This window comes from Sycon ciliatum, chromosome 8, assembly GCF_964019385.1.
Source record: "Sycon ciliatum chromosome 8, ocSycCili1.1, whole genome shotgun sequence".
Taxonomy (NCBI): domain Eukaryota; kingdom Metazoa; phylum Porifera; class Calcarea; order Leucosolenida; family Sycettidae; genus Sycon; species Sycon ciliatum.
Window position 1 is genome coordinate 23,996,120 of NC_088650.1, and position 144,179 is coordinate 24,140,298.

The 144,179-nt window shown below is 47.0% G+C and overlaps 5 protein-coding genes and 5 long non-coding RNA genes across 15 annotated transcripts in view; 6 read left to right on the top strand and 4 right to left on the bottom strand.

Annotated features, from left to right (window-relative positions):
- Positions 1-6,708: 6,708 nt before the first annotated feature.
- LOC135823644 (uncharacterized) lies at positions 6,709-8,664 on the top strand. The gene is made up of 3 exons (XM_065336492.1): positions 6,709-7,947; positions 8,091-8,180; positions 8,620-8,664. Exons 1-3 carry the CDS (start codon positions 6,709-6,711, stop codon positions 8,662-8,664), a joined length of 1,374 nt encoding a protein of 457 aa, XP_065192564.1.
- A 4,211-nt stretch (positions 8,665-12,875) lies between these two features.
- Positions 12,876-79,714, bottom strand: LOC135822423 (uncharacterized). 2 transcript variants are annotated; one of them, XR_010554490.1, is made up of 2 exons: positions 79,649-79,714; positions 12,876-14,028 (listed from the first exon to the last, which is right to left on the bottom strand). It is a non-coding gene; the product is annotated as an uncharacterized LOC135822423 (long non-coding RNA). The 2 variants fall into 2 exon arrangements; XR_010554489.1 differs by lacking the exon at positions 79,649-79,714 and adding an exon at positions 14,988-15,982.
- Positions 20,766-22,150, bottom strand: LOC135823340 (uncharacterized). Its single transcript, XR_010554672.1, has 2 exons — positions 21,805-22,150; positions 20,766-21,610 (listed from the first exon to the last, which is right to left on the bottom strand). It is a non-coding gene; the product is annotated as an uncharacterized LOC135823340 (long non-coding RNA).
- LOC135822422 (uncharacterized) lies at positions 26,611-39,458 on the top strand. The gene is made up of 5 exons (XM_065335192.1): positions 26,611-26,915; positions 29,136-29,651; positions 35,654-35,779; positions 37,019-37,087; positions 38,353-39,458. The coding sequence occupies exons 2-3, from the start codon at positions 29,201-29,203 to the stop codon at positions 35,773-35,775; spliced, it is 573 nt and encodes a 190-aa protein (XP_065191264.1). The 5' UTR covers positions 26,611-26,915; positions 29,136-29,200; the 3' UTR covers positions 35,776-35,779; positions 37,019-37,087; positions 38,353-39,458.
- LOC135823342 (uncharacterized) lies at positions 77,312-78,149 on the bottom strand. Its single transcript, XR_010554674.1, has 2 exons — positions 77,834-78,149; positions 77,312-77,456 (listed from the first exon to the last, which is right to left on the bottom strand). It is a non-coding gene; the product is annotated as an uncharacterized LOC135823342 (long non-coding RNA).
- Positions 79,715-82,533: 2,819 nt separating the features above from the next.
- LOC135822426 (uncharacterized) lies at positions 82,534-89,306 on the top strand. Of its 3 annotated transcripts, none has more exons than XR_010554491.1 (6): positions 82,910-83,043; positions 84,892-85,049; positions 85,952-86,027; positions 86,487-86,650; positions 86,995-87,048; positions 89,084-89,306. It is a non-coding gene; the product is annotated as an uncharacterized LOC135822426 (long non-coding RNA). The 3 variants fall into 3 exon arrangements; XR_010554492.1 differs by lacking the exon at positions 89,084-89,306 and adding an exon at positions 88,577-89,071; XR_010554493.1 differs by lacking the exons at positions 82,910-83,043; positions 89,084-89,306 and adding an exon at positions 82,534-82,882.
- Positions 89,307-98,293: 8,987 nt separating this feature from the next.
- LOC135823343 (uncharacterized) lies at positions 98,294-100,306 on the top strand. The gene is made up of 3 exons (XR_010554675.1): positions 98,294-98,702; positions 98,795-98,961; positions 99,495-100,306. It is a non-coding gene; the product is annotated as an uncharacterized LOC135823343 (long non-coding RNA).
- A 13,880-nt stretch (positions 100,307-114,186) lies between these two features.
- LOC135822427 (splicing regulator ARVCF-like) lies at positions 114,187-126,772 on the top strand. 3 transcript variants are annotated; one of them, XM_065335195.1, is made up of 18 exons: positions 114,187-114,488; positions 114,624-114,753; positions 115,188-115,312; positions 116,971-117,117; positions 117,972-118,016; positions 118,825-118,970; positions 119,582-120,112; positions 120,627-120,891; positions 121,394-121,514; positions 121,828-121,896; positions 122,241-122,288; positions 122,597-122,884; positions 123,444-123,657; positions 123,966-124,204; positions 124,477-124,627; positions 124,929-125,061; positions 125,412-125,502; positions 125,799-126,772. In XM_065335195.1, the coding sequence occupies exons 3-18, from the start codon at positions 115,296-115,298 to the stop codon at positions 126,462-126,464; spliced, it is 3,171 nt and encodes a 1,056-aa protein (XP_065191267.1). In that variant the 5' UTR covers positions 114,187-114,488; positions 114,624-114,753; positions 115,188-115,295; the 3' UTR covers positions 126,465-126,772. The 3 variants fall into 3 exon arrangements, with proteins under 3 accessions (XP_065191267.1, XP_065191266.1, XP_065191265.1); XM_065335194.1 differs by lacking the exon at positions 114,624-114,753; XM_065335193.1 differs by lacking the exons at positions 114,187-114,488; positions 114,624-114,753 and having other exon boundaries at positions 114,846-115,312.
- A 727-nt stretch (positions 126,773-127,499) lies between these two features.
- On the top strand, positions 127,500-130,873 carry LOC135822428 (sigma non-opioid intracellular receptor 1-like). The gene is made up of 3 exons (XM_065335197.1): positions 127,500-127,817; positions 129,739-129,945; positions 130,177-130,873. The coding sequence occupies exons 1-3, from the start codon at positions 127,682-127,684 to the stop codon at positions 130,506-130,508; spliced, it is 675 nt and encodes a 224-aa protein (XP_065191269.1). The 5' UTR covers positions 127,500-127,681; the 3' UTR covers positions 130,509-130,873.
- A 515-nt stretch (positions 130,874-131,388) lies between these two features.
- LOC135822429 (choline transporter-like protein 4) overlaps positions 131,389-144,179 on the bottom strand; it is a 25,628-nt gene continuing 12,837 nt past the window's right edge. The window contains exons 8-20 of the mRNA XM_065335198.1: positions 139,463-139,598; positions 138,593-138,635; positions 137,520-137,560; positions 137,269-137,319; positions 136,747-136,808; positions 136,326-136,439; positions 135,681-135,780; positions 134,711-134,803; positions 133,614-134,264; positions 133,362-133,432; positions 132,690-132,763; positions 132,367-132,451; positions 131,389-131,966 (exon numbers count right to left, since the gene is read on the bottom strand). Coding sequence (XP_065191270.1) covers positions 131,836-131,966; positions 132,367-132,451; positions 132,690-132,763; positions 133,362-133,432; positions 133,614-134,264; positions 134,711-134,803; positions 135,681-135,780; positions 136,326-136,439; positions 136,747-136,808; positions 137,269-137,319; positions 137,520-137,560; positions 138,593-138,635; positions 139,463-139,598 — 1,652 coding nt within the window. The 3' untranslated portion in view covers positions 131,389-131,835. The remainder of the gene's footprint in view (positions 131,967-132,366; positions 132,452-132,689; positions 132,764-133,361; positions 133,433-133,613; positions 134,265-134,710; positions 134,804-135,680; positions 135,781-136,325; positions 136,440-136,746; positions 136,809-137,268; positions 137,320-137,519; positions 137,561-138,592; positions 138,636-139,462; positions 139,599-144,179) is intronic.

Consider the following 144,179-nt stretch of genomic DNA (forward strand, 5'->3'; position numbering starts at 1 on the left):
ACTACTACTACTACTACTACTACTACTACTACTACTACTACTACTACTACTACTACTACTACTACTACTACTACTACTACTACTACTACTACTACTACTACTACTACTACTACTACTACTACTACTACTACTACTACTACTACTACTACTACTACTACTACTACTACTACTACTACTACTACTACTACTACTACTACTACTACTACTACTACTACTACTACTACTACTACTACTACTACTACTACTACTACTACTACTACTACTACTACTACTACTACTACTACTACTACTACTACTACTACTACTACTACTACTACTACTACTACTACTACTACTACTACTACTACTACTACTACTACTACTACTACTACTACTACTACTACTACTACTACTACTACTACTACTACTACTACTACTACTACTACTACTACTACTACTACTACTACTACTACTACTACTACTACTACTACTACTACTACTACTACTACTACTACTACTACTACTACTACTACTACTACTACTACTACTACTACTACTACTACTACTACTACTACTACTACTACTACTACTACTACTACTACTACTACTACTACTACTACTACTACTACTACTACTACTACTACTACTACTACTACTACTACTACTACTACTACTACTACTACTACTACTACTACTACTACTACTACTACTACTACTACTACTACTACTACTACTACTACTACTACTACTACTACTACTACTACTACTACTACTACTACTACTACTACTACTACTACTACTACTACTACTACTACTACTACTACTACTACTACTACTACTACTACTACTACTACTACTACTACTACTACTACTACTACTACTACTACTACTACTACTACTACTACTACTACTACTACTACTACTACTACTACTACTACTACTACTACTACTACTACTACTACTACTACTACTACTACTACTACTACTACTACTACTACTACTACTACTACTACTACTACTACTACTACTACTACTACTACTACTACTACTACTACTACTACTACTACTACTACTACTACTACTACTACTACTACTACTACTACTACTACTACTACTACTACTACTACTACTACTACTACTACTACTACTACTACTACTACTACTACTACTACTACTACTACTACTACTACTACTACTACTACTACTACTACTACTACTACTACTACTACTACTACTACTACTACTACTACTACTACTACTACTACTACTACTACTACTACTACTACTACTACTACTACTACTACTACTACTACTACTACTACTACTACTACTACTACTACTACTACTACTACTACTACTACTACTACTACTACTACTACTACTACTACTACTACTACTACTACTACTACTACTACTACTACTACTACTACTACTACTACTACTACTACTACTACTACTACTACTACTACTACTACTACTACTACTACTACTACTACTACTACTACTACTACTACTACTACTACTACTACTACTACTACTACTACTACTACTACTACTACTACTACTACTACTACTACTACTACTACTACTACTACTACTACTACTACTACTACTACTACTACTACTACTACTACTACTACTACTACTACTACTACTACTACTACTACTACTACTACTACTACTACTACTACTACTACTACTACTACTACTACTACTACTACTACTACTACTACTACTACTACTACTACTACTACTACTACTACTACTACTACTACTACTACTACTACTACTACTACTACTACTACTACTACTACTACTACTACTACTACTACTACTACTACTACTACTACTACTACTACTACTACTACTACTACTACTACTACTACTACTACTACTACTACTACTACTACTACTACTACTACTACTACTACTACTACTACTACTACTACTACTACTACTACTACTACTACTACTACTACTACTACTACTACTACTACTACTACTACTACTACTACTACTACTACTACTACTACTACTACTACTACTACTACTACTACTACTACTACTACTACTACTACTACTACTACTACTACTACTACTACTACTACTACTACTACTACTACTACTACTACTACTACTACTACTACTACTACTACTACTACTACTACTACTACTACTACTACTACTACTACTACTACTACTACTACTACTACTACTACTACTACTACTACTACTACTACTACTACTACTACTACTACTACTACTACTACTACTACTACTACTACTACTACTACTACTACTACTACTACTACTACTACTACTACTACTACTACTACTACTACTACTACTACTACTACTACTACTACTACTACTACTACTACTACTACTACTACTACTACTACTACTACTACTACTACTACTACTACTACTACTACTACTACTACTACTACTACTACTACTACTACTACTACTACTACTACTACTACTACTACTACTACTACTACTACTACTACTACTACTACTACTACTACTACTACTACTACTACTACTACTACTACTACTACTACTACTACTACTACTACTACTACTACTACTACTACTACTACTACTACTACTACTACTACTACTACTACTACTACTACTACTACTACTACTACTACTACTACTACTACTACTACTACTACTACTACTACTACTACTACTACTACTACTACTACTACTACTACTACTACTACTACTACTACTACTACTACTACTACTACTACTACTACTACTACTACTACTACTACTACTACTACTACTACTACTACTACTACTACTACTACTACTACTACTACTACTACTACTACTACTACTACTACTACTACTACTACTACTACTACTACTACTACTACTACTACTACTACTACTACTACTACTACTACTACTACTACTACTACTACTACTACTACTACTACTACTACTACTACTACTACTACTACTACTACTACTACTACTACTACTACTACTACTACTACTACTACTACTACTACTACTACTACTACTACTACTACTACTACTACTACTACTACTACTACTACTACTACTACTACTACTACTACTACTACTACTACTACTACTACTACTACTACTACTACTACTACTACTACTACTACTACTACTACTACTACTACTACTACTACTACTACTACTACTACTACTACTACTACTACTACTACTACTACTACTACTACTACTACTACTACTACTACTACTACTACTACTACTACTACTACTACTACTACTACTACTACTACTACTACTACTACTACTACTACTACTACTACTACTACTACTACTACTACTACTACTACTACTACTACTACTACTACTACTACTACTACTACTACTACTACTACTACTACTACTACTACTACTACTACTACTACTACTACTACTACTACTACTACTACTACTACTACTACTACTACTACTACTACTACTACTACTACTACTACTACTACACCCACCCACACGCACGCTCGTGCACGCATCATTGTAACACTACTAGTCCATAGTAGGACTTAGTGTAAATAAAAGCATGAAGACCAGCCACTGCACTGGGCATGCATTTGCTGGTTGTCACTTGCGTTGATAGCAGCAGACTCCAGAAAAACATCGCATGAAGGGCAATATGCATCTACACACGCCGGCGTGCACATATACGATATACAATCATGTAGTGTACTGTCATGCTCTCTCGGCAATTCTTTTTGTGTCTCAAATACCGTTCACAAATGCGCATTCACATGCAACTCCTGTAGTGTAAAGCCATTACCACACTGTCCTTGCGGACACCAGAGAGGAGAGGCATACAGAACCAGCACCGTGAGCCCCTCCCCCCCCCCCCCCTTTCCACACCTAGCTTTGCACACGCGCGCACACATGCACGTGCATACACACATACATGTACACAGACATTTGCATGCACATGCACACAGTGCACTCGTGGGGACATGTGCATAACCCAGATCAACATTGCGTGCGAACCCACACATGCGGGCACGAGCACGTGCCCACACACACACGTGCGTACACACACACTCATACACCTGCCCAACGCTGAAGCGAGGATAGCGAACAAACTACGTTAGACATAGCAACTTGTGCTCGGATTACACCTTTCAACAGCTTGCACACACACACACACGCGCGCACGTGCGTACACACACACTCGCGTGCGCACGTACACACACACGCGCGCGTGCGCGTGCGCGTACACACACACACACAAACGCATGTATACACGTACTTGCGCATAGGAAAGGATTCAAAATAATCAACCACAAGCATTTACCCAATACACACCTGAGTGTGCACATCTTAGTTGTGGCATCCCCATTTTTACAAAAGCAGGATTTAGAAGTTCGTCCCTGGTTCAGAACACAAGCTTCTGGCCAGCGTTTTCCTTACACCATCAGTGCAGTACAGTGGTTGACACGAACCTCATTGCTACAGGGACAGTAGCCCAAGTTCAGCAGCCCTGAGATGCGTCGTCCACTGAGCTCAGGATACTCTAGGATCCACAGAAAGTTTCAAACGGTACTCGTGCGACTGGAGCTGCAAGTGGGTCCACTTACCAGCGAGTGGGCAGCCACTTCACGCTCCACAGGTAGTCCATGCTAAATTCCAGTACCAGTACTAGTATCACTACGTTCGACATCGATGTCTTCACTGACTTCAGCCTGCTTTTCTCACCCTTCTTCGTCAGTAATATTATTATATTTTGTTCTTCGTGGCCACATCGTACCGCTTCAACAAAGTTTTCACAAAAAAATCAAGCAACGTAGGAACTGCCTTTGTTTTGCATTAGCCATGGCCAGTGATTCTTTCCAGCGTAGAAACAGCCACGGCTACAGAAACACTGCAACGAGTAGAACTACATCCTGAACAACTGCGAGCACAGAGAAATCAAAAAACTTCTTTCTGAACAACAGCTTGTTTCCGCATGGAACACAACATTTTTCGAATCTCGCGGCAAAAAACAGATTTCGGAGGTGCCCTTTTTGCACTGCGCTGCGCAACTGTTCGGAGCCTCCTTAAGGCCGATTCCACACTACGCCGAAAGTGGCTTTGCCTTGAAGGCATAAAGTGGCTTATAAAGTGAAGCTGCATTCACACCTACAAGTACAAGTGTCGATCACGGGACTTTGCTTTGAAGGTTACACTGTGAGGCTTTCCTGTGCTTGATCTAGCAACGGCGGTAGTGGAGAGGCTCTTTGTTGGGCCAAATCCTCGAATATCACCCATTTTCGAGTGCCCAATCTTGAAATTTGACCACGCTAGCGCGCTGTGTAGGCGGATTCCAGATCATAGGTCGAATATTTGTCAACCTCGCCAACAGGCATTCCGGTGGCAGTTTTCGTTGTGTATGTCTCGTACAGTCCTTTCGCCTTCGTTTTCATGTTGTCGATTTTGGAATGGACGATCGACGCAGTATATTGCCTCCTCCCGGAGCTGTTCAGCAAACAAATTCAGCTTGATGGCGATCTCCTCCGGCGTAGCTCCTGCGAACTGTACCGGCCGGAGGTCGCCTCAAATATCCGCTCCAAAGCTCGATCAGCTCGCCCTCAAGCTCCTGGCTAAACATGACCCTGTGGCATTGTTGACAGCTCACAACTCACCACAACTGAGGACAACTCAGTGTAGGTCGGAAGCAGTTTCCCACGCTCCTGTGTTTTTGGGCTTTTTTAGCTGTGTAGAGACCGTCCCATGCCAGGTACAACACTGTCCTGGGCTATGGCGACAGGCGTGCCAGTAGATGTCGAGTGTCCGGCAGATCTGGTGTCCCCCACCTTTGAATCGGCAAGTTCAAACCAGAGTACTAGTATGGAGAAATCTTACTTTCTGAAGATCGTTGAGATACTGGAGCTAGACCGCAGTGCAGCTGAGGATAGGGAGAAACGACTTCTAAATCGTATCGACCACCTTACGCGGAAGGTAGAAGCGCTCACAAACGAGATGATGGCTTTGCAGTCTGCTCAAGACGACAAATGGCGGCCAAAGACGCCAAGGATCTCCCTCGGTGCAAAAATCATCCCAGAAGAAACAGAAGCGAGTTGCAGCTTCCAGCCCTGGCGTACCCGTACCCGTAGCTGGCTGTCCTCAAAAGGAACTAGTACGAGATTCGGTTGAACCATGCTCCTCAGTTGTACGTACCGAACAACAAGATACCAGCGTGACTGAAGCGTCCAGGGTGCATCAAATGGACCCAGATGCTCCAACTGATGCAAAACCTGGCAAACAAGGACTCTCCAGAATGCTCCCTACTTTTGAAGAGGATGCGGAAGGCAGCAATTTATGGCAGCTGATCTGCACCAAGAAGCCAACAAGAAGGAAGGCTGTTCTGTTTGTGGGCAACCTCCGGAAGGATTGCGATGCAGATACCCTTTGTCAATACGTACAACAAAGGGCGCAAGAGGTTGGCGTGAAGGTGCAAATCCATGATTGCACGCTATTTCCCAAGGAGAAAGGTCACTCAGCCCGACTCATTCTCAACAGAACGAGTATTGAACTTGTAAATACAAAGGAATTTTGGCCATCTCCGTACTACAGTCGAAAATGGAACTTCGACAAGTACCCTGGATCTGGGAACTCAGTGGATATGCAGAAGCCTGACGGACCAAAAGATCAGTCAGCGACCAGCGATCTCAACGATGGAGTGCTTACCCGCAGCAAATCTAAAGGTCAATGCTGACAATCTCATTTCTGAATGTTTGCAGCATCAGACGGAAAGTGGATGAGGTGAAGGAGTTCCTGTCGGCCAGAGGAGTGCACATCTTTGGTATGTCAGAAACCTGGTTGAAACCCGATGTTGGTGATGGAGAATTGGCGATTCCTCATTACAAACTTTTCAGGAAGGACCGCCCCATCCAGCAAGGTGGTGGCGTCGGCATTTACTGCCATGAGTCTGTGGTTGTCCGAAGACGAATGGATTTGGAAGCTGCTGAGCTAGAGATTGTATGGCTGGAAGTCAGATGTCCTGGTGATACTCTCCTTGTCGGGTGTGGATACCGTCCTCCAGACAAGCCAGTGCCGTACTGGGACTCTCTTCAAGAGAACATAGAAACTGCTATGGAAGGCCCTCAGGCATCTACCGTTCTCATTGGAGACTTCAACATTGATTACAGCTGTGAGAACTCTCCGAACGCACAACATCTGCACCGAGTACTATCCAGTAGTAATCTTCGGAATTATGTCACCTCACCAACTCGTGTCACGAGCCACACTGCTTCAACCATAGATCTGTTTCTGTCAAATACACCCATTTCTGGTGCCTGTGAAACGATTTACGGAGATATTAGCGACCATTTCGCCATCCTTGCACACTTGCCTGTAAACCAGACAGAGGTAAACCGAACATCACAACCCGGACAGAGTCGCCGTATCCACACCATCGACTGGGAGAAGTTTCAGACTGATCTGTGTGTCCACTTTCATCAGTTCCCTCGGAACGGCACGATAAATGACATGACAGGTGCATTCACGTCTGCTATTATGGAAACACTAGATGAGCACGCCCCCTTGGTGGCGAGGCGCAAGCGTGGTCGCCGTATCTGTCCTTGGTTAACTGAGGAGTTGGTATCTGCAGTACGGCACCGCAACAGGCTACACCATCGACTCATGAAGGATCAAGCCAATGAGGTGCTTCGTGAGCAACATCGGCTCGCCAGAACTTTTGCCAGGAAGCTTGACCGAAAGCTTCGTAACCTGTACTTCGTAAACCAGTGCAACACACCTGATCAGCGGAAACTTTGGTCAGCAATGAACACAGTCACAGGGCGACGGAAGGAACGTCAAATACCTCAGGTTTCTGTTGAGGATCTCGGCCAGGTCTTCGGTGAAATTGTCAATGACCCAAGCAGACCACAGAATCTGCACCCGCCACTTGGGCCAATGCCAGCTAACAGTCTTCACGTCTTCAAACCTGTAAGTGTTGCAGATGTTGAAAAGTGTCTTAAAGCTGTGGATCCATTCAAAGCTGCCGGCAGTGACTCTGTACCTGGAATTGTCCTGCGGCAATGTGCAAATGTGCTTGCTCCACCACTTTCCGGTGTGTGTGTTCACTACAGAGTGGTGTTGTGCCCACCACGTTCAAGCACTCCCACATCAGTCCCCTGCGCAAAGCCGGAGACCGCTCATCAGCCCGCAACTACAGACCTGTATCCTTACTCCCTATCGTTTCGCGTATCCTAGAGCAGTTTGTGAAGAGACAGCTGACAGAATATCTGTACAGCAATGATTTATACCCGATGACTCAATTTGCATATCGACCCCGCCATTCAACAGAAGATGCATTGGTACTAGCAGTGAATCGCTGGCTATTAGCGAAATCCGAGCGCAAGTACACCGGTTTGGTTATGATTGATATGTCGAAGGCGTTTGATCGTGTACAACATGAGAGGCTGGTTAATGAACAGTACACCCTAGGCATTGGAGGAGCACCCCTACACTGGTTCTGTGACTACCTCAGTGGCAGGTCACAGCAAGTGAGGGTGCTGGACAGCTTGTCTTGCTCTGTTGGCTGTACGCGTGGTGTTCCGCAAGGGAGCGTTCTTGGACCCATTCTCTTTGTGTTGTACACCTGTAATCTGCACACAGCACTTCCTGCAACTGTCAATCACCAAGAATTTGCTGACGATATAATCCTTGATTTCTCCCATCCTGACTTAGATTTTGTTGGCAGAACTCTGACGAGAGCAGTAACTGATATCTCCCGATGGCTTGAAGACATCGGCCTCGTAATGAATGCCAGCAAGACTCAGGTCATGTTCGTTCAGCCTCGTGGCGCAGCCATTGCCACACCCAATGTTTTCTGCAACAACGAGCAACTGGAGGTGACGGCCACCGCAAAATACCTTGGTGTGATCGTCGACGACCAATTGTCATGGAGGCCACATGTCGACTATGTGTCACGTAGAACTGCACAAACCATAGGGCAATTGTGGAGACACGGGCGTTCACTAACGCTTAGAGCTCGACGGTCGTGGTACACCAGTATGGTAAACAGCCAGCTGTGTTATACTTCAGCAGCATTCTACCCAAGCCTCACAGCTCAGCTTCTCGACCGTTTGGGGAAGATCAGCAAGGCTGGAGTCAGAGCTGTGTTTCAGCTCCCTCGTCAAACACCGACCGCACCTCTTATTTCTAGATTAAATATTTCCCCACTGATCCACCATTTTAAGCTCAAGATTGTAGTTTTTGTCCATAGATGTCTTGCCTCCAATGCAAGCATGCTATTTTCGCCTTTCTTTCTGTTGATCGCTGAACCTGGTCTTGAGCAAAGCACACGCTGTGTTACACGTGGCCAGGTCTCACGTCTTCTCCAAATTCCATTCGTTCGTGGACCAGCATCTCGAGCGTCCATGCAATTCGTGGGCAGCGTGTATTGGAACAGGCTTCCGGCAAATATTCGTAGCCATGAAGATATTCTGGGTTTCAAAGCCCTGCTGTGCCCAGATGTTCTTGACACGCTTTCTCTGTCTTGACTCATTCGTCAGACATGTGCATTTTGATCTTTTGGTTTGGTCTCTAATCGACAAACTGACTTTTCTCCTCAAATACCTCAACTTCTCTATTTCTATTTCATACATCTGCTTCGTTTATTCCTTACTCTTTTCTTTCTATCTTTTTCTTTTCTTTCCCTTGTCATTTAATCACTGTCACTCACATACAAATACCGTCATAAAATATAAAACACAAGATTTTCTCATCTTTTTCTATTTCTTGTTTTTCATTAGCTTTAGCATGTTCATTCACATTCTTCATCATTTGTGAGGACTAGACCTGGTCTAGTGAGAAGGCATTCTACTGCCTGTAATTCTGGTGAAGTAAAATAAAGTAACAACAACAACAAAGATACGACAGGGAACACATTCGGAAAAAATCGAAAGGCTGAAGAAAAGTCAGAAAAGTGTCCTGAAAAGGTAAAAAGTTGCCTTGAAAGAGGGTGCTGGTGTTGCTTTGTAGACAACAAGCACTTTTCACTTTCGCGCGTTTCTCAAAGTGATCGCCATGGCAACTTGCCTGAAAAGTGCCTGAAAAATGGCTTTTTAGGCAGGATTTGGTGTAGTGTGAAATCGGCCTAGATCCTTTGGGTCTTAGTACATTCAGTACTACTGTGGTATTGGTTTATAAAGCATGTAACATTGATAGGGTGTTCAAGGACACATAACATTGTCCTGAAGTAACTTGGACATGTAGTTCCACTAGTACAAAATCAGTGAATCTTCGGCGCCTGAACTTGGTAGTTTTGAGGTCTGGCTGTTTGACACACCCTCATGTTTTCGACTGGGGTCGTGAGGAGTGAATTCCTGCTTTGGGCATGGAAAAGAGCAAAATATACCCCAAGTTGCAATTTTTCCCCCGGGGATGCATTTTTACCCCCAAGTTGCAAAAAAGATGCAAAACATAATGTGGACAAGCCTACCCGGCAAACTGATATTATCTCAAGAACGCTTGGTCGGATCGAAGTGGGACCTTCGAACTTCACCATTCGACTCAGCGTCCAAAACTCTACGGACCATGAAGTTTTGATTTTGGGTGTAGTTCCCCTTTAATTTTTGCCGACTACCCGCCAAAAAATCTTTTCGTTTCACGTGTCAGACACGTCCGCGAGCGCGCGCGTACGACTCGACTCGACTCGCTACCTTTCACGTCAAGCAATCGATCTGTTCACGCCACATGGCTGGATAGCGCGTACATATACATGCAAACAATGTTACATGATTGTCAGATTGAAGACTTGCAAAATTAATTAATTATTTTACAAGTCCAGGCGCTAGGCGCTAGGCGCTAGGCCTAGGCGCACTAATGCCTACACTAGTAATGCGTAATGGCAGCTGACTTTATTTTCGGAGAAACACTACTCATTCATTGTAGTAAAAAGTAACAATGAATAGCGATATCATCTAGGAAGGGTCGCTACCCTAACGCGAAGGAAAGGCCTTGCGCGGCTGCTCTACGAAGTGTTGAAGAATGACTCAAAGTTAGTTAGTTGGTGGACGGACAACTCGCAGTGGTGCCGGAAAACTTGGCCCCCAACGATGGTGTTTGGTGAATCATCATGCATAATGTCTTGTAGCAGTGTTCACCGAGGAAGGAGAACGCTCTAGCCGCTGCTGTTGTCCGTTTCATCCACGTTGGGCGTTAGCTGCACCGCGCCTACTGTGTTTTAGTATTCCATGGACGCACACTAGCGTTCTCAGCGATTGTGGAGCCACAACATATCTTCATGCAGCGTTGCACTGTCCAACAGCAGAAACGTCAGCAGTGACCCATCATCATACATGTAGATTTGGAGTATACACACCATGCGCCAATGGGCCTTGGCGCAACAGCGGCAGCTCTACGGGTTGTGCAAGTGAGAAACATTTGTTTCGACTGTTGGTGGACGAACAAATCGTCGGCGCCAAAAAATGTGGCCTGCGCCGATGGTGTTTGAAACATCGAGGGCTCCGGAAGCAGCTGAGCCAGATCAGCCAGTCTTGCCAACTCTCAGTTGACGGACGCCGTGCTGCAGCTAGCAGCACTGGCACCAGCCAGAAATATTTTTCCGCCGATACCCGTTACTTCCAGTTCTGTCAAGGGCATGCCTGGAATCCATTGCCAGGTGATGACTTTTTACTTTTTGTGTTATTTTGCTGCCGAGTTGTTCAGAACTTTTCAGCCCCGATCTGTCCATGTCTACATGTCGGCCATCCGCAAACTTCATGTGGAAGTTGGCGTTACCTTCCCGTCGGGCCCAATGACTCTCCTCGCAAGGTTCCTGTCGGGCATCAACAGGTCATCATCGACACAGCGTCATCGCCTGCTGATAACCACTCAACTTCTCAGGGAGATTAGCCGGCATGTTGCCTTTCCACGGATGTGGCACCCGCATGACAAAGGCCATGCTAAGGGCAAACAGACTGCTTGATTTTAGCTTTACATTACCGCAGTCAGTCGAGCACAATACGCCAATCGTATTTCACTATTACTCGCGTGTCATAATTACTCGCGTATCATAATTGGGGATATGGGCTGCTCCGCCCTATATCCCTGATATGCCAACTAGACGAAAAGTGTGTTCTGAGCCTGTATCGCGTATAATAGGCTCATCGTAAAACAAATAATGAAAGTCTTAAAAATCAGGGTTCACGTGACACTCGGGTTCCAGCCAAGTTTTCCGCTTCCGCAGGAACGCTACCCCCCTCTTGAATCATAGTATAGTGGACTTTGCAATGAACAGATTATGAAACTCTCTGCAGATTTACTACAGTCATCTCTGGTGACTGGTCTAGGGGCACCGTGGAAGCTGTGACTGGTTGCCAAGTTTAGTTTTGTGACTGATCATAGGGCATTTGTGACTACTTCGAAGCATAACTGCTCACAGAGCCCTGATTGATCACAGAGTCTTACTGTTGTGAATATTAAAATCGAGTGAGAAGTCAAGCAGCCACGGGGCGCTGGCCTTGCAGCTGTGAGTATGCATACGGTACATATTCACATGACTCTATTGTATGCTGGACACTGCTGGTCCATTGTTGCAGTGTGTAAGTGAACTGCAGAACCTATTCCGTGATGAAACACCTACTCTTGAAAGACTGATTGTTTGAGCTAATTGTCTTTTACTTCACTCTCATGCTGCTCATATAATTATACCATACGCCAGAAGACCCTAAGTTAGTTCTAAGATTTTGTGGACCATATGACCATGTGGTACTTTCACTCTACAGCCAAGTCAACCCACTTCGTCAACACACAGGGTTTTCCTCAGACACAAGCGAATGGTTTACTCCACTCTGGAGAAGGACACAGTTTGCTCTATCGAACACCAACCGCAGATAACTACGGAATGTAGGACGTGCAACAACTGCTAGAATATTGAACTGTCGTCCACACAAAACAAATAAAGACAACTGAAAACCAAAACACATGCAACTGCCAACATGCATGTAACAGCGACTGCAAGCCAGAACTACAGACTCCGCGCAGGGAGGAACAGGGGAAACAGAGGTAACGCTTCCGACTCCGAGAGCTTCGAATAGCAGCGGACAACACAATACATATGAACAATGATGAATTGCCTAATGGCTTGGTCGTTGTTAGTAAGATTGCCTGAATCCTGGATGTCAACTCAGTCTAGGTCCCACAGATCTGGGATGGTGCAGGAGTCGGAAGTTGCATCAGTTAGAGAAACGATAGCTGGCATGGCTGCTCGTAGTGCTCATCGGCATAGCTGAGTGCTTGGAGTGACGTGTTCGGCCAGTCACCACAAAACCGACTGTGGTAGGCAGAAACTGTAGTACTGGCGGAAGTCCTCTGGTGCTCCCCGTCATAAACTCCCAGAGGAAATCTGCACCGATCAAGATGACTGACTATCTTACAGTCAATGGCGATACTGGTTGATGCTGCACTAGCTCCTGTTGCGCCAGATGCTGGTACCTCGTCAGCCACAGGCTGATCAGCTACTATGTTGGTCCTGCTGTCAGATTTCTGTTGAGATTCAGGGCAGATCGTGACATGATGGTGACTCTGATTGGTGACCCATGCGAGAACACACATTACACTTGCGGGTGGCCTTGCACTGAGTTCACCGGTGCCCTGTGCGCAAACACACAAAGCAACGCTTCTGTTCAATCAGTTATTCTTTCCACTGTGCTACTGTTGTGTATTTCGTGCAGCTCTTGTCCAGGTGAGATCCGCCGCAGAATGCACACCCTCTCATACTGCTGGCATTCCAGTTACCATCAGACCGCTTCCTTCACGTGAACTTGCATGCGCCTGTCACCAGTTCACCTGCAGAATAGTGAGTGGCATCTTCTGCTGTAGTACCGCCTGTGTTTGTGCGGCGCAGAAAGGCGTCTTGCATGATAACATAACGCTTCAGTGCTGTTCTGAAGTCGTTCAGTTTCCATTGTGTCCCTGCATCTGAAAAGCCTCGCGATTCTTCGTCGTCAGGTTTCGATTCGTCCAGTTGAATCAGCGTTCGTCATGATCCGTATCTTGGTCACAGCACCATGTGACGATCTGGTGACATCAGACGGATATAATACACAAGAGACAATTGTGATATTTCTACGTTGTGTTTACTTCAGATACATAATCTAAATAAAAGGGGGTTTGTCAACCGACAACCGCTCTATTTAGTTGCTATTCACTCTTTAGATGAAAATTCTTATATTAATTATGTCGAAAAATTATGCGGTTGTCAGTTGACAACCCCCCTTTTATTTACAATGCAGTTGCGTGATGTCCACCACTTTCTGTGCATAATCTAAGAGTCCTAAAACAGCCACTGACTTCCAACTACCAAGGGAAAGCAAGCCCAAGCGCAGGAGAACCGTGCAGCGCGGGTACGTGACATATATCGTAGTAGAGCTAGCTGGCAGGCAGGGCATGATCAGGGGTTCAGGCCCTGCCTGTAAGCGCTCTGGTTGGCTCAAACCCTGGCAACAATCACGTGACATGTCCGAAAGTACAAGTAGTTGCGATTTATGCTGAAGTTCAAACTGATGGAACACGTGCAGCGCTACACCATGAACCGTGTGGAAACAAAAAGAAGTAGCAGGGGCGTAGCAGCCGCTCCGGCCGGTCCGGCTTTGGCCGGACCACTTTTTCGCCCGACCACGACCACCATAGTAAAACAATGCCAAAAATGCCCAGAATGCAGGATTTTGTACCCTAATTTCAAAAACATTTAGGGGGAGATCTCCCCGAACCCCCCCCCCCCGGCCGGACCACCGCCAACGGCGGTGCTACGCGCCTGAGTAGAGGAGACACGGGATAACAGACATGAACTCAGGGTCAAACTGATAACTGTGAAACGTGAATGCATGCAGTATATGGAGACAAAACAAAGTCACAGAATTCAGTACGTAACAAGTACTACACACTAACCTCGTACATGTGAATGTCACGACACCATATGAATTAGCTCTTACACCCCACTTATGTTTCAGTCAGTAAGAGTACACATGCGTACTTACGTTGACTCCATTTTATCTGACTTGTCCAACACCATCGTTGTGAGCCTTCGGCACTTGGGAATACACAGGACAGATAAGATAGCAGCAAGAGCATCTCCCCGCTCTGTGAACACAGCTCAGACGCCATGCTTCATGAGTGTGTGCCCATGGAATACAAGGACACAACAGACTTAGTGCAGCTAACGATATGGATGAATGGTCGACGGCCTGAGTGTTCTCCTTCCTCGATGAACACTGACAGTCACCACATACCATGCTTGATGTTTCAAGCACCATCGGCGCAGGCCACGTTTTTCGGCACCCACGATTTGTTCGTCCAACAAGTCGAAACAAATGTTTCTCACTTGAACACTCCGTAGAGCCGCCGCTGTTGTGCCAAGGCCCATTGGCGCATGGTGTGTATACTCCAAATCTACATGTATGATGATGGGCCACTGCTGACGTTTCTGCTCTTGGACAGTGCAACGCCGCATGAAGATATGTTGTGGCTCCACAATCGCTGAGAACGCTAGTGTGCGTCCATGGAATACTAAAACACAATAGGCGCGGCGCAGCTAACGCCCACTTGGATGAATCGGACGACAGTGGTGGTGAGTGCATTCTCCTTCCTCGGTGAACACTGCTGGTCACCCCGTTTGATGATCCACCAAACACCATCGGTGCAGGCCACGTTTTTCGGAACCAGCCATTTATTCGTCCACCAACAATTGAAATTAATGTTTCTCACTTGAACACTCTGTAGAGCTGTCGCTGTCGTGACAAGCCCGTGTATACTCCAAGTCTACATGTAGGATGAAGAGTAACAGTTACTGCTGATAATGAAGTTTGCGCTCGTGGACAATACAACGCTGTGTGAAGTAAATTGTGGCTCCACAATCGCTCTGAATGCTAATGTGTGTCCATGGAATACTAAAACACAATAGGCGCGGTGCAGCTAACGCCCAATGTGGATGAAACGGACAACAGCAGCGGCTAGAGCGTTCTCCTTCCTCGGTGAACACTGCTACAAGACATTATGTTTGAAGGGGAAGTTAATACCCCTCGGGTCCAAATTTTTTTTGTTTGAAACGTGGCTACAAACGATTGTACTTTGTTCCGTTTGATATCTAGTGTACGGAGACAAATTTTTATCAAGTTCTACCGGCCGGTTTCACTCGGGGGCGGGGCCAAACATAGCATACTCACAATTGCCAATTTAGGCCAAAAAATACCGGAAAACCATTTTTTTGGCCGTAGCACTGGTAGTTACCCCCTTTTTCTTGATGTCCAACATCAGGACAGTAGTATACTTGCTAAATATCAGCATAAGCTGTAGAAGTGGGTAGAATTCTGCTAGAAGGTGACCTTTTTCTCTTTTCGGAATCATCCCATTTCAGCGCACACGTCCCTCATATTAGCCCCGCCCACAAGTATTTGACACTGGACTTGCCCTGTATTCGATGGTTATGCTATCATAACCTAATAATGGTACTGTGTAGCAAGTTTGAGCAGGTTCTACCGAAGGTAACTCGTGAAATAAAACTTTGAAGTTTCAAGTGATGCCATATTTCAAGAATCAGCACATTGCACTGGGACATTGTCCAACGCCTTAGAACCCCTAACTCCACCATATGACAGATACGTGTCTTACAATAATTGATTGCAACATCTTCCGAACATAGTAGTAGAGCTTTGGATCAAGTTTTAGCAGTTTCCACAGAAGCCAACTACCAAAATAGAACTTTGAAGTCGCCCACATACTAAATGCCATAGCTGAGCATGTGCATTGAGTGTATGGTCTAAAGGTTTTCACAACTAGCTCCAATGCGGCAGATACGTGTCTTACATTACTTGATTGCAACATCTTCAGAACATAGTAGTAGAGCTTTGGATCAAGTTTAGACAGTTTCTACCGAAGCAAACTACCAAAATAGAACTTTGAAGTCGCCCACATACTAAATGCCATACATGTAGCTGAGCATGTGTATTGAGTGTACATGTATGCTCTAGTGTTTTTCACAACTTTCTCCAACATGAAGCCGATAGTGATGTGGAATTTGTTGACTGCTTTGTCCAAAAAATAGTGCTGAAGCAATGCACATTGGGCACTTTCTACTGGTAATGTAATTATTATAAGTATTATACAGTGTTTGCTGCCAACATAGCAAGAAATTCTTCTATACTAAATGCGTATTCCACGGGCACGGTCCAATGGCTTTTCACTTCACATCTAGCCACTGTTCTTCGTGCATTACTTGAATGCTTAGTCTCCGTGGTAATGAAGCTAAGAGCCACACTGGAGAAGTTTCTACTGAAGCTAACTATCAAAAATATAAATTTTCCAAGATGCTACTATTACAAAAGCAGCAGCGCAGATACTGCAAGCAAGCAACAATGAAAATCCTCCTTACAAATGCTGGTGGAATCATGTCCAAATTTGGAGAGTTTCAACACGCGCTTGTATCCTCCAAAGCTGATATCGCTGTTGTTACTGAAACCAAGATCACCGCAGAGAAATTCTCCCTTCACGAGTCAGCCATCCCAGGGTACTCCGGCCCACTCCGGCGTGACAGGACTGAACATGGTGGTGGCATAGCAATCTGGATACGCAGCCCATTGGCGTACCATCATCTAGATCAGTACGACTCATCTGTTCACGAAGTAACTTGGCTCACAGTGCAGTCTGCCCATCATGGTAAGATAGTGCTGGGTGCTGTATACAGGCCAGGATCCGCCTCAGACACTGATATTTCAACACTTGAGCACCTCGATCGATGGCATCCTGGATAGCGTCAGAAAACACGGCACCCACACCATGCTGGTCGGAGACTTCAATGTCCACAACACGGCTTGGCTCGGCAGCTCTAAGACCACCCGTGCAGGGGAGTACATGGAGGAACTAAGCGCTGCCCACAGCCTCATGCAGCATGTCCAAGAACCAACCCGAGGTCTCAACACCCTGGACTTAGTGCTCTCTGACTTCACTGGTACTGTGACCACCGGTATCTCGCCGCCGATAGGAAGGTCAGACCATTGTGTTGTCCACGCTGTGCTCGCTCAAGCCCCGCTAGAAAATGAGCCCAGCACACGGAGGCGTGTGTGGCGATATGGCCAAGCCGACTGGAACAGACTGCGTGCCCACTACCGTCGCATTGCCTGGGCAGCTGAGTTTCCGGAGGACCCAGAGGAAGCATGCAGCCTTGTTACTAGGCACATCGTGTCTGGGATGCTGCAGTTTATTCCCCACAAGATGCTGGAAACAAAGCCGTCCGATCCGAGCTGGTGGACACCAGAATGCACTGAGGCTCAACGTGCCAAAGAGAAAGCATGGAAGGCCTGGCGTCACCAGGGGCCCAGCGAATGCCTGAAGCAGTCGTTCATGACAACTGTCACTCAATCTATTACAACCCAACATCGTGCACAACAAGCTGAAGAGCAGACAGTCCGAGAGCGTCTCACACGTGGTTCCATGAGAGACAAGGACTGGTGGAGGAATGTCAAGCGCGCCGCCGGTCTGGGTAGGACTACAGACGTGCCAACACTCACTGATGCTGACGGGCACGAGCACAGTACATCGAAAGCCAAGAGCGAGTGCCTTGCTAGATTCTTTGCTGAAAAATGTAGCCTTGGGGATAATGACATCGACAATGCTGAGTTACCAGCAACACCCCGCACTACCATTCCGGGCCTGCAGCGCATCCGCTTCCGCGTCTCTGAAGTCCAACAGTGCCTGAAGCGTCTCAACACATCCAAATCCACTGGTCCAGATGAGATCCCAGGACGAGTACTCAAGGAGTGTGCAGCTGAACTAGCACATCCGCTGGCTAGATTGTTTCGCCTGTGTTTTGCAAATGGAGTCCAGCCACAATCATGGAAAATTGCCCGTGTCGTTCCAGTGCACAAGAAAGGACCCAAATCCATGATGAAGAACTACCGGCCTATATCTCTCCTGACAATCATCTCTAAGATCATGGAAGGTATCATCAATCGGCAGCTTGTGAACCACCTGGAAACCCACCAACTCTTCTCCTCGTCCCAGTTTGGCTTCCGACGTGGACTGGGCACAAGTGACCTACTGACGGCTCTCCAGCATTCCTGGGCCACTACCCTGGCTGGCGGCGGTCTTGTGCATGCCCTGGCAGTTGATATTGCCGGGGCATTCGACAAGGTTTCCCACCCAGGTGTCCTTGCGAAGGCACAGCAATGTGGCATCCACGGCCAACTCCTGGCTTGGCTAAGGTCGTATCTCCATGACCGAAAACTGACTGTAGTTGTTGGCGGTCAGTCCTCCCCACTGTTCCCGATCAAGGCTGGAGTGCCCCAGGGTAGCCTCCTAGGTCCCACTCTTTTCCTGTTATATGTAAACGATGCAGAACAGTGTTTAGCCCCAGGCTCCAGTCTAGCTGTCTATGCGGACGATACAACACTCTATGCCCTAATCAGAAACCCAGATACCATCGCTGCTGCTTGCAATAGCCTCCAAGCATCTATTGACCGCCTGCAGACTTGGGGTGCCCAATGGAAGATAAAGTTCGAGCCATCAAAATCTCAGGCAATACTCCTTGACCGCCACAGACCATCCCTGGATGTCCCACAGCTCACATTTGATGGCATGCAGGTGCCTGAGAGCCCTCAGCTCAAGCTGCTAGGAGTGTTATTTGACAGTACTCTCTCCTTCCGGGCCCACATCCGTTCCCTTGCCGTTAGAGCCAACCAGCGACTCGGCCTGCTCCGAAAGGCATCTCGGATCCTGGACAGTGCAGGGCGCCTAACTGTGTACAAAGGATTTGTACGGCCTATAATGGAGTACGCCCCTCTCGTCTGGGCAAGTGCGGCACATTGTCACCTCCATCAGCTGGACCTGGTCCAGCGTCGAGCCATGAAGGTTATTGGCCCCTCATTGCTCCCCAGCCTGGCAATCCGAAGGCATGTTTACGGGCTGTGCTACCTGTATAAGCTGCAATGCATACCAGGTCCAGCTCTGCTCACCAACATGGTACCTCCCCCAGCAAGAGTTAACGCTGCACCCCGGACGCGCCGGCAACGCCAGTCCCTCGGTGGCCACTCTTTCCAACTCGCAACTCCTCTGCCAGCCTCCAGTCCAGAGTTCATCCGCCGCTCCTTCCCATACTTTGTCCTGGAGAGCTGGAACACACTGCCTGCCCCAATCCTCGCCGAACGCCCAACTCTCAAGAAATTGCCGACATTCAAGACCAAGGCCTACCATCACCTCCGCCAGACCAATTGGCTATGGGCCACTGAAGTCCACCAGCACTGAGAATAACCGGTTGTCTCTATTATTATCATTTTCTGTCTCTCTCTCTCTCTCTCTCTCTCTCTCTCTCTCTCTCTCTCTCTCTCTCTCTCTCTCTCTCTCTCTCTCACTCTTCCTCTCCTGGGAAGCTCCTCATGCTCATTCTCCCTTTCTCTGTCCATTTCCCCTTCCTGATGCGTAGACCAACTGTTGAACCCGAGACCACTAGGTCGGGGGAGGTTGACCTACCTCATCGGCACGCATGCCACGCTCCTCTGTGTTGTCAAAGTTTGCTTGTCCACTTTTGTCTACCTCCCCTTTTATGTTGCTGGCCAGTGCTTTGTAGTAAAAAAAAAAAAAAAAACAACATCAAGTAGCTGTGTGCAATGCCACTCTGTTGAACACAGTAAGGAAAATCGAGTCACTAAACCCCTATTTGCCAGATACATGCTGTTGAGACTGATAGCAGCTGTATGATCTGATATGGATGGCGGTTCCACACTGACCAGCACATGTGCACGCGCACAGGCAGAAGAACACACAAGTAATACACCTAACGTTACTTCGAAGTACACTGTGTACATCATGTAAATACAAGCGTATATGCAAGCATCACTCCTGTTCTCCACAACCGGCAGTCCTGGGCCACTCTAGCTGGTCAGAGTGCAATAATTTCTGCAGCAGGCTTGACTTGGAAAGCTAATCACAACTGCCATGGCTGCAACATGAGTATTACCAGCGCTTTTACAGTGCTACTTGTATTATAATTATTATTGTCAATCCATTGTGGTGCATGGCACTCGTTTTCAACAACTGAGTTTATGTCATTAGTTGCATATCCAACGCCAGCAGAAAAAGCGGGGGTGGGGGCAAATTACCACGGTTCAACACTAGTCATATTGAACGGCGTTATGCCATGCCAGGCGCGCACACAAAACGCCCGCGCGAGCGCGCATGCATGTACACACCCGGGTGACACATTCATGCGACTTCATAGCCTGCGCTGTCGTTCTATGTCATAGGAGTGAGTGCACACACATATATATGTACATGTAGATTGCCTAATTTTGCATACGTAATAAAATTGTATATGTATACACACATGTGCGTGCACATATAGATAAACTCAACGGCATACGCATGAGTGTGTGCCAGTAGGGCCACATGCCAATTATCGGAATAGTCTGTGAAAGTTGCACGGCACGACAAACATTCGGACAGTCTAAAGATATGACACAATGAATGTGGAATACCCTCCAGTGTGTAAGACCATTCCATATCTATTTCGCAGCGTTTGTGATTTTCCCAGCGTCCCTGTTGATATTTGATGTCCTCACTTGGTTGATGACACAGTCACAAATTATCAAATTCACCTCCAATGCCATCCAATCTGCGTTCCGCGATACATGTACAGTGAACGGTGTTGAGGAAAGCCATGCAGCAATAAAACAGTCGAGACTCCCAAGCAGAGGATACAATTCAACAGCGTATTGAAGTACGAATTGTTCTAAACAATTTTCAAGACACAATTACAAAATTTGAAGTGCGTCTTGAAACGTGTTTGAAGTGCTTCGATGTATTTACCTTCGATCTCCCTGAATCGATCCATCCACAGCTACCTGACGAATTTGCCAGTCAGTGCGGGAGATGATCGAGCAAGTAAAATATTTGAAGGTCGCGAGATGTCAGTGGCACTGGCAGGAAATCTACACAAGCGTGTTCAGAAAATTTTCTAATACTCAGGCATGATTCAAGAGCGGACTTTGATTTCTCCCTTCTTCTGGTACGAGCACCAGTCGACATTGCATTCTTGGAAAATCTTCTGCCAGTGCTGCCTTCTCCTTTCATAGAAAGAACGAGCGAAGAGGGACACTAGCAGCAGGTTCTAGCTGGGTCGCCAGAATTGCAGAAAAGCAAGAAGACGTTTTCCTACAACGATTGATCGCACAAAAATCATCGCTACCGAAAAATTTACTGAAAATCTACACTTTTCAAACGATGCGCGCGCAGAGGGTGTGAGCCACCGTACCTTAGGCCCCGGTCACACATGCACTTTTTTTGGCGGTTCCGCCAAAGCGTAACTTACGCTTCCGCCGTTGCCTCGGCAACGGCGGAGGCGTAAGTAACGCTTTGGCGGAAAGTTTGGATTTCGCTACGCCAAAAAAATGCGAGCGGACCCTCCGCTTTCGCGGATCCGCTTTGGCGGAACCTGCATGGTAATGGCTTTGGAGTTTGGTGTGCTACTTCTGCACTGAGTTCTGGTGTTGTTTGGTTGCCGTTTGGTATTCAGTTTTCATATTGTTCTTCTTTGCCAATGAACTGTACGTTCTGGAGATCTCGCAAACAATACTGCATCGTTATGAGTGGATAATTGGTGAGGGAATCCGTCTCCCAACTCATTGGCCCCGATCGCGGACGATCTCCAACTCTCTCCAAGCAATACGTCCACCAGAGTATGCAACACTAGGACTGCAACCAGGGAGTAGTAGAGTAACGTTACTCTGCCACACCCTCACTGCAACTGCAGGCATCCACGCAGTCGCTGGGTCGATGATGGATCATGGAGGAGGCAACGACACCCTGCTATAAAACAATTTGAATTTGATATTGATGTAAACTAAACTAATATTCAAATACACCCGTGCTGGGCCGCAGTGAATGTGCCCCACATCCACGAGTGTACTTGACAGGAGACATTCAGCAGCCTGTCAGCGATCCACGATAGCTCTACTTGTACAAGCGAAGGTCGCTTCAACTCGGACAAGAAGGAGGCAACGACACCCTACTATACAACTATTTGAATTAAAATTTTGATATTGATGTAAACCAAACTAGTAATATTCAAATACACCTGTACTGGGCCGCAGTGAATGCGCCCCAAATCCACGAGTGTACTTGACAGGAGACATCCAGCAGCCTAGCCTGTCAGCGATCCACGATAGCTCTACTTGTACAAGCGAAGGTCGCTTCAACTCGGACAAGAACATCTAAAATTTCATAGGACGTGCTGCATTTGCATTCTCTCCGCCAAAGCGGAGCGTTGAGGAGCACAGTAGTCTGCATGTATGTGTGACCGCTGCATCGTGTGGTCCGCCAAAGCGGCTGCGGTAGTAACGCTTTCCGCCTCCGCAAAAGCGGTGCAAGCTTTTCATGTGTGACCGCGGCCTTAGGGCAAAAATTAAAATTTCACCAGTTGTAGTCTTCGGGGTGCTGAGTCGAATGGTCTTGGTCCGAGAAAGCTGAGACGCTCCCTTCCTACTTGAATCCCAATCGAACTCGCGCACTTCCACCGAAACTGGGTGACTGCGCCCTACTAGATGGGGATTTGTATGCAAAATGTCACTAAAAGCGCCATTTCGTTCTTATAAAAGCACGGATGACCGCGATTGGCCCATATGTTGTAGTCTTTTGGACGCTGAGTCGACTGGTTTTGGTCCGAAAAGGCTGCGATGCAGCGTTCCTCCTTTATTCCCAATCGAACATGGTTGAAGAAGCGGTCACGTGCTCCTGGGTGCCCAAATCACCTGGTCACCGCGCCAGCAGGCGACAACTGTTACTTTCACACCAAGGTTCAACTCGAGTGACAGGACTGCACCCAAAAAAGGTCAAACAAGCTAGTAAGTTGTACCCTGCAGGCACGGTGACCAGGTGACTGGCGTACGCAGGAGCACGTGACCGCTTGTTCAACCATGTTCGATTGGGAATAAAGGAGGAACGCTGCATCGCAGCCATTTCGGACCAAAACCAATCGACTCAGCGTCCAAAAGACTACAACATATGGGCCAATCGCGGTCATCCATGCTTTTATAAGAACGAAATGGCGCTTTTAGTGACATTTTGCATACAAATCCCCATCTAGTAGGGCGCAGTCACCCAGTTTCGGTGGAAGTGAGCGAGTTCGATTGGGATTCAAGTAGGAAGGGAGCGTCTCAGCTTCCTCGGACCATGACCATTCGACTCAGCAGCCCGAAGACTACAACTGGTGAGATTTTAATTTTTGCCTAACTTCCCCTTTAATGATTCACCAAACACTATCGTTGGGGGCCAAGTTTTCCGGCACCACTGCGAGTTGTTCGTCCACCAACGAACTTTGAGTCATTCTTCAACACTTCGTAGAGCAGCCGCGCAAGGCCTTTCCTTCGCGTTAGGGTAGCGATCCTTCCTAGATGATATCGCTATTCATTGTTACTTTTTACTACAATGAGTAGTGTTGTAATAGGTCGCCGAGTGGTATCAGGAGGCACACACAAGAAGACTGACTAATATTATGTTATTCGGCTCAATCTGCCTGAAGTTATGTATACAACTGCTCCGGCTCAATCTGCCTGGAGGGACACTGAAAGGAATACAACTGCTCCGGCTCAATCTGCCAGGAGAGACTCTGAAAGGAATATGACTGTTCTGAAGAAATGAGTAAAGCATGGCCGCTTTTTATAGGGCGAAAAGGAAGGAGATCATCATAGAGTCTGCATGAGCCATGAGTCATGAAAAAGGGCAAAAGTCTGTTGTGTCAGTCCAAACAGAACTTGGGAAGGCATAGCAACAGTATCTAAATGTATAAGGATGAAAGAAGCAAACGGAACTTTGGAGGAGAACAGAGGCCAGGGAGGGCATTAGCAAATGGATGCAAACAGGATCTAGAAAGGGTCATGACTGTCCGCATGACCTCAGTCAGGGTCAGGGAGGTATAGTACAACATGTGGGTGTTAGTTCTACATGTACATACAGGTGCGATGATCTAAACTAGCAAAGATATGTAGTATGCAATCCAGCAAGCGCAAGAGAAGCACAAGTGGTGAGAAGTGATTATAATTAGCTTTGCAGGCTTGTCAGCAAAGGAGTGACAAGAGTCATGCAGTGCGTGTACGTGTACATGTGACATGATTAGAGGTCAGTAGAATAATGTAGATTGTAGTAGTCAGCTACATAACAGTTCAGTACTAGCAAGGCAGGGATACTACAGTGTTTCTCCGAAAATAAAGTCAGCTGCCATTACGCATTACTAGTGTAGGCATTAGTGCGCCTAGGCCTAGCGCCTAGCGCCTAGCGCCTGGACTTGTAAAAATAATTTTGCAAGTCTTCAATCTGACAATCATGTAACAATGTTTGCATGTACGCGCTATCCAGCCATGTGTGGTGAACAGATATTGCTTGACGTGAAACTGAAAGGTACTAGGTACTAGTACTGTAGTAGTAGGTAGCGCTAGCGAGTCGAGTCGTACGCGCGCGCTCGCGGACGCCGGACGTGTCTGACACGTGAAACGAAAAGATTTTTTTGGCGGGTAGTCGGCAAAAATTAAGTGACGGTCCCTTTACTTAGTCCTTCGCAACGTGACTTAGTCTTTGCCGTGACCATGGTGACGTGACCCAGTCTTGACCTACACAGGCTACAGTCTAGTACAGTATAGAGCATGATAGCGTTACAGGCCAGGAGAAAAATATTTTGCCGAAGCCGAAGTACAGTCTAGTACATGTACCTAGTATGGTTTGTTTACTTCTTCTTGCGATGATGTCTTTTTACCAGTGTAGTACCCAAGACAGAAGACTGCAAGAGTTTATGGACTCTTGCCACTACTCGTACTACCGAGCACCCTGCTGTTTCTCGGCAGGTAAGTAGCTCAGCTTCTCAGTATCGACAAAAGGAGTCTTGTGGAGTAGTGTGCGGCTGGCTCTGAGGATTCTGGAGACAGCGAAGTAACAATTACATTAATTTTTGTTGTGTCAGAGTGTCCTTATGAATATGAGACTGCGAAGTTGCTGCCGATTCGAGAAATCGCAGCTGGCTCTGACGCTGAGTGGACGCCGCTAGCGCGCTGGAGACAAGAAAGAGAGTTGCTCGGTGAGCGAATAGCCATTCGAGAGCGGAGTGGCCAAGACTCAGTCTGCACAAGACGAAGTAAAGGATGTCCCTCCTGGTTACTAGCTCAGAGACAGCTATTCGCCTATTCTATGCTGTGAAACGAAGGGACGATTCTTTAAGTGGAAGAACAATCGTAGATGTGCTGATCTACATGTACTTGCATGTAGTATCACCCATTTAGCTGTGTTATAGTGCTTGTAGAACTGAGTCCGTGGCAGTTGAGCCTCATGAAGAAGATCAGAGCAGAGTGTGATAGGATTAGCGCGACGTGGACATTCGCCACTGGAATATGACATCATCTATTTGCATTATGAACATGTCACTGCCTATCCCAAGCTCAAGTCTTCGATTGCGTCAGTGCAGAATTCCTGGCTGTAATTGTGTGCAGCATCCAAACGACAACAGCCAGTTCCAGAAATTACACACTGAAGGCTTGCTGGTGTTCACTAAGCACTTCAAGTGTGTCCGGAGGCAGAACTGAAACGGCATTGACGGAGTGTTACGTGAAGAAGACAGAGGTATTAGTCAGTATCAGGTGTGTCACGCATACAACATCAGGCATTATGGCAGATAAGAGATGAGACCAACAGGCTTGGCAACATCAGCCATAGCAAGAACCACAGGCATAACAAGATCCGCAGTCATAGCAGAAGCAACAGCCATGGGAAGAGCAGGCAGCGTAGCAACAGCAATCACAACAACGCAGACGCAATAACATTTTCAGTAGCCGTCCGTCTCAGTACTAACAGCAAAATACGTAGCACGCTGAATGAGCAGGATTATCGTTCCCAGGACGCAGGAGCAAAGCCCACAGCAGCATTGCCGACGGCACCAGGTATGGTCAGTTTGTTCATAATGATAATATTATGCGTTGTAGTGCGTGTGTGTGTGTGTTTGTGTGTGTGTGTGTGTGTGTGTGTGTGTGTGTTTATGCATGCATCAGCTGTGTGGTGGATAGTAGATACCAGGATAAAATTAGTGGTGGTCAATTCATCAGCCTTGCAAGCTGTTGAATGGTGTAATCCCAGCACAAGTTGCTATGTCAAACATAGCTGTTCGCCATCATCGCTTCCGCGACAGGCATGTCTGAATGTGTGTGCGTGTGAGCGGTTGTGTGTGTGTGTGTGTGTTTGTTTGTGTTTGTGTGTGTGTGTGTGTGTGTGTGTGCCAGCTAGTTCAGTTGGTAGGTACACTTATGCCTGATTGTGTTGGGTCTGTTGCCAACAGGCTCGGCTGCTTGAAGGTGCAATGTTGTACCTGCCACCTTTGTTGGTTCCAGGGTTCATATACTTTCTATTTGAAGTATACATACCTGCAGGGCCGGCGCCACTGGTACGGCCGGTACGACCATGGCCATACCAATTTCCCAAAAAGTCGGTCCACGTGGAATGTCCAAAACCGGGGAGAAAAAGTTTCGATGTATGATTTTGTACAGGGAGTCGCCCAGAGTGCATGATTTGCCGTCTAAATTCCAAACATTTTCTTAGGGAGGACCCCAGACCCCCTTAAAGATGGCCCTTCGGCCGCTCCGCGGAAGCAGAAACAGCCTCCGGCCCTGACCTGCTAACCATGGACTGCTTCTGGCTAGATTAACTCTTGTATAATCAATAGTGCTAGTGAAGCTTATATCAGATCCACTCTGATTTAGCCACCCACACTAGTAGCAAGTATTGCTTTCACTGAGGGCAGGGGTAACTGCAGTTGGATCCCGGGAGGGATACCCTGATGCAGTCAATCTTTTTTCTGCACCTTGTCCTCACCCACTTACTGAGGAGTGATAGTACATGCTCACACTCACACATTGCTCAATTGAAGCTTTCAGCAAAGAAGATGTCTAGTGTTGAAACGATCTCACCGGGTAGAGTGTACTCGTTAGCTCGCTCGCCGGAAACTCGGCTCGTTAGTGCGGCCAGCTCGTTTGCGCTAACAAACACCGTACACATGGCAGTACATGTCGACCGGGGAGTCGTAGAATATTTTTCGACTCCCTGGTCGATCGAGACGACGAGAGTCTAGTCCCGCGCAAAGTGAAAATCACTCGCAGTTACAGTGACTGTATCTGCACGACACTGAGTTGTTTCAGTTGTCATTGCAGCTTTGGTGGACTTGTCTTGTTTCGCATCTGCTGACCTGTCGCAGGTCATGCTTCTGTCAACTCTCCATTTGAGTGAAAGTTACGCTCAGTCGTTTGGAAGTTTTTTCCCGCGATGCAGCGAAGAACAGGGCTACTTGTGAAAGCGGTCTACTAGTATTCTTTCAAAGGCTGTTCAACGACGGCGTTGAAAAGACATCTCGACACCAAACAGCAGTCCGAAGTGAAGCAGCAGCAACCCCATATGCCGGCGGTGATAATTTGAACCAGCTCAAAAATATCGAACTTAGGAAAAAAATATTTAAAAATCATAATTGCCACATCGATGAAACTGATCGCTTGTTTGTTATAGATACGCTCGTTTCAACACTAAAAATTTCACAGCGTCAATAGCCCCCGTTGAGATCCCTGTTGTGATCTCGAACTCGCCAGTCGCTGAACTGATTTTATTCCCGTAGCTATGCAAAAGATGTTACTTCAGTAACGTCTGGTGCTAGCCAGGGTCCACACAGCTTTAATTCCATGTGTGTTTGTGCCGTCGGCATGACTGGCGCTATCCCGTACCGTACCATAAAAGACAGCTGGCCACAATATTCAAATAGGGCTTACAAATGCAAGATCATAACGTGAAGCAACTTGGAAGAATGAGTATCACTATGTATGCTAAGTGTAACGCATGCCGTGGGATAGTAGCATGGTCCTGTCCTAAGTATTGAAAGTAAGATAATAGTGATAGAATGGCGTTTGCACTTTCACATGAATCAGGGAGTGTATAGATAATTCTTCTCTCAGGCCAGCAACCTAAGCATAGTATCGTGATGTCATGGTGCTAATCGTCAAGGCAAGGTGCAAGGTGTACACAGTGCACATTCATTTGCTATCACAACAGCACAGGGTGATGGTTTCTGTTCTTTACAATCATATCTGAAGTATTTGGCTTGCTGTTCCTATGCGTGCATGTAGACCTAAGACTCAGTGTGTTGACTGGAGGAAGCCAAACCAGGGGTCGGTACGGCAGCAATGACAGCATGCGACGTGGCGGCGATGGGGAGAGCACACTGCCACGCCGTGCATCGTCCATTGACCCTATTCCCGAGTCGGAAGCCGACCCTCGCGGCTACGGTGCGGCTGCAGAAGTCAATCCCGGTGTGGGAAAGGACAGCACGATATCGCCACTGAGGTCACCGCCGTCCTGGTACAGTGACGAAGCTGCGCTACCTGCCAGTCTCGCCAATCAACATCTCAGCCAGTACAATAGCCTGGTCCGGGGAAATCGAACAGACGATGGCAGCTATCAGCATATTTCAAGCATTCCGTCCCGGTACAATGAGCAGCCAGATGGTGCCTCACGGGCCCGACACCCAGTTAAACGGCAGGAGTCTCAGGAACAGGAGGTAGCACTGGCGATCAGGGGAATGAACAGCCACTCACGACAGGCCATTGCTGCCCAGGCCATGGACCATTCGGAAACCCCATCAGGTGAGCTGACATGTATATCCAACCCCCCTCCCCCCTCCCCACCAATCCTGTAGGGAATCGTCACGGAAACTTCCATTGTTGTTGTTGTTGTTGTTGTTGTTGTTACTTTATTTTACTTCACCAGAATTACAGGCAGTAGAATGCCTTCTCACTAGACCAGGTCTAGTTCTCACAAATGATGAAGAATGTGAATGAACATGCTAAAGCTAATGAAAAACAAGAAATAGAAAAAGGGGAGAAAAACTTGTGTTTTATATTTTATGACGGTATTTGTATGTAAGTGACAGTGATTACATGACAAGGGAAAGAAAATAAAAAGATAGACAGAAAAGAGTAAGGAATAAACGAAGCAGATGTATGAAATAGAAATAGAGAAGTTGAGGTATTTGAGGAGAAAAGTCAGTTTGTCGATTAGAGGCCAAACCAAAAGATCAAAATGCACATGTCTGACGAATGACTCAAGACAGAGAAAGCGTGTCAAGAACATCTGGGCACAGCAGGGCTTTGAAACCCAGAATATCTTCATGGCAACGAATATTTGCCGGAAGCCTGTTCCAATACACGCTGCCCACGAATTGCATGGACGCTCGAGATGCTGGTCCACGAACAAATGGAATTTGGAGAAGACGTGAGACCTGGCCACGTGTAACACGGCGTGTGCTTTGCTCAAGACCAGGTTCAGGGATCAACAGAAAGAAAGGCGAAAATAGCATGCTTGCATTGGAGGCAAGACATCTATGGACAAAAACAACAATCTTGAGCTTAAAATGATGGATTAGTGGGGAAATATTTAATCTAGAAATAAGAGGTGCGGTCGGTGTTTGACGAGGGAGCTGAAACACAGCTCTGACTCCAGCCTTGCTGATCTTCCCCAAACGGTCGAGAAGCTGAGCTGTGAGGCTTGGGTAGAATGCTGCTGAAGCATAACACAGCTGGCTGTTTACCATACTGGTGTACCACGACCGTCGAACTCTCAGCGTTAGTGAACGCCCGTGCCTCCACAATTGCCCTATGGTTTGTGCTGTTCTACGTGACACATAGTCGACATGTGGCCTCCATGACAATTGGTCGTCAACGATCACACCAAGGTACTTTGCGGTGGCAGTCACCTCCAGTTGCTCGTTGTTGCAGAAAACATCGGGTGTGGCAATGGCTGCGCCACGAGGCTGAACGAACATGACCTGAGTCTTGCTGGCATTCATTACGAGGCCGATGTCTTCAAGCCATCGGGAGATATCAGTTACTGCTCTCGTTAGAGTTCTGCCAACAATATCTAAGTCGGGTTGGGAGAAATCAGGGGATTATATCGTCAGCAAATTCTTGGTGATTGACACAAATTGTAGCATTTTTGAAGTGTTTGTCAGAAAACTGGAGGTCCAAAACGGGTAGCCTGAACATAGGGTGGAGTGAGGCAAGGAGGGGAAAACAATGTGGGGAGCTCTGCCTTTTACGGGCATTGTACGCCATACTCGATTACGTTTTACTTTTGTGGGTAGTTTTCCATGCTGTAAAGCATTCTGTTGCTTGAACAATGTGGACCTAATCACCTCTTCATGCAAAAGTCTGTGCATTGCTTGTCAATGCAGAACTACTGTTGTGGATATTGAAATCCGATGGGATGACCGCGGCCGGCGTCCTTGCTGCATTTACCTCATACATGCACTGTAGTTCATGTGTACACTGTGAAAAATGACCAGCAGTGCTCGCCGTTGCAAGGCCAGTGTCCCTGGCCGCAACAGGACAATCATGAACATTCATATACATGATTTTACTCAATCTGCGGACAGAACTGTTTCGTCCTTTGTGGACTCGTCGGCGCAGCACAGAGGAAATGAGGCCGAACCTGATAGCAATGGAAATAAAAATTTCCAATCAGGTCCGAACGTACCTTGCCAGAGTGCTCAAACTGACAAGTCAGTGAGCCCTGCATAACGCAAACAGCAAACAGCAAAGGCACTATACATGATTTTATTCATTCTTGCTTTGTAGAGGACGGACATGACTATCAGACGGCAAGAAACGAGTCAGCGCAGAGCTCTCGGGCAGGTGCGCACTCCCAGTAATCTCAGCAGTCGCAGTCACACTCCTCTAGGCAGCAGCAGCAGCAGCAGCCAGGCCGGTCGCCAGCGCATCAGCTATCACTGCACGACGTGATGGGGTTCCTCAACAGCCGCGGTACGATGGCTGTAGCCAACGCCGCTGGGTATCTTTAGCATGCATTGTGTGTACCAATCACCATGTCAAAACTCAACTGAGGTGAGGAGCAAAGCAGACAATCACAGCATAGAATGAAGGCTGACTCCCTCCCATTGGGAGAGCCTATATGGTAGCAATGCAAGTTTTTTTTAATTTTGATGTTTACTTGAAACATCAGAGAAATACCGTATCATTGTCAATAGATGATATGCCAAATAAGCGCTCGAAAAGTTGAGAGGGCAAGCGATTGATGCGCCCAGGCTTAGATTGTCAAGTGCACGGGATGTGCAAAGTACACGGATTTTAGGCTTGTTGCGTGCTTACGCGATCAGGTGCTGCACGTGCATGAATGGAATGCATGCAGTTCCACCGTTACTGCATTTTAGCATTCCGTCGGAGAAAATTTTCGGATGAAGAAAAGGAACTCTGACACCTTTGCGCATAGTTTGCTTTCAATTTTTCATTTTGATACCCGGATATGGCAGCAAGAAATAGTACCCCAGCAATTGCTTCTCGTTTTGCGAACCCACCTGTGGGCGAAACGATTGCTAGATGGACTTTTGCTCAGCTGAAGACTTACGTGAGGGAGAGATACCGGTAGATGGAAAGCGAGATGATTTGTTGCAGAGGAATGACCGAAAGAGTTCATTTTATTCTCAACGCCCCAGAGCTTAGTTAGGACGGGGGACAATGATGGCAGTCGGCGACGAGCAGCGAAAGGGCGATGAAAATCCGTTCCTCCTTCACTGGTCGCTACAGCAGCGAATACCTTGACACCATCTGCATCGGGAACAGAAGAAGCTGCTTCTCCGGCGAATCCATCAAATCATAGATGCTGCTCAACAAACAGACGCAGAATTTCCCGCCGAGGCCTGGAGCCATCGCTCAGAGGATTTGCTAAGTGGTGCTTCTGCTAGTGCTGAACTTCAGAATCGAGAAAGGTACCTAACGACACAGAAACCATTCTGGAATGAGTCCTTCTTCTCGCCATTCGTTTACAGTGTTGAGTGTTGCTTCCCAGAGCCAAAGGATTCTGGACCGCAGAGATACTTTGTCAAGGCATCTCAAAAGAAGAAGGAGAGCTGAGTGTGTGCTACAGTGCTAAAAGAAAGCATGTACTCGAAGTGATGTCTGCATAATGCACTTGTACTGCAGCATTGCATGCTCCTTCCACCACATTGTTGCATTGTGCTGACCCTCAACTATTGTGAGATGAAAGGTATATGCAACCTAGCAACAACAGCAATGGGGCACAATGGCCAAGGAACGTAGTTGCGAAAACCCTTATCAACCACCTGGGCATACTGACACTGGCAACATTGATTTGCCTTTGTACTGGGAAATCCCGCCTTCACAGAGAACGTGCTCCTAACAGAGGCAATAGCAATAGAGCGCCATACCCAACAGTAGATTGGCAGCGGCATATGGCATAGGCTGAGGAGCAAGACCCTGCCTGCTTCGCGGTTTCACCTCATCCCTCGCCCGAGTGAGATTACATCAGCGTTTCTTCCCTCATTGCTCCAGGCAACCAGTTTCTCATGTGCTTCCGCTATTAGTCAGGGCCAGCACAAATAGAGTTGTTATATTATTGTTGTATTTATTATTTTACTAGTGCCATCCCTGCAGACAATGCGTCTTTTTACAGGGTGCTCGAGGTAAATGGAGACAAAAAGTTGAATGAAAAGCCGAGGCTGCATACTGCACCATTACGTATTGCAAAAGAGGTTATGTAGAAGGTTGTTATAACATAATCGCCTTCTACGCAGCCTCTGCGGCATGACCAAGGAGGCTGCCTAGCAGCTCCCGATGGAAGAAAACTCCAGCTATCAGAGACCAGGTACCTGTATGTTTTGCAAAGAGAAGCCATGTCGTGAAGCAGCAATAGGTAAGGCTAAAGGGAGGGTGTGCTATCCCCTGGTCAAGGCTTCCGTAGCCAGCGTAGGGTGAATATTTGACCTAAAAACAAAGGAAACTCTGCAAAGAGGGGGCTGTGGCGTTATAGCATGGCGGCCATGCACACATTTATAAAACAAGGCAAAAACACAAGGTGTAATAATTATTATAAGGTTATAACGGATGGCGACTGGAATATTTTGTGGCGGTGACAAAATGGTGGCTGCTGGGTAGCCAAATGTTATCTTGAGACTCCGCTTGAAACGTCGAATGAGTGTGTTGCGCAACTTGGTTACTGATACCGTAGAATCCCGCGGATAAGCCCACCCGCGTATAAGCCCATGCCCGCGCATAAGCCCAGGGTTTGTTTGAACATCACAAACCTTCATCGTACAAGCCCATGGGCCTAGGTCATACCGAGAGTCCATAAATTATGGACTCTTGGCCATACCATGTACATAGTACGTGCACATTATAGTTTTTTCCGTACATTTCAGCACAATCATCCGTTGTTTTTGTTTACACAGTGGTTTTCAGCAATGTACTTCTCACTTCCTTGATACACAACTTGGTGTCGGCGTATAAGCCCATGTCCGCGTATAAGCCCATGTTCTCGTATAAGCCCACCGAAATGTCCTTGTGAAACAGATAAGCCCATGGGCTTATCCGCGGGATTCTACGGTATGATGACTTGTCTTTGAATCTGGATACTAGAAATCCAAACATGCGACTGTTAGTCATTTCGCTTTAAAAAAACTTAATTTTGCTACTTCATTCTTGCAGTCACCCAGATTGCATTGAATACTGTCGAATGCTTCCTCCAGCATAGGGACAGTATGCCTGGGATATCACTACAATTATAGGTATGTCTTCAGGCAGCTCCCGTGCAGTAGCTCACGACACGAGGTAGAGCGACGCCGGTTAGCATCAGCCGCTGTTGTCTTGGCGGACCAGATTGAAAACTCCAGATACAAAATGAAATGTTTTACCAGTCTTGCTCTGGCGATTTTCTCCCCTTGTACATAATCTTCTGGCAAGAAATGGTCAGAGCACACCACTGTAGTGTCACTTTCTTTTGCTCTCCTTCCCTTTCCTCCCGTCGAATAGCAACAGTCCATTTCCTTCACAGTTCAGGATGATCATGATGATGGAAATTTATGGAAAAGACGAATACCATTTGCTGGGGCCGGGTAGTAACGCCGGTCACAAGTACATCCTGGAACACAGCAATGGTCGTGGTTGGTCGGCATCCGAAAACAAGACAGCGAAAAATCACTCCAGCCGCTATAAAGCAAGCAAAACTGTTTCTTCTATCCAGATTTACAGCGTTAGTTTTTCAGTAATCTCAACGCCGAAGGAAGTGCTAAAACTAGTAACGGTGGAACTGCATGCATTCCATTCATGCACGTGCAGCACCTGATCGCGTAAGCACGCAACAAGCCTAAAATCCGTGTACTTTGTACATCCCGTGCACTTGACAAGCTAAGCCTGGGCGCATCAATCGCATGCCCTCTCAACTTTTCGAGCGCTTATTTGGCATATCATCTATTAGAGACTGTAAATCTACAAGTAAGCTGGAGGTTTGTTCCAACTTTCAGTTGGCCAAGTAACTATCTAGTCTTCTACTGCTGCTGCTGCTTCTGCTGCTGCTCCCCGTGCTGCTGCTGTTGTTGTTGTTCTTGCTGCTGCTGCTACTATTTCTGCTGCTGCTGTCCCTGCTGGTGCCGCTATTTCTGCTGCTTCCCCTGTTACTGCTTTCGCTCTTGCTGATTTTCCTGCCTCTCCTGTTGTTGTTGCTGCTGCCTCTCCTGTTGCTGTTGCTGCTGCTGCTTCAAGTTCAAATTGAGAATTATCCACCAACAACATGCCAGCAATTGACCATTTTGTGAATGTGTGTGTCTTCTTCCTTGCAGGGATCTTGGTGCCATACCAGCCTTGGTCGGTCCCATTTTGCAGAGAGATGAAAATTAATGGTGCAGCACGCTGCCGTGGGTGTGCTAAGAAACATGTCCTACGGTCCTCACAGCGTCCCTAATAAGGTATGAGTGACCTAGCTGCGTCAGGCGAAATTACTGGTCAGTCGGCGTCACGCATTTTTCACAAAAATTTGCGTTTCACCTGCTGGGAGAGTATGCGTGTACTCGAGTCTCATCCTGAGCACGTTTTTTTCTTCTTTTTTTCAGCTCCAGTATAGCTGTATTTTTCATTGCAAAGCCGTCCTCGATTGTTGTGTTCGTTGTTCAAACGAAGTGGACATTCAATCACGAAGGCAGAGGACATAGGAGCCTGATTGGAGTTTCTCGTGGCATAGGACGGCCATACAGAGACACTTTGGGATTTTCTGAATATAAAATACCGTACGCACGATGCTGAGATCAATTTGTGCGATATCAAATTGTTTGTGATCTACCACATCGAGCAGAATGGGATCCAAACACAAGCTTACCGACGGTTAGGCTGCCGACCTGACTGGACAAAATGATCCCTGGCTTCACCAGACGCCAGACATCGGACACCATGTCCTTTGCCGCGACGTCCATCTCCAAAAAGAACTCCATCTTCGTCGTGAAAAGGCTTGAAATACTCAATATTCAACCGAGATTCGCGGTCTCACCCTTTCTCAGATCGAATCATTTTTTGTTGTAGCAGTTGCAGGGCAGATCCCCGCCACTACTTCAACAGAAGATGGCTCCAAAGCATACCTGGAACAAGCCATATCGAGGTTGGAAGCCACCCCTCTCAGCACTTTTTTTGAAGAAATTCGAAATTTCAATGGTGGAAGATATACTATGAAGAGAATTTCAAAAAGTATATTTCGCGGAGCGATCGCTCAACCTACGTCATTCAAACTTTGCAGGATGGTTCAGACGTACATGCTAGGCATGGAACCACAGAAGATGATATCATAGCTGACACACAGAGTCACACACACAGCAGATTCGTGTGCACAGATACTAAACTAGTGGACGTCGTCATCTTCTTCCCGCTGATCTCAAATGTACGATGACGTGCTATTTCGCCTGACGGTGGGGCACATTCTTTTATAATGTGGTCAATGCTTGTTGAGCAAGTGCAGCGGTAACATGGAATTTAGAACCTTACTTTGGCGGCTAAATTTTGACTGCCATCAGGATAGAATGTCTAGAATATAGTTGGAGTTGTTTACGATTTCCCACAATAGGAATGCGTGTGGATTTGTAAAAGGAGGGGAGGGCATTTTTTACTTCAGGAAAATGTTTAGAGTGTAAATCTGTCTTCTGTCTCCTCTTTGCCCACAGTATGCTGTTTGTGAAGCAGGAGGCGTAGAGGTCCTAGTGCGGCTGTTGCGCAATGCAAGGTCTGAAGATGTGAGTACGCCGGTAATACCTGGCACTGTATGTTTAGCAGCACAAGAGCTCTTCGGAAAATGGACACTTGCTATGCTGGCCCCTTGGTGGGGTACGTAAAAATCCACTCACGTGACAATCACATTGTACATGGCATATGCGTACGTGGTATACCATCACACTCCGCCTTAGTACACTGTATCCAACTTTCATGCTGAAAAAGAAGATAATGAGCTACTAGGGGACCAGGTGAGTTCTTGGCACTGTTGAATGTGTAGACATAATTTGATCATGTTTTATTTTTTGATCATGACCAAGGAAATCCAAATAACACATACGCTCAACTACAAGATCACATGATCGCGTGTACACACCAGATCATGACAATACCAACACGTGCCTGTAGTATTCTTTATTTCTTCACCCCAAAACAACAAGAGTCCAGACTCAACTCAAGCACAACAACTAAAAGCCGCTACGTTCATTTCACGCGCGCGCGCGCGCTCACTCGGGAAACGGCACATGCTGCATGCATAACATAACACGATGCACTACTATCATGAATTTCTGAGTGGCCAAGGAATGCCACAATGTGTATGTATAGGTGAACACTACAGTGCCTGACATCTACAACATAGGAATGTATTAAATGGAATGCAAGTGTTCATGATGAGTCACCTCCACCATTACACTGCGCTCTTTAGCCGACTAGACCCTCCTGCACACAACCATCAACATCTACCTTCACTGATGAGCTATGTATTAGCGAAACAGCTGTCTGAAGGAGTTTATCAATATCGTCTACGGAAGTGTCCTCGCAATGGTGATGGTTGTGTGCAGGAGGGTCTAGTCGGCTAAAGTGCGCAGTGTAATGGTGGAGGTGACTCAACATTTTCTTCAATGGCCGAGAGCTCTGTCGCACCCTGTAATAATATGGCAAGTGTTCATGCTCATGTTATGTGGTAGTCTTCTTTGGTTGAAGTACGCTCGTGGCTGTTACACGTATTATTATGACCAGCTTGGCTCTCGCGCTACTTCACATGGTACACATGTAGGTCAGAATAAACCAGGGCGTGTGGTCCGAGTCAGAGTAATGTCCAAAGCAGACGTCAGTATTCTAGGCTGACTTTTATGCAAGAAGAGACAGAATTATAAACTGGTTGTTTTCTAAACACAATTGTATAGCCCGTGGTAACGCGGACATGCGAACTTGACTTGTTTAAGGATCGAATTTCATTGTGGCGTGTTTATTTGCGTTTTGTGTTTGAACTGTGTGTCTCCTTCAGCAATTGACATGTATGGTAAATGGCATCGCTCCTCTTCACGGAGCAACCACTTGTCTGTGTCATCTGCAAACGGTCCGATGGCCGGTAATACCCAGTCATTGCCGAACTGACACACCTGGCCCGACTCCAACCATCCCAGTCCAGCCGGTCAACACAGATTTCCTGCCCGCATCCACGTCCACTCCGCACCCCAATGTCCGGCAAGAGAACGGCCCAATGCCAGGAGTTACGACGGGCCCACTGCCAGGAATTACGATAGGCTCACTGCCAGGAGTTACGATAGGCCCGCTGCGATATCCTCTGGTGGGCTTGTCCCCGCCAATGTCGTGTTGCCCACTCATTTCGGCTTCAAAGGATCCACTACTCCGCCGCTTCAAGTGAACACCAGTGGATCAGTTTCATCTCTGGGTACGGATGTGTCGGCTAGTACGGCTTTGACTACAACCTCGGGTGCGAGGCAACCAGTGGCGGCTGTGGTGTCTTCTACAGCGCTATCTCAGCCACAGTCGCAGCAGGTTCTTGCTGATCTTTAGCTTGCTATGTGTTATGCGTGTGTGCGCGCGCGGACGCGCACGCACAATGCCATGTGTTGTGCGGTTTGTGTGCGCCCGTGCACGAGCACAATGCCATGTGTTGTCTGGTGTGTGTGTGTGTGTGTGTGTGTGTGTGTGCGTGTGCGCGCACGCATACGCACAATGACATGATGAGGGTGAGGGCAGTGTCGACAGTGGATTGGACTGTAAGTCCGACTGTGAATCGGACAGTGAGTCTGATAGCTAAGGCTGGTGGACCGCACTATTGAAGTTTTTGAATTAATTTTGAATTGATTTGAATTTGAATTGTACTTTTCAACTCTGCAGCAAATGACAAATAAAATACTACGCTATTATGTACAACATCTTCCATATCGCTCGTTTGCCAAGATCGGCTTATGATCGCTATCACTCTGCCGTTTTCCGATATCCTTTGCTTCGCTCGTGCTAGCTCTCTTCCGCTGGTGTTGCCGAGATAGTGTCCCAATAAATAAAATCCTCTCGTATGAAAGATCCGTGTTTGGGGGTAATTTTCATCAAATTTTACAACAAATCAACCCTGTGCCATCTCTAATCACCATCAATAGGAAATAAACACTCGGCAAAGGGCAACCATGATCTGCAAATCATCCAAACACGAGAACAAAATCACATCGACCGCTCCAATTTTCAATAAAAATAATATTCGTATCACATGCTGACAATTTCAATCAATGAGTCGTAAAATAACGTAAAATAACGACTTACCTAACGAAATCTAAAATTGGTTCTCCCCAACTAGCTAATGCCCTAGTTCTGGACATCAGCGACAACAAGCCGTTTCGACATCCCTAGGATCTCGGACATGGTCTTTCCACCCATGCAAAACTCAGGTTGTCTGCTTGAGACTGAAACGGGACTTGCAAAACAGCGTCGGGCCGCCGCAGGACTATAGCATTGCTCATGACAAGCAAGGTCCCGGGTTAGAGTCCTGGTGGTCCGGTTTTTTTTTCTCTTTGCAGGCAGTTCACTTTCCTGACTGATTCTTTGAACGAGAGAGCTTGGAAGCTCAGGGCCCTAGGCCCTATGCTATGCTTTTTTGCCTTGATGACCTAGACAAAAAAAAGCATAGGGATGTTATAAATTCTTTAAAAAAATCCTTATTTTTTAATACATAACCTGGGATTCGAACCCGCACTATCGCGCCCTGCATGCATTCCCCGATACACTTTGCATACATATTAATTCTTCCAAGTTGCTTCACATTATGATCTTGCATTTGAAAGCCCTATTTGAATACCGTAGAATCCCGCGGATAAGCCCATGGGCTTATCTGTTTCACAAGGACATTTCGGTGGGCTTATACGAGAACATGGGCTTATACGCGGGCATGGGCTTATACGCTGACACCAACATTGTGCTTTGAAAAGTACCAAGGAAGTGAGAAGTACATAATCATTGCTGAAAGCCACTGTGCAAACAAAAACAACCGACGATTGTGCTGAAATGAACAAAAAAACAAAAAAAAACTACACGTACATGTACATGGTACGACCATGAGTCCATAATTTATGGACTCATGGTACAATTTAGGCCCATGGTGTTACCTTCAAAACACTAAGGCAACTGCTAATTCGTTTATTATGTATTATCATGGAAAAGGACCAAAACATGCCAAGCTGAACCAATAACAAGTGCACTGATCAAAACTAATCTCTCACAGGAGACTCCAACACACAACTAAAAAGGGCAAAACACAAATGAAGGAAGAACAACGAGAAGCGTAACACGCATGCGTACTAGTACTTCATGCATAGTACAATCATGAAACATCACGGATGACTGCGTTCCCACGCCGGGGTAGCTGACCATGCAATCAATCATAGTAGACAAAGAACATGCACAAAGAACTACAACAATACATCAGACAATCATGTATAGCGAGTGCACTGATGCGCATACAAATCTAACATTCCTCCCTCTCGAACGAATATGCTATCATGCAATATTAGTGAGACCCAAACAACAGTATAGCAAACCAAAAGAACATAGGAAAGATGATCGATAAGCATTGTAAGTTATGCGACACCACTGATGTTACATTGGCTGCTATTGTCATGAGTGATTCTATCTGTGACACTCCGTCTTACTCATTCACCAGTGGCACCTTCGACTTCAAGTGGAACTAGTCGATGGACTGGCCGTTTTAAGACCTTGCCCTGGATGTTGACCCCCACCACACGGACAACGTCATCCTTACCAGGGTAGGTTGCCGTAATTCTAGCGAGTGGCCAATGTGCTCGTGGGACATTGTCGTCCATGACCATGACGATGTCACCAACTTCGACGTTCCGCTGCTGCTGAAACCACTTCACTTGCACATTGAGCTTCGGTACGATCTCCTTCACCCATCGTGCCCAGACCTCCGCGACGATGCGTTGCACGTACATCCAGCGGCGACGAGGATGGACCGTGTCTGCTGGCTGGACACCCAGCTCAGCGGCCAGTGTGGCGTCTGCGTGGCCCACGAGGAAGTGCTGTGGCGTCAGGGGCCGAAGATCATTCGAATCAGAGGAGATGACAGTTAATGGTCGACTGTTGATGAGACCCTCCGCGTGTACCAGCGCCGTATGCAGCTCCTCATCCGAGAGGTCTGCCTTGTACAGCACATGCTGTAGGACCCTTTTCATTGACTTCACGACGACCTCGAACACCCCACCGAAATGAGGTGCTCTTGGCGGGTTGAAACGCCACTTGATGTTCTGGCCAGTCAACTCTCCAGCAATCCGGGAACTATCGAGGGACTGGACGGCGTCCTTCAGAGCTTTATCCGCAGCAACAAAGTTGGAGCCATTGTCCGACAGCATCTCTTGCGGCACGCCACGCCTCTTTATGAACCGGCTGAGGGCCAGGAGGAAGCCGTCGGTGTCCAAGGAGTACACTAGCTCAATGTGGCACGCCCTGCTCTGGAGGCACGTGAAGATGCACACCCATCGCTTCAGCTGTGCACGGCCCCGTCCTTGTCGCGTGAAGAACGGGCCGGCATAATCAACTCCGACTCTCGAGAACGGTTGTAGCGGGGGTGATGTTCGGAAGTTCGGTAGCGGTGCCATGGGTGGGGTTGCAGTCTTCTGGTTGCGTTTACGGCAGAGGACACATTTATTTCGATGCTCTTTCACTGCAGCCTTTCCTTTGACAATCCAGTACTCTCCAGCAAGGTTTGAGAGCAGGTGGTTGCTTCCGGCAGCATGGTGAGCGTCTGCGTCTGCTGCTGCGATGATGAGCCACGTCACTCGATGGCTTCTTGGCAGGATGACGGGTGAACGGACACCTGTTGGCAGATGATGGGCTGTACGAAGCCGTCCGTGCACCTTCATCACTGGGACACCAGTTGTCTTGTCCATGGCTGGCTGCAGTTTCCGCAATGGTGATGACGCCGACAGTGGTTTGCCAGCTTTCACATCAGCATACGTGCTCTCGTAGGCCTCCCTCTGTGCAGTGCTGATCCAGAGGTACTTCGCCTGCTGTAGTTCCTGGACGGTGAGCTCTGCGACATCAATAGCGCGCTTCCCAGGAATGGTCACAGATTTCTCAGGAGATGTCCCCGGCGGCGGTGGGGCAGTGTGACGTCTCGCATTATTGATGAAGCGACGGCACCAAGATGTTACCCTCACCAAGCGTTGCCAGGAAGAATAGTTGTCGGGGTGTAGGCGACAGGACTGCGATCTGCCAATGGCTGCCATGGCAACTCCATGTTTCAATTGCCCTGGAAGCTCCGCCGGAGGGATGATTTGCTTCGACGGCCACGTAGTAGGCGACTCGGACAGGAAGGCCGGTCCACTCCACCATTTTTCGTCTGTGGCGAGCTGTGTTGCGCTGATTCCACGACTGGGCATGTCAGCGGGGTTGTCCTTGGTACGCACGTGTCGCCAGTTGCCAGGGTTGGTGATGTCTTGAATCTCAGAGACACGGTTGCCCACATCCACCTTGAACTTCCTACTTGGAGACTTGATCCAGTACAGGACGTTCATTGAATCCGTCCAAAAGTACTGTTTGGGGTGTGGGATGTTGAGAACTTCAGCAACAGTCTGACCCAAGCGCGCACCAAGAACTGCTCCCTGCAGCTCCAACATCGGGATGGTCTTGCGTCTGATTGGAGCTGGCCTGGCCTTAGCGAGGGCAAGGGTTACCTTGGCGGTTCCGTCTGGACGTTCATGTCGCACGTATGTGGCAGCTGCGTACGCTACCGCTGAGGCATCGGCGAATGTGTGGAGCGACAGCTCACCGGGTTCAGCGTCAGTGAAGCAACGACTGGCTTGGATCGACGCCAGGTCGGGAACTTCGGCAAACCACTTCCGCCAATCCTCGGCTTGGTCGTGGTCCAGGGGATCGTCCCAGCGAGTGCCTCGGATACAGGAGGCTTGGAACAGGACACGGCTACGGATCGTGAACGGGCATAGTTGCCCTCTCGGATCGAACAGCCGGCACATCTGACTCAAAACGCCACGCGGTGTGAATCGTACAGCGTCTGGCTCCGGGTGCACGAAGGTGAAGTGGTCGTCCACTGGATTCCAAGCCACACCGAGGGTCTTGTGAAGAGTGGATGGTTCCTCACGGTTGGTGATCATCACGCTGCTTGTGCTGGCTTGGTCTGCCACAGGGATGGACTTAAGCACAGCCGGTGAATTGCTGAGCCACTTCCGTAGGTGGAATCCACCGCGTGTGGTGATTTCCTGGAGATCCTCTCGGGCAACTATAGCTGATGCTTCAGTAGCTGTCGACATCAACAGGTCGTCAACGTAGAAGTTGTCTCGAACGGCGTTGATCGCCTCGGGACCGGCAGTATCTGCAAAGGTCTCCGCCGTTGCTTGTAGCGCTCGGCCTGCCAAGTACGGGGACGCTCTCATGCCGAAGACAACGCGGCAGAACTCGAAGAATACGAGTGGGTGGTGAGGAGACTCACTCCAGACGAACCGGTGGTACTTCCGGTCATTGTCACGGAGCTCAACTTGGAGAAACATCTCCGAGATGTCGGCAGTAAGGGCGATAGGGTGATGGCAGAAGCGCAGCAGGACCTTGACCAGGTCACTCTGCAGCTTTTGTCCAGCGTGCATGCGGTCGTTGATGCTGTCACCCATGACCTTCGCAGAACCGTCGAATACGATTCGGACCTTTGTCGTTGACTTGTCGTTGCGGATGACGGGGAAATGCGGGAGAAACCATTGGTCGGTTCCGGCATCTTCCACCTCTGTGGGCAGGACTGATCGAATGTACCCACGCTCCAGGTACTTCTTGAGCACCTCAGCGTACTGCAGACGAACCTCGGGTTTCCGCTCAAGGATGCGATGTAGGGACTTGAGCCGTTGCTCAGCGCACTGCCGCGAGTCTTGACGTAACTCCGGCTGATCTGCACCACTCCGCCACGGGATCCCGACGACGAATCTGGTGCCATTGTGGTGAAGGCTCCGCTTCGTCATGTCGTCTGCTGCACGCTCGTCAGGGGTTAGGTAGTCGGAGCTGGTGGTCTCCATGCCGACACTCTCCAATTGCCAGAACTTGCTGACAACTTCTGTGAGCGGATCATCAGAGGTTGCCACTAGCGAACGATCGTCAAACTCGCCGGCGGTGTGGGCAGACACAGAACCAAACACTACCCAGCCAAGGAGTGTCTTCCTTGCAATGGGACCTCCCTCGTTGACAAACCTCTCTTCCAGAGACGTGTGGAGCCAGGGCGCATCGAGGCCGACCAGCAGGCCTACGGGAGCTGCTTCGGGCACTTTGGGGAGTGGCACGTCAGTGAGGTGCGGCCAACATCCTTGTTGCTCTGTCCAGTTGATGGTAGTGATGGGGTTCATGATCTTCGGCAAGACCCAAGCCGAGAACTCACTGGTTCCTGATCCATCAGAATGACTCAGCTCAACCGTTGCGTATTGGTTGATAGGGCACAGCTTCTCGCCGCCGAGGACAGAAGTCTCGAGGGATCCGAACTTCACAGGCAGCGCCAGACGTTCAACGAGGTCTGCGCTGATGAAGCTGCACGACGATCCGCTGTCGAGGAACACCGTTGCCTGGGATGGCCCGTTTGGCCCGTTGACGGTGGCTGCCACTGTCATGAATGCAGTGGTCTGGTCACGTGACGAAGAACTCGTGGCGGTCACGCTGCAGGCACTCTGCGCCTTCTCAACTCTGCCTTGGGCTGTGTTGGCACATGGTGCTCTTTTTGCAGACTGCACTGGTTGCTTGGCGATTGACTTCTGGTAGTGAAGAAGCTCATGGTGCGGCTTGTTACAGAACCGGCACCTCGGTTGTCGGCAGTCTTTGCCTTTGTGGCCGGGCTTGAAACAGCAGATGCAAATGGTCAACGGCTTCACAAACTCCCACCGTTCGTGCAGGGAGAGCTGCTTGAATTGTGGGCAAGATGCCAGCTGATGCCCTCCGCGGCAGGACATGCAGCTGACGGTCGACGACTCGGTGGCAACAAGTGTGCGCTCAGTACGCTTGTGGAATGGCTTTCCTGGGCCTTGTTGGCGCTTCTCGGTGCACCACTGGGGAGGCTCGGGATTGGCAGCACGCTCTTCTACCTGCTTGAGGCACATGACACGCTTTAACAGGAAGTCTGCGAACCCATGAATGTCGCATAGCGAGTCATCGTGTCGCTCCAAAAAGCGGATCAGGACAGGCTTTGGCACCTTCTGGGTTACACTGAGGTAGAGTTCTCTGCCTGGTGTTAGTCCAGCGGTGTTCAAGTTGATGAGGGTGTTCCGCAGCCTGAGCGCGAACGACTTCAGCTGATCTAGGTCCCGCTCACTGACAATGCGGGGAACGGCTAGCAGCTCTCTCTCATAGCGCACGATATCTCGGACTGGGCCCCCGTACCATGCGTCAAGCTCTTGCAGTGCGGACTTGTAAGCGCCTGGGCCGTGGACGATGTCGGCAACGAGATCTTCCGCTTCGCCGCCTGCCAAGGCTTCCCGCAGACGGGCAAACTTGTGGTCGTCCGACATGTACGTGTCCTCTTCCACGAGCTGTTTGAAACGCTGCCGCCATCGGCCGAAGTCCTTGTCCTTCCCACTGAACTTTGGCAGTTCCAGTGGCTTTAGGTGGTGGCGAGACCAAGGGCTTCTGATTGCTGGTGGCTCCACATACGGAATCGCGTACGACTGTGCTGAATGCACCTCCGGGCCGGGGTGTGTAGACTGGCCTTCAGCAGGTGGTGCACCAAGATACTCTGGTGGAGGTGGTGCTAGACGAACCTTGCTCCGCGTTCCCATTGGCTGGAATGCTGGAGCACTAGCCAACAGTGTCTGACCTGCCGCAGGCACCCTGGGCTTCGAAGCTGTAGGCTGCTTGGGCTGCTGAACAGCAGCAGGAACTGCAGCAAGACTTGACTGGACTGTGATAGGTCCAGCAGTTAAGACTGGTTGCTTTGGCTGAGTGGGCACTGCCACTGGAGCTTTCCATAGAGCACTGCTCACAGGACCTGTGACAACAGGCTGAGGTCTCATACTGGATGCTGCATTTGCTATGCTTGGATGCACACCACTTGCTACAGTTCGGATAGGTGTCAGTCTTGGGGGAAGTCTGTTCGCACCTCCACTGGCAGGATGAATGGTTGAGCTGGCAACTGTGCCCACTCCTGTGCCTGCGAGCTGGACCGCAGTTGAAACTGCTGAACTGCCGTCATGGCTCAGCTCACCTGCGCTACTCTGCTCATCATACTCATAGTCGTCAGAGTCGTCAGAGTTCTGGTCCAAGGCTACGACTTCCACTGGACTCGATTGAAGCGGTCGGATCGGTCGCATTGGATTCAAGGGCTTCCTTCCCAGACTCCTGTAGCTGCGCTGCTCAATGTCCAACTCGTCCATGCACTCGCTTAGGGTTGCAAACTTCCGAACAGGCGGATTGCGCTTCTCCAAGGCAGCAAGAGCCTCCACCGTCAGCACCTTTCGCTTTGGGTGTTCTGCTGCAACATTGGTCGCTCCCGTCACACTGTTCGCTTTGGAACCCACTACACTACTGCCACGGCTCCTGGGCTGAGACGATGCCGTGATCTCCACCAACACGGCTTCAGCCTTCTCCACAGCCAGACGCTTATCCACAAGCTCTCTCTGCCGGGCAAGTTCCTTCGCCTCTGCGTCTCGCTCCAACTGAGCCACATCCTCCGCTGCCTGAAGCTCAGCCTTCAGCTTGTCCACTTCAGCTTGTGCCTGAGCACTCCCAGCGGACCGGCGACTGGTCGCGGTGATCTCCGAAACACTACTGGCTGTTTCCACCCACAAACCATACTTCTCCGCCGGCTTCCCTTGTTTTGCACGCTTCGGCCTATCCATGATCCGGCTCGAAGGACCACTAAAATGTTACCTTCAAAACACTAAGGCAACTGCTAATTCGTTTATTATGTATTATCATGGAAAAGGACCAAAACATGCCAAGCTGAACCAATAACAAGTGCACTGATCAAAACTAATCTCTCACAGGAGACTCCAACACACAACTAAAAAGGGCAAAACACAAATGAAGGAAGAACAACGAGAAGCGTAACACGCATGCGTACTAGTACTTCATGCATAGTACAATCATGAAACATCACGGATGACTGCGTTCCCACGCTGGGGTAGCTGACCATGCAATCAATCATAGTAGACAAAGAACATGCACAAAGAACTTTTTTTTTTTTTTTTTTATTTACTTGAAAAAGCACATAACCACCAGGAAAGCTGACAAAGAAAAAAGAGTAAGAAAAGACAGATAAAAAGAGAGCTGAGAGAGAGAGAGAGAGAGAGAGAGAGAGTTGGGGTACGGTTAGGGGAGGACGAGACATTGAATGGTGGTCGCCACAGTCACAGATAGTAGCAGTGCTGGTGAGGCTACAGGCACTCCACTGACCATTAGGTCTCAGTATCGCCATGCCGGTAACGCACCAAGAGACAAAAACGGAAGAAAATCTGAAGCGCAATACATGAATGGTAATTACAATATAGGTAATAGGGAGAGTGGTGACCAAGAGAGGACAGTATAGACCGTTAGTATGGGGTGCTTCAATGCACATCCCCAAACCGAGAGGTGCGATCTGGAAAGAACAGTGAGACGATCAACATGATGGGCTTCAAAGCACGTCCCAAGACCATGGCTGGTCTGAACTACAACAATACATCAGACAATCATGTATAGCGAGTGCACTGATGCGCATACAAATCTAACACATGGTCATGGGCTTGTACGACGAAGCCTTGTGATGTTCGAACTTTCCCTGGGCTTATGCGCGGGCATGGGCTTATACGCGGGTGGGCTTATCCGCGGGATTCTACAGTATGCATTGTGGCCAGCCGTCTTTGATGGTACGGTACGGTAGGGATAGGTACGGGACAGGTACGATCAAGGGTAATACGACACCGTCTGCCGTACCGTACCATCAAACACAGCTGCATACAGCTGCCCGCAATATTCAAATAGGGCTTTCAAACGCAAGATCATAACGTGAAGCAACTTGGAAGAATGGGTATGAATGCGAAGTGTATGGGGGAATGCATGTAGCTACATGTACGTAGGTGAGGGTTCGAATCCCAGGACATGCCTGAAAAAATAGGAGAATTGAAAAATTTATAACATCCCTATGATTTTTTTGCCGTCAGATACGGGATAGCGCCAGGCGTGACACAAACAAACAAACAAACAAACACACACACACACACAAATACCAAAATAATTAAAGCTGTGTGGACCTTGGCTAGCGCCAGACGTTACTGAAGTAACGTCTTCTGCATAGCTACGGGAATAAAACATAATAATAATAATGATCGTAGAGATACGTGAAACTCGGAGTTGTGACAAAGCTTCCAAACTCTCTCTTGTGTAATAATAATAATAATAATAATCCCCCCTGGTGGTGACAGTCAATTTTTTCTTCAGACTTTTCCCGTTTGTCTCTTTCCCTCAAAACCATAATAATAATAATAATAATAATAATAATAATAATAACGAAGGTACGTGTTGGGTCGTAAGTATCCACGCAAACACACATCCAGTCAAAATAAGGCACTTGTCAAAGTATCCGAACGTTTTCGGTCCCTTCTCATCAACGATTATACAGGGAATGGCTCAAGTTGGAAAGACTAAAACTTATATAGCGTAAAGATATGAGATAACAACACTCGTGACAAGGTGGAAAATTATCAAGTTCAGCACGACACAAAACTCGAAGGAAATAAGAATAGTGACAAGAACATAGTGAGCAAATTAAGTTACATTGTTAACACCTCGACGAGGAGTAACACCAAACAATTGTAGCGACAACACATTTTCTTTCTGTACGCAAAGTTCAGGAGCTAATTGTTTGGTGTTACTCTTCGTCGAGGTGTTAACAATGTAACTTAATTTGCTCACTATGTTCTTGTCACTATTCTTATTTCCTTCGAGTTTTGTGTCGTGCTGAACTTGATAATTTTCCACCTTGTCACGAGTGTTGTTATCTCATATCTTTACGCTATATAAGTTTTAGTCTTTCCAACTTGAGCAATTCCCTGTATAATCGTTGATGAGAAGGGACCGAAAACGTTCGGATACTTTGACAAGTGCCTTATTTTGACTGGATGTGTGTTTGCGTGGATACTTACGACCCAACACGTACCTTCGTTATTAAAGTATTATCCGCTTCCGACTTCTTGTAAAATAATAATAATTTCCCCGTTTGTCTCTTTGCCTCAAACCAGTTAAAATAATAATAATAATAATAATAATAATAATCTTCAGTTTGAAAAATAATAATAATAATAATAAGAAGAAGAAGAAGAAGAAGAAAGGGTTTGCTCCCCACACCGGAGCTCGCGCTATTCCGCCGACGTTACTTGACACTTGACTGACTCACAACTAAATATTGCGACAGAGCTTTCGGCCATATTTTCATTGCATTCCCAACTCATCACAACAACGCGCTCTTCAGCCGAACCATACAGACACCAGCAAGGACACTTCCGTTGAGAGATAATGTTGCTCCACGCCTCTAGACAGCTGTTTCGCTCCCTGTGGGAGCTCATCAGTAGAGGATGATAATGATGATAATGGAGGAATGATCATTCTTATAAACCAGAAATGGCGCAAGTGCGCGCTTTCCACATATATCAATGGCATATGCAAGCTGCTAAAATGGTAAAGTGTGAGAACAGCGAAAAATAATCATGGTACGCGCTCATTGGTGGAGAAACACACCACACAGGCGACGAAAATCTTACTCGGAATACTGATGCCAATGGAAAGTACATGTATGTTGTTTATTATTATGATGTTGCAATGTCCATGTATGAGCTGCTGATACGAAGCGTCGACCAAGCATCCCTGACTGGAGTGAATGCCCCAGCTGGCCTCTCGTTTGTCAGTGGTTGCTACTACTAGACCCGTTAGTATCACACTCACGACTACAAGTTTCCTGGTGTGCATCGACATCGTCCTCGGCATCAGTGGGGCCTCCCGCTGTCGATCCTGTTGACGGGCGGACAGGTCGGTGTGAATCCTGAACGGCAACCGAGCCTGTCGCGTTGGGGGATCTCGGCGGTGAGTCTCGCCTCGCCTGCATACATGGACATTGCAACATCATAATAATAAACAACATACATGTACATGTACTTTCCATTGGCATCAGTATTCCGAGTAAGATTTTCGTCGCCTGTGTGGTGTGTTTCTCCACCAATGAGCGCGTACCATGATTATTTTTCGCTGTTCTCACACTTTACCATTTTAGCAGCTTGCATATGCCATTGATATATGTGGAAAGCGCGCACTTGCGCCATTTCTGGTGTATAAGAATGATCATTCCTCCATTATCATCATTATCATCCTCTACTGATGAGCTCCGACAGGGAGCGAAACAGCTGTCTAGAGGCGTGGAGCAACATTATCTCTCAACGGAAGTGTCCTTGCTGGTGTCTGTATGGTTCGGTTGAAGAGCGCGTTGTTGTGATGAGTTGGGAATGCATTGACTGACTCACGACAATAATAATAATAATAATAATAATAATAATAATAATAATAATGTAAAAGAGAAAAGGACATATGGATACGAGTTAAGAGTAACTCTCCATCACTGTAACATGATACTATATACAGTCAGAAAGTGCAATAACTAGGCACAAAACTGACAGAGTACTGAGACATTCGACGTCCTGACACCTAACTTCAACACATCTCCGTAGCGCTAACCGACAGCCTTCCAACTTGGAAGGTTCAAGGTTATGGAAAGACCAAAGAGGGGAAGGCAAGCGCAACGAAAACGAGCAAAAGCTACAGTCCCAACGGAACAAAGAATGTCGAATGTCTGTCAGTTTTGTGCCTAGTTATTGCACTTTCTGACTGTATATAGTATCATGTTACAGTGATGGAGAGTTACTCTTAACTCGTATCCATATGTCCTTTTCTCTTTTACATTTATTTATGGCTCAACATCCGAGTTTCAAATAATAATAATAATAATATATTCCCTCAAATCAGTCAATAATAATAATCAACGCAATAAATAGAGTAAGCTGCGCACTCAGTACAAACACCATTGGCAAAACTTGCTTTCATGTAAATAACTAAGCTTGTTCCTAAACGTTTTCTGTTGTCACCTGATATCGTTGATTGATGTAATGTTTCTTTCAGCTCTCATTTTCTCGCGCTAGTTAGGGTCTAAATTATTACTTGCATTGTGCGTATATACAGTGTATATTGAGTTTAGAGCTAGTTTTGATTTGCCAGTAATCCTCTGATGAGATGGCGACGAAAACGTTTAGGAACAAGCTTAGTTATTTACATGAAAACAAGTTTTGCCAATGGTGTTTGTACGGAGTGCGCAGCTTACTCTATTTATTGCGTTGATTACATTTTTATCTCCACGTAAGCTTTTTAATAATAATAATAATAATAATAATACGAACTTAGAAGTTGCGACTTCGGCGGTAATGGTCATGAAGTTGATTGTTCCAACTAGGAACACACGCTTCAAGTGTCAAGTTCGGCAAGAAGCGTGTGTTCCTAGTGGGAACAATCAACTTAATAATAATAATAATAATAATAATAATAATAATAATAATAATATTCACTGGTTTGAGGGAAAGACACAAACGGAAAAAGTCTGAAGAAAAAATTGACTGTCACCACTAGGATTCGAACCAGGGACGCTCACTTGTGGCCAGCGATGCACTAAAAAGTAAAGTAAATTATCGTATCCGTTCCCGAAGGGAACTCACGACGGCCGCTAACACCCGATAAACCCTAGCGGCAGACTACATGTAAGTAAAGAGCAAACTGTTAGTACAATACCATGCAGACTGCGAATAAGCAGCAGAGAATTTCAAGCATAAATCATGCAATTGATCATCAAAACGGAGTGTTTCCGTTTCAATTGGTTGCTAGCGGATATACATATGCATATAGAACTAATTGAATAGCAAGTGGAGAAGTAAGATGCAGAGAGCAAAGAGTTCGTGCCAATTTTGACAAAAAACTCGTTTTAAAAGAGACAGGCAGTGCAAACTGCATGTACATGTATGCCTAGTACTCCGCACACACTAACTATATCAGTACAATCATGTACAATAATGTACTTGTACATGTACACGACTTGGGCTCCAGTACATGCATATGATCTGTATTACACTGGCATGCATTATTACTGCATGCATTATTACTGCATTTCGGCATGAATAATATGCATGAATAGTCATGATAATGCATTCATACATTTTCATCCAGATTGCGAAATGCATCCATAGGCGCCACACTTACGCTAGCACAAATCCAACGGCCCTACATTGCGGAGCACAGCACACAGCTTCAACGTCATAAAACTGAATGCAAATGCCAATGCAGCAGCAGCAGCAGCAGCTTCAGTAGGTCGTGGTAGGATCCAGTCAAGGTTCCAGGATTGATAAGTATCTCTGATACTCAGCCGGGTCGATGACCGCACTTGTCCGACATCTGCATCACTCAGTGGTGCGGTAGGAGTCAGCAACCGCCATGAAACTCTCCAGCTTCTCCATCACATGGCTGATGTCATAGTCATCGTTTTCCACACTCCTCTTCAATACCTTCAGTTTGCACTTCATCTTAATCACGAACCTTTCCAGTGAAGAAAGGTTGCATCCGACTAAGCCTTTTCGGAGATCTTCTCCGTGCTGCTGCTGCTTAAGTTCGACTTCTTTCAGACGTTCATCGCACCCCTGTTTAGTGCATCTGTAGTCGTACGCGTACGAGCCTTCCCACATAGCTCCCAAAGCCGATGTGCCAGACACCAGACCTGCGATGAATTGCGTGGTTGCCAGGCTGATGTTCAGAGTTTGCCCTGCGCTTGTCAGTGCCGTCACGACAACAGGGAGTGTGGCCGGTGAAGCCATGAATGCTACCCCAGCAAAAAGAGCTACTAGTCCCAGACCTGCGACCCACCTCCATTCTACATATTCCGCATCAGCAGCCTTGTTCCTGTCTAGCTCGATTTCCACGTGGACCTTTTCCTGTATGACCACCCGCTCTCCCAAGACCTTCTTTGCTTCTCTGTTGGCCTTCTTCGACTTGGTTAGAGCTTTTTGGACGTCGTCCAAGCAATCCTTGATGCGTCTGCAGTACATCAGAAGCGGGTGGCGGTGGTCGCTTTCAAGCGACTGCCTTCCACTCGTCGGCAAATCGTTGACGAGTTCTCTAAGTTTATCGAGAGTGAGGCTGAATATCTCCTTCAACAATTCCTGTCCATGAACCTCAGCAGTGCACGATATGCGGGTGGCTCGTTCCGACAAATCTTCGGCTACAGCCTGTAGTTTTCCACACTGCTCGTTCGCACTGGAAATGGACTTGATTTGCTCACGAATGTCGGTGTCTAATAGTGTTTTCTGTTCTCGCTCGCTCCAGCCCACTTTCCCGAGTTCTTTGAGAAGGATGGGAATAAGCGCCGTAGATAACGGCACGACCAGATACTCTACTATTGAATTCTGTTGATTGCTCATTGCCGGCTCTTACTTCGTTTGAGCTTTCTCGCGGCTCACTGATACTGCTCTGCGGGCGCCTGGACACTGTACTTCTCATCACGGCGACTCATGCCCAGGATTATAAAGAACAAGCTTGGAAATGGAAGACCAAGGATTATCATGATTATGTACAGGTACATACTAGGAAGTAAGTAAGCTTAGTACTAGTAGTAGTTACTTGCTCTGTCCGTTGACGTTGTCCTTGTACGAAACACGCGCCAAGTTCGTGAGCCAATGAACGCAGTGGATTCCGTTCCTGCCCGTAGTCAAGTGACAACGGGCAGTAGAAGCGAAGAGAAGCGATCCATATCCCGTGGTTACTTGTTACCAGGGAGTCGTAAAAGCCCGGGAGAGGACACGGCACACATTCCCAGAAAACATCTTTGCCTCACGCTGCCGGGGAACGCTGCCAGGGAACGGTGTTGCGAGGCAAGGAAATTATTATTTTCGAAAATTGTGATGTCTTCTTGAAATACTAATTGGGACATTCTCCGATTTCTCTTAGAGCACGGAGACGATTGCTCCGTCGGGTCTTCTGATCTCTATTTTCATCTTCAATTCTTCCAGCTGCCTCACTCATTCTCTCTCAGTTTATCGAAGTTAATTTATTCTGAGGCGATGGAAATGCAAGATAAATCCCTAATTGTACTTCACTTTTATTTGAGTTGGGGTGAACGAAATGAGATTTGTGGATAATGACGCCACTTCCCGTGTTAGCCGCTGGTCGTATCATACAGCTCATATTCCATTGCAGGCGATGGGCGAACGTTCGTGTTGAGATCCGCTGAGCTTCCTCGTACTCGTGGAGTTGAATTTGTGGCAGAAATTGCACTGAATTGCAGTCAAATGGTTGTGAATGAAACGAGATTTGTGGAAAATGACGCCACTTGCCGTGTTAGCCGCTGGTCGTATCATACAGCCCATATTCCATTGCAGGTGATGGGCGAACGTTCGTGTTGAGATCCGCTGAGCTTCCTCGTACTCGTGGAGTTGAATTTGCGGCAGAAATTGCACTGAATTGCAGTCGAATGGTTGTGAATGAAACGAGATTTGTGGAAAATGACGCCACTTCCCGTGTTAGCCGCTGGTCGTATCATACAGCCCATATTCCATTGCAGGTGATGGGCGAAAGTTCTTGTGGAGATTCGCTGAGCTTCCTCGGCGTACTCGTGGATTTATGAATTTGTGTCAGAAATTGCACTGAAATTGCAGTCGAGTGGACTTCTGTGCGTGTGTTGTGAGTGAATCGCAACGGCTCCCTTCCTTCAGCATCGTCAAAACGCAACATAGAGCATTATTACGCACTCGTTCCATGATTCATGATAATGCCTGGATTCTTTTAAAAACAATCAATGTGTGTTCCCTATCTATCTACATTGTACATGGTTGCAGGTCGTTATTTATAAATCTTGATAATTTCAACACTTTTCTACTCGTATACTGAGTACGCGGTGACTTGAGCCGTTTAGGAAACGGAAGTCTTGGCGAGTGTACAAAAGGTAAACCTATCATTTGTACTTCATAACGGAATTGTGCACAAAAATGCACACGCACGTGCGCGCGCACACACACAAACAAACACACACAAAAGTACAAGCGCATGTGCACATACACACGCCTCCCCCCCCCCCCCCCCCCACACACACACACACACACTCAACTCCCCACCCCTGTACCATGTGTACTGAGTCTGACAGACATACAATCATGTTTATCCTTCCTTCGCCACCAGTTTCGGATAATGGTGTCAACAACGAGTTGTAAAATATTGGTATTTTAGGACTCCCTGCCCTGAAGACGAGCACAGCGCCGTGGATCGAGCAGATCCGGCCGCGCCGGCCTAGCGTGCTTCACTTTCTGGCCGAGGCAAACATCGTCCGCGTGCGCGCATCCCGTGTCCTCTCCCGGGCTTTTACGACTCCCTGCTTGTTACTGTCTGTCAGTGTCAGAGTGCCCGTCACTTAATTTTTGCCGACTACCCGCCAAAAAAATCTTTTCGTTTCACGTGTCCGACACGTCCGCGTGCGCGTGCGCGTACGACTCGACTCGCTACCTTTCACGTCAAGCAATCCAGTCCGTGCGCCAAGGCCCTTGAGAGACCGATTTTCATTTTCTCGCGGGAATCGTAGCCTCCAAGGCGCCGCACCTGCGGGCTTGTTTTCTGTTGATTTCGCCTATCTCCGAATGGTGAATATTTCAATGAAATTTGCTGCTTAGAGCCCTTCTAGTCTCGTCAGGAGACCTTTCCTACACTGGAGAGATGGCTCGGAGTGATGTAGACACCTATGGCCGTACCCTGGAAAATTATTTTGGAGCTTGCAGTTCGTGAGCAGCCACCAAGGACGAATGTCTCATTTTTGTAATTGCTGAAACGAGGAATATGGTCACCAATTTCACACCAGGTAAGGCATTTACCCATCGCGGACACTAAAGCCGCTTTATGGGGTGATAGACCAAAGCTTTATCTTTCGAATGCACGAGAAATTAGAGTGATACCTATGTGCCCCACAATTGCACCCGAAATAAACCACGCACAGGCAATATTGTGATTTTATGAGAAGAGACAATTGAGCATGCTCTAAATCGTCATGACCTGTTGTGTTACTTTTCAAACACCAATCCTTTATCAATTTTAAAGGGACATTTGAGCTTAGGGGATAGAGGTGGGATATTTCACCAGCTGAAGTACTAGATTTTTTCTGAATTTGTTGACTACTAGGTTGCATAGTGTAAATATGTCAGTATTATGTGCATTATTGGGGTGAAATTCTGAGCATCTAATTATTCTAGGCACAACAGCACTGGTGCATGCCCTCTCCTAGATCCTGCTCTCTGACTTTTTTCTTGCATTACACGACTCAAATTCGTCGAATGAAATGAAGGAGTAAATTTGTTGCTGCCAATTAACCCTTTACTGTCCGTACATACAAGCATCGATCCAATGGGATCGATGGGGTAGGCATTTTGAAATTATCGTAACGTGCTCAAATCTAGGTCTTTTGGAGAGATCGAAATATGTAGGTCGAAGAGAAAACCCTCAGCTGTCGCCTCGAACAATTCCCGAAGCGAAACGAAGAGCGGTTGCTGAGTTATCGCACTCGTAATTCTGGTCCCGGGAAATGTGCGTTCAGAGCGCGACGCGCATGTAGACAGCTGGGATTTTCCCTGTTTACGTCACCTGTTGGCAAGGCTACACCGATTCAAATTCAAAAGTAGGTTCCCGGGAGTCTCTACGAAAATATTTGAGCTCGATACGAGCAACAGGGGTGACATTGTGGATTGAGATCGATCTCGAGCGTGAGCTCAGCGCTTTTGCGCGTTCCCTGGCTTGCAGCGCTGGACCAGTGCATCCTGTGGCGCCGAGTGTGGGCTCATTGCGTTCGTCTCGTCAAGACCTTTCCAGGATGCCCAAGATCGTGGAAATCGTTCAATTCAAACCAAAGTTACGTCTTATAATAGCAATAAAAAGAACAAATTCTGCAGTCATCGCCACACTACAACGAAGTCATGTAAGTTTACCAGAATTAATTTTCTTGTCACATTCATCAGTGGAAAGTCGTGACTGAAGAGTAATGTGTCACTAGAGCGCGCAATGTCGTCTTTGAGGAATACTCTTTCTATTGCTAATGAGTGATAAGCACGGGCTTTGTGCACCCGATTCTGGATGGAAGTAGGGCACACTCCATTTTCCTTACAGCGCTTCAAAAAGATAATATTATGTGAAATGTTTCTAGCCAAGTAGCGTTTGCGCAGAGCATCATTCAGGGTTTCAACCTGACTCCTAGAGTATCTCCGTTTAAAATATGCAAATAATCGACGTGGAGACAACAATTTTATAATAGCAATAAAAAGAACAAATTCTGCAGTCATCGCCACACTACAACGAAGTCATGTAAGTTTACCAGAATTAATTTTCTTGTCACATTCATCAGTGGAAAGTCGTGACTGAAGAGTAATGTGTCACTAGAGCGCGCAATGTCGTCTTTGAGGAATACTCTTTCTATTGCTAATGAGTGATAAGCACGGGCTTTGTGCACCCGATTCTGGATGGAAGTAGGGCACACTCCATTTTCCTTACAGCGCTTCAAAAAGATAATATTATGTGAAATGTTTCTAGCCAAGTAGTTGAAGCGCTGTAAGGAAAATGGAGTGTGCCCTACTTCCATCCAGAATCGGGTGCACAAAGCCCGTGCTTATCACTCATTAGCAATAGAAAGAGTATTCCTCAAAGACGACATTGCGCGCTCTAGTGACACATTACTCTTCAGTCACGACTTTCCACTGATGAATGTGACAAGAAAATTAATTCTGGTAAACTTACATGACTTCGTTGTAGTGTGGCGATGACTGCAGAATTTGTTCTTTTTATTGCTATTATAAAATTGTTGTCTCCACGTCGATTATTTGCATATTTTAAACGGAGATACTCTAGGAGTCAGGTTGAAACCCTGAATGATGCTCTGCGCAAACGCTACTTGGCTAGAAACATTTCACATAATATTATCTTTTTGAAGCGCTGTAAGGAAAATGGAGTGTGCCCTACTTCCATCCAGAATCGGGTGCACAAAGCCCGTGCTTATCACTCATTAGCAATAGAAAGAGTATTCCTCAAAGACGACATTGCGCGCTCTAGTGACACATTACTCTTCAGTCACGACTTTCCACTGATGAATGTGACAAGAAAATTAATTCTGGTAAACTTACATGACTTCGTTGTAGTGTGGCGATGACTGCAGAATTTGTTCTTTTTATTGCTATTATAAAATTGTTGTCTCCACGTCGATTATTTGCAAAGTTACGTCTAATTTTAGTTTCAGATTTTGTGGTTGCGTGGGCTTGTATACATTTTAATCGGACAGTAAAGGGTTAACTGCATCGATTAACTGCATCAGTTCTGTTTTCCTCTGCTGTTCTTCTTTCAGTGTGGTGACTTCTGATCCATGAGGCGATGGCATGAAGTCAATAGTTTGCAGTATGTGCAATATGCGGCAGTCTCTCTGTCAATGGACCTGTGACAGCTGAAGCCCAGATGTTGCAGTTTGATGTCTATGGCCAGCAGCAATCTAATATTGTTGCACCTTTCCTTCCACACACAGCAATGCGGAATATGTCATGGACAGACATCGCTAAACTGCCTCTTTTGAAGAAGCATCGCAATTCTTGTCTGCCAATAAACAACAGACTAGCCAGCTATAATTACAATTTGGAGGTCGGAGACGCGATCCCGTGAACGTATTGCGCCAACTGCAATGAAGAAGGCCTTAGTGATCTGAATTTATTACCATTCTCGTGCGGATAACTATGGCGTTCTGATCCAAGTCATGCAGACTGCCTTAGACGTGAGATAGTGAAGGTACTGCCGACAGCAAGCCAACAGTGGATATGAACCACGCCGCCAGCATCATTCTGCACACCAGGAGAATCCAATACATATAGCTGCCAACTCGGATGGTATAGACCCGATAACTTGTTTTGTTTCTCTAAGATTGGTATACAATTATACATGACATGTACTAGTGCGATCTCTATCCATATGCGTAATGCACTGTATTTGTTTCCGGTGACTGGAGGTAGTTTATCATAGCACTGTTTTATGGCCTGGTTTTGTTGAAGATGAGCATTATCCGCTAGGTACCGTATCAGTCAGCTCTTTCAGCATTTGGCTTTGTGTCAGGGGTGGTTGGCGGTGTCGCGGGTCATTCCACAGTCCGTAAAGTTGACGTTCTCGGCAACGGAGCGACCCAGTAGGCAATTGATCACCGATAAATATACTGTCATTGGTATCACGGTGCACCACAATGGCATATGGTGTGAATATCATTATGTTATTCTGCAGCGAGTCCTTGTCGTGTAGCTTGCGAAAGTTATTGCATACGGTCATTACGTGCATAATGCATAGTACTGTCTGTACACTCAAGTTTCAAGTCCAGTCCATTTTTTGGAAATATGGGCTGGACACTAACGAGGGCCTGGTGACGTTTTCATAGGGCTGAGTTATGCCAAATGGTGCCATTGGCTGGGAGTGAAAGCCTTGCCCCACGCCTGCACCCTAAAAAATGTTTCGAAAATACTCAAATTCGACGACGGCTGAGAATCTAGGAAGATGCCGGACCACAGCGAAACAAGTCATCTGGCTGAAAAACGGAATACACCAGTGCGTTGCCACGGCTAAGCGCAATTTTTAGGCTCACCACACAGGTAGCGAAATGCCAAAACAAACGAGCCATAGACACAAAACCATTTTCCAAAATTGTCCACCATTGAGAATGCGACTCAAAAAGTACCCGCAAACTGCCCAGTGCGGAAAATGAAAAGTCAACTTTTAGACGACTTTTTTGAATCTGGCGCACGGACTGAATCTGTTCACGCCACATGGCTGGATAGCGCGTACAAGCAAACAATACAATGATTGTCATGATTGAAGACTTGCAAAATAAATTTTTACAAGTCCAGGTAGGCGCTAGGCCGAGCTGCTACTGACTGTTAACATGTGAGAGTACTGACTCTTTACTCAGCTGATCAGTACTAGTAATGGCAGCTGATTTTATTTTCGGAGAAACACTACTGGAGTGTCATTGTAGTAAAAAGTAACAATGAATGGCGATAGCATCTAGGAAGGATCGCTACCCTAACGTGAAGGAAAGGCCTTGCGCGGCTGCTCTACGAAGTGTTAAAGAAAGACTCAAAGTTAGTTGCTGGACGAACAACTCGCTGGTGCCGGAAAACTACTGAATTAGCCCCCAACGATGGTGACTTGGTGTTTGGTGAATCATCAAGCATAGTGTCTTGTAGCAGTGTTCACCGAGGAAGGAGAACGTTCTAGCCGCTGCTGTTGTCCGTTTCATTCACGTTGGGCGTTTTAGTACTCCATGGACACACATTAGCATTCTGAGCGATTGTGGAGCCACAATTTACTTCACACAGCGTTGTATTGTCCACGAGCGCAAACTTCATTATCAGCAGTATTAACTGTTACTCTTCATCCTACATGTAGATTTGGAGTTTTTTTTTATTTATTTTTTTTACTATTATTCACAAACCCAACTCGTAAAATAAATAATTATGTGGACAAAAACAAACAGCTACTGAGCAGGGGCTGCACTGGGCAGCAGTGATGGTGAGGTACCAGGGGCTCCACCGACCAAAGGTCTCGGCTTCAATGCCACAAGCACGCACCAGGAAAAAGAAACAGAAATGTAAAGCAAAGCTAGATCTAGCTATGGGGAAGTAGAATGGGTAAAAGTACCGGTAGGTGTTTAGAAAAATAAAAACAAGATGAAAAGAGATTGTTTATTATCAGTGTTTGGATTGATGTACAATCTGTCCCTGCGGGAATTTGCGGAAAAAACTCTCGAAAACTTGCGCAAGAAATTGCGGCAGAAAACAACAAAAAATGCGACGAAAAGTGCGGAATGATGCAGAACTTGCCAGGAATTCGCGGAATTATTTGCAGAAAATTGCGGATTTGGGCCAAATCACGAAATTTGTTGCATCGTATATCTACTCCGGAGTAGTACTACTACCAAGAGTACTGGTTTTCATGTACTCTTGCTACTACTAGTCATACTGCGCAAATAACCTACAGGATCATGGAAAGCACTGTGTGAAAAGTGCATGAAACATGTGAGATATAGTGCAGAAAACAACAAAAAACGCGGGAAATCGCGGATTTTGCTGAAAATCGCGGGTTTGGGCCAAAATCGCGAAATTTGTTGCATCCGTGGAATCGCGATTTCCTGGAGGGACAGTACAATGTACATGTCAACTTCATCAACCAAAACTTATGAACTTTTTTAATAGATCTGAAACGAAACTCCCACAAAGAAGTGTAAAGAAAACAAGCTAAAAAACAGAAAAATAATAAGGCACCCATTTTGATAATCCAGGGGATGGCCCACGCCTGGTAAAAGAATAAGAAGAGAAAAGAAAAGAATCATAACAAGTTTTTCCATGTATGCAAAACACAGCTGAGCACTCTGAGCAAGGCCAGGTACGCGGATTAGCGGGTCCGGCAAGCGACGAGCTCGAAAAATTACAGGGAATCTGTTGCCCAGTACCAGTTGCTGTCTCTCAGGTGTCGGTAGACCTTTGTCTTGAATGACTGAAAACGTGTTTTGTGTGGGCGCTGCGACAGCAGCCTGTCAGGAAGGGAGTTCCATGCGCCAATACAGCAGTACGGGAACGACCGCTTCACGACGGATGGAGCTGAGACAGGGAGCGTGTCTGACAGTTGATAGGCGTGGCTGGTGGCATTATTGTGCTGGTTCCTGGTTCTGGGGTTGGCTGGAGAAACGCGATGCGGTGGCAATACAGCAAGTAGCTGAGGAGGACCAGTAATGAAATGCAATTTGTACATGCACGAGAGAGCAGCAACAGTCCGGCGGACAGCCAGACTGGGGAGAATTGCACCAGGGCCAATGATGCGCAGTGCGCGGCGTTGAACATTATCCAGACGTTGGATGTGGCTGGCTGGCGCGCCCATCCACACAAGCGGGGCATACTCCATCAGGGGCCTCACGAATGCCTTGTAGACAGTCGTTCGGCCAGCTGGCGTTAGAATGTGGGCCGCTCGTCGGAGAAAGCCGAGGCGCTGCTGGGCGCGGATGGTCACGGTCCTGAGGTGACTAGCGAAGGACAATTTGGAGTCAAATCGAACACCAAGCAGTGATATGCTGGTTTCCTCCGGTACAGGGGTACCACCAAACAGGATTTGGGGCAGGTCTAGGTCAGTGCGTCGGAGGGTAGCAGTCATAGCCTGTGACTTACTTGGCTCGAAAGACACTTTCCACCGGCAACCCCACTCATGCAGGCGGTTTGTGGATACCTGCAAGGTGTGTGCAGCGTCCCGAGGGCACTGAGCTGAGGATACTAGACTGTATAGCGTTGTATCGTCCGCGTAGGCCTCAAGCTGAGCATTGCCATCAAGAACATCGGCAGCGTCATTCACGTATATTAGAAACAACGTAGGGCCCAATATACTGCCTTGGGGCACCCCTGCAGAGATTGGGTAGAGAGAAGAAATCTGACCGCCGACTAAGCACTGGAGTGAACGGCCGTCAAGATAAGACGATAGCCAGCTATGGAGAGTGCCAGTAATGGTCTACAAGGGATTCGTGCGACCCCTACTTGAATATGCCCCACTGGCCTGGTCGAGCGCAGCCGCAACTAACATGGCCCAGCTGGACAAGGTTCAGCAACGTGCCCTGCATTTCCTGGGACCTGGAACCATCCTCCAAAGTCTTCAGCTTCGTCGGATGGTGGCAGCCCTGTCATACTTGTTCAAGCTGCACTACATTCCAGGGCCTCCCCAGGTAAAGGCCATGCTGCCACCAACCAAGCCCCCTGCCGTAGCTAGCATGTGCACACGGCAAACACGTCAGACGCACCATGCCTTTCAGCTGAAGTGGACACCACCTCGCACAGCCCCTGACTACCTCCTGCGATCCTTCCCCTTCTTCGCCATCACACCCTGGAACAACCTGCCTGCGGACCTCCTGCTTCACGAGCCTCATTCAAGACGCCTCCAAACCTTCAAGGTCAACGTATGTAAGGATCTAATCCGAAAGAGATGGCTGTGGTCCACACAGTACCTGTGACGATGATATTGAGATTTGAGACCCATTTAGTATTTACCTCTCTACTACTACTTGCTTGGTATGATTACTGTCCTCTTTCTTCATTTTCCCTTCTGGTTTAGTCATTACACGTATTAATTTATATTATTTGGTGCAATACTAGCGCCCCTTTCTCGCACCAAATTATTATTTTTGCTACCTGACCATGCACCCCCCCTTTTTTTCGATGCCAGGTTGCAACGCTAACGCCGAGACCCCTGGTCGGTCGAGTTGCTCCCTGTACATCGGCACGTCGTCCCTACATCCCCTGTGTCTTGTCTTGTGTTTGTCTCCACATGTCTCTTTGTAGGGCTGTGTTCCCAATAAAAAAAAAAAAAAAAAAAAAAAAAAAATGCCGAGCTGCCGGACCTTGTAGAGGAGGCCCACGTGGGAGACCCGGTCAAAGGCCCCGGCTATATCGACTGCGAGAATTCGTGCCGCGCCACCTTGGCCAACGATGTCCACCCAGGCGTTATGAAGCGCCTGTAGTGCATCTGCCGTGCCGAGACCTCTACGGAACCCAAACTGGTGGGGAGTGAGGAGCTGCTGGCGCTCAAGATGGTTCATCAGTTGGCGATTGACAACAGTTTCCATTACTTTGGACATTATGCATAATAACGAGACAGGGCGGTAGTTCTTCAGAACAGAGCGCGAGGACCGTTTGTGGATCGGTACCACGTTAGCTGTCTTCCAAGATTCTGGTTGAACTCCGCACCTGAAACAGAGAGCGAATAGCTGGGACAAAGGCTTCGCAAGTTCTTTGGCACACTCTTTCAGGACCCGGGCTGAAATGCCGTCAGGACCAGTCGCCTTTGATATGTCGAGTCGCGCTAGCAGACGGTAGACAGTGGCGGGGCGAAAATGAACGGCTGCGAGTGCCGGTGCTCCGGTTGCACCAAGGTCAGGTAAGTCGTCAGAAGTAAGATCCTGGCCAGTGACACTGCACTTCCTGGAGAAGAAGGTGGCAAAGGCCTCCGATTTCTCATGGCTTGTTGCCAACTCCCGTCCGCCCGCATCAACAATGAGAGGAATGTCCGTGTTACGTCCGTCCCCACTAGCATACTTTAACTTGGTCCACCATTCTTTGTCCTTGAGTGAGCCCGTGGACAGGCTGTGACGGATACTGGCCTCTTTAGCTTCCTGGGATCGCCTTAGGATGTTGACGGCTGTGGTAACGGAGCGGAGGAAAGCTTGTTTGAGTGAAGGATCGTTCGGATGTTTTCTCCAGGAACGCCAACGTTTGTCCTTTTCCCTCATAGCAGCTGTACATTCCGGTGTCCACCATTTTGGATCACTCGGCCTCGTGGTAAGTTCCTTAGATGGGACAAACCTGGCTATTGCGCCTCTGATAGTGGAGGTTACCCGCGCACAGGAGGTGTCCGGGTCATCAGTTATGATGTCGTGCCATGGAGAGTTGCGAAGGAAAGCTCGGGGGCGATGCCAGTCTGCGCTCTTGTACCGCCAGACAGTTCGCTTTGCTGCAGGCTCGTGGCAAGGTAATATGCCTACGAAGTCGGATAGAACGATAACGTGGTCAGACCGCCCAAGAGGGGGTGTGGCGGTTGTCAATACTGGGGAGTTGAAGGTAGACATCACGAGGTCAAGGGTATTGTCGCCACGAGTAGGAGTCTGAACATGCTGCGTAAGGAGGTGCGCGGCACAAGTGTCCTCAAGTGCTTCGCCCGCCGGTGTGGTCTTTGAGCTGTTTAGCCAGGCACGGTTGTGAACGTTAAAGTCCCCAGCAAGAATGAGACTAGCGCCGTGTTGACGGGCCAAAGGAAGGGTGTCGTCGAGATGATGGATAAGTGAGAGGTCACCGGGCCCGCAAGAACCCGTATATATATATATAGTAGTATACACGGCCTTGTCACGACAGCAACAGCTCTACAGAGTGTTCAAGTGAGAAACATTAATTTCAATTGTTGGTGGACGAACAAATCGCTGGTTCCGAAAAACGCGGCCTGCACCAATGGTGTTTGGTGGATCATCAAACAGGGTGACCAGCAGTGTTCACCGAGGAAGGAGAATGCACTCGCCACTAGGGTCCAGCGGATAAAGCTCCGAAAATGTTCGTATAATGCTAATCATAATGCTCCAAAAACTACCCTGTAATGCTGATTATAATGCTTCAACAAGGGCTATAAATATAATGCTCTTGGTTTGAAACAAAAATGGAAGAAATGCTGCACATTGTCAAACTTAATTCCAGAAAAAGGATGCATTTAGCCGATCTGCCTCTGAAGCTGCTACAATATCTCTCACGAACTCCACCACTTCTTAGCACTATAAGACCTGATTGCGTCTCCATTGGCTGCTCTCCATTGCAACTTTGATGCAGGGCTGTGGCTGAACAGTGGGCGTATCAAATCTTTTCCCTTGCTTATCCATGTAGTGAGAGGTGAAACCGTTATTGCTGGTGATCATTTGCATGCTAGAAGCATATCATGGGAAGTGGTATTCATGCCTGCAGACAAGCTAGCTGTCACTGCTTCCACTCTGTGAAAATGTCTTCATCTGAAACAGCTCACGTGAGGCCAGTTCCTGAGAGCCGGACGATCTCAGATCGAGATCCCTCCAATTTGCGGAAATCCTGAAAACACGTGATCAGAAATTATTTTGCCGCTCTACATCCTCTGCTTGCGCTGTCTTCTTCTCCTGCGGTTCCGTGGAGACAAATGGTTGGCCATAATACTCTTCTTTTCTGATAGCACTTGACTGTACTTGTAGGCCTTGCATTACAATCGTCCACGACAAACTGTATGTGCTTCACCAGAAAAGTAAGACACGCGCTCCTGAGCACTCAAGTCGACTTGGTACCGCGTCCATGAGAAATTCTAGTTCTTTTCGAGCCTGCTGAGCTGGACTCGGCAAAGGCAGTTGTTTGGAACAAGTTCTTTCTGTTTATAGCCGCTCCTTCATCCAGGTCCAAATTTATCAATGGATCAGTGTTTACTTCAGTATCGCTAGAGAATAGTAGAAATGCTTTGGCCAGAGCCTATGGCATAACAGGAAATCTCCTCTTCGTCTGTTTGATATTCACTTCGCGTACGTCTAGTCTCCTCCATGGCTCTCCATGATGTCTAAAAAAAGAACTCCTCGAAAATCATCGTTACAGATTCTGTTTAACAACCTCAGTTGCAATTTTGGCATGCTACATCACCTGTACATTTACCTGACCACATTGCTACATAAAGACTTCATGTACCAATTGCATTACATGTACCGGTATGTAGTCAGGTAAATGTAGCATTGGTGCTAAAGATGTTACGTGTCTACCCTGGTCTACACAATCACAAAGTCATGTGCCGGCACAATACATGGCGTTACACCTCATGACTTTAGCCGATTGTTGTCAAAAACCTGATATTTTCCGAAATTATCCACTAAGAAACTCGTTATGCCGCTCAAACCTCACATAATGCTCGTCTTGTTCCTTTCTAATGCTCCATAATGCTCTGATGCTCGGATACTCTCATAATGCCGAATATAATGCCGGCATTATCCGCTGGACCCTACTCGCCACCGCACTGTCGTCCGATTCATCCAAGTGGGCGCTAGCAGCGTCGCCGCCGCGCCTATTGTGTTTTAGTATGCGAAGAACTAAAGGGACCGTCACTTAAAGGGGAAGTATACCCTAAAATCAAATTTTCACCAGTTGTAGTCTTCTGGGTGCTGAGTCGAATGGTCTTGGTCCGAGGAAGCTGCGACGCTCCCTTCCTACTTGAATCCCAATCGAACTCGCGCACTTCCACCGAAACTGGGTGACTGCGCCCCACGAGATGGGGATTTGTATGCAAAATGTCACTAAAAGCGCCATTTCGTTTAGTCAGTTGGCCGGTTTCTCAAAAAGTGCTCGTTTCTGATTTCCTGTGTCGATTTGAGTCCAACATTTCGTGGGTGGTTGGACGTGTTGGAGATCGGCAGGGCAAACAATTTCGCGCTTGGGTGCCTTTTCTGCGTTGGGGCTGAAGGGAGTTACGGCGACTTGTTTGAATACGAAGACGAACACTGTGCAAATTAAGCGCATGCTCAAAACACGCATATGCGAATTCTGCGCAAGTGAAAAGGATGATGACGTCCGCCCACGACTAAATTTCAAACTTACTTGACTGGTTCGACAATTGTGTTTTTGCTTTCATCCAATGCCGATCGCATGGCCTCTCTAAGTTTCTTTGCCGATCTGTCCGACAACCTAGACAGGTAGATGGCAGATAAGAAGGTGCAAGTGTTTATGATTCCTGTTGTTAGTTGTCTTGTTCGACATGGCAGACGATTTGGGGCTGGAAACTGTTTCCTTGGCGAAAGCTTCAGGTGAAGGAGTGAAATGCATTTGTCACAACCCGAATTTGCCTGCTCATCAGCCTCTCAAGCGCTTGACGGAGACTACCTGGACTACCCTATGGAATGAAGCTGAGACGAAGAGAGATGACACTTGGATGTCGATCGGAAATCTTGATAGAGAAACTTGCGGCGAAGTTCTATACCACAAAGCCTGCTACAAGTGGTACACAAACAAAAAGACTTTGAAGAAGACAGCCGTTGCTGAGTCTCTCCGGCCCGTCGAGGCTGTTGGTGGCGACGAAGGCAGTGAAGGTGATGATGATGATGATGATGACAGTGATGACAGCGAGCCTGAGCAAAGAGATGTTGAGCCCCCCAAAAAGCGGACCCGTTCCAGTGGGAGCCAGACAGATTTAAATGTGTGCCTATTCTGCCAGCACCTGTCAAAAAGAAGAAGTGGGAAAAAGGAGCCACTGACCCAATGCATATCGTTCAGTGCGAGTAATAACATCGTCAATGCTTGGCCACGCGTCCTACGGAGGGTGCTGCTGTTGTACTGGATGCAATGGCCACCATACAAGGTCTTGTGTCCGTGCCACGCACGTTTGATAAACTGGCCATGCACCTCCTCGCAAAGGCCACAGATGCAGGCAAGCAGTGCGCGGCTACAACTTGGCGCGTCGACTTCGTCGGCGATCGGTACCCGGATGTCTCCATCAAGGCTGCTGAGAGAGGCCGGCGTGCATCGGGTGGCTCTGTGCGCACCAGAATTCTGCGGCCTGACCAGCCATGTCCAAGGAACTGGAAATTGTTCATGAAAAATGGTGCCAACAAGGAGGAGCTCATGCAGTTCCTCTTCAACCACTGGAAATCTGCAGAGTGCGCACAGCTACTGCAAGGGGGATGCGTTGTCATAACAGTCCGGGACATGGCCTACCTCCTGAAGGCCAACGGTGACCACGTAGCGTATGAAGAGGTGCCAAACCTCCGGTCAACACAGGAGGAGGCCAACACGCGGATGCTGCTTCATGCCTACCATGCAAGTGCAGACTACTCGGCAGTGGTCATTCGGTCACCCGACACCAACGTCCTCGTTTTGTGCATTGCTCTAGCGTCCAGTATTCCAGCCCGATTGCTGTTTGAGACTGGCAGACGGGCAGCCTCACGCATCGTGGACATCTCTGCTGTCGCTGAAAAGCTGGGAGCACCGGTGTGTTCAGCTTTGCTTGGCCTCCATGCGGTCACTGGCTGCGACAGCACCAGCTCCTTCTACTGAATAGGAAAGAAGAAGGCGTGGAAAGTCCTTAAGAGCAAGCAAAGCCACCAGATTGCGTTAGCACACATGGGCGACAATTTCGTGCTGCCAGTCAACCTCCAGAAGGAAGTGGAGAAGTATGTCTGCCACCTTTACGGTCACCCTGAACTCGAGAGCATCAACGAGGCCAGGTACAAGGCGTTCTGCTCTCGGTCCCCACCCCCTGCTCAGCTCCCACCATGCGCCGATAGCTTGGAGCAGCACGTCAAACGGGCCAACTACCAGGCTGGTGTGTGGAAACGGGCACTGGTCGCATCCCCAGACCTACCCAGCATCAGTGATCATGGATGGAGGGTAGACGACTCTAATGTCATGATCATGTGGGGTCTTCTTCCTCCTACACCACCAGAGCTGATGGCGATCATCCGGTGTGCCTGCGCCACTGGATGTTCAACGCGCCGGTGCTCATGCCTACAGTCCTCCATTTCTTGCACCGATGCATGCCAATGCAGTTCCTGCGCGAATCCGCACAATGCTGTGTCCGAAGTGCTTGCAGCACCTACACTTCATGGAGACAATGAAGACAGTGCTGATGATGAAGATGGTCAAACTGATGATGTTGACAACCCCTCCCACGAGATCGCGGAATAACTGCTGAACATCAGCTTTCCATGGATTTCTGGTCATGGTAAGGCCTGTTTGATTTCCCTAAGTATGTTTCAAGTGTGAATGTTAGTCAAGTGTCAGGTAGTTACTTGTAAGTTTTTCATGGCTGTGTGTTGTGCATGATTGTACACTGTTGGTCCAAGCAAGGTAGCTTCCATGTAAAACATACTGTAAGATAGTCTACATCAGGATATGTGTGCATAGCCTTCCATAGTACATAGAAGTATCACGCCATCACAGATCTTCTGCGTGAACGCGTTCTGTGCCTGGCAGATGTTTCCCTTCTCTCGGGCTTTGGTGCTGAGACAGGTCATGTATTTGTGTGTGTTGGCTTACAGTGTTTACACCGGGGAAGTGAGCTGCGTTCAACCAAGTGTAGCTGGCAGTCCCCAACAGAACATTCCAGGTCAACCACTTCCATCGTGCTTTTCGACAGCGCGCCTCAGTATGTTCGCTGTGCACTTGTACCTGGTCATGTTCCATGCTATTTCTACTGTTTGCCTGTACAGGTTATGCCAGCATACTTACTAGTCCTACCGATACTGTCACTGCAAGTAACTAGGTTATAAGTCACCCGTGCACGACAACCTAGTATCTCAGTCACTGACTCCTCTCTCCACAGTGAATGGCTACACTGCATTGCCTAGACGCATCCCAAAGCCTCTCATTGTGTATTAATATTATTTCTAATGCTCGGGTTTTCTCTTGTGACCCGCGACGCCAGGCATGAAGTCATGCTCCTTGCTATATACATGTATCTCGCGGCCGTAACTTGTTAACAGAGTGTCACTGACACTCAGTGCCAACTGCTGCAATTGCAGCTCAAATGCAAACACTGTATGTGTACGTGTTGCTGCGCATTGGTCTCTGCCTTGAGAATTCTTATCATTTTGGTGTATTTTTAATAACAGGCGTGGGCCATCCCGTGATTTCTTAGGTGCCGGTTTTAAACATTTGCTGTGTACTTTTTATAATCACCAAATGTCCCATGACTGAGGACACCTATGATATCAAGAACAGTGTACTAAGACACTTGCTTATCTGAGGTAGACAGGCTTGATTGTGTTATAACGAGATGATTGTTTGATGGCAGTAAGGCGGTTTCCAACTGCACTTCGTGATTTGTCATGCCACACTGAGTGCTCGGGCATCATCACGGACTCATACTACCAAACTATAAAATCCTGGCACACATTATGGAACTTTGAATCTAGTAATGGAACTCTGCAATAGTATAAACTAATCACAGGAGTAACTTTCTACTGTACATACCTGATTGTGCTCTAGTGTGTAGCTAGCTTTGAACCAAAAATAGTATGATATTTCAGGAACCTGAAGAGGTCTATACAGTCCACATCATCCTATCATCAAACATTCAATGTATCTGCGTGCCTGGTGTACTTTACAGTCACATAGGCAACTCGGAAAGTCGACAATACGACGTAAATTCTGCCAGTCTTTGAATGAGTCAGCGCCGTTACCATGGTTACATGATCTAAATTGTACAGGAAATTGGACACGCAGTATTCCACTCGCCGCTCCCTTATGCCCCAGCTCCGAGATGGCACCCTAGTGCCAAAACACTCCTAGAGACCCACTCTATCAGCTAGGATAGCGCTAGAAATGTTGGACTCAAATGTACACAGGACTTTTGAAAATTGAAAGTGCCCAAGCGACTAGTTCTTATAAAAGCACGGATGACTGCGATTGACCCATATGTTGTAGTCTTTTGGACGCTGAGTCGACTGGTTTTGGTCCGAAAAGGCTGCGATGCAGCGTTCCTCCTTTATTCCCAATCGAACATGGTTGAACAAGCGGTCACGTGCTCCTGGGTGCCCAAATCACCTGGTCACCGCGCCAGCAGGCGACAACTTTCACACCAAGGTTCAACTCGAGTTCAACTCGAGTGACAGGACTGCACCCAAAAAAGGTCAAACAGGCTAGTTAAGGCAAAAATTAAAATTTCACCAGTTGTAGTCTTCGGGGTGCTGAGTCGAATGGTCTTGGTCCGAGGAAGCTGAGACGCTCCCTTCCTACTTGAATCCCAATCGAACTCGCGCACTTCCACCGAAACTGGGTGACCGCGCCCTACGAGATGGGGATTTGTATGCAAAATGTCACTAAAAGCGCCATTTCGTTCTTAAAAAAGCACGGATGACCGCGATTGGCCCATATGTTGTAGTCTTTGGGACGCTGAGTCGACTGGTTTTGGTCCGAAAAGGCTGCGATGCATGCAGCGTTCCTCCTTTATTCCCAATCGAACATGGTTGAAGAAGCGGTCACGTGGTCCTGGGTGCCCAAATCGCCTGGTCACCACGCCAGCAGGTGACAACTTTCACACCAAGGTTCAACTCGGGTTCAACTCGAGTGACAGGACTGCACCCAAAAAAGGTCAAACAGGCTAGTAAGTTGTACCCTGCAGGCACGGTGACCAGGTGACTGGTGTACGCAGGAGCACGTGACCGCTTGTTCAACCATGTTCGATTGGGAATAAAGGAGGAACGCCGCATCGCAGCCTTTTCGGACCAAAACCAGTCGACTCAGCGTCCCAAAGACTACAACATATGGGCCAATCGCGGTCATCCGTGCTTTTATAAGAACGAAATGGCGCTTTTAGTGACATTTTGCATACAAATCCCCGTCTCGTAGGGCGCAGTCACCCAGTTTCGGTGGAAGTGCGCGAGTTCCATTGGGATTCAAGTAGGAAGGGAGCGTCTCAGCTTCCTCGGACCAAGACCATTCGACTCAGCACCCCGAAGACTACAACTGGTGAAATTTTAATTTTTGCCTTAACTTCCCCTATAAGTAAGTTGTACCCTGCAGGCACGGTGACCAGCTGACTGGTGTACGCAGGAGCACGTGACCGCTTGTTCAACCATGTTCGATTGGGAATAAAGGAGGAACGCTGCATCGCAGCCTTTTCGGACCAAAACCAGTCGACTCAGCGTCCAAAAGACTACAACATATGGGCCAATCGCGGTCATCTGTGCTTTTATAAGAACGAAATGGCGCTTTTAGTGACATTTTGCATACAAATCCCCATCTAGTAGGGCGCAGTCACCCAGTTTCGGTGGAAGTGCGCGAGTTCGATTGGGATTCAAGTAGGAAGGGAGCGTCTCAGCTTACTCGGACCAAGACCATTCGACTCAGCACCCCGAAGACTACAACTGGTGGAAATTTGATTTTAGGGTATACTTCCCCTTTAATTTTTGCAGACTACCCGCCAAAACAATCTTTTCGTTTCACGTCTCAGACACGTCCGCGTGCGCGTCCGATCACGACTCGCTGATCGCTACCTTTCACGTCAAGCAATCTGTTCACGCCACATGACTGGAGGATAGCGCGTACAAGCAAACAATAGAGAGGTTTCGCTTCACGTTGTTCTGCACTACACCGTGAAATTTCACGTCGGTGTGGCAAATTTTGGCGTCGAAACTCCCGTTCATGACGTGAGCTGAGGTCAACTCACGTTCGACGTGAACGCGAGTTTTTCAAATTTAGCCTTGCTATCAGGTTGGGATTATTGACTCGATTTTGTCGATTTTGCCTAAACTAGCTATAAATAATATTTGTGCGACTTTGGCCTCGCCAAAAATCACTTTTTTCACTTTTTGAAGTTTTCGCTCCCAGTTTTCGCTCCTGTCGTCAGCGAAATGACGTGCTTCCCATGCAACGTGAAACGAAAGCTCTTTCTGAGCTCGCGTCGACGCAAAAAATTGACGTTCACGTAAGAGCACAAATCACGCGGGTCGAAACCTCTCAGGATTGAAGACTTGCAAAATAGACCCTTTGCACAGCGAGAGGGGTCGAGACGGGGCATGCTGTGCACGCGCTGCACACTTGGCATGCAACCAGCATGCATGGTTTGCTGCAGGACGTGATGAAGTTTCCTGTGACAGGCTGTGTTTTCACGGTCCCGACGCGATGTTCATGTATGTACTCCCCAGCCTTTTTTCATTTGAAGTTTTTTTAGTTTTGAAGGAAGAAGTTTCGAAGTGCTTTCCAAGGACCACTGTTGGGTTCTTGTTTGCAGCAACCGTCATCCCTAACGTTAGTCTAAGGAACCCACTCGTCTTTCCATGCGTTCCCTGGTGATGCTGGCATTCCACACTCTGGAATCCTGGCTATCTGGCGAGAAGAGGGCCGCAGTGCTGCGATATCGTTCACAGTGTTGTGCTCGGAACGATTTTCATCCTTGTTTTTGCTAAGATAATGAACGCCCTAGCCCTGCCAAGAGACTCTGGAGCTTGAGAAAAAGGCATGACCCATCCCTGTCTTCGCTATTGGAGGATCGACTGCTTGCTGGCGCTGCTCGAGCTGCTGATGTTGAAGTGGAGAGAGACGCAGCCTCATCGCTCAGGTGTGCGGAGAAAGTCATCTGAGTTCGAGCTGTGGCTGTGTGCACGATATGACCGACTTTCACATTATGCACATAGCCACCAAAGTAAAACTCATGGATACTATCCACGGGCTTGTTCACTAGTACTACTCCATCAGCTCCCTCTTCACTGTCGTCGGCGACTTGCCCCTGCGTTGGAGACGAGCAAGGGTGGTGTGGCACTCACTCTGGGAAACAGAGGTTCATCACTCATCCACTGGGTGTCGGACGCATGAAACGTTGGGCATGATGAAAGTACATTCGAGGAAGTGGTGCCCTTCTTAGTTCTAGGAGCATCAGGGTTCTGCATAGAGAAGTGTTCTCTACATCGACAGAGGAGAGAAGGTAGAGAAAAGAAAAATAGTTCAATCTACAGTAATCCGAAATATCCACTGAATGCGGAAAACTTACCGCTCCAAAGACTCCTTCTTTTTCCAGACAGATACGCACCCTCATTCAGCAGAAAACTGTTCAGTTCCTTCACAGACCATTCTTCATTTGACAGTTCGTCCACGGGTTCCACAGCCATCGATGGCAAACCACTCGACACTCTCTCCTCCATCTCCAAAATGGAAAAATACAGTGTTCCACCATGCTCAACAACTGATTCTCTGCACAAAAATCGAAGAGGATGCCCCGTCTCGGATCACGTGACCGTTATTGTGCAAAGGGTCTATTCAGTACCAATGCCATGGCAGCTGATTTTATTTTCGGAGAAACACTACTGGAGTGTCATTGTAGTAAAAAGTAACAATGGGGCTGTTAAGTGATGACGTCACAGTTCCTTCGATACGCATAGCAACGATCCCACTGGGGACAAACAAAAGTAGCGTCGTCTCCACCGAACCAGTTGTCAGTGGCAACATATAGGAATCGTGTACATTTCTTCGTTTCTTCTTTGCTGTTTTCAGTGAGTGTTTTGTTTTCTCTTTGTCCTTGATCTCGACGGCGTTGTCGTGCTCATTACCTTACTGAGACGTCTCTTGTGACTGTAGCCAGTGTCACGGAGGATTTTATTGGCGTGACGAGGTAGATCGCCGAGATCGAGCGTGAAAAACGCTCTGCATTAGTAGCTCCTGTAGAATGTCTTCTGGGATGGCGTATCCATGGTCAACAAAGCCAAGGTGCAAGACAGCATAAGAGATCGTGTAAACGATGTGAACTCCAAAAGGTAAGCTCCTGAACAAGTGGAAAGATATGTGCATTTACAAACTCTCTCTTCATCCATCGATTGCCGCTATGCATTGCATTTTGTCTTCACAGATAATCTGGACAAATAAATTATATTGTAACTGGAGAGTGCAATCGTGCTTGGGACCCATCCCAATGTCATCACATGGCTGTGGTGACTAGTGTATACCTGGGAGAATTTTTCCTCAATTGAGACGGAGTGTAGATGGATGGATTATGAGAAATGCGAAGATATGGAGTAAGTTGTGTCGAAGAAATGTGTAATAAAATAAAATTTACTTTACACTCAAACATACACTGTACATGTACATGTAACATCATGATAATGAGTCCATCTTCATTATCTCCGCAACAGGTACGCCATACGCACCGAATACATGGTGTGTGTGCACGTGCGCGCTTGCGTGCGCGCGTACATGCACACACTCTCATGCGTGGCCGAGTTGGCCGGATGAACAGACCACGCATTTGCACGAGGTGTCTGTCATGTCAATGGAGTGCTGTACTTTATGACTCAGGGGCGTAGGAGGGGTTTTGGAAGTGGTACGACCGAAGGTCGGTGCGGCGGAAGGCCGTGTTGGAGGGCGGCCCCCCCCCCCCCTGGGAAAATTTTGTTAAAACGACACAAAATCCTGCGTTCTGGGAACTTCTGGCGCAGTGTGCAGTCGAGTACAGTACTCAGTACGACTGCAGATGCATAACAGATCTACGAGTACGAGTCTAGAAAAAGGTCTGATGCGCATATGCAAATATCGATGGATCCTGATTTTTTATTATGGTTTTGCACGTTCCAGACGGACCACACTTTTCGAAAAGTGGTGCGGCCATGGTCGTACCAGTCGTAGCGGGTGCTACGCCCCTGTGACTTTATTCCAAAATAGTATGTCGTGCCCCTGTCAAATGGAGTTTGTGTCTATGCTCAGCGGGTATCGGGCCATGACGCCACACTGCAGTCAGCGCTGGAATTAAAATAGCACTTCATGGATTATTTTAACTAATTTCCTTTGCGTTTACTTTGTTGAGCCCGTGGTTTCATTTCTGTGTTCTGTTATGATTACCCTCTGGAAATAATCGGAGTGGATGTCATTTTTTGTCATATGTGTGTGCCTTGTGCAACAGGTTCAAGGCTAGATGCACTTCACATTCGGCGTGGGATCTCGGCGTCTCGGACCTGATAACGTCTTGGTTGGATGGGTGATCAAGGATGATACTACTCGGCACACCAATGTACATGTCAATGTAGTTTTTACTTTTTCAGAGCTGCACTATTTACGTCTTGATGCTTACTTCGGTGCTAGTGTCGTGTCCGTGTGTTGCTACAATGTCATTATCTGTATTGTATTCCGTCTGCTTATGCATGTGTCTTTATGAAGTGTTTGCCATGGCGGCGATGTGTCGATCAATAGTGTTGTGAAACCTATCACTATTCATGCTTTGCTGGCTACTCGCTCGCTCCGCGCCATGCACGCTACTAGGTCTTGTAGTATATAGCTCGATGCTTTGCATCAATCGCTGGTTGTTGTTGTTCTTGTTGCTTCTCTGTTGTTTGAGCTTGGTCCTAGAGTGAAGCTTTGGTCTTCTTGTGTGGTGAGGGTGAGGAATGGGTATCTGGACTCCTGGTATATTTCCGTAAAGAACCTGGAATTGTAGAATCCTGAGAGTATGTCTGGCCCACTCCCCGGTCATGACATTAGCGTGTTCCCCCCGGATTATTTCTATCATCCTGCGTGTTCTTGGGCTGAGCGAGCACATGCACGAGTGTGCAGCTATAACCCTGTGTATCTTTGGTTACACTTTGTTCTGCAATGCATGTACCTTGTAACAGTCTGTGCTTGCACTGCTTTGTGTGGCCTGCATATTTCAGGACTATTCAGTGCATCAGACCCAGGTTGGTTTGGTTGCCGGATGATCTCTTGTTGCGTCGCTCTGTGTTTTGTATTAATCAATTTTTGGGCTTGAGAATTGAGCTGGTGTGTGGTTCCCAATATGAAAACATCACGCTGGTGCTCTGTGTTTCGATTATTGACTGTCCGAGCAGTCACGATTCATTACCAGAACGGTCAATACTGTAGTCTCTTCACGTGTTTGTGTTTTCGCCGGGGGAATTAGCGGTGACGTTGCACATAGAACGGCAGTGTTGCATCACTGGACGACCCTGCCTCTGCATCTGACTTCATTTCGCCAGGATCTGGTGCAGATACACCAGACAGTCACTTCCTGTAAACACGCAAACAGCAAAAGAAGAGATCCCGCAAATCAGGAAAAACCATTGCGGAAAATATCGAGTAGATCATACACCATTCGATAATCTGGAGTAATTACAGTGAGACAAACACTTCAAACAGTGCTCTCTCTCTCTCTCTCCATCCTTCCAAAATACCCTGTAACAATTCCCTGGAATTATTTTATTTTATATTCTCAGGACATCATTCTGAACAACTTCTTCCATGGGTCTTCAATCACCACGGATAGCGAGAATACAGCTAAGTCATGCAGTCTACGGGAGGTGCGGGCTGTCATGGATATAGAAGCTGATATTGTGCCAGCGTGAGGGCAGAGACAGAAAGAAGACACTGATTTCTTGAACAACTCACCTACATATAATCGAATCCACAGGGAGCGCTCGTACTTTGATCCATCAGGAGGCGAAGAATCTTCAAAGCACTCTCAAACACGGAGTTTTACAGTGGGCAGCCAATTTCACAGCCATTATGAAGGCCCTCGACGACTACAGGAGATTTGTAGAGGAAAGAACAAGGAGTAAAGAGCGACAACAATCGCTTGACGAAAAAGCAAAGAAAAACTGCTCTCTCTCCAGTCATTTAGATGCTGTTGCCCTTCACAACTGGTTCCATCCAGAGGACGCGACTTTTGTTTGTCCCCAGTGCTCTCCGTTGCTATGCGTATCGAAGGGGCCGTGACGTCACACTTAACAGCCCCATGAATGGCGATAGCATCTAGGAAGGATCGCTACCCTAACGTGAAGGAAAGGCCTTGCGCGGCTGCTCTACGAAGTGTTGAAGAAAGACTCAAAGTTAGTTGCTGGACGAACAACTCGCTGTATTATACGCATTGATGTGCAAGCCTTTTCTTGCAGAAAATGGAACTAGTCTTGCATACATGTATTCATGTTCTTCTGCCGGGGAATCATATGAGTAGTGGCGGTGATACTTTTTTTTATACGCAGGTCATTCTGTGGATGTTGCAGAATTCCATGACTCTGTCATAAAATTGTCTTGTCTTTCAGAAAATTCAGATGTCCACACCCTAAATCACATTTACATGAGAATTGTAACCAGGTGCGCGCCGCAGATGTTTTTGTTGATTCTGTGTTTATAATTGTAGTCATGGGTTGTCGTGATAAGGTCATCCGGCATCATATTGTAGTGAAATCGTAATCCTGTTGATGTCGGTAAAACTTTTGGAAGCAGTTCAATGACTTCAAAGTGTTACAAGTCCACGATTATCTAAAACAACACAGCAAAGTAGGAACAATAAAGATGTATTAAAATGTAAACAAATACATTGCTGAGTCCGACACCTCGTTCCAACAACTACACTGATCCTGAGGATATAAGGGGCAAGGATATATGGTTGGAGGTACTGAGAGATAAACAAGGCACTCCATAATAATAACATGTTACACGACTTTGGGGGAGTATGAATGATATCCAGTCAAACCTCTTTAGGACGAACATCAAGGGACCGATGGCATTTGCTCTGTGAGTTTGTCTTAACCCTATTTTTATAACGAGTGAATACAATTATTTCTCCAATACTGCAATAGAGACACGAATAGATTTCTTCTACAGCGAAAGATTCTAAGCCAGACCAAACCATTGACTCGTCTTTTATGAAACAAATGAGTCACTGAACCTTTCTTTAGCAACATGACGGCAACTGAAACAACAACAGAGAAAATACGATACATGTACAGCACATTCTTGCAGGTACAACAGATTGCAGATCGTAATTCTTGCTCTACCGGCACGCAACTTTATTTGGGGCAGTGCAATCTCGGCGGTACTCACAAATCAAACAGCCCAGACTCGAGTAAACAAATCCAATCGTACGAGATTTTCACGAGACTGCACCCATTGGCTTGTTTCGTATGAAGCAAACAAGTCACTGAATGCATGAACCTCTCCATAATGGAGATTTTCCCTGATATGCGAATTTATTTTGCATACTAACGTTAGTACTCGGCCAATGCGTCCTTGAACCTTCGCCTCCAGATTGGGAACTGCCAACGATGCTATGCCACTGCAAAATTCAGATTCTACCCCATGATCGGAGCACGGAATGCCGGAAGCAATCATGACCAGTGCCTTACTTGTAACGTACCAATGTACAATGAACATGAGTATTTCGACAACACATCTAAGCCTCAGCAGCAACATAAGCCTTACCGTCAAGAAGGTGAACTCGCGTTCTTCGCACACTGTTGGCAAGTGCAAAGAGATACGAATGGATCTATTAAATCCGAATAAAATCAGCACACGTTTCCGTAAATGAAAGGGTGAGCATAAGCAAATGATTTGAAGGAAACTGATCAACTCAGAGATCACCTGTCATTGAGTATTCCGTAAAAGGAGGCCTCGACAGCAGAAAAGCTAAATTTAGAAAAGAGATCCTGTCAGCTTTTCCATTATTATTTTATTGTATTCCACCTAAAATCAGCACACTTTTCGTAAATGAAAGAGTCAACACAAGCAAATGAATCAAAGGGAACTGGTCAACTCACCTGTCATTGAGTAATATTCCGTGAAAAGAGGTCTCAGCAGAGCCGAACCGAAATAAGCCAGGACACGAAATATCCGAAACAGCTCATGCAAGAAGCAGTTCCAAAGAATTAGTTCCTCGCGCATGCACATCCGAAAACGGACTGCACGGCATGCAACACAATGTCTGCCGTGCACGTGCACAGCACGCGGCTACCACCCGTTGGTAGATCTAATACCGGTATACCGAGCACCTTACGTAGAAACTAACGTAGCCTAAGTGAAGTACCGAGCACCTTACGTAGAAACTTACGTAGCATAGCGGTGTCGTTTTTTCTGCCATGTGAACACAATAATAGAAAAGCTGACAGGATCGCTTTTCTAAATTAGTTTATACTTGGCGCACTTCAACTGAAGCTGGGCCGATTTGAATATCTGTACTCTCTTGTACCATCATCCTTTAATGCGACGGACCACACAATAGGGCTTGAAAGTGATGACGTCAAAAACGGCCAGGGAGTACTAAGTTGACATCAGATTTCTATTTTGGATCCACTAAGGTGTGACTTTGCTATTGCCTCAGTATGTGGGTGCATAGCAACCCACTCATGTCGTATGCAGGGGTGACTTTTATTTCGCCACCAGTTGTAACCCCGCCCCCAGTAGCCAAATCAGTCAGTTTCACTGGTTACATCACCTTGCCGAGAGTAAGACGGCTTGAAATGTGCTTGGATCCATACTTGAAAACTGGATCCAAGTGGATCCAATTTTTGAATTTTTGAAATTGTTGCTATGCTGTGACGTAGCACTTTCAAGCCCTATAGGCGGTCAGCCTTTGGGTAGGGAGTTCAGTTCCGGTCACTGAAAAGCGAAAAGTGCAGTCACAGCTCGCGTGTACAAAGTGAATGGGCGCCTCGTGGCTGCAGTTCGAGATGCAGTTCGCGGCCCGAGTATCTTCTCCCGCGGCCTTTTCGGCCGTGTCGATGCTATTATTAGGTAGCTGAGGTCATTACCTTTCCAATGGTGCTACACATGCCATGCTTCCAAAAATAATGCCTCCGCGCTTGGCGCGGGTGCACTTCGAAGTACTAATTTCGACCAGATCCGTACTCGGCTTCGCGAGGAACACCCGATTTTCGTGTTCAGCGGCCTCGAATTAGCCTAAACCAAAAGGATTCTACAACATTGAGGCTCGCGCTTTATCGCCGTAGAAGGAAAATGCGAAAAGAATTCGGGTGGACACACCCATTCCCATAGCGCTGCATATCACATCCGAACCAGTTCCGTTATTTTTACAACGTTTCGGCACTTGGCCATCGTCAGGTAATAACAATGAATACCGTGTATATACTGCTCTTGTGTGGCTTCCACGGTATTCATTGTTATTACCTGACGATGGCCAAGTGCCGAAACGTTGTAAAAATAACGGAACTGGTTCGGATGTGATATGCAGCGCTATGGGAATGGGTGTGTCCACCCGAATTCTTTTCGCAGATGAAGCTGCAGGAAGCCTCAGCCCTTCTTCAAAGAAGGAAAATGATCACAGAAACCAGCCCACGGCGATTTCCTGGTGGTAGACGAAAAAATCGAGTGAACTGCGCGCACACTGGTAGAAGCAGTGACGGTGAAAACGTGTGACTTGTGCAAGTCGGCGCCGGCATGCGTGCACACATCCTGTATCGCCATGTATGCACCAGATAGTGCAGTGCTGGACGGAAACCACACGGCTCCCATACATACTTGCATTTACTTCTGTGACTACTTTCTCTAGGTGCTGGCGGATAATGTAACAGTTCTCTGTTAGCGCTAACCTTATCTGCCCTCTAGCTCTGTATCTTGCACCTTTCCCTATCCTGTCTGCACTCGCGTTATCACCTTAGGGCACGAAGTGCCCTATATCAGTTGTGTTGCCTTGAGCAAGCATTGTCTATTCCAAGAATACCTTCAAACAGTTACACTGGTAGCGGAGGATGGTTAACATGGTGTTCTTGGAGCTCGCCATTGTCGTGGCGATCCTTGTTCTTTCTGTGTTGCTATTCAGGTTGGCCAGCGAGGTCCGTGAAGCCAGTCGCCAAGTCAGCGCCCGTCTGAGCAACCGACAACAACCGCTCCCTGTGCCGCCCGCTCATTCGTCCGGGAAGCCTCGGCACGCTAAGGAGCCGCCGATCTTCGATGGCAAGCCCTCGCAGTTCAAGGAGTGGGCTTTCTCCATTGAGCTGGCGATTCGGTCACTGGGAATCACCGACTCATCGGTGATGGTGGATTACGCAGCGGGCTTCCTGAGCGGCAACGCCAAGCTATGGCTCATCGCATCGTTGGATACGGGTGTGGAGTTCTCGACGTGGCCAGCGCTGCGTGAAGCCCTCGCCAAGGTGTACGGTCCGTTGCATCATCAAGAGCGGGTGCGACTGGATCTCTTCGCTGTCAGGCAGCACTCAGCGCAGGTTGACGGGCCCGTCTTCCCCCCAGATGAAACAGATGAAACAAGATGAAACGAGATGAAACGAGATGAAACAAGATGAAACGCCAAGTACGGGCGCAGATGGGGCCGAGATGAAACGAAATGAAACAAAATGAAACAAAATGAAACAAGATGAAACAAGATGAAACAAGATGAAACCAAATGAAACTCGAAGTACGGGCGTAGATGGGCCGCGAATGAAACAAGATGAAACAAGATGAAACAATGTATGGGCGTAGATGGGGCGCACGCGACCATGTACCACGCGTGAACGAGCGAAAAGAACTGAATCCAATCATTGAAATAATTTTGTTTGCAGAGGCAATTCGCGCAAGGGAGGGATAGCAATTAATTATTTGATGGCTTGCGAGTGACAGCACGAGCCGAATTTATTGCCCGTGGAAGTACCCACGATAGCAATACACTGTTGGGAACATGGTGGCGCCGCTGACGGTACCTATGTAAGTGGAATTACTTTATTGGAAGTACCCACGACGGGGAAAATAGTCTCTCTAGTATTGTCGGTGAATGGCGATGGTGGTGGTGGCGATGGCTACTTTCCTCTGCTCAGAGAGAACCCCTGCATGTCCTTCGTCGTGATGCGAAAGAGCAGTGGATGCAGGTAAAGGCCGTGTCAGAGAATTTCGCCTAGTGCTGTGGTCAGGGTGAAAATAAATTAGGGCTGAAACGATCATTCAATAACTCCAAGCGATCAACCAATCTCTTTAGCGATGAATATCATTGTAACATAGAAAAATGTGGGCACAAGTTATGCAATCGAGTCCTCCAACTAAACCAGATTTCGAATAGTCAGACGTGCACAAGGCTAGCACAAAACTGACAAGGAGTATGAGTACTGAGACATTGAGATCAATTATAATTGTTGGTTCATAATTATAGATTCTTTCCGGCTGTAGTCGTGCACCTCGAACACAAGACTATGAAGAAATTCCATGATGCCTTTGCAACATTAGCTGTGGCCACCAGTCAAACACTCTAAATATACCCAGGCTACCGCTCAGTGTTTGGTATTCTGTAAACATTTCAGACAATTGTGTCGACACCTGTAGACATCTGACTGGTCTAAAGCCTAGTTCACATTCGACGTAACACTGACGGTACAGGACGTAAGGGCCTGTCGGGACGGCTGGGGTGAGCTGTAAAATCTTTTACGATTCGTACGACACAACATGCTGCAGTCGTTGCGATGTTCTCCAGCGAACGGCGCGAGTCATAAGGCACAGTCCGTGACGGGGTGACTTTCGGACCTAATTTCTTGTTTTTCGGGACTTCTTTTCAATTATTTCTCCTTGAATGAAGCGAAATCAAATTCACAATACTAGTTTTTCATGGAGACAAAAGTAGCCCTGAAAGTTGTGCCATTCGAATAGTAGCCCTAGGAAATGATAAAACAGTTCATCTGTCATTCTCCTAAACTATCCCTAAATACCATAAGTGACATGAGATCTTATCTTGCTAAAATTCAACTCAAGTCGTGTTGGCCATTCTGCGAGTTATCATGGGAAGCGCAGTGTTCGAAATCCTAAAAATTTCCTAGTACGAATCGGGAGTGGATGGCGCACGACGCCGCCTCCTGTTCTCATTCAAAATGCAGCCGTTTTGTACGCTTGCGTCTCCGTCTATGCCCGTCTACGGTATGAAAAGTTGAACTGATCCAACACTTCCCGTCGCTTCCCGATCCGTACGGTAGTATGGTTGCGTTCCCGTTCCTGGTGTTCACATTGGACGCCGTCAGACCGTCCTGTAGCTTCCCATCGATCCTTACGCCGCGTCCCGTCGAATTTGAACTAGGCTTTATCAATATGAACTAGAGGAGTTCATGTTGTTGTTTCTAGAACGAAGAATCAGGCTTGTCGTCACCCTTTGGCTTGAAGCTCTTATCACCAACTTCCGCAACGAATCAATCGAAAAGATACCGTCTTGACTCCCGATCTCTTTCATAGCCACGCATCAATATTACTGCGCTTGAAAGTACACGATTGCACTCGTATCCACAATTGGATGGAGTGCAAGGGCTAGAATACTGCCACTGGTATGCATGCATAAAAAATCGTTTGCATTCGCTTTGAACACTAGCGATTATCGATTGCGCTCTTAAAACGATCGGTTTGCGAGTTATCTGTATACTTGTTTCAGCCCTAAATGCATTGCCCTCGTAGAGGACAGGGATGAGCAGTGATATGAGCAGGGATGTGAGTACTGATGTGCCTTTCGTCCTCATATTTTACAGAGAAGACGTCTGCCCCCAATAATAAAATTAATGTAGTAATGATAATGTGTTGCCCTTTCATCTTCTCAGGAGCCCTATGCCTTTGCCTCTTCTCCCCTGGACTGAATGGACTGGACGCTCTGTCCAGTAGTGTCCAGTAAATGATTTGTAGTGTAAGTTAGGGTGCACTCTCTCTTGAGGATTTGCCCACCTTGATGATTGTGCTCTTCGTGTTATTAGAAAATGTCTCTACCTGCCAGGATGGTATAAGAGCACGAACTGAATCACCTGTTGGTGCAGAAGGCTTGGAGGACTGCTTTTGAAACAGTTGTTCAAATTTCCTGCACCTCTTCGTAGCCGTTGTCTGATTTCTGCATTCTGGGGAGACTGAAGTTAAGGTTAGTGAAGCTGCACAGTCCCCGTGGAAATGTTTATGCTGCAACTATTTACTGCTGACATGTATTTATGTATTTCAGGAATCTCCAGAGGGTGAAGGCTTGCTGCAAGCTCCGTCCCTTCAATGTCGTGATACATCCGTAGATCAGTCGTGTGCCTGTCCTGTGCTTTTATGAGCATGCTCCTTTGCACATGCCTTTGTCCTGTGCATGCGCGGGCGTGGGCGCGCGCGTGTGTGTGTGTGTACGCCAACGACACCGTCCGTGCACATGTGCATGGACGTGAGTTTGTGCGTTTGCCTTTGTTATATGCATACAGTATTATCAATTTATCATGCCTATACAAGCCTTGCTAGTGTCTCGATAGGAGAAGCAGATACATGATTACACCACTTGGGTTTTGACCTTCTTTGGCCGGGGCGAATGTCGAAGGAAAGACTCCCTCTGGGCCAAGGTGTTGGCGACAGTTGAGAGTTGTCCTCTATTTTGCAGCGGGGGACAGCATGGCATATTTGGTGCCGGAAAGAGTGCAGTTGCACTTTTCATGTTACTGTAAAATTTGCTAGGTCACTCCCTTGAAGCTGGAGACTGCTGATACTGCTGCTCAAACGGCTGCTGCTGTTACTCTCTGCTGCTACCATGGTCGTTGCTTTGTATCAATGGCGAAAATTCTCAGATGAGCTTTGGGTCCGGGCACTAGAACCCTGCTGCTGCCTCTGCAGCAGTTGTAGAAAGTTTTATAATACCAGTGTCGATGGTGAACTTCTGCTCTTTTTTTTTATCCCAGACACTTTGTGCTCAAGAGACTGTTAGGTCTTTGTGGTGTTGTCGTTGCTGTTTGGTTATACTAGTTGACGTCTGTTTGGAAATATATTGTGCTTTTCTGTGTGTTCATGTGAACGTAGAAGCCCTCACCGAAACCAACACTACGTTGCTGTGTTGTTTTCTTCCAAGGTCGGGCACAGTAAAGGAGACGACTCTGTGAGTATCTTCGCAGATGAACTTTGGGTTAACAGAATGCAGGTGCTGCTGCTCTTGTGCCGGGCTGTTGGTGTCAATGATGGGGTGGATCATGCTTTCTCTTTATATACCTTTTGTATATTTGTGTGTAAGTAGGAGCACATACCAACACGTAATCTTTCTAAAGCCTAGTTCTCTTTCGACGCAACGCTGACGGTACGGGACGTAAGGGCCTGTGACGGCTGGGGTGAGCTGTAAAATCTTGTACAATTCGTACGACACGACATGCTCCAGTCTTTGCGATGTTCAACAGCGAATGGTGCGAGTCATAAGGCACAGTCCGTGACGGGGTGACCGTCCCGGCGTTTCCCGTCGATCCTTATGTCGCGTCCCGTTGCGCCCCGTCGAATGTGAACTGGGCTTAACAATGGCATGGAGACAGTTTCAATTGCAGTTTAATGTTACTGCACTGCACTGCAGGTATCAAGGCACTACCCAGAAGGAGGATGTTGGCCTTCTCCTGATGGGAAAATGTCTTCTTTCTCATGGCGTGGCCAGGACTGCACTGACCCTACCATCCACTCTACCTCTCCGGAAAGGGACTTGACAACCAGTCAAGATGGATGTGCAGAGATATACCAGCGGTAAGTCACATGCTTAGGATATCCACTTGATGAAGGAAGGACAGGTGCTCAACTACTACACCAAAATGTGAGCATAAGGAGATGGGCTGATGGGTCATGGATGGGTGACAGGTATTTGCCCGGTTGCTGGAGTATAACAACCTGGGTCTTTGATTGGTTTAGAAGCGGTCCGCTCTATTCGGGGTGCCATCCTCAATTAGACGGGCAGTGAAGATCTTGCAGGATCAATCGCACATGTAGAATATGGACATGTGGATGCGGGCAGCAGATCTGTAATTTCCAGTATCAAAGTTCAGTTGTATTTGCTTTTCTTTATTTTCTATTTGTGATGTTGTTCACTGCAGCTTCTAGCATTAACTGCCAATTTGCACTGACGCAGCAAGACTCCCAACAGTCAAGTATGTTTCATTGCATGCACTAGGATTACAGTAGAATGCCGATTATCCGAATGTCAACTGTCCAAACAGTCAATTATCCGAAATTCCTGTTTGCACTGAATTCAATTCAATAAGTCGACTTATACCGGTAAAATATGGTAACAGCGGGACTGTAGGGTGTGGCATTTCCATGATACAGTGGAAAATTTCACGATTTTTGGTGCAAACATAGCTCGGACGCTGCTCGATTGGATATACAATGCAGGTTCTTGGAACCACGGACACGACTCTTCGATTCAAGGATCACAACTGAACGTTTTAGGTCCGGGAGCTGTTCGCGGTTTTGTCGCTTGTCACGGTTGTGGACTCATCGTTGTAGCATAAATGAGGCTGGACTATTCCAAGCGGAAAACTAAAATATTTCCTTCTCAAAGCACAATCACCGGCCCGGAGGAGCACACCTTCTCTAACTACATGCCGGGTGCAGTACATGACACGTCCGTGTATTGACTAGTCTCTTGTACATTAATTTTAGATCTACCACACGACTCGCGTAGCGCTAGCACAGCAGTGCGGGTGTAGTCATGTACTACTACTACTACAGTACTGCCGGGCGCCGAAGAACGGACCGCCGATGAACGGCCAGGCTATGATTTTGCTATTTTTTAAGAACGGTCTAGGTAGAAACGTGATGTACAATATGAATATGATGTACACTCAGACGTATAACTCTGCATAAATGTACATGTAAGACTGTACCATCGAATATGAACGAAACTGCTGTGTTCGCCAAAAATAAGAACGGGCTAGGCTAGAACCCTGACCCCGTTCTTCGGCGCCCGGCAGTACTGTAGTGTAATGTTCCGTATGTTTGTTGACTATGGCATGCACGCAGAAGCCAGCGGATGTAAAAAGTCCAACTCGGAAACGGCTAAAAACGGGGTATCCTCAAATTTTGCCGAGCTGAAAATCACAGGGTACGTAGGGCTTGTAACAGTGAGTCGAATGCTCTTGGTACGAAGAAGCTGCGACAGATGGTTCTCAAATCGAACGCGTTTCGAATATTGGCCATTTTGCACACAAATAGATGGTGTGGCTACCTGGCTGCACACTGTGACCTTATCACCTGGATCAGGTAGACTGCGTGCTCGCTTTCGCTCATTTTCGATTGGGCGTATCTGACGAACCATGGACCGCAGCCTCCTCGGAAAAGAACATTCGACTCAGCGCCCCAAACTCTATGGGTCCTGAAATTAAAAAAATTCAGCAGACTTCCCCTCTAATACGTAAGGCAGAACTTATTACAGTCCTTGATTAGAAGTTGACATATTCTTGTACGAATCCGGTGTCTTTTGTGAAAAGTGTATGCAAGCCTTTTAAAAAGCATCTCCCACCAGGCATTCGATCGAATTTTTCATGGCGTGGAGATTTGTTACGGCGTGAACCGATGCTTGGCGTGTAGAATTTGCTTTTTGATGTGTTCTTTGGAAGATGCAGTCTTAAAAATGGTGTGGATGTCTTTGTTTCTGTCCTTCTGCTGTCTTCGTAGGAAGAATAATATAGACGTGCAGAAAATGTAGGAGAGCGATGACATCAGAAGGACACTCTCAGGTTCAGGGTACCTGTACTGCCCCAATAAAGTGGGTCAGATCCCAAAACGAGGTTGGCCGAAGCAAAAAAAATAGAAGAGCCTGCCTTGAACTGAATATGAGAAGGAAGAAGAAGAAGACAAAGAAAGAGAAAGAGTAGGAATTTGTTTGTGTAAACTTTGTTTCCTCTGTCTAGGCTGCCACCGCATTATAGCAGCCAACAGTGTGTGTGTGTGTGTGTGTGCGTGCGTGCGTGCGTGCGTGCGTGCGTGCGTGCGTGCGTGCGTGTGTGTGCATATGTGTGTGTGTTTACGTTTGTGTGCACACGCTTGTGTGTGTGTTTGCATGTGTGTATATTCTGCTAATCTTGACTTAAATTTCACATCTGGGCATATTGTGTTCTGTATGTGAATTTATCTTCATTAACTTGTGCGCTACGTTCCTTTCTTCACGTTACGGCATTTTAGTATTGTTTTACTTGAACATCATACTCTCGCCCAACTTTGTTTCACCAACAAAGGTTTATTCTCCAAAGTATTTCTAATTGATTGTGTATGAGTTTCATACTACTGTCAGGGGCGTCGGAATGTTTTTTAGTGTGGTACGGTCAGCCATCTGAAGTACAATTGACTCGTGGGGGAGTGTTGGCTGAGCCGAAAATTTTGGAATTTTAGATCCCAGATCAGTGTATTTTGTTGACTCACGGGTATCTGGGGCAAAAAGTGGTACGGTCAATACCGTAGTGACCGTACCGTGTGCGACGCCCCTGACTGTTGGAATCCACCAGCTGTGTTTCCTTAAGGGGCGTATCCTTACCTGGGATGTGTTTTCTCATTCCCGGCAGCAGAAAGAGCTCTACAATATGTATATAATTTAAGAATAGAATTTGATGTACAGGAGAGTGCCAATTATCCCCACCCCTCGGGACGCGGGCTGTCTCCAGGGGGTTCAGATGAGAAGAATGTTCGGATAAGAGAGCAGTCACACATCTATCTAAATCATGCATATTCCAGCATGTTTTCATCATTTTCGTTCTCTTCAGCAGTGAAACAGGAACTAGGTGCACTCATGCTCCTCTAAATTAATGACACTATTATTACACATTTTGACTAAAACCTGTTTTAATACATCTTGTGAATCGCTTCAATGGTGCCCCGAGCGACGAAAATCAACAACTTGAAACTCATCTTCTACCCCTCAATTAAATGCAAGCAATTATTTTGGATAATTAATCATTTGGATAGTTGACATTGGAGGATAATCGGCACATTGTGTGTGATGGGGGGGGGGGGGGAGGGAGGAAGAGGAGGAGGCTGCGAGAGGCCGTGGTGGACGTGTACTTGTGCAGAGCCTGGAAATAGCCTCACTTTAGATGTATGCACATTCAAACGGTGGATGCTTCCCGCCATCCTTTTCCCCCTCTTTTTCCTTTTCCCGCCATTCTTTACCCCCTCTTTTTCAATTTCCCGCTCTTCTTTTCCCCCTCTTTTTCCCCCTTTTTCTCCCCTTTTCCCCCTTTTCTGCGAGAAGATTAGCCCCCTCCTTGCGCAAGAGCTATGTCACCGTGTTCTCGCGCCTAAGCCTACAAGTGCCTGAGATCGACGAGCTGACCCGAGGACTGCTGTTCGTAAATGGACTGCACCCATCTGTCAAGACCCGGGTGCTGCGAGAGCACCCCACTGATCTGAGCCACGCGATCAGGTCAGCGCAAACGGCGGACCAACAGCCGAACCCGATTCAGCACCGAAGGAGGCTAACACCGGAGGAGAGGCGTCACCTGAGTCGGCAGGGTGGATGCTTTGCTTGTCGGAAGCCAGGTCACCTACATGTAGCTCGGGATTGTCCCAGCAATCAACACCCAAACGCTGGTCGCCAGTGAAAAATGGCGTGCGCTCGCTGGCGACCAAGCAGAAAGCACCCAACGGTTACCCGGTTGACATACGCAACCGTTACAGCGTACTGAGCTGGAAGAACCGACGCTGCAAGCTGATTCGGAAGATGTTGCCGAACAGGAATCCCATGTCAGCAACGTTGATATCGCAGTACAGGACACGAAGCTTCCTTTGGAGCATGACCTTCTCCGTGTTGAGGGCAGGATCAACGGCCGCCGGGCAATTATGCTTATTGACTCGGGATCGACGCACGACTTCATATCGGAAGCTTTCGTGCAAAGAAACGGCCTTGTTACGGAGAGCAAGGACGAAACACTGAAGGTAACCCTGGCTGATGGCTCATCGACATCATCGGGACTGCAGAGGACCGGTCCGGTAAAGGTTATCGTGAAAGACTTCAGCGACACCCAATCTTTCACAGTTTTTCCGTTGAGCCGCTATGATGCTATCCTGGGCAAGCCATGGCTGACCAGACACAATCCGGATATCAACTTTCAGATCAACGAAGTCAAACTGAACGGAGAGCCGCTCGTTGCTAAACCCCCTTCCGGCCAAAATAGTGACACGGAGCGTCAGGAGTCGCCGCCAATTGAGAGCATGCTCATATCTGGTTCTCAGGCTCGCCGCGAGTTGAGGAAAGGCGCGCAGGGAATCCTGGCGTGGGTCAACGCTACTGACGACGAGGAGGAGGACAGCAAGCCATCAGCCGCCAGACAACACCCAGATCATCAAGAGCAGCTGGCTAACCTTCTGCGGCGGTACTCGGACATCTTTCCAGACGACCTGCCGACCGAGCTTCCGCCAGAGAGGGATGTCGACCATGAGATTGTGACTGAGGAGGGTGCCGTTCCTCCATCACGGGCTGCCTACCGTCTCCCCAAACCCGAGATGGACGAATTGCAAGCCCAGCTCACGGAACTCCTCCGCAAGGGCTTCATCGAACCCAGCAAGTCACCATACGGTGCCCCAGTCTTTTTCGTTAAAAAGTCTGATGGCTCATTGCGCATGGTTTGTGATTGGCGGAATTTGAACAGGATCACCATCAAAAACAAAGCTTGCCTCCCAAACATTGATGACCTGTTTGATACCATTTAGCTCATACTTCAGTAAGCTGGATTTACGCTCGGGATACAATCAGCTTAGGATCCGTCAGGAAGATGTACCTAAGACGGCTATCAATACTCCCTTCGGTCATTTCCAGTTCCGGGTCATGGGCTTTGGATTAACTAACGCCCCTGCCACGTTTCAGTCACTGATGAACAGTATTCTCCAACCGTACTTACGGCGGTTTGTGGTAGTGTCAAATCCTGGCAAGATCATCTTGAACATATCCAGACAGTTCTTGAGACGCTCCGGAAAAATAGGCTATTCTGTAAGCAGTCGAAATGTGAGTTTGGTGTCAAGGATGTTCTGTTTCTAGGGCATCGCATCGACGGTGAATGTATCGCTCCAGATCCAAAGAAGCTTAAAGCAGTGAGGGAATGGCAGCCACCGACGACAGTTACGGAGGTGAGACAGTTCCTTGGTTTTGCGAACTACTTTAGAAGATTTATTGAGCACTACTCTACTATATCGCGGCCATTAGAGGAGATCACTGGCAAACATGCCAGGTTCGAATGGAGTGGCCCCCGTCAGCATGCATTCGAATCCCTGAGACAGGCCTTGTTGAGTGCACCGCTGTTGAAACTAGCAAACGTGCAGAAGCCTTTCAGAGTTGCAACAGACGCAAGTGATTTTGCAATAGCAGTCGTCCTTCTCCAACAGGGGGAAAGCGATAGTGCTTGGCATCCTGTGGCATATGCCAGTCGTAAGCTGTCACAAGCGGAGCGAAATTACACTGCTGCAGAACGCGAAACCCTGGCGGTGGTGTTTGCACTGCGATCCTGGAGAATTTATCTATTCCAGCATTTTGAAGTGTTCAGTGACAGCATGGCCGTAGTCTACTTGAGCACAAAAGCCAATCTCACTAAGCGCGAAGCTAGATGGGTTGAATTTCTTGCAGACTATGACTTCACAGTTAATCACAAACCCGGCAAGGAAAATATGGCTGATGCGTTATCCCGCCGCCCTGATCTGCGCGGGTCAGCAATTGGCAATGTAGTTGAGGAAAAGGATTGCCCACCCATCCTACCAGCACCCCAGCAGGAGTACCACGACTGTGTTACGGCAGGCCATCAGGGACGGGATCGTACATATTTCCGGCTTCGTCAATTCTTCTATTGGCCTAAGATGGGCCTTGACTTGAAGAAATTTGTTAAGTCTTGCGGCATATGTCAGCGCACTAAGGGTGGGTTGCCTAGATCCAGTTTGCTGCAATCGCTCCCAGTACCAGACACCCCCTGGAAAGATATTTCCATGGACTTTATCGTTGGCTTACCCCAGACCCCTCAGGGCTTTGATGCAATTTATACATTATTTTGTTGACCGGCTTACAAAATGTGTCCATTTAGTCCCCACGACTTCCAAAATTGACGCTAAGGGTTCTGCTGATTTGTATCTCCAGAATGTGTTTAGATTACACGGTTTGAGTTCCACTATTGTTTGTGATCGGGACCCAAGATTTACTTCTGAATTTTTCCGGGAATTGTTTCATCAATTAGGTACCACCTTGTCGTTTAGTACTGCCAATCACCCACAGACCGATGGGCAGACTGAGAGAATGAATAGAGTAATTGAGGATGTGCTTAGAGCGTTTGTTAACCACAAACAAGATAATTGGGACAAGCTTCTGCCTCTTTGCGAATTTGTAATTAATAGTTCATATCAGTCTTCCACTTCTAGCACGCCGTTTTATCTAAATTATGGACTTAATCCCAAGTCCCCACCAGATTTCCTGGCACGGAGGGGAGGAGGGAGTGCCCCAGACTGGATCCAGGATCGGGCGGATGCCGTCAAGTTGGCAAAGGACGCCATGATTGCCGCTCAGGCTAGACAAGCTCATTATGCAGACAGGGGAAGGGTGCCCAGCAACCTGAAGGTTGGCGACATGGTGCTGGTGTACAAGGATTTCCTAACAACCGCAGAAGCCCGGGATCAGCCTTCACAGAAGCTACGCCCTAAGTGGTTCGGGCCCTACCCAATCATCAAGAAGATCGGACCCAACGCCTATCAGCTGGATCTACCCAGCGCTATTCGGTGCCACCCTGTCTTCAATGTCACTGCTCTGCGCCGGTATGAGCAGAATACTATTCCCGGCAGGCGGCAGCCACCCCCGCCACCGTTCACTGACTTGCACGGTCAGACCAGATACATGGTGGAGAAGATTCTTGACGATCGCCAGCGAAGGCATCAGACTCAGTACCTTGTCAAGTGGCAAGGGTACCCAGACGACGAAGCCACCTGGGAGCCAGAAGGGAACTTGCTGGACGAGGCCGGTAGGCCGATAGTTGCTCTGAGGCGTTACAGGGCGTCCAGGGCATGTAAGTGACACTATGGTTACCGCGAAATGTTACTCGCTCAAATTCAATTGCACGTGTACCTTGATAATTCCCACTTGATCCTTGTTGTGTTAAGCAATCCATTCCCCTCCTGTTTTAGATTTTCCCCATTTCCGTTATCTTCACTCGCCTGACTGTCCTTGGTTACCTTGCACGGTGCTTCAATTAGATGAGCATTGTTGGGTTGACACGATTTCATTTTGATTATTCCCTTTCCACATATTCCTCGACTCTCTGGAGGCACCTGTGCCTCGCTTAGGAGGGAGGGATGATGTAACAGTTCCCTGTTAGCGCTAACCTTATCTGCCCTCTAGCTCTGTATCTTGCACCTTTCCCTATCCTGTCTGCACTCGCGTTATCACCTTAGGGCACGAAGTGTTCGTGCCCTATATCAGTTGTGTTGCCTTGAGCAAGCATTGTCTTTTCCAAGAATACCTTCAAACGGTTACAGATAATGCCGGCATTATATCGAGCATTATACACCACCCGGAGCATTACGAGCATTATACAGCATTACTAGGCTTAAAATGGCATTATGCGACGTTCTACATGACTGCATAGTAGATCTACACGCATGCTCATGTACAGATTCGTATCGGCTATAGCGTTGGTCTTTGATTGGCAACATTATTACTATGCGATGTATTACTACAAGCGATAGACCACCGCACACATCATGCGTGATACCAAACAGATCGTGGCACGCAGTGCCAGGCCCAGTATACTGCATGCAGTATAATGCTAGCTAGCTGTGGTCCAGCACAGTGTGGAAACTCTCGCAGAAACGTCCGGTCCCGGAAGTCTATCTTCGGCCAGCAACTAACACTAAGTCTTTATGAAGATCCAGGTAACAACGCCGAACCAACGAAATAAAACAAATGACTATGTGAGCCAGCATGGAACGGTGGAGGTACTAGGTGCGCACACGCACACATTCCAGACCTTACCCGGTTACCGTCCACAATGTTACAAAAAACTTTTTTCATCGAAGCAAGAGTCTTCTAGCTTTGTCGAAGAGTAACGCTGGACTTTCACCGGACATTGACCATTGTGTAAGACCAGCTAACTACTAAACTAGCAGCCAACGCTGATGGCTGACTCGCCGCGATGCCGTTCTTGGGATTGGGAGGAAGCTGGGCTTTCTCCAGATGAGCTTTTGGCGGAGTCCTCTGATGATAGTGACGTCGTCGAGCTGGAAATTTCAGATCCTGCCGCGATAGCGAGGAAGCGGCTTTTTCAGAAAACAGCTATTACCAAGTCTGGAAATGTTTCCAAAAGGACGCGAGTAGCTCATGGACAGAGCACTGAAGTGGCCATCAGTGCCGAAACACGGGTGCGGAGCCGCTCAAAAGCGACTGTGGCAAGTTAGTGTGCCTGGCATGCCATACAACATTGTCAGGGAAGAAGAGTATAATCATGTCCCATATTGCTACTGCGAGACACAAACAAGGAAAGTCCCGTTTGGAGAGGGAAACTCAGAGGCAGAAGCTGGTCAAGGAGTCCTTCTTGGCGTATCAGAAACGACTTGGGAAGGCTCTAGCCGGCACCGGTCTTACTGAGGCCGTTAGTTCAGCCGAGTCTCTGCGGCGGATCCAGATTGTGCGTTCTATGTTGCATTGCATGGGTGCAATATTATAGCGTTTTTCTTAGCCCGATACCGCAAGGTTCAGGAGTTTACATTCCATCCGGAGGAGCATTATCAGCATTATTTGGAGCATTATATGGCCTTTTGTGGAGCATTACTGAGAGCATTATACCCCATATTACCGAGCATTATCCGCCAACACCGTTACTTTCTCCCCCGTTTTCCGATCTTCAATCGACTATAACTCTAGATTGCCTTGGAATTTTGGGTTCAAATTTTCACAGGTTGTTTCTCGATTCTTCCCGGTTTAGAAAAACTAGCGTTTTATGCAAAACTCGCGAATTTGATTTTTCAATTGAAGTCCCTACTTTGGGTCATCCTAATAAAGTTATTATAATAGGGAGTTCACATGATTTTTTCATGTTGGCAGCTGGCCATTTCTAAGCGGATTTTTGAAACGTATGGGGTAAAACCAAGTAGCAGCCGAAATTTGGAGTGGATATCTTGAAAAGCAACAGAGTTATGGTGATTTGAAGTCGCAGCAAATTCATCATGAAAGTGCATACATTGCATGGCACCAAAGGCATCTTCGGACCAGCCCTAGCTACACATAGCAACCGATGAACTTCACCAGAATGTCTTGAAACTCCACCCAAGGAGTAAACACAGTCTGTAGGATACCAAATGAAAATTAATTTTCAAATTCAGTTACAGACTTTCAAATTCTGTCCATAGCAACCACCATGGCAACCGCTCTGACCGCATACATCGGATATGGATATTAGGAAAACCAGGAATATATCATTGCAGGAAAGGTAATTCTGAACACCAAGCATATTGTTAATGAAGAAGCAGTGGAGTAGAGAAGATGAAACAACAAACATGAGTGGCATTGAAGAGTTTTATGTTTTACAGCAGTGTTACATATTTGCGACACCGTGTCTGGTGACGGCGGCCAAGATATAGACGACCATGTACTTAGTAACTCCTGGAAATGGAATAAGTCAGGTTTTTATGGTGCAACACTTGGTACGCGCTTTGGAGCTGGCTCCAAATCCCCAGAGTCCTGGTCAGGATCAGTAGTGCCGGGTGGCAGTACAGACCTTGCCGGCCCAGTTGCGGCGGCGGGATCTGTGGTGGCCGAATCTGTGATGCCAGATGCCGGAACTATGGCAGGTAGCAGGGACTTCAGGTTGTCCACCAGCTCAAGCTCTCCACAGGGTACTGCCGCCCATCCTTCGAGAGCGAGAATGTGGCAGCTGGTGCATCATGGTGCACAAAGTTTTACGGAACAGAAGCTGTGCCCTCAACGCACTTCGTTTTTCAGCAACAATGCGGAGGGCTGCCACACCAGCTGGAAGCTCAAATACCTGCTCAGACAGCAAATGCTACTGCTCTTTGTTTGCTTTCAGGAGGTAAGTACGTCTGTCTTCAGTCTGTTCACTTTGCCAGACACTGACTTCGAATTTAAAGTTGAACGTTCCCTCCCAGATATTCCTTCCAGCCATGTTGTGAAAGCCTTGAACGTCAGTTTCTCCGTTTCTTTTAATCGGAAAAGCTCCAACACAAGACCATTGGACAAGCTCTCAGCACTACGCTTCAGCGACGTAAATGCATCGTTGTTTTCCACTGAATTTAGCAGCGACGTCCGAGTCAAACCCAGCACTTTACACACCCAGCACTGTACACATATCTCCAACGACGTCCTTGCTGCTGTCACCTGTCTCCTTTTCTGTGTGACTTGCCATCGTTCAGGTAATTTGGCAGACTTTTGCTACTTCCTGAAGTTGCAGGACGACTCGATCTTACTAAATTCGAGGGTGCTCTACACGAATATGAGCGTTTCCTCGGCGAGCAACCAAAAGAAAATAATGAAAAACACGATCAAAAAGTTCCTCCAGAACTTTGGACGTCTGAAAACGGTTCAACGACGGCAAGCGACACACCAAACAAAAGCTACTGTCTTCACGAACCAGGAAATGGCCGTCTTCTTGATCAAAAATTTGAGCTTGCAGCAAAACATTCAAAAAAACGCGTCGCTGCCCACCTGGCCACGTCATGCGTACATCCGCTTTGTAGGGCAGACCCGAATTTGCTAGCAATTCTTCTAGCAAAATATCGAAGAATTTTGAAAGGGAATTTGCTGGCAAAATGGAGCAAAATATCGGTGTGTTGGCTGGGAATTGGGAGATTTTACACATATACGGTGCACATGACTCATTTCGGCACAGTTTTACCAACACGTGACTCTCTTTTTCTCATTTTTGCCAACACGTAACCCACTTTCGGTCAGTTTTCTCACACGTGACACAAATTTTGGAGCAAAAAGGGAGCAAAATATCGAGTGGCCTAGCAAAATGAAAGCAAAATTTCGACGATGCACGAGCAAAATTATGCCGCAAAATATCGAGATTCAGCTGGCAAATTCGGGTCAGCCCTAGTAGAGACCCAATGTATGTGCCCGGTCACGTGATTGAACTCCCTAATTATATTATTAATAATACTTGCAGATTTCCTATGTACTACGCCAGGGTTTACCGGGTGTTAGCGGCCGTCGTGAGTTCCCTTCGGGAACGGACACGATAATTTACTCTCTTTTTTTACGCCTGGGAGAATCGAACGAGACCAAAATCGAAGCGATCGGAGCACGTTTTGGAAATTGGGTGTAGTGACTGTAGTTACCAGTGTCAGAGTCGCGAAGGACTGAAGTAACCATGGTAACTACCGGTAATCACTTATTAAAAAGGTGGCACTATGGGGCTGTTAAGTGATGACGTCACAGTTCCTTCGATACGCATAGCAACGATCCCACTGGGGACAAACAAAAGTAGCGTCGTCTCCACCGAACCAGTTGTCAGTGGCAACATATAGGAATCGTGTACATTTCTTCGTTTCTTCTTTGCTGTTTTCAGTGAGTGTTTTGTTTTCTCTTTGTCCTTGATCTCGACGGTGTTGTCGTGCTCATTACCTTACTGAGACGTCTCTTGTGACTGTAGCCAGTGTCACGGAGGATTTTATTGGCGTGACGAGGTAGATCGCCGAGATCGAGCGTGACAAACGCTCTGCATTAGTAGCTCCTGTAGAATGTCTTCTGGGATGGCGTATCCATGGTCAACAAAACCAAGGTGCAAGACAACATAAGAGATCGTGTACACGATGTGAACTCCAAAAGGTAAGCTCCTGAACAAGTGGAAAGATATGTGTATTTACAAACTCTCTCTTCATCCATCGATTGCCGCTATGCATTGCATTTTGTCTTCACAGATAATCTGGACAAATAAATTATAATTGTAACTGGAGAGTGCAATCGTGCTTGGGGCCCATCCCAATGTCATCACATGGCTGTGGTGACTAGTGCATACCTGCGAGAGTTTTTCCTCAACTGAGACGGAGTGTAGGTGGATGGATTATGAGAAATGCGAAGATGTGGAGTAAGTTGTGTCGAAGAAATGTGTAATAAAATAAAATTTACTTTACACTCAAACATACACTGTACATGTAACATCATGATAATGATTCCATCTTCATATCTCCGCAACAGATACGCCATACGCACCAAATACACGGTGTGTGTGTACGCGCGCTTGCGTGCGCGCGTACATGCACACACTCTCATGCGTGACCGAGTTGGCCGGATGAACAGACCACGCACTTGCACGAGGTGTCCGTTATGTCATTAGAATGCTGTACTTTATGGCTTTATTCCAAAATAGTATGTCTTGCCCCTGTCAAATGGAGTTTGTGTCTATGCTGAGCGGGTATCGGGCCACGACACCGCACTGCAGTCAGCGCTGGAATTAAAATAGCACTTCATGGATTCATGGATTATTTTATCTAATTTCCTTTGCGTTTACATGTACTTTGTTGAGCCCGTGGTTTCATTTCTGTGTTCTGTCATGATTGGCCTCTGGAAATAATCGGAGTGGATGTCATTTTTGTCATATGTGTGCGCCTTGTGCAACAGGTTCAAGGCTAGATGCACTTCACATTCGGCGTGCGATCTCGGCGTCTGGGACCTGATAACATCTTGGTTGGATGGGTAATCGAGGATGATACTACTCGGCACACCAATGTACATGTCAATGTAATTTTTTACTTTTTCAGAGCTGCACTATTTACGGACGAATGTGTCTGTTAGAGAGGAAATAAATAGTATTCACAAACAAGTCCCACTTCTTGTTTCTGTTCGTAAAAGGAAATTGCAATTTTTTGGTCATATTGTTCGTTCTGGCTGTTTGTCATTGACTGTTCTTCAGGGTTGTGTTGCTGGAGATCGTGGCCGAGGCAGGCCCAGAATGTCATGGCCTGATAATATTATTTCATGGACTGCACTTGACGTGCAGTCCCTGCTCGCTGCTGCACGCGATTGATTTTTATGGCGCTCGCTTGTTCATACAAGTACTTGCTCTGTGACGCTCCGACGGCCTTAGGGCTATGGGCTTGTGATGATGACTATTTACGTCTTGATGCTTACTTCGGTGCTAGCGTGTTTCCCCCGGATTATTTCTATCATCATGCGTGTTCTTGGGCTGAGCGAGCACATGCACGAGTGTTCAGCTATAACCCCGTGTATCTTTGGTTACACTTTGTTCTGCAATGCATGTACCTTGTAACAGTATGTGCTTGCATTGCTTTGTGTGGCCTGCGTATTTCAGGACTATTCAGTGCATTAGACCCAGGTTGGTTTGGTTGCCGGTCCATGCCGGATGATCTCTTGTTGCGTCGCTCTGTGTTTCGTATTCATCAATTTTTGGGCTCGAGAATTGAGCTGGTGTGTGGTTCCCAATATCAAAAAAACATCATGCTGGTGCTCTGTGTTTTGATGATCGACTGTCCGAGCAGTCACGATTCATTACCAGAACGGTCAATACTGTAGTCTCTTGATGTGTTTGTCTTTTTGTGTTTTCGCCGGGGGAATTAACGGTGACGTTGCACATAGAACGGCAGTGTTGCATCACTGGACGACCCTGCCTCTGCATCTGACTTCATGTCCCCAGGATCTGGTGCAGATACACCAGACAGTCACTTCCTGGAAACACGCAAATAGCAAAAGAAGAGATCCCGCAAATCAGGAAAAACCATTGTGGAAAATATCGAGTAGATCATATACACCATTCAATAATCTGGAGTAATTACAGTGAGACAAACACTTCAGTGCTCTCTCTCTCTCTCTCTCTCTCTCCATCCTTCCAAAATACCCTGTAACAATTCCCTAGAATTATTTTATTTTAATATATTCTCAGGACATCATTCTGAACATAATAACTTCTTCCATAGGTCTTCAATCACCACGGAGGGCGAGAATATATCTAAATCATGCAGTTTACGGGAGGTGCGAGCTGTCATGGATATTGAGGCTGATATTATTGTGCCAGCGTGAGGGCAGAGACAGAAAGAAGACCCTGATTTCTTGAACAACTCACCTACATATTAGATTTGATAATTATAATCGAATCCACAGGGAGCGCTCGTACTTTGATCCATCAGGACGCGAAGAATCTTCAAAGCACTCTCAAACACGGAGTTTTACAGTGGGAAGCCAATTTCACAGCCATTATGAAGGCCCTCGACGACTACAGGAGATTTGTAGAGGAAAGAACAAGGAGTAAAGAGCGACAACAATCGCTTGAAGAAAAAGCAAAGAAAAACTGCTCTCTCTCCAGTCATTTAGATGCTGTTGCCTTTGACAACTGGTTCCATCCAGAGGACGCGGCTTTTGTTTGTCCCCAGTGCTCTCCGTTGCTATGCGTATCGAAGGGGCCGTGACGTCACACTTAACAGCCCCATGGCTATGCCTTCAGTCTGTTCAGAAGGTCAAAAATGAAAATCTCTCAGAAAGCGTCGAAAACTATCTCAAACGATAGCTCTTGTGCTGAAGCACGACTCCTGAAGATTTGAGGGGATTCGCTCAAAGGACTTCAGAGATAGACTAAGAGCATTTCAAAGATCCCCGCCGCTCTTCTGTCCCAGCCTCCCCACAGCAAGGGAATACAAGCATTCAAAACTAATGTTTATCGCCATCTGCGAAGCACAAACTGGCTCTGGGCAGTGGGCAGTCGACTCGCGATGCTCTCGTCGTTCTCCTCTATCCCTATCTATGCACCACAACTGGCTCAGACAACCGACTCGCCATGATCAGCCATGATGATGCTCCTCTCAGTAACAGCCCTTGTAATTTGTTAATAGTCTCACAGTTTCTCCCGCACACTCGCTGGTGTTAACCCTTCCTTTCTTTTCATTTGCTGACTCGTACAGCTCTATCTTTTGTTTTTGGTGCGTGTTTTTGGCCGTGATGCCGAGACCTCAGGTCGGCAGAGCCATCAATGCCCCACCATCACTGCTGCGTCTCGCTGCAGCCCCTGCTCAATAGTTGTCACGTTCGTCCTAGTCTCAGTACAGTATCATTGTCTTTCTTTATTAGGCCAAAACAAAAAATAGGCTTGTTTCCGGTCGGCAACCCCTCAAAAAGGAGACTCGGTCGGCCGAAATGAAACTTTTTTTGGATACTTTTTTTTGGTTCCTCAATCATGGTGGTATTGATGGACAAGAGCACCTACACATGTACATTGTACATATATCATGGCAAGGGTCAATGTCAGAGTTGACTGACTCACTGTTCTTGTACAGCATGTGGTGTATTCCTGTTTTCGTACATCCTGAGAAATCAAGCAAACAGTTCGAGTCCTTCCAGCTCCGTTATTCTAGCTCGTATCGACCCCGGAGGCTTTCGAGCCGACAGCTGAGAATCTCTGCTACCTTGTAGGTGTTTTGATTGTGGAATTCGATTGAGATTTGACTGAGTTATGACTCGTTGAGTGCACTTGCACACATGGCATTGCCACCGTTTGTATACATTTGGGACCACAAAAAGTTTCAGAATAGCTCTTATGCACATTGACGTCACGCTTCGCATGACATCATCGCTTTGGCGGAGCTCGCGACCGGCTTGGGGGGACGGAAAAGTGAAACAAGCCGGCTGTCACTCGACAACTGCATTTTCCTTTGTCTTCCTTCGGCTTTTTGGTGTTCGTCCCGAATAAATCTCTTCCTAGTCTGGTTGTTTGGAGTTCCCTTGAGTCTGCAGATTTAGTAGCCGTTTATTCAACATGGTTCACGGCTGCTGCGTCCCTCTCTGCACCAATGAAGCAGATACGCACCCTGATCTTGCTTGGCATGGCTTTCCGAAGGATCCTGTGGAAAAGAAAACGTGGCTAGTGAAGATCCGGCGAGATGAGCGAACCGATGTGGCCAACGATCACCCGGAATACTTCAAAGTGACGGATTCTACCAAAATATGTTCTGCCCATTTAAACCGGAAGATTACTGCCCCGGAGATTGAAAGCGTGCAGATAAGAAGACTGATATATCGAGGAGAAATTTAAACCGGAGAGCAAAAGTTTTTCCTTCAATATTTGCTTGGACAGACAGCAACAATCCGAAGCGGAAGGAGCCTGCAGTTCGTTCTGCACCGCCACCAGCCAAGCGCAAGAAGGTCGAGACGAAGATCGTGGAGGAGAGCCCAGTAGCTGCATGCGGTGGCAGCGAGGACGACGTTCTCACTTTGCCAGGTGAGAGCAGCAGTACGCTCGTGGGAGACGGCAGTGGCGGTGTGAGCAGGGGGGGGGGGGGGGGGTGAGGCGGATCACGATTGCTCGTGCTTCAAAAAGCTCCAGGACAAGCTCGAGCTAGATGACGCGAAGCTAGAGGAGCTGCAAACTAGGTACGATGCGCTGGAGCAGGAGAAGTACTTTTCTAACCCTACGCATCCAAGTGCCATGTCATATGACCGCATCAAACAGGACCACCATTTGGTGAACTATTACAGCGGGTTTAGCTCAGCCCTAATGTTTATGGCATGCTTCAACTTCCTGCACCAAGCGGCCCAGTCTATGAGGTTGTGGAAGGGTTCGGCGTCTGCTCCAGAGGACTGATCTCAAGAAGGCCAGAAGCGTGGCCCGAAGCCAAAGCTATCTCTCGTTGACCAATTCTTGCTGGTCATGATGCGCCTTCGCCTTGGACTCGGCGAAGTTGACCTGGCGTTCCGCTTCGAGATCTCGCAGTCCACTGTGTCCCGTCTCGTAACATCATGGGTCTGTCTAATCAATCGGTACCATAAGTTTAAGCAGCTACCTGTCTGGTTGCCGAGGCGGACAGTGAATTCACTGATGCCACCCTGCTTCAAGGTCTGGTACCCCACGACTAGAGTAATTATTGACTGCACTGAGTTCTTCATCCAAACACCTACCTCTCTGGCCCGTCAATCCGCTACCTGGTCTAATTACAAGAGCCACAATACAGTGAAGGTTCTCATCGGCATCGCGCAGCATGGCCATGTGACTTTTGTCTCTGATGCCTACGAAGGGTCAATCTCGGACAAGGCCATCACCGAGAGCAGTGGTCTGATCACCCTCCTGGAAGCTGGTGATTCAGTCATGGCGGACAAGGGCTTTGAGATAAAGGACTTGCTCCTGGATGTTGGTGTTCGCTTGAACATTCCCCCGTTCAAGTCCGGTGACCGGCAGATGGCCCCGGAAGACCTCCTGGCCACTAAAAAGATAGCGGCAGTACGAATTCATGTCGAACGGAAAATGCAACGAATCAAGGCATACAAGATTCTGGCTGGCAACATAGAGAACACATTGTTTGACCACATACACACTCTGGTCTTTGTCTGTGCTATGCTGACAAACTTTGAAGGTGCCCTTGTAGCTTAGTTCTCAGTTGATCATCAGTTAGTGGTCTGGACAGACTATGCATTTGCATTTGAAAGACTGTAGTGTTCTGAACCACTGCCTGTTTGACCTGGCAGTTATCGCCTAAACGGCCATAGTGCTCTTTTAGAAACTTTGCCGGTTCTCGCCGTCAGTCTGTTGAAGCCCAATGCAACACATATAATGATTGCATGTGATAGCAGTTCAGTGGCATTTGCCGAATTTATTATGGACAAATTGGTTATGCGTATTACACGCATGCAATAATATCGGTGATTGTACGTGCTAGCAGTTCAGTGGCATCTTCCGAATTTAATTTGCACAAAATGGTTATGTGTATTACACACATGCAATAATATCGGTGATTATACGCGACAGTAGATCAGTGGCATCTTCCGAATTTAATTTGCCCCCATTTGTTATGCATATTACACATAAGCAATGATGTCTGACAAGAACAGCCTCCTTTGATGTGACAAGACATACATATTGGCCTGTCCTCGAAGACCTTGACATCGCATTTATATTGTTAAAACCATTCACCTTCACGCAACTCAACCGAATAACAAGCCTGTGAATCCGCTGCAGACAATATCGTTCCCAGTGGAACGAAAAGACAAAATGTCCTGTGCTACTGTCAGTGGGTGGAGGGTGTTCATTGGAAGTGCACCTTGGAAGGTGCAAAATAACAAAAAAATTGTTTGGGCCTTATTTTCGAGCTGGGAATGTGAACATAGTAAAAAAAAATAATAATAAATAAATAAAAAGATCGAGATAGATCTGCAAATTTCACAATTTCGATTTTGCAATTGGTTCTTTTCGTTTTAGAGCGCAATCAATCGTATTCTGATAAAAACCTTCCTTGATATACCGTACTGGCAATATATGTTGCCGCAGTGAGGCCATGAAGCGTTACATTGGCACATGTTTGCCGCACGCAGGGCGTTACATGCAAAGTCGCACAGGAGCCGTTACACAGGTTTCTATATTGCCGCAGTCCTTTTTTTGCTATTGCCGCATCACTTTTTTGCTATTGCCGCATCATTTTTTTTCTTTTGCCGCATCATTTTTTCTTTTAAAGAGTCGGCGTGGAGAAAGCAATTTTATTAGTGCAATTAGGAGTATAATCGATGCAGACATGGCCAGACAACAACAAGTTCATGGAATTTTTAAGGATTTTTATGTTATTCAAAATCGATTTTCGTGTTCCGCTCATCAGTGAATAGTATCGGAACTGAGGGTACTGTGTACAAAAATAGAACATTTCATAACAGCATAATTAATTAAAAGTGTGAACAACAAAGGAAGTGCTACAGCATTACATAATAGGTGTCAAACATAGTGCTAACGTATATAACTGAGTGCAGCCACAAAGCAAGAGGTGATACAGTGCAACATGACACAACATTTACATCTGATAACCAGCTACGAGAACAACTTTAGCGCGACTACATGCTTCTTTTGTTTACAAAGAACAGGATTATGCACACGAATACATACAGCTTCCAGAACCTTCAACTGCTTAACATAACTTGCACGGCACAAAACAGAAAAGTGAGAATCATCGTACACACTAAGACAATCTGGACGTGATAACAAGTGACAAAATACAGCTGACTTTTTGCTCACGTCGCTCTCTTCCGTCTCATCCCGCTCCTTTCCTTCGATCTCCTCCGCCTTATCCTCGTCCTCCGTCTCATCTTCATCATCATCGTCCTCACCACCACCATCATCATCATCAGTCACTTCCTCATCATCCGTTTGATGCTCAGTCTCACTGCACTCCTTATCAGCCTCCAACATGGCTCCATCATCTCCACCAGCATCACAAGTCGTTTGACCGCTGCTCCGCGTCACCGTTGCTGGGTTCTCTGCTACTGCACACCCATTTCCACTGTCCATTTTGCGTGGGCCAAGTCCATTCCGTGCATAAATTTCAAGTGAATAGTTTGCTGTGCTTCTTCTGGGTCTGTGGGTGAGGATATTGGTTTCATTTTGGTTTGTCGATGATCTCCCTCTCTGTCCAGACACAGTCGGCACCGTGGATCCCAGCACCGGGGGGACCACCGTCTCGGTAGTCACCAAAGGTAAAGGGGGTGGCTCAGGCGGAGGCAAGGGCAACTGCCGAGGTGAAGGTTCAGTGTCTCTCGGTGGCCCCTCCTCCATTCCAGGACGATGATGTTGTGCTAGAGTAGGCTCCGCTACCGTTTGCAGTGGGTCGAGAAGTGGAGGATAAGGCGGAGGAGATCGAAGGAAAGGAGCGGGATGAGACGGAAGAGAGCGACGTGAGCAAAAAGTCAGCTGTATTTTGTCACTTGTTATCACGTCCAGATTGTCTTAGTGTGTACGATGATTCTCACTTTTCTGTTTTGTGCCGTGCAAGTTATGTTAAGCAGTTGAAGGTTCTGGAAGCTGTATGTATTCGTGTGCATAATCCTGTTCTTTGTAAACAAAAGAAGCATGTAGTCGCGCTAAAGTTGTTCTCGTAGCTGGTTATCAGATGTAAATGTTGTGTCATGTTGCACTGTATCACCTCTTGCTTTGTGGCTGCACTCAGTTATATACGTTAGCACTATGTTTGACACCTATTATGTAATGCTGTAGCACTTCCTTTGTTGTTCACACTTTTAATTAATTATGCTGTTATAAAATGTTCTATTTTTGTACACAGTACCCTCAGTTCCGATACTATTCACTGATGAGTGGAACACGAAAATCGATTTTGAATAACATAAAAATCCTTAAAAATTCCATGAACTTGTTGTTGTCTGGCCATGTCTGCATCGATTATACTCCTAATTGCACTAATTTTTTCTTTTCATCCACATTGAAGGCACAGAGATTCAGTTGCTATCCAACTGTTACAAACCCGACGGCAAAGGGCGACAACGATATCAATAGAAGACTGTATATTTTAACTATCAGACTGATCTGTTCACAAAAAGATCATCAAAAGGAAAGTGACATAGGGGAAGAGCGCTTCCTCCAAAAACTACTTTTCACCACGCGGTACACGTGCTTTCACAGTTTTCAGCCTTTTTTTGCAGTGCAAACTGCAATGAAAAGATCGCCGCACCCCGCCGGACGCGCGTTACGAACTCAACGAAAATTTGTCGCACTAGCCTGGTCGCGCGTTACGCCGCACCCCCCTGCGTTACGCGTTACGCGGCAACATATATTGCCAGTACGGTAGTTCAAATTTTGTGGAAATCTCAGGAGCAGTGCGCGGAGTGATTTGCATTTGGCGACCTCTGCGCATGGGTTTGGTTACCATGGGGCATGACAGGCGTCAGAGTGATTGCGCATGCGCAAATTCAAATTAAATTTTGATTCAAATTAATTATTTGATAACATTTTTGTTGTTTCGTTCTGTAGCTGTGACAATAGGGCTTGAAAGTGCTACGTCACAGCATAGCAACAATTTCAAAAATTCAAAAACTGGATCCACTTGGATCCAGTTTTTGTATGGATCCAAGCACATTTCAAGCGGTCTTACCCACAGCATGGTGATGTAGCCAGTGAAACTGACTGATTTGGCTACTGGGGGGCGGGGTTACAACTGGTGGTGAAATAAAAGTCACACCTGCATGCGACATGAGTGGGTTGCTATGCACCCACATACTTAGGTAATAGCAAAGTCACACCTCAGTGGATCCAAAAATAGAAATCTGATGTCAACTTACTACTCCCTGGCCGTTTTGACGTCATCACTTTCAAACCCTATTGTACAAGCTGCCAGGCGTTGTTTTTCTATTGCGATGGGGAAGAAGCGAGCTCAAGGCCGACCAGGCAGACCCAGGAAGAGAAAAATTCATGGAAATCAACCGCTGAGAGCCGAATCGGAAGATGAAGCTGCAGCATGTGCGCCAGAAAATCTTGACGATTCTCTGCCAAATTTCAACGATTATTTGCCTTCTATTTCTGATGATGCTGAGATTTCTTCCGAGGATGACCTGAGCACAAGCGATTCGAGTTCAGGATCCAGTTCAGACTCGGACGATGACAATGATGCAGAACTACCTCATGGATTCAGGCTCGTCGACTTGGTGTGCCTTCGAACTCTTTTGTTGGCTTCTGTGTGTTGCAAAAATTGTCATGGACCAGTCACTCTGAGTGAGCCGAAGAGGCAAGAGTTTGCATCCTGCCTGGAGCTGACCTGTCGAACCTGTGGTTTTTCAATGTGACACACAATTTAAAGGGTCACCCAAGGGTTTTCATGGACGTCATATTCAAGAACAGAAGAGAGCACTCCAGTGTGGCGCATCTCCTTCTCATATTTCGCAAAGAGTGAAGGGCTAGCGCCGTAACTAGCCGCTGCGTCCTTCTTTGTTAGGAAGTGGTCACGGGTGCCAGGTGAGTGGAACGCTCGCACTGCTAAAAGAGATTTCTCCTGACCAGAACTCCTCCACAAATGCACGGGCTGAGAAGACGAGGAGACTCTTCCAATCGGATTCAAGGTGGAAGACGAAGTCTCTGGGGTTGATGGAAGGGATACAACATCCCCCATGTCGACATTCTCTCCGTCATGCGACGTAGAGTTGACGGAATCCTCCATTATTTACTATTTAATCGAAATTTTCGAAATTACTCAATACATTACCTAAGAATAGTAAAGAAAACGCCCAGAAAGAAACGGCTTTCGCCGCTAAAAATAGGAAGGAAGAAACTTGAGGACCACTCGAAGACACTCTTGTCAAAGATTTGTCCACCGAGGAAAGGGCAACGACTCAGGAGGACTCTACTTCCATATTTAACTTATTTGTCCAAAAATTGCGACATGTCCAAAAATTGCGAATCACCTCGTACATGTATCTCCGATTCGTAATCGGTCCTGAAACAGCATCAGCTCCGCCACTGCGTCGCTCATTGACAGAAGTTTTCAAGGACTTTTTGGTAGGTGAGAGCTGCTCGTCAGACTCGTTTGCCAGCGAGGCCAAGATCTGGTCCTGGAGGGGCTGGATCTGATGGGACAATGGCTATGCTGGATCGACTACAGTCAGATTTGATCGACTGGCTTGATGGAGAAAAGCTATTCGATATGCACAATTGCACATGTATATGTATGCACATGCCCGCAACTAAAATAAAAAATAAAATAAACCCGACCAACCGACCCTGGTACAGATGAGTGAAGTGACCCGAAACAACGAATTAATTCTAGGTGTCCTTACAAAATTTTAAAATATTTATTATGTTCTTGGCATGTAAGTATATGTTATCGCATGGTTGCAAGGGCCTTATGGCATATTATTGCCCCGAGAGGTTAGCCCGAGGGCCGTAGCCCCAAGGGCTAACCTCGAGGGGCAATAATATGCCATAAGGCCCGCAGCAACCATGCGATAACAAATTTATCACATGGCCCACAGAGCAGACCATTGGGCTGCTGTTGAAATTAGCCCAAATGCCAACATATTATGACCACAATGTATATTGATGTGCTATCATTATCAAAACAGGAAAAATGAAGATATTTCTCCTACACCCTAACAAAAAGTCTTTTACAGGCCATCAGAGAGTATACAGTACTGAAAGACGGAGACAGAAAAAAGTGCCGGCACCGCATCGTCATAGCAATAGACATGGCAACGACAATAAAATACAGCAGAATCATAATTTCAATTGAAAAATTAAGAGTGCTACCACAACGAGTTTCTTCATGTTTACATGTGTATCAGGAAGTTGTCAAATACAGTACTGCAACAAGTGCAAGTATTTGACGACTCCCGGGTGTGTAATTCTGAGGACAATTTTTCTTCTTTTTTCAGCTCCAGATAGCTGTATTTTTCATTGCAAAACATTCCTGAATTGTTGTGTTGTTGTTCAAGCAAAGGTGAGATGAGCCTGAGAAGAGCTTTGCGTGGCACATGAAGACCACACACAGGCAGTGACTTTGCGAGGATTTGAAAACGCACGACGCTGAGTTGAATTTGTGTTATTTCAAATAATTGTTTGTGATCACAGTACCACTTCGAGCAGAACTGAATCTTATCCACAAGCTTACCGACGGTCAGGCTGCCAACATGACTGAACAAATGATCCCTGCAAGCACCACACGGCAGACGTCCGAGGCCATGTCCATTGCCGGGATGTCCATCTCCAAAAAGAATTCCATCTTCGTCTCAATGCTACACTGCGACTCGTCGTAGAGTCGTACAGACTCTACAGAGTCGTCGTACGAGCGTAGTCACGCGATCACTGAATAAACTATTTTTTTGCGGGCAAATAAACTATTTTTTTGCGGGCAATATCGCATATTATTGCCCGCGGCGCGAAAGGTGCTGATTCGCTGGAGTACGGGCAACAATCACGTGCCATGTGATAATGCTGTATTACAGGTGGAGTCCTGATAATTCGAATATGGCTTAAAGTTACGCTACTAGTATACTGTCCACTAACACCACCAGTTACTACATTTTCAACAATCAGCTCTTGCAATGTGATAATGATAACAGCAATACAGCTTTTGCTGTTCGTAATACACCTTATTTACTACGACATACATAGCTCATTATCCTCATGTCCTTTGCGTCTCTGTGTTTTTCACTGTTTTTATTTGACATTATCTTTCTTGATAAATATGGTGGTAAAGACACACCTGGCAATATGGCGGTAAACACACGCCCACACACGCTCTCTAGGCTGCAAAGTTCTGGCACAGAGCTCTCCTGCCAGGTGTGTCTTTACCACCATATTTATCAACCATAAGTACAGCTGCAGTGGTGTCTTCAACTTCATTCTCCCGAGTCAAGCTCCGTATGAAGACATCCAAGAAGAAGATTGCCTGATGAGTCCAGCGGGGACGAAACGTGTACGTCGCAATCGAGCTATGTCGTTGCTGTGTCATCATCTACATGTATGTGCCATGCGCTACTTGATGTACCAGCCTGCTATGCCGGATACCGCCAGCCATGCATCGACCAGGCGCCAGGCGCAAACTGATGGTGGTGGTGGTGAGAAGGAGAGCTCTGTGCCTGAACTTTGCAGCCTAGAGAGCGTGTGTGGGCAGGCGTGTGTTTACCGCCATATTGCCAGGTGTGTCTTTACCACCATATTTATCAACCATAAGTACAGCTGCAGTGGTGTCTTCAACTTCATTATCTTTCTTTACGGAGTTGTTGTTGCTGTTCGTTTTGCACGGTGACCAGGCGACTGGTGTACGCATGAGCGCGTGACCGCTTACTCACCCGTGCTCGATTGGGAATAAGAGCCGAACGCTGCATCGCAGCCTTTTCGGACCAAAGCCAGTCGACTCAGCGTCCAAAAGACTACAACATATGGACCAATCGCGGTCATCCGTGCTTTTATAAGAACGAAACGGCGCTTTTAGTGACATTTGCATACAAATCCCCTTCTACTACACTGTAGGGCGCAGTCACGCAGTTTCGGTGGAAGTGCGCAAGTTCGATTGGGTATATAGGAGTTGTTGTTGTTGTTACTTTATTTTACTTCGAGTAACTAAGGCCAGTAAGGGAGCGTCTCAGAGTAGACCATTCTACTCAGCACTCCGAAGACTACAACTGGTGAAAGATTGATTGCAGGATACTTCCCCTTTAATCTTCAGCCAGCATCGTAAGGTTATGCCGACCGTCTGGTCTCAGAAGTTCTTTTATGCCGGGCCATATTTAAGTTAGACATATAGATTCGAAGATTATGCCAGAAATTATGGCAGCATAATCCATTGTAATCCGCCAAGGGCTAATGCTAGCTGTGATTTGTGTCAGACTGTCAGTAGGTCTAACTCTAACTTAGTCTAAGTAGAAATCTACGTAGATATCAACATGTAGATCCACAATAATAGAGTAGATCGACCAGGGCAGGGGGGGGGGGGGGCAGGGAAAGAGGGCTTGAAAGTGCTACGTCACAGCATAGCAACAATTTCAAAAATTCAAAAATTGGATCCACTTGGATCCAATTTTTGTATGGATCCAAGCACATTTCAAGCCGTCTTACTCTCAGCAAGGTGATGTAACCAGTGAAACTGACTGATTTGGCTACTGGGGGCGGGGTTACAACTGGTGGAGAAATAAAAGTCACACCTGCATGCGACATGAGTGGGTTGCTATGCACCCACATACTTAGGCAATAGCAAAGTCACACCTTAGTGGATCCAAAAGTAGAAATCTGATGTCAACTTACTACTCCCTGGCCGTTTTGACGTCATCACTTTCAAGCCCTAGAGAGTCGTGATACTGAGTGATCATGGTGATAGCTTTCATTATTCACGACTCCCTACCGTCATGACACAAGTCTGTTGAGTGGTGCAAGTGACGGACTAGTTCTGTCCGCAGATTGAGGACTAGAGAGTAGAGTCTACGTCGAGACTGGGGATGTTGGCTACTGTCAGTACTGAGTCTGTAGCGCGCTAGCGGAGTAGTGGTGGGGCGAATGCATTTTCAAAAAACAAGCATGATTGACGTGCTAGCTCAGCTGTTACACTGTGCCAGCCTGCCACAACTGCCAGGCCAGGCCCACACAACACCAGGACGCTTGATCGGTACAATGACTACTACATAATCATTGTGTACAATGAAGTATGTAACATGTTCAGGGGTCGCACTTGTGTACTTAGACATCGCAGCCATTTTTGATTCATCACGCACGCAGCACGTGCGCGTCAGGGTCGTGCAGCCAATCAGAGTTACGGAAAATTCAAAATATCGCAATATTTGGGCGATTTGTAAAGGGTTCCTTGGCAGCCGTTTATCTAGCTACGGCGTTGAAAATCGCAGGGCTGCTTTGACGGCCAAGTACGCGGACATCTATCGAAAGAAATTTTGAAATCGGTCAAGTAGAAGGGAAATCCGTGTGTAGGGCTTTTTCTGAGCGTTGTCGCCCTGCTTTCCAGTATTCTGACAGTAAATCTATGTCGTTGAGGAAAAAAATGATTCGGTAGATTTACGGAGGAGATTCTAATAAAGAAAATGAGCCCTCGATCATCGAAATCGGAGAAGAGATGGCTGCCAAGGAACATTTTGAAGACTGCACTGACGGCCCGGCGCGAGCCGCTCGCGCGATCGCGCAGTGTCGGAAAGTACATGTACTTGGACTCCTTCGAGTTTATTTGGTGCGCGACTGCGCGGACGGGATCAGAATGATCTGCCTGCTGCAACGCTTTGCCCTGTGTCTTTGTTTTGGAACAATGTTCATGTACATTCACTGCTTTCTTTCTCCAACTCGGCGATGCCGCGTTGCTGGACCATGAAGACTCCAAGGCCAACTCCAAGCCGACACCGTGCGATTGTGATGTTTGTGTCACAGGTATCATACAAGTGCAGTCCGTGCAGTACGAAAAGTACCGATACGAGTGACATAAAACAAGGAAACCATACCGTCAGTAAGTCCCGATAGGATCGCTTTCCGTAGCAGGTGTACTCGTTGCTGGAATACTCCTTGCGGATCGAAGCAACTTTGCAAACAGAACGTCTTCCTCCTGAGAAATACTCCACTCGCATGATTCCCACGGTCGTTGTTCTGAGTATTGACACGCGAATTCAAAGCGGGAATACTTGCGCGCAAGCCCTAGACTTCCACTTACCAGTAAGTTTGCTGTTGTGACTTACAACTAAATGGAAGTCTATTTTGAAAGGAGAACGGGGAAAGAGAACATCGCCGTGTCAAAACAAGAACGGTATCAGTGAAGAAGAAACTCTGTTCACAAAAATCTGCAGGTCTTGATCATACCTAGCACTACTACTAGTACTAGCTAGCTTTGTAGCGCTTGTACAGTTTTGTATGCAAACAATGCATTGAGAACCACACACGTGATCCAAAAGAGCACGCGTCGCGCATGCAGTCAAAAGCAAGATGGCCGCGATGTCGAGAGCTGATCATGATACCAAGTGCGACCCCTAATGTTACTATGTAGCACAGTGCACTACAATGTAGTGGGTGCCGAAGGGCACTGTCACTGGAAAGCAGTTATCGCTGTGTTGCCACCCGTACCCAGATCAGAGAGAAAAATGCTGTTGTATGGCCATTATCGTTCTTTTTAGATTACATTCTTTGCATTTCAACACATGGGGCCAGAGCCAGCAGAGGCAGTACGGAGTGGACTTGTGTAACATCGAGTTGAGATCCCAATGATTTCCGTACCGAGTGTTCCACTTCTTCTGTGTAGCGCAACCGTTTTTTTCTTTTAGAGCCACAGTTCCTAGTTTGATACATGTAAAGTTGGAGCTGACGTCGGCCGAAGGGTTCACGTATTTCGTTGGTGACGTTTGTTGGAACACGATGGACACCTGAAATCGGTAAGAAGGCACTGAGAACGAGCCGTTTCGCGCCCTTGAAAGAAGTTTACCTTGCAACACATGCACAGAGACCGGAAGGCGTACTATTTTCATCTCGCAAACTTGGTGCCCTCGACACGATTCTTTGTGCTTTAGTGAATCTTTCCTGGCGGTACGTCCGGCTGCTGTTCTTTGTTTGCGCTGCAATTACTGAGAGCGCACCGCGATCAACGCCAGAGAGTACAGGCAGCGCTACGCGATTGCCATCAAGTCACTGATCTTCGGTGTGAGTGAGCGTGTCCCGGTGCAGTGTCTGTGCTTGATCGGGCATGCCTGTAGTTTTTCTAATCCTCTTCTGTAGAGGTTTTCCAACAATTCACCCAGAGCCATGGCCAGAGCATGGTGTCTGTGTGTGAGAGGCTTGTTCATGTATTTGCAGAAACCGGCGACCACTTTCGATGGCCGACGGTGCTCGTTCTGAGGTCTAGATGGCTAAGGACAGGGGAAGATCTAGAAAAACGACAGTTGGCAAATAACTTTGCTTACACCTGTATTGAAGCGAGATGTATGTGACAGTTTTCTTCGGCTGTCGCTGATGATATGAGAGGTTCTTGCAGGTGCATCGTAGACCTAGTAGTACCTACGTACTGGTGTGTTAGCAAGCGGTAAAGGATTTCCGTTTCTGTTACTGCTGCTATGTGTACCATGCTTCCTGAACAGCGTCCGCAAAGGTTTGTTGCCGGAGCTGTTGCAGTGCCAGTAATTGTGTCGGAGTCGTCGCTGCCAGCGTTCCATGCGCTGCGGAAAGGAGGCAAGGTTGATGCCGAAATGATGGCAACAGCACGGTAAGACTTCGTGCTGCAATGAAATCATTTCATACCATGGACATGTACATTTCGCAATAATGTGCCTTGCAAAGTAACTCCACTGTTTGTCAGCAGTGTACGTTTAGTACTAGTAGTTCCAAATTTAGTGTCAGGAAAAAAGAAGACCATGACATTGTACTGATCACTTGCATTCTCAATTATTTTGTGATAGGAAGTATGGGCAATCATCTATTTCCTGTTTCCCCCTCCTGATCGCAAATGACCGAAATCTAGTCACTGTCCATTCCGTAGGGAGCACAGAAGAGGTGGACATCTTCATTCATATTGGTCAACAGTGGGGTGACGGGACGGATGGGTATTGCTGATTGCTAAGCACTGTTCAAGCCACTTATGATTTGTGTAGGCTGAAGGCTTGCTTGCTCGATGTGCTTTTAAAAATAATTTGTCAATATCATCTTGGATTTGTATTTTGTATTTATTTCAATATTTCCTGGCTCGTCAAACGACTGCCAATGACAAGATGAATGTGAAATGAAGAGTAGATTGGTATGTACTTAAATGGTACCCCGAGGTGGAAAACACTCTCAATAACTGTACTCTTCACTAAAATGAGCAAAATGGGCAAGAAGTTCTCTCCCAGGAAAGGGTTGGAATATTCCGGGAATCAATTCTAGGTAGGATTAAGCCTGACCTGGAACGTGCAATGGAAATGAGATAGTGTAATTCCCTAATCCCTCGAATAATGTATTTGTACCAATGTTTATCAATGGCCATATTTTGGGACCCACACCTTTCCTTCAGCTACAATACGATCATCATTTTCGGTTGTGTATTCCTAGATACTATTCTATTACTACATCCAACCATGCAGCCTGATCAAGTTTCATGGATGGGGATGGGTTTGTGACAGTAATATTCTCAGTCACAGTTTGTAAAGTAGATGGCGCACTTCCTGGGGAAGTTGCTGAACCATCCTGGAATACACATGTTTTTGGTGCCATCAGCTGACTCTCTTCGACATGAAGTCATTGTCACTAAGCAAGACTAAGTGTGCATGCTGCATGCATGAGATACTAGTACTCAGTACTAGTAGCCCAAACCAGTCAAGTGCATCATGCCATACTGTTACCATACACACTGTACATACTCAGTGCTCGGTACTGCTGCTGCTGCTCTGGCAGGGAAGCTACTGCTAGTACTACTGCTATGACTAGGACTAGAATGCATCAGAACATGGATAAGCCCTTGGGCCAATGACTGACTGTGGTGTACTGCCTGTACTGCTGTAGGCAAGACAGACTCTGTATGCAAAGCTGATATGAACATATGTCTAGTGAATAGAGTGTACACTGTGATAACAATAACATGTTTGTGTGTGACATGGGCATCTAAGATTTTAATGTCTTATAACTATGGTAAAAAAAGGAGAAGGACACAATGTTATGAGTTATGACTAACTGTCCACCAACGCAACGCCTTCTCCTTTTTTCTCATTATCAAATTGGCTCACGATCCGAAGTCTTATATCTAACAATGTTTGTAGGAAAACGAACCACCTGTACCTGTGCAAGTTTACGAAACACCACAGCCCCGGATATAACAAGGTGTGATGTGCTCATGACATCTTACCAGTTCAAGGTCTGCTGTTGTTGTTTGCTTTCCCATTGCTGTTTCAGATACGATCCAGGCAGCAGCCATTGGGGCCGTCCGCCGGTCGACAGCATGATCATTGCTGGTGATGATGAGGATGAGGACGAGGATGATGATGATAGCGACACTGGTGATTACAAGATGACTGGATCACATCTTGTTGATAGATACATGTACGTACATACTAGTAACATGTACCTTGATGTACTTTCTACAGTGATACCTCAGTATAAAATGCCTCCAAGGCCAGGGACTTTAATCATACTGAGAGAGAGCACAAACCTCAGGCTGTTCGCAAGCAACATTTTCGAAAATATTGCCTCAATATTTTTCATGGTTTCTCATCAGGTGGAATACAGGAAAGAGAAAAATGATCAAGGAATGTGTATTTAGTACTGCCGAGAGGTGATAGAATAGCCCAAAGAAGAGTATAACACCAATGTGCGTGACCTCATACACATAGAAGGAATGGCAAAAAGGTGCAATGGTGATGAAACCTAACAAGCATCTAACGCATTGCGACAACATAAGGCGAATAGTGGACACACACTTCACATAGCTAAATAGCTGCTAGGTAGATTGTGAACAACTTGTTAGTTATGTCCATTGTCTGTCGTTTGTGGGCACACCATGCTACATGATTGTTAGGTTTATTCTCACTTTGTCATTCCTTCTGTATTGTACGGGATTACACCTTTTAGTGTTGTTTCTGGCCACTCCTCTTTGCGCTATTCCTCTCTGCTGTACTGAATTCATTGTTCTAGATTATTTTCTCTTTCATGTATTCCAGGGTCATTGGTGTTGTTAAGCAGCTCAGTTTTCCCCCTGCACATGAACATCAAGAGTTCAAGACTAAAACTATATTAGTGGTACTCAGTGCTGCAAGGTGATCTTCCATTAGTACCAGGCAACTATTTGTATGTTTACTCCCAGCCCAATTGAGCTGCAGCTGCTGGGTAGGAAGCAGAACATTCTAGGTTGTGACGGAAGGTGTTGTGCTGTGCTTGTGTGCCTGCTCCGTGTACAGTAAGACGATGCAAGCTCGGCAAAGTGGAGATGGTGCTCCTGTCAGGTAGGATCCGAGTCCAAGTAGCATTGTGTTTGCAACGAGACTGAGGGTAGAAACCATGACTTTCTCCCAAGCGATCCTCAACTATGTGTGGAACGCAGTGGTGTGTCCCGATATACCCATAACAGTATGCTTGAATTTGAAACCAAGCAACCGGGCATTCCCAGCCAACCAATAGTGTATTGTCTTGGGTCAGTCATGGACACATGTCAAGTGTCAACTTCTTTGTATATCTAGAGCTTCTCAGTACTGCTGTGATGGGATACTGTATAGCAGGAAATTTTCGGACGGAAATATTTTCGGACAAAGCCGAATTTCGACATTTCGTACGGATTTTATTTTCGTCCAGTGGTGCATGCTAAATGCACTTGTTTGCTTGCGGTACGCATGTATAGTGTACATAACTTCACAGGAACAAATTTTAGTACGGAATTAATTTTAGTACAAAAGAGGGCGTGTACGAAATCGTACGAAAATAAATTCCGTCCGAAAATTTCCTGCTATACAGTATTCTCTGTACTGCTGTGATGGGATATTCTCTGTACTGCTGTGATGGGTTATTCTCTGTACTGCTGTGATGGGTTATTCTCTGTACTGCTGTTATGGGATCTTCCTTTCTACACAGTGTATAGCAGGCTCTTTGTGGGCTTCTTTGGTATTCTCTTCTAACACTAGCTAAGGTCTTGCTCTTGCTATATGCTACGTATTCAGTGGGGAAGGTTTAATGACTTTCAAGTGAAAATCCTGCCAAGAAGACGAATGGCTAATGGCTGTAATGCGTTCTCAACTGTTCTCTTTGTGTTCCCTGAAGACATGAAACACCGGCAGATTTCGATGCTACGCTGCTCAGCGAAACGTTTGAAGATGCCACTTCCACTCTTGGCAGCCACTACTCAATGCGGCGTGAGAGTAGAGACATGGAGAGAGAATTCAGGCTCTCTGGTGGTACTCCCAAAGGTATGCACATGCTATGGAACACTGGAACAAGACTGAACTCTGTTATGCAATATTCCCCGCGTTTATGTGTTTTATGGACTGGGGGCCGATAAAGGGACATATACGTCACTTTTCCCGCCATCAGGTTTTGCGTTGCAGGTCCACTACAACCGTACCCATGCTGGTGCCTGCTCTGCAGGGAAGGTCATGTGTAACGTCATACTCACTAATGTACAAGAGCAGGTTGTACCTGCCGGGTATTGGACAACTTGCTCTGGAAAAAGGTGACGGCCATCTTGGGTGGACACCTCCATGGTCCTCTCTACCTGATGGTACTTGTCGTTACATTGTACTTGTATTAGCATGGTCCTGTTCCTAGTATTCAAAGTAAGATAATAATTATAGAATGGCATTTGCGCTTTCACATGAATCAGGGAGTGAATAGATCATCCTTCTCCCAGGCCAGCAACCTAAGCATAGTGTCGGAATATCATGGTGCTAGTCGGCAAGGCATGGTGGAAGGTGTACTCAGTGCACATGCATTTCCTATCACAACAGCACAGGGTGATGGTTTCTGTTCTTTACAATCGTATCTGAAGTATTTGTCTTGCTGTTCCTATGCGTGCATTTAGACCTGAGACTCAGTGTGTTGACTGGAGGAAGCCAAACCAGGGGTCGGTACGGCAGCAATGACAGCATGCGACGTGGCGGCGATGGGGAGAGCACACTGCCACGCCGTGCATCGTCCATTGACCCTATTCCCGAGTCGGAAGCCGACCCTCGCGGCTATGGTGCGGCTGCAGCAGTCAATCCCGGTGTGGGAAAGGACAGCACGATATCGCCACTGAGGTCACCGCCGTCCTGGTACAGTGACGAAGCTGCGCTACCTGCCAGTCTCGCCAATCAACACCTTGGCCAGTACAATAGCCTGGCCCGGGGAAATCGGACAGACGATGGCAGCTATCAGAATATTTCAAGCATTCCGTCCCGGTACAATGAGCAGCCAGATGGTGCCTCAGCGCAACATCAATCGCGGGCCCGACACCCAGTTAAACGGCAGGAATCTCAGGAACAGGAGGTAGCACTAGCGATCAGGGGAATGAACAGCCACTCGCGACAGGCCATTGCTGCCCAGGCCATGGACCATTCGGAAACCCCATCAGGTGAGCTGACATGTATATCCAACCCATCCCCACCATTCCTGTAGGGAATCAACACGTAAACTTGCGTTGTAGCATGTTTGAAGTGTTCGTCAAAATGCTGGAGGTGCAAAACAGGTAGCCTGAACATAGGGTGGAGTGGATCAAGGAGGGGGAAACAATGTGGAAAGCTCTGCCTTTTACGGGCATTGTACGCCATACTTGATTACGTTTTACTTTTGTGGGTAGTTTTCCATGCTGTAAAGCTTTCTATTGCTTAAACAATGTGGGCCCAATCACCTCTTCATGCTTAGGTCTGCGCATTGCTTGACAATGCAGAGCTACTGTTGTGGACATTGAAATCCGATGGGATGACCGCGGCCGGCGCCCTTTCTGCATTTACCTCATACATGCACTGTAGTTCATGTGCACACTGTAAAAAAGGACCAGCAGTGCTCGCCGTTGCAAGGCCAGTGTCCCTGTCCACAACAGTACATGAACATGCATGTGCATGCTTATATTCATTCTTGTTTTGCAGAGGACGGGCAGGATTATCAGCCGGCAAGAAACGAGTCGGCGCAGAGCTCTCGGGCAGGTGCGCACTCCCAGCAATCGCATCAATCGCAGTCGCACTCCTCTAGGCAGCAGCAGCAGCCGCAGCCAGGCCGGTCGCCAGCGCATCAGCTATCGCTGCACGACGTGGTGGGATTCCTGAACAGCCGCGATACGATGGTGGTTGCCAACGCCGCTGGGTATCTTCAGCATGCATCGTATAACAATGACCATGTCAAAACTCAACTGAGGTGAGGAGCAAAGCAGAACATCACAGCATAGGACGAAGGCTGACTCCCTCCCATTGGGAGAATTGATATGGTAGCAATGCAAGGTTTTTTTTTTAAATTTTGATGTTTACTAGAAACATCAAAGAAGTACCGTATCATTGTCAGTTTATGGAGACCGTAGATCTAAACTGGAGGTTTGTTTCAATCCAACTTTCAGTTGACCAAGTAACCACCTTGTGCACTATCTAGTCTTCTACTGCTGCTGCCCTTGCTGTTGTTGTTCTTGCTGCTGCTGCTGCTCCAGTTGCAGGTGTTGCTGCTGCTGCTGCCTTTGTTGCTGCTTTCGTTCTTGCCGCTTGTCCTGTTACTTCTGCTTTTGCTCCTGTTGCTCCTGTTGCTGTTGCTGCTGCCTCTCATGCTGCTGTTGCTGCTGCTGCTTCAAATTGCAAATATCCACCAGCGACATGCCAGCGATTGACCATTTAGTGTATATGTGTGTGTGTGTGTGTGTTCTTCCTTGTAGGGATCTTGGTGCCATACCAGCCTTGGTCGGTCTCATTTTGCAGAGAGATGAAATGGTGCAGCACGCTGCCGTGGGTGTGCTAAGAAACATGTCATACGGTCCTCACAGCGTCCCTAACAAGGTATAAATCACCTGGTTGTGAGGGCGCAATCTTTTATAGTGTGATCTATGCTTTTTGAACAAGCTGTGAATGTGGTGAAATATTAGAATGCTCCTTGAAAGGACTGAAAACCGGCGGTAACATGGATAATGGATATTCGTATCTTTTGTAAAATTTACTATGGTCATGATAGAATGTCCAGAATCCATAGTTGAAGTTGTTTACGAATTCCCACAATAGGATTGCGTGTGGATATGCAGGAGGGGGCGTTTTTCTTTGGCTTCAGGAAAATATTTGAGTGTAAGTTTGTTTTCTGTCTCCCCTTTGCCCGCAGTATGCCGTTTGTGAAGCAGGAGGCGTAGAGGTCCTAGTGCGGCTGTTGCGCAATGCAAGGTCTGAAGATGTGAGTACGCCGGTAATACCTGGCACTGTATGTTTAGTAGCACAAGAGCACTTCGGAAAATAGACACTTGCTATGTTGGCCCCCTGGTGGGGTACGTAAAAATCCACTCACACGACAATCACTTTGCATATGGTGTATGCGGCGTACATGGTATGCACACACAAGCACGTATAAGGAATATGGGCGCTGAACCCTGGATACGCCACACGCATGTACTACGCCACTTTGGGATATCACATGCCATTGGCGTAGCTCGGCAATTTAAGTCTTTGCCTGGAATAACTTGTCCCTACTATAGCTTCCAACTGACACTAGGTTTTGTGTGTTTCCTGTATCCTATAAAGGTACAAGAGCTGGTGACTGGAGTGCTGTGGAATCTATCTTCTTGTGAAGTAAGACCATCTAGCTTCTGCATATCTTATCTATCCTTTTTCGCACAACATTTGCCAAACATCTAGGCTCTTTCTTGTATTGCAGAAATACATTGTTCAAATTCGTAGAGGTAGGGTGTCTGTTTGATGGAGCTCCTAGCGACATTCCTCATCCACCTTGGATATCATCTTCTTGCTAGAGCTAAAGTAACTTTCATCTAGCCGATAAATAAGACGATTCTCTTTGTCTTGGTAACGTAGGAAACAGAGCAGATCTTAACCAGTCTTTTGCTGATAATGGTATTACGACTACACTTGTGTTTATGCAGGAGCTGAAGAAGCACATTCTTAGCCAGAGCACTACCGAGCTGGTGCGATCAGTGATTGTACCCGCGTCGGGCTGGGATCCGTCTGGGGATGAGGACAATGAAGACAACAACGATGTGCTTGCGCAGATCCTCTGGACATCGGTGTTGCGCAATGCAACCGGCATACTGCGCAATCTCTCGTCGGCCGGACCGGACGCGCGGGACGTTTTGAGGAGCACCGAGGGCTTGGTGGACGCGCTCCTGAGAATGTTACGAGCAGCCGTTGGTAACAATGAAGTGGACAACAAGGTGTGTGAACGCTTTCCTCTTCCATGTGTTGCACGCTGGAGCACTAAGCTCGGTTAAACTGTGATGATCCTGCCATTGAGCAATTGATCCATAGAGTGGTTTCACACCTATCACATGACCATACAGGACAGCCGTATCTGTTCCACCTCTAGTCACCCCTTGTATCGATCGGATGTCGGTGGCCATGTTGCCGGGTTCGTTCCACATGACATGATCACTCTCTACACAAATTCAGTCACATGGCAACGATCTGAAACCACTCAGCAAGCTAGTATAATTATGTTAACATGAACAATGCTTTTGCAGAAAAGAAAAAAGGACCAAGAAACTACAAGTTACGCTATATTGTCCACTAACACCACCAGTTACTAAACAATCAGTGTCTTGGTCCTTTATCTTTTCTACAAATTTATCCTTGGCTCTCCGTCCGAGTCCAATGCTTTTGCACTCCGGACTTTGACCAATGTTAACTCATTAGCCACATTTCCACCTTCATGCTTAGCTAATGGCGTCTCTTCTTTGCGTTAATTGTTGCGTTTGTGTGTTGCGCTGTGTTTAGTCGGTGGAGAACTCAATGTGTGTATTGAGGAACCTGTCGTTTCGTATGGAGACTGAGGTTGACGATCAGCACAGTACGTATGCGGAGGAGGCCATGCAGACTAGTAACTGGGAGAAGAGGATTGTCAAGGAAAGAGCCGACTATGAGATATTTTCGAAGAGGCTGGCCAAGAAGGAGAGCAAGAAGTCATTCAGCTTCCGTCGGCGTTCATCCAGTAAGACTGGCTTTGTATAATAGGATATTAATCACCCTCTGCATTGGTGATGTTTTCTGGGAACACTTTGTGTCTGTGTCCATGGCTGTGTGCGCGCACATGAGGTGAACTTGTACTTGACTGTACTTGACGTATATGTTGTCTGGTGAGCAATGTATGCCTTGAACAGCACTGAAACTGTGCTATACATTGTAATGCGAACAACACTTTTCACTTGGTATACTACTGCTCACCATCAAACTATGGCAGAGGCTCGGAAAATCGTATCGCTAATTTCTTATGCTTTTCAACGCTATGTTTGACTACAGAGAAACAGACAGGCAGACCTCAGTCTTTGGATACTGATGTGATTGTTGATGAACCACTGCCATGGAATGACGACTGTCCGCCGTTTCCAACGCGAACCAAAGCTATCAGTGGCATTGTACAACTGTTCCAGCCAGAGGCAGTCCAGCCCTATGTTGCACTGGCTGCGGAGGCATCCAACCCGGAGACACTGGAGGCTGCTGCCGGCGCTATCCAGAATCTGACGGCATGCAACTGGAAGGTGAGTGGTTGTTGGTCATAGGCTTTTTGAGTTCTTGTCATACTACCAAGGTGTTGGCACTCCTACTACCTCAATGAATAATAACACCGTGGAGATAGCAGACATACGAGTCGCTTTTTGTAAGATTGTTCTATCAGCTGCCTTGAATTCGAATAAGCCACTGGAGTGGAAGGTGGTTGCTCCCAATGTTGGAGATCGCGCTGACTGACACTTGAATGCAGTGTATTATAGAATCTGTTTTCGTTCCCTTTTGTCTCGGTGTTTCCTCTCAGTGGTCAGTTTTCGTCAGAAATGCTGTCAGAAAGGAGAGGGGACTGCCGATATTGTCGGAGCTGCTGACGATTCCAAGCGATGCAGTCGTGCGCACGGCAGCCACTGCATTGAGGAATCTGGCTGTTGATCCTAGGAATCGTGAACTTATTGGTAAGACATACTCGACAATCCTGATGGTCAGATTGCATTGACGTTTCATACAAGCCACAGCATAAGTCCATCTCTAGCCATTTCCTATCTTGGATCCCCTACTGAGACACTGACCGCATGATTAATTCCCCGGGACGTTATACTAGTGTGTATGGGGGGGGGGGGGGCGGTCAATCCAGCACCTGGTACACCAAATTTGCGTTTTAGACTCGCTGTCTGGTTCTCTTGATAGCAGAGTAAAGGAAGATATGTCCATGCTGAGAGTTTGCGTCCTATGCTTGGTGTTTCCTGTTCCTCTCAGGCAAGTTTGCAATGCGAGACCTAGTGTGGCGTCTTCCTGGAGAGCCGGGTAATGAGAATATGTCTGAGGCTACGGTTGCCGCTGTTCTCTGCTGCATCCAGGAGCTAGTCACCAAGGACCTACCCAATGCGAAGTGAGTAGCAATCGCTTGTTAGCCCAATATTGCTTGTTTGTAGCCCAGCCGCCGCTTCTTCTTGCACCAACATGATCTTGCTTCTGTTGGCAAACTCCTTACATATGAGAGAAAGGATTTCCACTGCTCGAAAGTTGCCAGTGAAGTTTCTGAAGAGCAGGCTTGTTGCTGTTCGATTTTTAGGTGGTAGTTGTATACAGGGGCATATTGATTCGAGTAGTCATTTACGTGTCCTTTGGAAATTAGTACACACTTTCTTTGCAGTCCTGTTCATGCCTGCCGTACATGTATGCATTACAAAACTGTCATATTGATATGGACCCTTCGGGATTGGTGTGCTTGTTGCGCAGGTTGCTGACAGAGGCAAATGGTATTCCAATTATTGTGGAGCTTGCAAAGGCCAGGGATGCAACGGAGAAGCTTAGTCAGATTGCCAACAGGGTAGGTTGTATGCTTGAACACATGCTATGGATGTCGAGATTTAAATGTCTTTGAAGTTGCGGGCATAGCAGATCATAAGTGTTTCCCTCTACTGTTGACATATTGTGCCGATATATCCTTCAGTGTTCAAAGTAGGTCATACGTGCATGCAGTGAACAAGAAGGAGCTATTCTATTTTGTCGCATGATTCTGCAAGTAGACCGGTATTTGCTATTGCTATGGATGTGCAAGGTGAAAGGAGTGCAAGGGTCGGTAACTGTGTGTATTGGGTTCTGTTACTTCTGCTGTCTGTTTAGACTTGTCTCATCTTGAGCAACTCCAAGGAGAATCGTATTGTCTTGAAGCAAGAGGGATGGAGCTACGACTATTTCGTAAGCAGTACACGCGGCCGTGCTGAATACTCTGGAGACACTGCCACGCTGCATTCAATGTCAGATAGTCGTGCCAACGTTAGCACCGGGGCCAATGCGGCAGAGGGCTTGAACAACAGGGCAGCAACAGCAGCCCAGACCAATGCCGAGGCTACAGCGGTGGTGCCAGCGGACCTGCCACAAGCTAGAAATCAAGCGAACATAGCTGCACTAAGTAGACAAGCTTCACGAGCAGACCCTGGCCCCGCAAGGCAGCCCGCGTCACGAGCAAATGCACCGGCGCGACAGAATTCTCGCTACGCAGCTCCTGCTCGGCAAGCGGCCACTCCGGATGGGCTTACTCAGCCCCCGCCCGTTCAGCGGCAAGCATCTGAGTTGGCCAGCGCTCCGGCAAATATTGTGCACCGCCAGGAGAGCACCAGGCCCAAGGAAGCAGTGCGCACCCTGAGCCGACCGCAAGGTGACACAGGCATGAGGCAAGCGGGTCACAATCAGCCGGCAGTCGTGGATATGCATCTTCAAACGCTCAACAACCAAGCAGATAATGTCGTTCGACAACTTAGTGAAGTGGATGATAATTCATGGGTGTAGCAAGTACACTCTGAATGCTCTTGAAGCTCGTTTCTCTATTTTTGTTTTCTATTTCCTAGCATTTTGCTTGATTCCGTTGAGATAATATTTCGAATTAGAGATCTAGTGTAATATATAAGGGCTGGTGCTCACAGATGAGATGATCCCTTAGATGAGTTTACAAAAAAAAACGACTGTTGTCTTTGCATCATGGATATTGACTTGTAATAATTTTGTGTTCTTTGAAAACTTATTTCTAATTAAAGTAATTTTCTAGAAATGACAGAATGAGATCACTGTAAGAGCAGTATTTTCCTTCACTGGTTAAATAGCCTTATAAGGCGGCTAGGTAGAGGAGATCATACGGTAAGCACCGTCCTTGCCATGCTTATTGGGTTGAGCACTTAGAAACAAGAGGCGTCGCAATTAAAATATGGCAAGCACCAATCTCTCTCTCCCCCTCCCCCCCCCCCCCCTCTCTCTTTCTCTCTCTCCCTCTCCCTCTCCTTCTTCCTCTAAAGAATAAGTCCCAAGTTTTGTCAGAAAATTAAAATTTCACCCCAAATGCAAGGAAAATCAGTCACTTTATCAGGCTATGAAAGTAGGCAAAATTCAATTCTGGTTGTGCATGTACCAAAATTCAAAAATACAGTGAAACCTGTGTAAGACGACCGCTCAAGGGACCTTCAAAATGTGGTCTCTATTACCTGGCGGTCATTTGACTGAACATACATGTAGATCTACGTGTAGCATCCCTCGGTCCTTGTTCAGTTGTTGCAGTGGTCTGGACAGGTGTTCGCCTTATCCGAGTGCTCACCTTCACAGGTTTTACTGAAAACATTAAATTTTTTGTGGACAGGCTAGGCCTATGTGACCATAGTGACGTACATGTACAATGTGGTTAGTTAGTTGAGATAATTTTTTTATATTAAAACCATGTAAACGACACGACTTTTGCGTCGCTACTACATGTAAGTCTTGTTGTAGTTTGTCATGTAGCAGAAGGTACGTAGATCTACGTCCAGACCATAGCTCATAGTGTCATACTTTGAGCCATACTGGCCCATAGGCATAGGCGAAGTGCGGTATTTTCAACAGTCAGTCAATCTCCCCTGACACTTTGAAAAGTAACTTACACTATTTTTTTACTCTACCCCGATACTTGCAGGTCGACGTGATCATCTTTGCCCGTTACCCCTGGCCGAGAACTAGTGTTAGTAGTAGTACCGGTAGTGATAATGAAACGGTGGAGAGCTGTTGTAACAGTGCTATTTGTGCTGCCAGTAGTTGTTGTTAGTATCCATCGATGGCTGCTGGATAAATCCTATGTCTTCACTGCAGACGAAGTCGCTAGCGTTGCAAGAAACGCACTAGGTACGTTTCAGTCCCGATGTCTCCTTTTAAATTTTTATCGCATTTGCGATGGTTTATTGTTTGCTTTTGTCGTTTTGATTTTATATGTCGAGAGCATTGCACAATTGTGTACATGTATTTGAAAGTCCGTCAGTGACGTTATTTCACTGAATTCGTCACGAATGAAATTAAATTCCACGGGGTGTGTCTGATGATAGGGGGTTAAAGGGGAAGTCCGGTGAAAAATTTAAATTTCAGGGTCGGTAGAGTTTCGGCCGCTGAGTCGAATGGTGTTGGTCCCACGTGTCTCCGACAAAGCGTTCTCGAGATATTTCCGTTTGAAAAACTGAGTTTCGGGGGCTGCGCCATGACGTCATGCGGCCGCGCCACACCCTCCGCAACGTCATAGCGTGCAGCTAGGTCAAAAGGAGTGCGTGAAAGCAATAGTGTCAGTGCTATTTCAAATGATTTGGCGACTGATATTAGCTGGTGCAAGCGACCCCGAAGACCTAACTCCTTGTGAGAGTGAGGATGCAGCCATGGCTGACCTTCATGAGTTTGGTCTGGGGCTGAGAACCTCGGTATTCAGCTGAATAAATGGCCGCGCGGGCCGGTCAAGAGTGAGCGCTCTGAGTTTCCGACTGATGAAGAAACAGCAGCTATTGCAGACGAGGCTGATATAATTATCAGATCGCTGGAGAGCAGGGTCGCCAAAATGGAGAAGAGTGATGCGAGTGCTCTAAATGTTGTTCCATACCGATTCACTTAGACTCCAGTAGCCTGCCACATGGTGATGTTTTGGTGCGAACTTGGCATATTTCGGACTACTCAATTGGAGAACACTGCAGGCTCTTTGAACCACGGGCACGACTCTTCGCTCGCAGCGCTATGGAATCTGAAAGTTCTAGGTCCTGGAGCTGTTCGCTGTTTTGTCACTTGTCACGGTTGTGCACTCATCGCTGTAGCATAAAATAATGAGGCGGGACTGGAGCGGAAAACTAAAATTTTCTTTCTCAAAGCACAACCACCGGCACCGGCAAGGAGAAACGCACGTTCTCTGACTACATGACTGGACGACTGATGCGAGTGTAGTACATGACAAGTCCGTGCGTTGACTAGTTTTCTGAGTCTTGTGTCTGGACTGGAGTCTTGTTGTAGATACTAGCCCAGCACGGCAGTGCTGGAGTAGTTCTGTGTGTGATGAGCTTGTTGACTGCACTACAGCTAGCATGCACGCAGCGCATTGCTAGAGCCGTAGACTAGAGGCCATTGCATGCTGACGGAAAAAGTCCAACTCGGAAACGGCTAAAATACGGTATAACCTCGAGGTTTAGCGAGCTGAAAATCACAGGGTACGTAGTGTTTGTAACACTGAATCGAATGGTCTTGGTCCGAAGAAGCTGCGACAAACGGTTCCCCAATCGAACGCGCTCCGAATATGGCCATTTTGTACACGACTAGATGGTGTGGCTACCTGGCTGCACGCTGTGACGTCATCACCTGGATCTGGGTGATGGCTCAAATTCGCACATGTTCGATTGGGCGTATCTGACGAACCATAGGCCGCAGCCTCCTCGGACAAAGACCATTCGACTCAGCGACCCGAACTGAACTGATGTCCAACTAAGCTGCTAAGGATATGGACTTAAATGCATCAGGTTATCTGATTAGTTTAATGAACCGGGATCCAGCAATTACTGTAAAATCAGAAATTTTAGGTGGTGTTTTATTTTCGGTGCCAACAATTTTTACCTGAAATACAACGCACCGAAAATATCGGTACTAGTACTAGTACACTTACCTGGAACACGGGTTTACCGACAATTTCCCTCCACCGAACCGCTGGTTTTGGAGAATATCGAAAAAATTACTCCATCGAAAAATGTCTGCTTTTACAGTACATGTTATATTGGGGATTTTCAAATTACTGCTTCCTTTTCAGAAAATGGACACAACGGACCAGAGTCGTTTGATTTCATAATCGATGAGATGCGTCGTCGCCATCCCGGCCACATCCTGCCCAAAGAGCAGATGAGATGGGTGTTCGTGAATTGCGGTGGCTGGATGGGTGCCATGAAGCTACTGCACGCCTCCCTCACCGAGTACGTCATCCTGTTTGGAACAGCTGTCAACACGTCAGGGAACTCCGGTAGGTTTGTATGCCAGTGTGCCATGAACAACTTTCACTACTGGTTCTTGTACACTGCCAGAAACTCAGCAGCACAATCATCAAGTAAAGATACTAAATTGTTTTCAGCAGAGCCTTATACATGTTTTTCCGGATGTTAACGGTCGCCGTGAGTTCCCTTAGGAACGAAGACGAGAAAATTTATGCTTTTTAAAAACTGTTTACATTGTGTTGCTTCCACTGATTTTACAGGTCGTTACTATGCCAACATCACGGACACCATCGTCAGTGGAAAGTTTTGGCAGTGGAAGGAAGGCGAGGAGAAAGCTGTCCTGTATGGACCCGGCGACACCGTCTATCATCACATGTTTGAAGTTGCCGCCGTGGAGTGGTCTGCCGACACCTGGATGCTGGAGTACGGGCGCGGCTTGATTCCCAGTACGCTGGGCTTTGCGCTGGCCGACACCGTGTTCAGCACAACCGACTTCTGGAACATGGGTGTCCTGCTGCACCAGTACGGTCTGGGCCTCTGGCTCAAACTGAACACATCCCTGCTAAATCTGTTTGGATATCCGGCTATGTAGGACTATTGGTATTGATGTACTTGTTGTGCGCAAGTAGTGTTGGTACTGAGGCCAGTACAATAACATATTGTGCACAAGTGCATCAGGATCCAGTATATCTCTTTTAAAAGAGAAATGATTAATTTGTCTACGCCGGTAGAAATGGATTTATTTTAGTTTAGTTTTGAAATGGACTACACGTACGTATTAATGACAATTGGCGAATGGAAGTAACGATCATAGCAGTCATCTTTGGAGTGCCTTTTTTGGGATATTATTTTGGGAGATACGGTAGAATATGATGACACTCCTTCGGGAGATTAAAAATCACAATTCGATGTTGCTTAGCCCGTCTTCGAAGTAAAAGACTAGGGCAGCAAAAATGATCTTAAAACGTACCCTGTCTGTTGGTACATGCAAGATCGGTGTGTGCAATATCCACTGTACCGTATCTAAAGCTCTGAATTTCTGCTTCCACTTTGATTCAGACAGTACCGCAGTCTTCCAGATTCGAGAAGGGAGGAAGAGATCTGCTAGTGTGCTTTTGATTCGAGAAGGGAGGAAGAGACCTGCTAGTGTGCTTTTGCCCGCCGTGTGAACTGATAACTGTCACGAGTACATATATTTTAACTCTGATTGGCCCCTGGCCCTATGTCATGTCATCTGTTAGTGGCACATGAAGAAGATAATATTACACTCTGGTGAAACTGCACAATACTGTCAATAGGGGTTATGCTTTTGTGCCAACACTCCTTCTAAAGAGTAAAATACAGATTCTGACATAGCCCCAAGTTTCTACTTCAAAAGTGCATTCTGCTGTAAGCCCGCATACACACACACACACACAGAGGGGGGGGGGGGGGGGAGATACCACAGGCACATCAAGGCACAATTTACTAGCTAGTTTTTTTGGATGATGAATGAAACTCCTGTTTGTATGCTTCATGAGGAGATGACAAGAAACAGTAAACATCACCACATCAATAAGTAAAATTGATCTAAACAGTAAAGAAAATATCACCACCAACCCAAGCACAGCTGAATATTTTGTCTGTTTTTTTTGTCAATGCGCAAATAAGTTCCAAAGAAAAATCAATTAGACCAGCTCAGCTACTGCTACCTTTGTGCTTCGTTTAAAGACAAAGAAAATAAACACTAGAATTATCGAGAATTATTAAACTGGCTAGAAATCTATAAATGCCTGGAATTATGAATAAAACTGCAAGATCTTCTTACTTCATGAGGCCAGCTGACTGAACAGAACAAGCAGACATGTGGCATATGCCAAAACAGCACCACAAGAACATCGCATTCAGCAGCAGCGTGCATGTGCATGTAAAATGGAGCATCATTCAGCCTTGTCTGCCGTGTCTGCCTGGTCGGAGTCCGGCTTGTTCTTCACGGACAAGGCGTTCTTCAAGCCACTGCTCATGTAGTAAGGCTTGTTAGGACTGCCATCATTGCGCTCAAGATCCTCAACTGGAATTATGAAAAACACACGTAAACACACATGTTCCCACAAACATTAGAGGCTAGGGTAAAAATACTACCAAAAAGCTGCACATCCACCCCTTAGCAATTAACACTAAGTGGAGACACACACATGACAAGCAATAGTTCCTTCTTTTGTGCCAGGTCGAGCAGAAACATTGCTGCGCAAATCAAAGCTTGACTCAACACGTGTCTCAGCGGCACACACACACACACACACACACACACACACATACATACATACACACATTCACACACACATACACCTTCCCCTCTCCCACACACACACACACACACACACACACACACACACACACACACACACACACACACCCTCACCCCCCCCCCCCCACACACACACTGTGTCATTGATCTGCCTAAGACTTACGGACACAGAGGAAGATTGTGTCAATGGCCATGTCAAAGACGTTGAGGAATCCATGTGCGGTAATGAAGGCAACGATACACAAGAACTGCATCGGAGACAACACAATCACAACCAAAAGATGAGCATACAGAGACTAGCAAGAACGGCCAAAGCCACACTCCTAACGTAACACCACTAATCTTTGTCTGTCTTCTGAAGGCCGGCCTAGATACCCAGCTAGACTCTCCCCAATTTTGTACCCCTGTATTTCCATTGAATTTGAGCCTGGCTGAGTGCCTGATCAGATTATGAAATCTGATTAAAACCGTCTTATGATTACTTACAATGATCGGGATCAGATAGTAGTTGAGACCTTCTTTGGTGCGCAAGTGGTCAAACACGTAGAATGCAATGACACCTGCAAGAGCAAATAGACCAAAATAGACCACACGGTGTTCACGTAGCGAAAAGAACCAGAAGAGAATCGGTGCCAACGCCAAAACCCAAAGAATTTCAGATGAAGAATTACAGTCAGAAATTACAAGCCACTGTGGAGGGGGGGGGGATAGTTTGTTGATGGTTATAATAATGAAACGTGTTCTCTGCCCAAAGCGGAGCTCGTGTTTTTCCGCCGACTTAAGTTGACACTTGACTGACTCACGACTGCTATCCAGAGCACACATGCAAGTCTATTATAATAATGTCCAAAGCAAATGGATGCATATCGGAGGAGCCTCCCGGAGAGTGCAAGGGGGGGGGGGGGGTGAAATAGAATAAGAAAGGGAGATGAGAAAGAAACAGCAAATGTGTAGCTAAAGATCAAGGCATAGCAGGAAACTGACGCAAGTGAACTCGTACTACTAGCATAATAAAACAAACAAAATTGCCCGTATAGTATACAGGCAATTTAGTTGAGTCCATCACTGCTCCAAAAGGAAACACTTCCAATATTCGCGGAGGCATCGATCTCCATTGCTAACCCTTGGACTACTGACTCACACAAGTCAGACACGTACCTGTTATTCCCGTAATGAGCAACTTTCCGAGGAACAAAATAAACGCTGTGATCTTGTTCAGCACCACCACTCTGAAGGGAAAGGAGCACAGCATATCAATCATCAGAATACTAGTACTTGCTTCTTCACCATAATAATAGAATCAGCAAACAATGTCCAATCCTGGACAAAACATTTTCGTAGCTGACATACAGCAATATACAAAATAGAACAAACTATCTTTATCCCAAACCCAACTCTTGTTGGTCTTACCTGACGATGTTGCGGAGGATCAAGTTAAATGCCTTGCGTGCTGCCTTGCAGAAGTTATACCCATAGATGGCGATCAGGATGTAAGCATTCTTGTTGATGAACTTCAGGATCTTCTCCAGGCACCAGAAGAAGCAAGCCAGACATCGGACAATGAACCTGGCCACCTTGTTCTCCGAGCCGCCTAGCTTGGCCTCCAGGTAAGCAAGGACAGCACGGATGAACTGAACAATGGCAATGATCAGAGCTCCGAATGCCAACGAGCCTGTATGGTAGAGCATGGTGCGCTTCAGAGAGCCCAGCACAGGGAACGTGGGAATGTCCTTGGACTTGTCAAACGCCCAGTAGTAGGAGGCAAACGCACCGGCCAGAACACACTGACCCAGTGCCAGAATGAAGTTGAGTCCCCACAGCCAGCCGAAGAAATGATACAGCTGGATGCGGAAGAGCTGTGCGTTGGCAACGTACTCCTTGAAGGTGCAGCTTGTCAAATTGGTCACGTTGTTTTCTATCAGCAAAGTTGAATCATTAGAGGCGGGATCACATTCTGCTCCAAAAGTGTAGTTGAAGCCCTCATTAAAAGCATAGGTGCGAACTCCATCGCCGTTGAAGTTCTCATAAGCATAGTGTGCGGTAGAAGAGGTCACAAGAAACCTGCAGTATCAGCCGCTAGTCAAGGAAATTTGACCATTTGTTCGGTACAAAAATCTAAAACTGCCTTCCTTTCAAAGAACGTGCCCGTACAGAAACTCCAACATTCAAAGTCTGTACCTTAGTGCCAGGCTTTCACGTCTTTGTAAGGCAACAGCTGATGAACCTTGTACATACCCAGCGTCTCTTCTACGTCAAGAAGGCGTCCATATCACTGGCCATGCTTGCATGCTTTCTAATTCAATGGAAGTTTTCTCCACATATGTTGTCGGAGAATGAATTCTTTTCAAATTACCAAAAACCATGATTTTAAATTTCCTAAAACAAATACAGGCTAGGTCACTAATTCTATTGACACATGTAGTCAAGCAAGGACAGTACATGCAATATACTCAGAAAATGACCATTTTACGTTAGCATTGAAACGTTAGCATTGTGGTAAAGGATACACTCCGACGCCAACAAACCACGCGAAGAAGGCAAACTGCATTAAATAGGTCACCAGTGGAAAGAACACAGCGCTCTTGATACTTCCAACAGCCCTGCAGAGACAGTCACACGCAAAACCCACATTGTACAATGGTGGTTTGAGATATGGATAACTTTATCAGGATGACCCAAAGGCTGAGCGCCTATCGTGGGGTCCGTCGCATTGAAGGATGATGGTACAAGAGAGTACAGATTGGGAACGGGGGGGGGGGGGGGGGGTGTGACTACGTTTTACCTCAACAGTGCAAGCTCAAGAGCATGCTCCAAGTCATGCAAAATTTAATGGCTTTGTCGTAACCATGGTGTGATGCTCTGCTGCTGAATATGCTCGCAAGAAAACAGAACGTGAACGCATGCGAATGTCTTGCGAAGAAGTGCTTCGAGAAGGTACTCCTTCCCATGTCTATTGCTGCGACCCAACAGTAGAGACCTTTTCACACTTTCATACGAGCATAAGGTGAGCACAAGTACGTAGCGAGTACGAACGGAATGCTCATTTACCATCTGCTAATAAATATTTCATAAGAGCATCATGAAGAGTCAAGTTAGGTGTACAGAGTATAAGTACATGGCTTTGCAACCAGTGGGGCTACTCTGAGCCGCCATTCGTCTCCTACTTGTTTTGTCATGGAGTGTTAACAGGTATCCAGTAGCTATTATGCAGCTAATCACTGGCTAGTGTACTATAGGTACTTGAACACACAGGCAATAAGTATGCAATAAATAGTAGATTAAGAATACAGATGGTGAGCCAAGGAAAAAAAATTGTAACATGGAAAAATGTGGGCACAAGGTATGCGATCGTCAGTTTTGTGCTAGATTGTGCACGTCTGACTGTTCAAGATCTGGTTTAGCTGGTGGACTCGATCGCATAACTTGTGCCCACATTTTTCCATAAATAGTACAGTCCACCATTACACTAGCACCTACTTGCTGGACTGTTTGATGACCTCCACTGCCAGGTTGATACGAGATCTCAGGAACAGGAAGATCAGGATCAATATGACCACAATGACTGTCAGGGTAATACCTGAAAAGGGGAAGATCACAAGAGACATGGATGCACAACATATGTCACTGCTGTCTCCTCCAGCCTACCCTGCTGGTGGAAATCTTGACAATGTACCATGAGATGCCTGGAACATGCACACATCATGAACACCTGAAAAGCATATGATAAAGATGTTATAGGATGTCAACTTATCTAAATCAATCCTGGTTTCTTGCAGACATATTTATTTCATGCCAAGTTCTTGTAAACTTATCTAGACCAAACGAGGTTTCTTGTAAACTTATCTAGGCCAAGCCAGGTTTCTTGTAACCTATCTAGGCCAAGCCAGGTTTATTTTTTAAACTTATCTTGGACAAGCCAGGTTTCTTGCAAACTTATCTAGGCCGAGCCAGGTTTCTTGTAAACTTCTCTAGGCCGAACCTGGTTTCTTGTAAACTTATCTAGGCCAAGCCAGGTTTTTTGTAAACTTATCCAGGCCTAGCCAGGTTTCGTTTAAACATATCTAGGACAAGCCAGGTTTTTGTAAACTTATGTAGGCCAAGCCAAGTTTCTGGCAGACTTACCTAGGCCAAGCCAGGTTTCTTCCTGGTAACGGAAAGTGTCCAGCAAAGTAGAGGCACTGTCAGTCCTGGGATTGTTCTTGAGGTCCGTGTACTCTTTGTAGCAGAGATATATTCCTGGATGAACAATGCCCGTACAGTTGAAAGAAGGGTTTAGAAATTTAACAGCATAATATACATACTTTGAGATAGGTTTGGATTGAAAGTAGAATTGATCAAAAAGGCATGTTGCCATAGGAAGAAAGAGGAGGCATGGGTATGCCCAACTTGAGAGAAAACTTGGCGTATAGAGACAAGTTCTGGAATGTTGTAGAGACTACTTCCTGACTGTATTGTACACTAGGTACACACATGTGATTGCAGTTGCCCTTGTGCTGCTACCCCCAACAGAGGATGGATACATGCGGCAATAGTCTGTGCTCACCCCATATGGAAACAGCTAGAATAGCTACCAGGGTGATGTAGATCATCGGCTTGATGATGAACCTGTACATGAAGATCAGGCATAGATATACAAACATATCACTATTGAGAGAGACGAGGGCAGCCATTTCGGGACTGAAAAATGTATGTATTTTGAGACTTTTGTAATTGTAATTAGGACCATTGCCACGGGTACAAGGCACCAAAACAGCGTGAGACCACTAAAAACGCACCACCCACGGGGAACTTCTGCAACAGATACTGGTCACATTAATCTCGGGCAGCCTGGTGACGGGTGACAATAAAATCTGGCAATAAAATCTGGCCTTGGTTAGCACCGTCCATCAGTGCACAGCCCTGTACTTGCAGATCAGGACCAGTACAGTGCCTGATGTCTGCTGCAAGTCTCAGATCGCCCGGGGATTTCATAGAGCAGCTCTGTAGTTCTGTTGTTTAGTTCATCACGGAGAAGTGAAATATCATCACTTCGGAATATTCCACCAACAAATACACTATGACTTACCGAATCAGGAAAATGTACAGAAAGCAGAGGACGAGGATGACAGCAAAACCTCTGAAGAAAACATCCGGATCAAAGCAAAAGATCAACTTCATACACTAAACGTTTCTCCCCGCATAACTGTAGAATTTGGGAAAGGCCCAAAAAATTGCACGTACATGTAGCTGAAAATCTGCAGTTTAGAAATGATGTCATCTGCACAGCTATACAGACTGATAGAATAAACTTGAACATGTCAAGTGCGAGAAACTCACCCAAGCAGCCAAGGCCAGATCTGTCCCATATCTGCCCACACCTGCACGTTGAGACAATAGGAGCAAGACGTCCAAAATAAAGTGGGGATGAACTTAAATGGAAATCCGGTGAAATTGAAGATCTTGGGGTTCGTAGAGTTTTACTCGCTGAGATGATTGCTATTGGCTTGAGGAGGCTGGGATGCAGCATTCATCAAATATTCCCAATTAAACGCAAGGGCACATTTTAGCTCATCCAGTGATGGCGTCAGCAAGTGCAACCAGATAGCCACACAGGTAGGTATAGTGCAATGGCCGACGTTCGGACTGTGTTCAAGTTGGGAAACAGCTCATCGCCAGCCTCTTCCGACCAAGGCCCGTATTTAGCATTCTGAAAAGTTCACTTATGCTAGTCTACAGGGCATTCTGTTCTTTAGTCTTCTACACGTGTGCACTTGGTATTATATAACCCAATACTAGTTCAATCTAACAATATACGTTTACACTTCTGCCAGAACTGGGTGACTGTGTTCTGCTAGATGAGGACTTACAAGTAAGCCTTGTTTGGTAACATATTGATTGGTTGACAGCATGTTACAAGGCGGAGGACGCACCTTGTTGAAAACAGTGCTCCAGACTACAACCATCACTGGTTGGCAGAGCCCCGGTCTTGCCGCGACCATTTGAACCGTATGGGGTCTACTACGAGCGCATCGCTCAACTAGAGCTGTTCAGGCGCCCGTCCGTTTGGACTTGCAACAATTCTATCATAGCTACGTTAGATCTGCTGTTTTATTTCCGTGTTTACAGCTATATTTCGCCATGTCTTGTGTTACTGTTTCTACAGGTGATTTGTTATAAGTTTTGTTATTGTTTACTTAGTCTTTGTTTCATCTAGGGTTGGATGGATGTGATATCCATGTACATGTCTCATGTGTCGACGTCACTAGGACTAACAGGCTTGAGGTGTGGTCAGCATGCAACTTAAACATTTCAACAGACTACTTGGACAAGGAAATGTTTCACGCAGATCACCTTGCAATCCAAACAACATTGACCGCAACAGAAAGGGACATGGTTGCCATTTAACGTACCTCTTCAGCCACGGAGCGCAAGTTGAGGAATCTTGCCAAGGATCTGCAGAGGGCCACGCAACAACAATATTCTAAATCTACTCAAGTTATTCGTCTCATGTCAACGCATTCCACGGGTGTGCATACCAGCATGACATTATATTGATTCTTGAAGGGCGTGCAAGCAACGTTCCACCACGCAACGCCATTCCAAGATTTTACCACTGCTGTTGCTCAGTAAACCGAATGCCGTATTGTTACGGGGTATTAGCTACACCAGTGTGTGGGCTGAACTTGGTGGCAAGATGTGTTTAATCCACATAAAAGTGATGTATGGCCAACAATCGAGGAAATTTCGGAGCCACATCCAGCAATCGCATGTCACATACATTTAAAATCAACATATTTTGAGAACCGACCTTTTTTCAGCATCACTTTTATGAGGACTAAACAAATTTGGCCGAACAAAGCCTTGAGGAAGAGAGAACCACCCTCTCCACTTCACCGTCACCCTCCAGTCTCTCCGGAGGCGTGGGTTCGAATCCCACCGCTGCCACCAGTGTTAGCTCCCGGCTAAACGCAGTCCCCTCATACTCGTAGAACACAGGGTTTCGTAGTATTAAATAAGTACCGGTATATGAAAGAAGTATTAGACTTAGACAAGAGTGTAGACAAGAGTGAGACGACAGACTAGAGAACCAGTGGAGCATGCGCTCTTCTGTACTTGATGGGATCTCATTGCTATGGTGAAGGAGCGAGAAATACTTCAAATACGAATAGTGAGTACAGAGTCTTATTTTAAATACACCTGTTACACTGACATAGGCCGAAAAGGGTCAATATAGCATTGCCCATTTCAGTCAACTATGACATTTCTCGTTGAAAGCCTACCTTATTCCATCCGTGACCCCTTGTCCCCCTATGGTAGTGCCATTGGCAGTTGTCAGGTCAGTGCCGCCGTCATCTTGGATGGTGGCGTTTAGCAAGCTGATAAAGTCGGCTAGGACGGGCACACACCGCCCTAGAACTACAGTTTACAAGACAAAGATTCAGAAAAGAAACACGCACCATTCACAATAATTATTACCGATATAGTGGACCCTTTATAATCCGGCATCATTTGTGCTAAGGAAATTCTCCTGGATTAGGGAGAGTGAACGGGCATAGACCTCGGTCCTACCGGTAGGACCATCATACACAGGCATACTGCACGGCCTCTGTTTCAACATTGACCTAACACCTGACTCTAAATCAAGTGTCAGACTTGATCGTACATGTACAAGGCATATTGCAAAATACCATGGCAACAGCTCATAACGGAGTATGGACTTTTGCACTCTGGCGCCATGGCAGGCTAAGAAAGACAAAAAGCCCTCACCACGATCAATGTGCCATGGTCAAAATTCACTTTGGACATACTTGCTAGTGCTCTGACAGGAGCATTGAGTAGACGGTGAACCTCTTTCAGTAGTCTATGTATGGTGTTATGGCAAATCACTGCCGCTAGCCTTTGGGTGTCATTACGTTCATGGTAATTCCAATGCATGCCCGCATCAACGTGCCCTTCTTTGGTGTCAGTTATGCTGTGTGCACGCGTAGAGGTGATACATTTATTGTTCCTGTGTGGACCAGTCTAATCATAATTATTCCTGGCTGTTCTTTTGTGCTATTCATGCTATTCATGATGCATGTAGTAGTAGTAGTGCATCGTGTTGTGTTGTTATGCATGTCTCATGTGCCGTTTCCCGCGCGCGCGTGAAACGGACTTCGCGGCTTGTAGTTTCTGTGCATAATTAGTTGAGTCGGCGTCTTGTTGTTTGGACTGGAGACTACACCGAGTTGTGTTCTTTTCGTTGTTTCAGTCAGTTACAGCTTGCAGTTATTCCTCTCGTGTAGTTCAGTTGCTTTGCTAGTGTCTCATCCTGAAGTAAAGATTATTCGTTATTATCTCTGTGAGTCAGATCCCTCTCTCGTCTAATGGTAGCAGAGGATGGTTATCTTCACCTAGTCGGAAGTCCATCGGAGCGAGATGTCTGAACACAGCGACGATATCAGTCACGAGCGGAACAGGGTCACGGTAGGCGATGATGTTGGGCCTGGCGATTATGTTGAGCCTGGCAATTATGTTGAGCCTGGTAATACGGACGGCCAGGAAGAGCAAGTCGACGATGCTGTGACCTCGGCATCTGCAGACATGAGAGTGGCAAAAATTCAAATGAAACGGCGCTTGACGTCGCGGCGACGAGGCTTGATTTTGCAGATCCGTGACGAGAAGTTGAGTTTGGATGCCGTGAGAGACGAATTCGAGGCAGTGCAATGGTTCGCCAACGAGGTGAATCAGGTGTTGGAGTCACTGGTGACGTGTTTTCAAGCCGAGAAAAAAGGCAAAGCAGTCGACGCAGCAATAACGGAGCTGGAGGAAGTGGCAGAAGCAATGGCGCACCTGGAGCAGCAGGTGGAGATGTATGAGGAGCAACAACATATTCGTGCGCGTCATTCCGCAGGGTTCAGTCAGTACCACCCTGTTATGCCATCAAGCTTTAACGCTGCTCACGACCCATTTGGTGGGGTGTCAGGAACTGCTCAGTCTGCGAGTTCTGCACAGTCCGCTAGACCGTCTTCCGCGCCTGGTGGCGTCAGTGCGGACTTCACTCCTGTCACAAGCAACACGGACACATCTGCAGCAAGCAACACATTCAGCACCAACAGGCCTGTCAGTGCCAGTGTCTCAAGTAAAAGCGCAATCACCTCACTTTCTTCGTCTGTAGGTGCACCCACAAGCTCCAGCTCTACTCCACCAGCCAGTGTGAGTGCAGGGAGCAGTCACCACTCCAGTTCTAGTACCAGTAGTAGCCATAGCATCAGTTCCCGCACAAGTAGCAGTGCGCCAGCAGCAGCAGCAGCAGCAGGACCCACAGTGCCACTGAGTCTGGCCAGCAACACCAGCGCACCTGTAGCTGTACAAGCGACCAATAGCAATGTACTGCCCAGGCAATCAGCCCCTGTTCACTCCAGCAGGGTACACACAGCAGTCATGAGTGGAAGTAGCCAGAGACCAGCCCATACATTACACCAGTCTGTGGCCGCCGTCCCATTTGTACCTAGAGCCAGTTTCAGGCCTACACAGAGTGTGGCACATGGCCATGGCGGCAGCTACAATGGTCTACCAGTACCAACTCCATTGAGACCATCTAGTTTTGCTGCACCACCAGCTGGAGCCACAGACGTCTTCAGCAAAATGAGAAGCATTTCAATACCCGTGTTTGATGGTGATAAGCGTGCCTATGAGTTATGGAAGGCCGCGTTCCTGGCGTGCGTGGACAGTGCGCCAATCAGCCCAACCCTGAAGCTGTTGCAGCTACGACAGTATGTAGCGGGAGAAGCGCTAAGATGCATCGAGCGGCTAGGGTACGCCCCGGACTCATACCACAAGGCAATGGAACGCCTGGAACGGAAATTCGGAGGTACGCGGCGCCAAGTGATGGTGTACTTAGATGAACTGGAACGATTCAAGCCATTGCACGGAGATCGAGTCAACGCACAAGATCTGGAACAGTTCTCAGATTTGTTGGAAGTAGCCGTGACCAACTTGAAAGCAGCGGGTCGCCAATCGGAGCTAGAGGTGGGCACTCTGTACGCGCGAATCCAGCAGAAGCTGCCAGAAGACCTGCTGACAAGATACCATAGGTGGCTCTATGAGCATCAGCGCCCAGAAGGGGTGGAGGCGTTGCTCGAGTGGGTCAATCTCGAGGCCGACTTTCACATTACCGCCAATGAAGCCATCGCAGGCCTAGCACCTGGTCGCCATAGACATGGCCGAGAGCGCCCAGCAGCCCGAGGCCACTCATTCCATGCAGCAGAGTCACCCAATCCGACACCGGCAGCGTGTCCAGTATGCTCCCAGGACCATCAAGTGTGGACATGCAAAGAGTTCAAGGAAATGGATGTGGACAAGCGTTGGAAAGTGGCGAAAACACATCGGCTCTGCTATCGCTGTCTGGGCAAGGGCCACCGAGGTGCTGACTGCCAGCGGAAGAGAAAGTGTGGCGTAGACAAGTGCAGCGATACCCACAACTATCTGCTTCACAGGGCAGTAGCCATTGACAAGTCTAGAGCCAGCAATGGCACGGAAAGGGGTCATACCAGTGAGACAGCCAGAACCACAACCACTGCTAACATCGGAGCAGGCGCCAGACCGTTGTCACTGAGAACCTTGCCGGTCGTTTTACAAAACGGTGACCGCAACCTCAGGGTGAATGCGCTGTTGGATGATGGGAGCACCCAAAGTTATGTGAACACAGAGGTAGCGGACCAGCTCAACTTGCAGGGACCCATGAAACGGGTTTCGATCAGCACCCTCAACGGAGCAGTGGAGTCTTTCGAGTCAATGCCAGTGGATCTGCTGGTAGAGAGTGTAGATGGCAAGTTCATCAGTCCGTTCTCAGCCATCACAACTAGTCACGTCACAGGCACACTGAAACCGTACGATTGGACCGTCGAGTCAAGTCAGTACCATCATCTGCTGGACATACCCTTCGAACAGCCAGCAACTCGCCAGATTGATATGCTGATTGGCCTGGATCATGCCGAGCTTCACTACTCTCTGGAGGAGGTGAGGGGTGATCAGGGAGAACCGGTGGCGAGGAGAACTGCGCTAGGTTGGACCTGCGTTGGACCTGTGAGTGGAAGCTCAGATCATCACCGCACTCACTTCAGCAGAGTCGATGACGGTAATCTGGAGATGCTGGTCCGGCGTATGTGGGAGGTGGAAGAGCCTCGCCGACAGAGCCCGCTTGCAGCAAATGACCGACAAACTCTTGCAGATGCAGAGGCAGCAACAAAGTACTGCAACGGCAGGTACACCGTCAAGCTGCCTTGGAAGAGAAGCCCGCCAGAGGAGAACGGTAGCTACGAGATGGCACTGAAGAGACTGCGCTCGACAGAGAAACGCCTCCACAAGGAACCAGAAGTAGCAAAGGAGTACTGCCGTGTACTGCAGCATCATGTGAACGCTGGATACGTGACTGCAGTAAAGCTCGAGTCAACAGGTGGTTGGTACCTCCCGCACTTTCCAGTCACCAGACCAGATGCAACAACAACTAAAGTGAGGGTGGTCTTTGACGCATCAGCCAAATGCAAAGGAGCAAGCCTGAACGACTACCTCCACCCAGGACCGAAGCTGCAGAGAGAGCTACCGCACATATTGCTGCGATTCAGGGCAAAGCCAGTTGCTATCGTGGCCGATGTATCAGAGATGTACCTCCAGATCGAGCTGTCTGAAGATGATCAGAAATTTCATCGTTTTCTGTGGCGGGACTTGGATGCGTCAAAGGAGCCAGTCGCCTACCAGTACCAACGGGTGGTGTTTGGCGTGAATTCGTCCCCATTCCTAGCACAAATGGTGTCTCAGAAACATGCTGAGCAGCTAAAAGAAGATTTCCCACGTGCTGCAGAAGCGGTGTTGAAGTCGACTTATATGGACGACACTATGGATTCCACCGACGATGACAAGGATGCCATCAAACTGTACCAGGACCTGAGTGAGCTGTGGCACCGTGCCGGAATGCATCCTCGCAAGTGGATTTCGAACAGCACCGAGCTACTCCAA

Bases quoted from the DNA above. Each gene is read 5' to 3' on its own strand.
- LOC135823644 (XM_065336492.1), top strand. From the start codon at position 6,709: ATGCTGACAATCTCATTTCTGAATGTTTGCAGCATCAGACGGAAAGTG. The intron at 7,948-8,090 runs GTAAGTGTTGCA...TGTTCACTACAG, and splicing joins GTCTTCACGTCTTCAAACCT to AGTGGTGTTGTGCCCACCAC. The intron at 8,181-8,619 runs GTATCCTTACTC...ATCTGCACACAG, and splicing joins CAGCCCGCAACTACAGACCT to CACTTCCTGCAACTGTCAAT.
- LOC135822422 (XM_065335192.1), top strand. From the start codon at position 29,201: ATGCGACGTGGCGGCGATGGGGAGAGCACACTGCCACGCCGTGCATCG. The intron at 29,652-35,653 runs GTGAGCTGACAT...TCTTCCTTGCAG, and splicing joins CCATTCGGAAACCCCATCAG to GGATCTTGGTGCCATACCAG.
- LOC135822427 (XM_065335193.1), top strand. From the start codon at position 115,164: ATGTGTACCATGCTTCCTGAACAGCGTCCGCAAAGGTTTGTTGCCGGA. The intron at 117,118-117,971 runs GTACGTACATAC...CTCCGTGTACAG, and splicing joins CATCTTGTTGATAGATACAT to TAAGACGATGCAAGCTCGGC. The intron at 121,515-121,827 runs GTATAAATCACC...CTTTGCCCGCAG, and splicing joins CTCACAGCGTCCCTAACAAG to TATGCCGTTTGTGAAGCAGG.
- LOC135822428 (XM_065335197.1), top strand. From the start codon at position 127,682: ATGAAACGGTGGAGAGCTGTTGTAACAGTGCTATTTGTGCTGCCAGTA. The intron at 127,818-129,738 runs GTACGTTTCAGT...CTTCCTTTTCAG, and splicing joins CGTTGCAAGAAACGCACTAG to AAAATGGACACAACGGACCA. The intron at 129,946-130,176 runs GTAGGTTTGTAT...CTGATTTTACAG, and splicing joins CAACACGTCAGGGAACTCCG to GTCGTTACTATGCCAACATC.